The 144179-nt window shown below is 44.6% G+C and overlaps 2 protein-coding genes and 1 pseudogene across 2 annotated transcripts; 2 read left to right on the top strand and 1 right to left on the bottom strand.

Annotated features, from left to right (window-relative positions):
* The first annotated feature begins 443 nt into the window (after positions 1-443).
* On the top strand, positions 444-2500 carry NHLH2 (nescient helix-loop-helix 2). Its single transcript, XM_069571120.1, has one exon. It carries the CDS (start codon positions 589-591, stop codon positions 988-990), a length of 402 nt encoding a protein of 133 aa, XP_069427221.1. The 5' UTR covers positions 444-588; the 3' UTR covers positions 991-2500.
* A 28501-nt stretch (positions 2501-31001) lies between these two features.
* Positions 31002-31771, bottom strand: LOC138429496 (large ribosomal subunit protein uL30-like; annotated as a pseudogene).
* Positions 31772-62233: 30462 nt separating this feature from the next.
* On the top strand, positions 62234-135344 carry CASQ2 (calsequestrin 2). The gene is made up of 11 exons (XM_069601541.1): positions 62234-62881; positions 88206-88290; positions 91220-91320; positions 92923-93034; positions 101443-101516; positions 107594-107724; positions 109261-109306; positions 115940-115994; positions 129124-129224; positions 132183-132257; positions 133451-135344. The coding sequence occupies exons 1-11, from the start codon at positions 62570-62572 to the stop codon at positions 133652-133654; spliced, it is 1296 nt and encodes a 431-aa protein (XP_069457642.1). The 5' UTR covers positions 62234-62569; the 3' UTR covers positions 133655-135344.
* Positions 135345-144179: the final 8835 nt, after the last annotated feature.

The raw sequence follows: 144179 nt of genomic DNA, 5'->3' as shown, positions 1-144179 counted from the left end.
CCTCTGAAACCCCGGACGCCCCTTGCCCCAGGCCCGCTCGAGGCCCGCGGGCGCCCGGCTCTCCCGCGGCTTCGCCCCAGGCCCTCTGGGGGGGAAGCGCGCTTCGTGTCTCCCCGTGCCCTAGCAAAACCCAGGTGGATTCGTCGTTCGGATTCATTCGTTTGCCAGGGTCGGAGAAGAAGTGAGGCAGGCGGAATGGCCGAGTTGCATTTAGTCAAAGGAAGCACAAAACCCAGTGGCGGCCTCGCAGGCCGGCGGCGGTTCCCCGGAGCAGGCCCGCAGGCCAGTCTCAGCCTCCCGGAGGCCGCGGGATCAGGCCCGGGATGCGGCCTGGGCCAGGGCGAGGCCTCTCCGGCTCCTGCGCCAGGCGGAGGCTCGGGTCTAGGCCCTCGGGTCTGCCCGCCTCGGCGCGCTCCCTCCCCGCGGGACCCGCTCGGGGGAGCGAGCCAGGGCGCCGCGGGAAGCTGGCCCGGGCCGCGCGGAAGCCCGGCGGGTTGGGCCCCCGCCCGCTCTCGCTCCTATCCAAAGAAGGACCCCCGCCCCATTTCCTTTCACTGATCGCTTTTCTGACCCCCCTCAGCCTCCAAAATGATGCTGAGTCCGGACCAAGCCGCCGACTCGGACCACCCCAGCTCGGCGCACTCGGATCCGGAGTCGCTGGGCGGCGCAGACGCCAAGGTGCTGGGCAGCGTGTCGGACCTGGAGCCGGTGGAGGAGGCCGACGGCAAGGGCGGCAGCCGGGCCGCGCTCTACCCGCACCCGCCGCAGCTGAGCCGCGAGGAGAAGCGCCGCCGCCGGCGCGCCACCGCCAAGTACCGCTCGGCCCACGCCACCCGCGAGCGCATCCGCGTGGAGGCCTTCAACCTGGCCTTCGCCGAGCTCCGCAAACTGCTGCCCACGCTGCCCCCGGACAAGAAGCTGTCCAAGATCGAGATCCTGCGCCTGGCCATCTGCTACATCTCCTATCTGAACCACGTCCTGGACGTCTAGGGCCGGGGTCGCGGCGAGGGGCCGCCTGGCCGGGAGAGGGGGAAACGCGGCCCACTGGGGCGGCCGCCGCGGGGATGGCGGTGGAGGCGGCGGCCCTGCGGGACAGCGGCCACCGGGCCTCGGACCCGGGAGGAGGCTCGCGCTGTGTTCTCTCCTGTCCGCCGGGCGACTCTAAGGTTTCCGACTCCAGAAGGGTGGGGTTGTCTGGGGAGTCCTGGGGCCTGCAAGGAGTGCGTTTCAGGCAAGGCGAAGCTCCTGGAGGCACCCAGACGAGTGACCTCCAGGCCTCCGCTCCGCGTGTTAGGATCCCTTTAGGGATTGTTGCTTTAGCTCACTGGAGACTTTGAGTTCTCCTGCGTTCATCTCCCACAGATCTTCACGTTTTGAAAGGATGAGGGGCAGAAGCTCAGAGTCTGGGCTTTCATCTTTAGACTATCTGGCTATTTTTTCTAATTGACAAATCACCAAACACTCGGAGGGGAGGGGAGGGAATCGCCTCCAGGGCAAAGACTTAAGGCCCAGAAAGGTGGAACACAGAAAACTTTCTGTTCCTCTGTGAAAAGGAAGGCTATAATAGAATCCAAATGAAACAGACAAGCCTAGACTATTTGGTAAGGCTAAAAAGACACATTGAGAACAGACAGACACTGTGGAGAGATTCGAGTTTGGTGAGATTTTTAACCCCAAGGTCTGATGCTACTGGAGACAGGAGAATCCATATTTAAATGGAAAATTTAATATCTGATTGCTTTTTCAGGCGAAGTGCCCCTTTATATATCCAAAAACATTTATTTGTGACCTTAAACATGTGGACCCATAGGTGCAGTTAGAAAAAGACAACCTATTTTTATTTATGTTAGAAGGAGTAGAGTATTTTTTTCAGACATTTATTTTTCAGAGTGGTGATAATTTTACTTTGGATACTCTGTGCCAATTTATTTATAGTCAAGTGTTTACACTTTCTCCTTGTGGAATAATTATGTCTAACTTTTTACGGTGTTTGATGAGATTATACTGTGGTCTTTCTTTTTGCTCTTATTATATTGCACTTGTATAACAAATTTCCCACACCTCCCTGTTTCTAAACATATTTTATATATTAAGATGTTTGTTGGTTCTTTTATTGTGAGATCAGCAACACTAGCACTTCACTATTATAGTTTTTTAAAAAGTAAGCGTTGTTATCCTTATCCGTAGTTATGTCTGAAAAGTACTTTGCGAACCGTTTAAAAGGAGAGTAGCTTCTTTGTGTGTGTGTGCGCGTGTGATGTTTGTGTGTGGGATGGTTTTAGGAAATTAAGTTATTTTCCTAAAAAAAAAAAAGAAAAAAGAATTCAGAACTACTTTCCTCTGTGACAACCAAAAAGAAAAGTCTGTAGCCTGATAATGTTTCATGTTCTCAGCTGTGAAACTCTTAAAACAAGGAGTGTATTTTAGAGATAAGGGAAAAAAAAAAGAACCACATCTGCTATCCAAAGAATTTAGTCTTTTCAGGGTTTTTTTGTGTCTCTGTTGCTTTATATAATGCAATATTTTGTAGTGAAAATAGATATAATCTGGTTTCTATCTGACGAGTTTTTCATATCTCATGAATGGTGCGCTGTTTTGCATATAAATAAAGGTATCAAATAAAGTTATCTCCTTTATTTTAAACATACTGTCTAAAAATAATGAACATACTTGCTGAGCATAAAATATCTTAATGGACTCAATTCCTCAGAAAGCAACTAATTAAAACAACAACAACAAAACTAAATCGTAACGTGTATTGAGATGTTTGGTGCTCTTCCTGAACTTGGACATTGATCCGTCTATAAATAGACGCTCCACATATGATGGTGACATAGATCATGTTTCTCTCAATGAAGAAAAAAATTAGAGTGTTTCTATTAAAACATTGCTTGAATCATAGATTAATTTTGCTCTAAAAGAAAATTTAGTAACCCAGTTTCTTCAAATTAGAGTTGGGAAACTGAGGTGCAAAGAGATTAAGTGTCTAAGTCACATGACTACTTAATGGCGATGAGAAGACCCCTCCTATGATGACTCTCAGTCCTTATGGTACTTATTAAGAATAGGGTGCACTTTACTGTTGGAGCACTGAGACATCTAATCAGGACACAGATTTAGGACATGATACTTGCAAGTAAGGAAAATTAATTAAACCCTGGACCAAACTGGAGAGATGAAGAATATCATTTACAAAAGCCCATGTTGTTGTTGTTATTCGGTCGCTAAGTCATGTCCGACTCTTTGCTACCCCGAGAACTTTAGCGCACCACAATGGTCTATATACTTAATATAAAAATGTGAAATATTCTGTCTACAAGCAGAAGACATGAATAACTTAAAAACTACTTATATGTGTATACGTACACACACATAGATAGAATATTATCAGTTATGAGTGTGCTGTTGCTGCTGCTGCTAAGTTGCTTCAGTCGTGTCCAACTCTGTGCAACCCCGTAGACGGCAGCCAACCAGGCTCCCCCGTCCCTGGGATTCTCCAGGCAAGAACACTGGAGTGGGTTGCCATTTCCTTCTCCAAATTATGAGTCTATATCACACCAAATCTCTGGTTGCAAAGTAAAAAATGTGATTATGTGGATGCTTGGGTTATACAGCTATAAAATGTCTGAGATTCTGAGCATTTTTCACTTTTCATCCCAGTATCTTGTAGTCAGGTTCACAGATACGTGATCAATGAGACTTCATTCTCTTCTTCAGGTGAGGAAAGTGCTTTCTCGGACATGAAAAGTAACGGTGGCTTCTTTGGCCTTTTATCTGAACCAAGTTGTGGTCCTTGCAGCATTGGCTAGTTATTAGGTCTGCACACACACACTGTCTTTGGATTGAGTGTTCCCAGGTCTTCCTCCCACCTTGAGGAGTATGCCTATGTCCAGTCCTTACAGAGCTTCTCTACTGTAGTACAGAAAAGTCAGCCCTGGTCCTAAGTCAAGAAAACGAAGTCAACTTCTAGGCTCCCTTTCTTGGTTTAGGACCCCAGCTTCCGACTGACCAAGACAATCCTCTCACTGACATCCAGGAAGAGCCTATTAACTCACCTCTCTAGACTGTCTCTTGCCCCTGGAGTTAGACGGAGAGCAGGCATGGACAAAGGGCAACATCCCATCCCTCTCTAGGGACACAGTCCATATGATCTCAGGAGAGGATCTTTGCAATATCACTTCAAATCTGAGGCTTCTGAGCACTCTCTAGAAAGAAGGGCCACACTGGCACTCTGCGGGACCAGCGGGTGACTGACTCCTCCCTAGCACGTGGCATGGACTCTGAGTATTCAGCCATAGGCAGGGGAGTAGCTCTGGATAATGGCAATGGTGATCACTCACTCTTACCTTCAACCAGTGTTTACTGAGGACCTACTGTGTACCAGGGATCCAGTCTAAGGTACTAAAAATAGAGTAACAAATGACACAGAGTCTAGGGAGAAGAGCAGTATACTGGCAACAAATAAACAGTAGTTAATTGCAGGCATTGCTAAATGCTATGAAGGAAAACAAAGCAGGGTGAGGAAATAGAGAATAGCAGCTGGGGGTACTGGGGAGGGTATTATTTTATTATTTAAAATTTCTTTTTTATTTTATATGAGAAGACAGCCAATCAACAATGTTGTGATAGTTTCACATGGACAACTAAGGGACTCAGCCATACATATACAAGTGTCCATTCTCCCCCAAACTCCTGGAGGGTGTTGCTTTAGACAGAGTTTAGGAAAGGCCTCTCTGAGGAGGTAGCCTTAGAGTAGAGACTCAGCTCTGCCTAACCAGCAGTCTCCACAATTGCTGCCACTCAGTGCCCTTCCTTCTCACATCCTGTTAACCTGGCCTGTGGTCAGGCTACCAACGCAGCCCATGGGATGGCTCACCACGCCCGCACGGGCAGCAGCCTCTCCCTTAACCCCCAGCTCGCTCCCTCCCTAGACAGGCAGGGGACCATGGTTCCTCCTACTGCTCCTCTCCCCTTCTGCTCTCTGGCCCGTGTTCAGCAACTTACCAGGGCACTGTTGCTCCCCAGAAAACCTAGACCCCACCTGGCCCAGCTGACAAGGACACCTGGGCTGCATAGTTCTATGTCCAAAGGTCTCCTCACTTCAGCCACTGTCTGGAGACATCCAGAGAAAAGGGGCAAAAGTTCTGGGGAAAAAACCTTCCCTTTCTCAGGGAGGAGAATGGGAGGGGAAGCAGCAGAGAGAGTGGGTGGTGGGATACACCGGGAAAGGAAGAACAGCCTGAGGTCAGGGGAAAGGGGTATGGGAAGAAATGAGGCTGGCGTTAAAAAGAATGAAATAAAGCCTTTTGCAGCAACATAGATGGGCCTAGAGACTGTCATACTGAGTGGAACGAGAAAGAGAAACATTGAATGACATCCCTCATATGTGGAATCTAAAAAGAGACGATATAAATGAACTTATAAAACAGATATAGCCTCATAGATTTAGAGAACAAACTTACAGTTGCTGGTTGGGAAGGGTGTGTGGGGAGGGATAGTTAGGGAGTTTGGAATGGGCCTGTACATTCTGCTATATTTAAAATCAATAACCAACAAGGACCTTCTGTATAGCTCACAGAACGCTGCTCAGTGTTATGTGACAGCCTGGATGGGAGAGGAGTCTGGGGGAGAATGGGTACATGTATATGTAGGGCTGAGTCCCTCTGCTGTTCACCTAAAACTATCACAACATTGTTAGTCAGCTATACCCCAGTAAAAATAAAAAGTTAAAAAAACAAAATAATATTCCCCACAACAACAACAAAAAGAAATGAGGCTGGATGGAGATGGAGGACAGGGGCCGGGAATGCCTGCTTCCCATATGAACCCTGTTCTTGGTGCTTCCTCCAGTGGCCCTTGAACAAGCATCCCCTGATGCTATGAGGAGGTACATAGACATAGCCAACCTCTCTAACATGGGATTTATCCAGGTCCCATCATTGCTGTCAGTCTCTGGATGGCCATCTTCCTCCCATGGAAGTTCAGGGCTGCAGGAGTTAAGGGAGTGGGGACAGTTAACTTGAATGTGTGTACAGCTGATACTCTCTTTCCAGGCTTAGAAGGATTATCTCATTTAGTATTGGTAGTGGTAGAAACATTAATAGCTAACATGTATTGAGTGTGTGCCATGTGCTTACCGAGTCAGTGCTTTGCAGGTATTATCTCACTTAATACCCAACAATCCAGTGCGATAGGTACTTTTGTCTCCATTGAACATATGAGGAACTTGAGTCTCAGGGAAATTAAATAACTTGTCTAGGGTCACAAAGTCATGTTTGTCAGTTTATCAAAGCCTCTTACCCTTATCTGAGGTTCCCAGGTGGTGCTAGTGGTAAAGAACTTGTCTACCAATGCAAGAGACGCGGGTTCGATCCATGGGTTGGGAAGATACCCTAGAGGAGGGCATGGCAACCCACTCAAGTATACTTGCCTGGAGAATCCCATGGACAGAGGAGCCTGGCAGGCTACAGTCCATGGGGTTACAAAGAGTCAGACACGACTGAAGCGACTCAGCACACAGGTACACCTTTATCCATCATATACCATGGCTTTCCTTTGCCAGAGGGGCTGTTGTGCCATGCACACACAGCACCCTTGGCCCCTGCACCTCATCTCTTCTCCTATGTGCTCAGGGGAAGTTTCAGATCAGGCATATCAAAGGAATGCAGGATCTGCAGTGTACACACCTGTCTACTCATTCAGAGGACAGTGGAGGCTAAGACTAGTGTGCTCTGCTTACTGGGTCAAGCGTGTGTCTGCCCTGGGAAGACCCTGCAGGCCAGAGGGAGTTCTGGACCAGCCCCTGCCAGAGGAATCTGGCACTGACACTGTCTATGTGTCAATGGACACCACCACATGGGTGAGCCTGGCTCCTCGGCCTCCCCCATGCACACCCCTCTGCATATCAAGGCTCCCCAAGAACATGCACATCCTCACATTGCCCCTTTAAAGTTAGCACACTATCCCCTTTCTGGAAATGTTTCTTGGCTCTTCAATGACTATAAAAATAATAGAATTTAAATTCTTTCTCTGGGTACAGAAATCTTTCACAACCTTGTTCCATATCCTCTCTAACATCATCTTCAGCCACTCTCCCTGAAATTAAATGTTCCTGCCAAATTTAGGTCTCCTCACTTCCCTAGAGATACCTGTTCTTTATAACCTGCACTTGATTTCCCTCTGCCTGGAATTTCCCTCCAATTTTGTGTTTTGCCCAGAAAATTCCAGCATCACCCAACACAAGTGTAGCCACTTTGCAAAACTTTCCTTGATTTCTTTGGGCAGCATGAGCTGCTCTGCTCTCTGAACCTCAGGTATAATCATCATTGTGCCAGAATTTGTCTTCATCCCAGCACTGTGTTTGAGACCTATGACTCGGAGGCCACGTTCAGACCCTGGCTTCAACTTATTCTAAATGTGTGATATTGAACGTGTTGACTGTATTTCCTTCCTTTTCGAATGTATGGGATGGGACAATACATGCACCTTTCTCAAATGCTGCTGTGAGGTTGGTATAGGATAAGGCAGAGTGTTTCTGGAGTAGGAAGAATATATTAACTGCTTGATAAATGTAAACAATTATTATTAACTTTGTACTTATAGTATGCATAGGAAGTTGTAGGAGAGAAACTAAAATAATGATATGCTAATAATTCATTCACGTATTCATGATTATGGTCTCTACCAACTGTATTCATCCGCATATGACACATTATTAACTCTACAAAAGTCAGACAGTAATAATCCCTGTCCTGTCAGACAGAAAATATCATAGCTAGGTAAACAGGAATCCATGAAATAAACCATAAGCACATATATCTAAAGTTATAGATTTTAAAATTTTAAAAATAAGATTTTAAAATTTAAAAAATAAAAAACTAAAGTTATGTACAGGTCTGAGAACCCCACTCCACTCCATGCAGGAGGGCTGGCTTACCACTTTTCTTTTTCTCATCTTGGTTTTTCTCATCACACTGAACGCTGTGAACCTCAGCTCTCCTGCTAACTATTAATAGCTGTGGCCTTGAACAAATTACTTAATTCTGTGCCTCAGTTTTCTCACCTGTAAAATGGGGGTGATAATAGTACCTACCCTGTAGTATTATTAGGAGGATTAATTAAGTTAATTCATGTAAAGCACTGAGAATATATCCAGGCACCTTCAGATCTCAATAGTATTTTCTGTATTGGCTCTTACGGCAGATAACTTTTTCAGAAGTTAAATTAAACAATTAAATTGTTTTTGAGATAATGAAGAGAGTGATTATTGAAATTTTCAATTCAATTTTGCTAAGTATATCCAGGTCAGGCTCAGGAGGTTCCTCATTTTCTTGCTGATCATTTCAGAAAGATGTCAAGAAAAGGGAAGAGTTCATAATGCCAATTGCTGCACCGTGGATGGGCCTAGAGATTATCATACTAAGTGAAGTCAGACAAAGACAAATACCACATGATATCACTTATACATGGAAATGATTCAAATGGACTTATTTATGCAACAGAAATAGATTCACGGACAAAACAAACTTATGGTTACCCAAGGGGAAGGAGGTAGGGAAAAGGGAGGGATAATTTAGAAGTTTGGGATTAACAGATACACACTACTATATATAAAATAGAAAAACAACAAGGACCTACTGTATAGCACAGATAACTATATTCAATATCCTGTAATAAACCATAATAGTAAAGAATATATATATACATACACACACACACACACACACACACACATATATACATGGGATTGTTGTATATATACTATATACAAACATAAGATTTTTGTATATATACTACTATATATATACAATATATGTATATATATGTACATAACAGATTCACTTTGCTATATGTCTGAAACTAACACAATATTGTAAATTAACTATACTTCAATTTAAAAGAAAAGGGAAGATTTGATGAGCTTCTTGAATCACAGGGGAGAGGGGGAAGATTTGGTGGATGGAGGAAAAGGGGAGGCTTCCCCTTTTTAGGATTTTTTGGGTTGAGGTCAGGATGGGAGGAATAGGAGGAAACGGACATTAGGTCTGACTGACTGAAGGGCAGAATCTTCCTGAGCTGACTGTGGAGCAGTATGATGGTTTGGGGGTTAGCCTGTGAGCAGCAGGTGGTGAGCAGGACTGGAGTGGGGCGGGGAGAAGGAGAGGGGAGGTTGCCTTAGTTCAGGTGTGAATCACTGGGGCCTGGTGAGTAAAAATCAACCGCATGAACTTTCTGAGCAACTACATTAAAAAAAAAAAATTTGTATGGCCGTTTTAAGAACATCTTCCAAAGCTAAGGGATTCTAAAGTCATGGACATCTCATTTATACTTAACCATGTTTCTCCAGTACCCTTTTGGATGATTTGAAGCAAATTCCAAACATCACATCACTTCATCCATAAATACATCAGTAAGCATTTTTAAAAGTTATGGGACTCTTTTAAAATTATTATTAACAGAACTAAAATACCGTATCTCTCATGTCTCCTGCATTGGGAGGCAGGTTCTTCTCCACAAGCGCCACCTGGGAAGCCCACCATTATCACAGTGAAACAAATTAAATATTTCCTCAATATCATCAGTGAGCACCTACATTTTTTCAGGGGGATTTCACAGCTGCTATAACTCACGTTTTCTGATTATGTTTCTCTTCCAAACAGTTGGACTGTCTCTGTGGTAGTCCTCCTTCTATTTTAAAAATTCACCCTCTGTCCTCCTTAATTTTGGCACTTTCTCTTATTCACCTGCTCTTTTCACCGCTCCTCCTGCCTCACCATGGATGGACATAAGTGGCTACTTCAGCACAGAAAGCCAAGGCCAAGGCTGCTGGGCAGGCTCTGATGGGTGGTGGGTGGCTTACTATAGCCCAGGGGGATAATGGAGAAGGGAGAAAGGGTCACTAGAACGCGACAGAACAAGCACACAGCCAGAGCCCAACTCAGGCAGATTTTAAAGATGTGAAAACAAAAAGTCAGATGCATTCTTTTAGCTGTTGGTCAGGAGCTGAGGTGAGGGGGTGATGTGGAGTAGAAAGCATTCTGGGGACTCAGGAGTGAGGACCCACCATTCCCCTTGGACAGCTGCGCCTGTGAAGGCCTGAGGACCACTAACCATAGTCATAAGCACCCCGAGCACATCCTTTCAAGTCACAAATCTGTCATACAGGCTATCTTTGTAAGTCCTTCAGGCCTGGCACTAGGGTGGACCACACACACACTCACACCCTCTCAGTGGCAGAACCACCTAGAAGTGTTTGACACTGCTCCTTGCACACTTCAACCTCAGGCTGTCTGCCCTGGCATGTAATCAGTAGCCCGGCAACTAATAACAAATAGGCAGGAGAAATATCAACAACCTCAGATAAGTGGATGATACCACTCCAATGGCAGAAAGCTGAAGCAAAAGTGAAAGTCTCTCAGTTGTGTCTGACCCTTTGCTACACTATGGACTGACTATACAGTTCATGGAATTCTCTAGACCAGAATACTGGAGTGGGTAGCCACTCCCTTCGCCAGGGGATCTTCCCAGCCCAGGGACCGAACCCAGGTCTCCCACATTGCAGGCGGATTCTTTACCAGCTGAGCCAGCCACAAGGGAAGCTCAAGAATACTGGAGTGCGTAGACTATGCCTTCTCCAGAGGATCTTCCTGATCCAGACTCAAACCGGGGTCTCCTGCATTGCAGGCAGATTCTTTACCAGCTGAGCTACCAGGGAAGGCCGGCAGAAAGCTAAGAGGAACTAAAGAACCTCTTGATGAGGGTGAAGGAGGAGAGTGAATGAGACAGCTGAAAACTAAATATTAAAAAAAAAAAACTAAGATCATGGCATCCAGCCCCACTACTTCATGGCAAACAGAAGGGGAAAAAGCAGAAGTGACAGATTTCCTCTTCATGGGCTCCAAAATCACTGTGGATGGTGACTGCAGCCATGAAATCAGAAGATGATTGCTTCTGAGCAGGAAAGCTATGACAAACCTAGAAAGCGTATTGAAAAGCAAAGATGTTACTCTGCCGACAAAGGTCTGTACAGTGAAGGCTACGGTCTTCCTAGTGGTCACGCTGGACCGTAAAGAAGGCAGAGCACCAAAGAACTGATGCCTTCGAACTGTGGTGCTGGAGAAGACTGCTGAGAATCCCTTGGACAGCAAAGAGGTCAAACCAGTCAATGTTAAGGGAAATCAACCCTGAATACTCGTTGCAAGGACTGATGCTGAAGCTGAAGCTCCAGTATTTTGGTCATCCAGTGAGAACAGCTGACTCATTGGAAAACTTCCTGATGCTGGAAAAGACTGAGGGCAGAAGGAGAAGAGGGAGACAGAGGATGAGATGGCTGGATGGCATCACCAATGCAATGGACATGAACTTGGGGAAACTTGGGGAGATAGTGAGGGACAGAAAGGCCTGTAGTGCTGCAGTCCATGGGGTTGCAAAGTAGGACATGACGGTGTGACTGAACAACAAGAACAACTAATAACAATATGAGTAAAAACAGCTGCAAACACTTAGCACTCACCCTATGCCAGGCACCTCCCATTAACTCACTTAATCTTCAAACTCAGTAAGTTGGGGGCTCTTATTACTCCTGGGTTACAAACAAGACACCAAGACACAGAGAAGTCCAGTAATGTGCTCAAGGTCACAACGCTAGTAAGGGTTTGAATGGGAAAAGGAAGCTGAAGGGCAGTAAAATTCAAAATCTTACACTTAGAAGAACAGGCAAAGAGGGAAAAAATACAAAGGCTTCTCTTCTGTGGGACCAAAAAAAAAAGCTAGTTTTTTTTTTTTTTTTTGAAAGACCACATTTTCTCTTTTAAGCAGCCTGGGCCCTAGACACCAGACTTTTCTTCTGTTGAGAGACCTTAGCGTCACAAAGAGGAGAAGCAGGTGACAGGGAATACACACAGGGTGTGGTTCTGAGTGTGATGGCTGGAGGCGGACAACGCCACCTCCTATTGGTCTGCATCAGGATGAGCCAAAGTGAGTCACTCTAGCAGGACGACGCTGGCAGCACTTAGACCTCGGTATTCAGAAGGGTCTAGTGGTTAGCGCCCCGGTCAAATTCTACATAAGTGGACAAAGAAATGAGTGTTTTTACCAGGGAGACTGTGGGGGCACTAAAAACTCACACAGAAAATATGAGCTCATCAGGGCCTGGGGCCTCCACTGCGTTGGGGTGTGAGCACCTCACTCCCTGGTCAGCTGTTCTGAACTTTGCTCTCAGCAACCCCAGTGACGGCTGCTTGGTTTTATTGTCTTGTGTTTGAGCCGGAAGAGATACTACTGACGACAGTAGCTAATGATTAATTTTTTTATAACTCTGAGACCCTAATTAAAGTTCGGGGTGATTTTTAGCTGTTGGAACTTCAGGCGGGCTTTGATGATGCTGGTCTGCGGGCAGGACGCGTCGGGCGGAGGCCGGGCTTCGGGCGCGCGGCTCCCCCCGGTGCCGCCGTATTTGCATGTGGGCCCGGATTTGTCTTTGGCTGCTCGCACGGTTTGGGATGAGACCCTAGCGTCCCAGGGGAGGGGGGCAGGTGTTGCTCCAGTCGAGCGAATGGAACCAAATTACAGGCCCGTCTGTCACCTCCTCTGGGAGAAGGTGGAGGGAGGGCGGGCGAGGACGGGGGGAGGGGAGGGAGGGGCGGCGGGGGAGGGGAGGGAGGGGCGGCGGGGGAGGGGAGGGAGGGGCGGCGGGGGAGGGGAGGGAGGGGCGGCGGGGGAGGCGGGGGAGGGGCGAGGCCATTCCGCCGCCTCCCGAGGAGCCCGGCCGGCGCGCCAGACGCAGAGGACGTGAGGCGGGCTGACACCGCCACCCCGGGACGGGGACGCCGTGGGCCGGCGGCTCCAGGCTCTTCACCCACCCGCCCCGCGCCGCTGACGCCGCGTCTACACGGCGCCGGCCGACACTCACACTGGACTCGGTTTTCCGTAAATTGACTGATACGTTTTCTGACTGCACTGACTCTATTCCAATAATCTCCAGAAAACAGAAACAGCCACCAGATCCACTCCCTTCACCTTTGGTCTACAAGCATGGCCTGCACACACACACACTCTCTCTAATTGAGCCACACCAATTTGCACGTGTAGACAGATGCACCTCAGTGATTGTAGCCCTGGGAATGCACAGCTACTGTGCTTCTGTAGACATGTGTCCTTCAGTGGTGCGGGGGCGTTGGGGGGGGTGGAGAGAAATAATGCTGATTTTACCATTCTACCCTGGTGATGTCCTAAAGCTTCCTTAACGGTCTGGACGTTACTTTGAGGCCGCCAGATATAAGGAGAGATAACATGAACACTTCCCTGTCTGCGGTAGCCTCTAGAGACCACCTACCTCTCCCCTGAAGGCCCCAGGCAACAGAGCAATGTTGTTCTAAGCTACCTAAGAAAAATACAAACATAAGGTGGGCCTTTCCGGGAACACAACGGACAGGAATAATAAAGTGCTGTCAGTTCGCTTTCACTTGTAAATAGAGTGGTACCAAGAGTGTAAGAGAAAATGGGGGTGGTGGTGGGGGGAGATCTCAAACCAGATAGAGTGGTTCTAATAAGAAACAAGTTCTTGTCAAATTTCTCCAGACTTGTGTGTAGAAAACAGTGTTTGCTTGTCTTCCTCTCTCTTCTCCCTGCCTCTGGGGTGGGAAAGGTTAAAGCAATTGTCAGCTCCCACTGGCTCTTTCAATGAGAAAAGAACTGAGGCATAGAGAGATGATGTATCGCAGGCTCAAGGAGACACACATTCCGTCCCCTTTTCTTCAACAGTAAAATGATTGACAGAGATAATTCCCCATGTGAGGGGAGAAAAAGAACTGCTTGCAGATAATGGTCTGTGCTCAGATTGCAGCTGATAAGACTCTGTCCATCGGATGTCAAGTGATGACTGAAAAGTGAAAAATTAATTCCATTATCCAGCTGCTGTTGCTGTGGGGTGCCAAACCACCCAGATGTTTGGAAACATCTGGGTATGTGACAGCATGTTTGTACCATATATCCAGATGCTTGGTATTGTGTAGACAAAGGCTGGACCTAGACGTGGAGAAGGAAGATAACTGGGAAGAGAGGGGCTAAGAGATGGTTAGGAGGACAGTGAGAAAACGGACTGAGTGGTGATGGGGGAAGAAAACGAGAAATTAAAGGGAAAAAACATGTGAAAAGAGGTAAAAAGGAAAAGCAAGTAAATGTTCAGCAAGAGAACAACTTTCTGTTTCCCGATAGCCCAGCCCTGGCTTCCTGAGAAGCATTTCTGCTTGTCCTGGTCTGGATGAGGGAAAGGGGGCCAAAGGATGACCTGAAAGATACCCAGGAGACTGGAGGAGTCTGGAGCCAGAGCTTAGGCTCAACCAGGGCTGGTAGCTGTGTGTCTCCAGAGAGGTTGGACTGCCAAGTGAAAAAGTGATGAATGTATTGGCGGGTGGGGAGTGGTTCTCACACACAGGGATGAAAAGGCGAAATTCACGTTAAAAATGCCCACGTTTAGCAAAGCATTGAAATGTCCCGATTAGTCAACTCTGTTTGCAGTTATCAATCAGGATGATGAGCCTGGTATAGACAGAACCAGTGATGGTGTAACAGAAGGAAGAGGGTAATTGGCTGGGGGAAGGTTGTGCGGTTGGGTGACAGATTTAGAGGAGGGGACATGATGTGATTGAGGTGGTGGTGGGAGTGTTAGGCTTTCAGAACAGCTCACAAAGCCTCCTGTAATTCCCAAGCTGTCTGTTATCTATGAAATGCAAATCAGGAGGGGAGTGACATCATGTCGGATTATGGCCACTGGGAGTAATTATTTAGACATTAAAGGCTACTGAAGGGAGTGGTTGACAATATTAATGATGTCCAGATGGACAGAGTGTGATGCTAAAATTATTTTCTAGTACAAAGAACAGAGGAATTTTTATCAGGTTTTCTCTTCATTGGACAATCTGTATCTCTTGGAGGTGTGCCCCTCAAAGAGATGCTGACACTGGGAGATGGCTTTGGAATCAAAGCACAATGGATTTTGCAGAAGGGGCCACAGTCTCCAGCTCCTGGGAGAAAAGGCACAATTAATATGGGAAACAATCACATAATAATTATGATTATAAAAGGAGTAAATCATCTCAAGATGGTGAATGAACAAGGTGCTGATTGGAAACCCTTCTCTCCCGACATTCACCCCACCCTACCCTGCCTTCCTTACTCAAAAACAGCAGCCTGCAGCAACCTTTTGTCTTCATGGTCCTCTCCCCTCCTCTTCCCCTGCAATACAAACACTAATCCACATGCTTTGGCCATTAGTACTGGTATCAACTATATAAGCACAGGTACTGGTATTCTTAGTCACTGATAAACAAGGAGAAATGCAGCCTGGCCAAGCCCATAGTGTGAACAAAAGAAGAAAAAGAGGAAACCACATCCTGGGGTCCAAATTGGAAAAGATAAAAGAAAATCACTTTCAAGAAGATTAAGAGGCGAAGTATGCTGATCTGAACTGTAGCTCGAACAATGCTGCCTCGCATTCTACTCTCTTCCCAGAGCAGGAACCGAGACTTGAGTGGGAATTCACCAGGTTTCCAAACCTGCTGCTCATCTTTCTGACTTATGGCAGAGAGAATGGTGCAGCTAGAAGGAACCGAACAGTGTCTCCAATATATGTGGGGTGCCTGCGTAAAATTAAAGGGATCACGAGCACAGGCAGCCACATGTTTTTAGACTCTTACATTTGAAAGTCATTAAGTGGGTAAACAGGAGGATTCAGAAAGTGAACAGATAACTGCAAAGAAAGTTTCAAAGATTCCCCTTTAGTCATTTTTTTTGTCTTGGGTTATATACCAGTAGGGGCTTCCCTTGTGGCTCAGACAGTAAAGAATCTGTTTAAAATGCAGGAGACCCAGGTTCCATCCTGGGTCAGGAAGAGCCCCTGGAGAAGGGAATGGCTACCCACTCCAGTATTCTCGCCTGGAGAATTCCATGGACAGAGGAGCCTGGTGGGCTACAGTCCATGCAAAGAGTTGGACACGACTGAGCAACTCACACATATACCGATAGAGATATGTAGTTGTATTTATCATATTTTAAAGTTATTTGAAATAGTTTTTCTCTGTATGGTAATACCACCAATTGGATTTATAGTTGGAATCATTTGTTTTACTTTGCTTTCAATTTTCCAGATTCACTTCTTTAAATTTATTTTGTTTTAGAATTATGCAGGCTATTTATACGTTTCAAAAACCTATCTATAGAATTAGGCATATTTAAAGATTCAGCTTTATATTCTCATCATTACCCCCACTATATTTCTTTCCTTTCTCTACAGAAAACCTGTTTTTATGGTTTACCCTTCACTTTTTTATATAAGCAATTATATATATGCAAAATATGGATAGGTAGGTATATCTTTCAGTTTCTTAAACAGTGGCATATTATATGTACTTTTTATATTGTCCTTTCATTTAATACACCCTATAAATGACTTCATAACAATATGTAGAAATAGCCACATGTCTTTAAAAAGTATTTTGAAGGTATGAATGAAAGATAATGGTAAACTACTTAAAGTGTAGTTTAATAAACTAAAGTGTAATGGAATAAGCTGTTTGAAGTATAAAATGTTATCCATTTTGACAAGTGTGTACACCACAACCAAGACAACAAACAGGTCTAGTGCTCCCAGAAGTTTCCTTGTGCCTCTCCGTAATTCATTCCTGCATCCACTCTCTCCTCTAACCAATTTCCAGTCTGCTTTCTGTCACTATCGATTCAATTTCATCTTCTGGAATTCTATGTAAATGGAATCACATCATCTGTATTCTTGTTGCACTGGCTCCTTTCGCTCTGCACAATAATGTGCACGCGTGTTGTTGTCAGTTGTGTGCTCCTTTTTATTGCTGAGCAGTGTTCCACTAAATGGATATACCACGTTATTTACTCATTCACCGACTTGTGGATATCTGAGTTGTCTTCAGTTCGGGACTATTACACACAAAGCTGCTAGGAACATGCATGTGCCAGTATTTGTGTGAACATCCTTTATTGATTTCTTCAAAAGTTACACATACACTTTCTGTTATAACCCAATCATTCCACTCCTAGATTTTTTTTTTTTTAAAGCCGCACTATACTCTGATTTGTAGAGGTACCAGTTCCCTACTGATGGTCATTAGGATTGTTTTCAATCTTTTATTGTTGCAAATAACATTCCAATATATAATCTTGATCATATGCCCTTGGTATTTTTGCCAGTGAACAGGAAGGCCTGGATGTGGGATTTTTTTACCCAAGTTTTTTCAGTGGAGGAGGGGCTGGTAGGCAGAGAAATCATTTAGTTATGTGTATTCTCAAAATGACTGGATTCTGTAAACTTATCAGAGTAGAATCCAAAGATGAATAAAAGTATCTGAAATTACAGTGCAAAATTCTTCTAGGGCAAATAATGACAAGATCAAAGAGAGATTCCCTATAAATTCAAAGTTCCAACAGGTTAAAATCACAAGGATGGAAAAAGGTATACTATGCAAACAGTAATCACAAGAAATCTGATGTGGCTATATTAATAACAAAGTATTTAAGACAAGAGGTTTTACCAGAGATAAAGAGGGCTACTTCATATGATAAGGTCAATTTACCAAGAAGACATCATCTTAAATGTGCATGCTCCTAAAACAGAATTCTTCCTTAATCATATACTAAATTTCCACATGCAGTTGAATATCGCTGGATTTTATAAGATCTTTTTCCATTGTTCTGTCTGAAAGAAAGTGAAAGTGTTGGTTGTTCAGTGGTGTCTGACTCGATGTGATCCATGGACTGTAGCCCACCAGGTTCCTCTGTCCATGGGGATTCTCCAGGCAAGAATACTGGTGTGAGTTGCCATGCCCTCCTCCGGGGGATCTTCCCAACCCAGGGATCAAACCTAAGTCTCAGACAGATTCTTTACCGTCTGAGCCATGCTGCTTTCATTATGGTTTACAAGGCTTTGTGTTTTTATTTTATTTTTTGGCTGCATGGTACAGCTTGCAAGATCTTACTTTCCCAACTAGGGACTGACCCTGGGCCCACAGCAGTGAAAGGGTGGAGTCCTAACCATTAGACTGTCAGGGAATTCCTATGTGATGTGCTTTTAATACCTGGTATTTCTAGGCCCTCTAGAAATACCCAGCCCAACTACTCTTCTGAGTTTTACTAGCTATTTTTTTTCCCAAATAGACCTTATAATTAACTTATCTAGCCCAGAAAAAATAAAAGGTTTCATAGTATTTATATTGTATTACATTAAATCTATAAACTAACTTAGAAGACCTTTTTTATTTTGAATCTTCCTATTCAAGAACATGTATTTTTTTCATTGATTCAGTCTATTTTGTTTATTGCCTTTTAACTTATAGAATAAAGCTGCAGACAAATTAGGACTTCCCTGATAGCTCAGTTGGTAAAAAATCCACGTGCAGTGTAGGAGATCCTGGTTTGATTCCTGGGTCAGGAAGATCTGTTGGAGAAAGGATAGGCTACCCATTCCAGTATTCTTGGGCTTCCCTCGTGGCTCAGCTGGTAAAGAATCTGCCTACAATGTGGGAGACCTGGGCTCGGTCCCTGGGTTGGGAAGATCCCCTGGAGAAGGGAAAGGCTACCCTCTCCAGTATTCTGGCCTGTAGAATTCTATGGACTGTATAGTCCATGGGGTCACAAAGAATCTGATATGACTGAGAAACTTACACAGACAAATTATGGCAGCTTTAATAATAGTTACAAAACAGGTGTGATCAATCTTGAAAATAAAAAAAGCACAGCTGATTCTAGTTGCAGGAGAGAAGGGGAGATGCAAAGAAGGGTAGGGATTTACTATCCTTAACTTACAAAGCAAGAAATCAGAATTGATAAAACAAGAAAGAGGGGTTTACATATTTTTGCTGAGCTTAAGGAAATTAAAAAATAGTTATGTTACTATGCTGTATGGATGAAGAAAGGTGGAGAAAGGTGTATAAAGTGTTGCCCACCTTAATAGATATTAACAAGGAATGTCTAACTGATGCAGGAGACCTGGGTTTAATCCCTGGGTTGGGAAGATATCCTGGAGAAGGGAATGACTACCCTCTTAAGTATCTCTTGCCTGGAAAACTTCATGGACAGAGGAGCCTGGCAGTCTACAGTCCATAGGGTCACAAAGAGTCGGATTTAGAGGTATCAGATTAAACACCATAAGAATTCAAACAATTACTATGAAAAGTGGCTGCCCCCAGAGAGCAGACAGGCAGAGCAACGTAGGCCTGTGGCATTTCATTATAAACATCTTTCTGTATTATTTAATTTCTTAACTGTTTGCTTAACTAAAATTTTATATATAATTTTAATGTAGTCAGACACAGTGACTAAACAACAAATCACAAATTAAAAGATAGCTTTATATTGACCAACTGTAAAAAACATATATTTTGATTTATGACCATTGCCTTCAGTAGGAAAAAGTAATTGAGTCAATAATAATTAGATGGGGCTTCCCTGGTGGCTCAGTGGTAAAGAATCCACCTGCCAATGCAGGAGGCACAGGTTCAATACCTAGTTGGGGAAGATCCCACATGCCACTGAGCAACTAAGTCTGTGCACTACAGCTACTGAGGCTGTGCTCTAGAGTCTGAGAGCTGCAAATACTGAGGCTGTGCAACCTAGATATTGCTCTCCTTTTCAATGACAAATGTAATGTTAATATTTCTTATGATCGTCCGAAAAAATTTCAAACCCAGCTAAGCTTTTCTATACTACATATTTAAAAATAATAATGAAGCATTTGCTTTGGAATATGCAATTATCACTCTACTGGTCTTACAACTTAAGATTTAAATAATAAAGTTACTAGTGAGTCATTTTAACCTCCTTTCTGAGGTTAAATTTTTGCTTTTAAATTGATAAACTTTGTACACTGTGTATTTCACAGTGTTGTTGCAATATCCAGTTAACTTTATTCAGGAGCTCAGCAAGGTCCAGCATGTTTGAAGCCAATAATTTTCCTTTGAAGAGCTTTCAAATCAAACATAATTCACGATTTTTTTCAATTCATCTCTTAGCTCATAGTTCAGTTCAGTCGCTCAGTTGTGTCCAACTCTTTGCAACCCCATGAATCGCAGCACACCAGGCCTCTCTGTCCATTACCAACTCCCAGAGTTCACTCAGATTCACGTCCATCGAGTCAGTGATGCCATCCAGCCATCTCATCCTCTGTTGTCCCCTTCTCCTCCTGCCTCCAATCCCTCCCAGCATCAGAGTCTTTTCCAGTGAGTCAACTCTTTCCATGAGGTGGCCAAAGTACTGGAGTTTCAGCTTTAGCATCATTCCTTCCAAAGAAATCCCAGGGCTGATCTCCTTCAGAATGGACTGGTTGAATATCCTTACAGTCCAAGGGACTCTCAAGAGTCTTCTCCAACACCACAGTTCAAAAGCATCAATTCTTCGGTGCTCAGCCTTCTTCACAGTCCAACTCTCACATCCATACATGACCACTGGAAAAACCACAGCCTTGACTAGATGAACCTTTGTTGGAAAAGTAATGTCTGCTTTTCAATATGCTATCTAGGTTGGTCATAACTTTTCTTCCAAGGAGTAAGCATCTTTTAATTTCATGGCTGCAGTCACCATCTGCAGTGAATTTGGAAAACTCAGCAGTGGCTATGGGACTGGAAAAGGTCAGTTTTCATTCCAATCCCAAAGAAAGGTAATGCCAAAGAATGCTCAAACTATCGCACAATTGCACTCATCTCACACGCTAGTAAAGTAATGCTCAAAATTTTCCAAGCCAGGCTTCAGCAATACATGAACCGTGAACTTCCAGATGTTCAGCTGGTTTTAGAAAAGGCAGAGGAACCAGAGATCAAATTGCCAACATCTGCTGGATCATGGAAAAAGCAAGAGAGTTCAAGAAAAACATCTATTTCTGCTTTATTGACTATGCCAAAGCCTTTGACTGTGTGGATCACAATAAACTGTGGAAAATTCTGAAAGACATGGGAATACCAGACCACCTGACCTGCCTCTTAAGAAACCTATATGCAGGTCAGGAGGCAACAGTTAGAACTGGACATGGAACACCAGACTGGTTCCAAATAGGAAAAGGAGTACGTCAAGGCTGTATATTGTCACCCTGCTTATTTAACTTGTATGCAGAGTACATCATGAGAAACACTGGGCTTGAAGAAGCACAAGCTGGAATCAAGATTGCCGGGAGAATCGTCAATAACCTCAGATATGCAGATGACACCACCCTTATGGCAGAAAGTGAAGAGGAACTAAAAAGCCTCTTGATGAAAGTGAAAGAGGAGAGTGAAAAAGTTGGCTTAAAGCTCAACATTCAGAAAACTTAGATCATGGCATCTGGTCCCATCACTTCATGGGAAATAGATGGGGAAACAGTGGAAACAGTGTCAGACTTCATTTTGGGGGGGCTCCCACTCATTAGCCTGTTAAATTACACAGCACTTAAAAACGAATCATTCCATATTTCAGGGACGCTCTTGCTTTCTGAGACGGACTGCATTCTGTCCATGTCTATCTCTGCTTTCATTTTTCTATAGCTTGTTCTCAAATTCTTTCCAGCATGAAGCCAAGGACCCTCAACTGGTGGCCCATCCCAGGGACTCACCATCCTCTCACAACTCATTTTTCTGCAACCTCTTAAAAGGATATTAATAAATCTACTTCTTAACCTATCATTTTACCTCTCACTGAATTCCTTCTGCCCTGAGATATAAAGAACCTGAGCTTCATTAAGTCCTGAGATGAGTTGTGGGATTTCAGTTGGAAGATTGTGGGTTCAAGTCCTATCTGAGGTGCAGTTTCAGCATGGAGGCAGGCAAGCCAACAGATTATTATATAGCAGAGAGAAGAGCAGGCAGCTAACCTGGCTTGCCAGGTGAAGAGGCAATTAGAGAAGACTGTCCAAGGTAATACCTTAGATAGTATAAAACAGAAGGAGTAGAGTGTGACTAGGCTGAGGTGCGGAAGTGAGAAGAGATCTGGGAACCAAATAGCAGGACCGCGCAAATGCACAAACCAGACAAGAATCAAAGGCCAGGTCGAAAAGAGGAGGCCGGAGGAGGGGCAAGATGATGTTCCGTTCAGAGTCTCTGCAGGCCAAGGGGAGTTTCTAAAGGACAGACTTACTTTCCATAAAGCTCACTTGGGCTTCAGTGGGGAAGGAACAGGACCCAGGAGATGAGGAAGAAGGCTAAGGTTCAGGTGAGGAAGGACAGAGATGCAGGAGAGAGGGGAGAAATGTTTAAGGGTAAATCGTACAGCACCTGGTGAATGAAAGGGCCCAGGTCCCCTGAGGATGACTTGGGGCCTCCACTGGATCCTCCAGCAGGTTCCCGCACTCCCCCACTCTCCACAGGTGGTTTACATGCCGATTCGACCTCATGCCCAGTGCAGAAGGCCTGACTGGATGCCTCTGGTTACCAGGCACAGCTACTCGAGGCTTCACTTCTGCAGCCATAGGCCAGAAAGGGTACACATCCTCCCCGTGCAGGAGAGGGCGGCTCAGAAGGTCTGGGTTTCTAAACCCTGCACATTTTAAAGAAAGGCCTGACTTCCGGAATGGCCATTGGCCAGCCCCTGGGAGATGAGTTCTGAGCTCTTGGAATAGTCTGCCTAATAAAGTGTCTTGGCAGGCCTGAGGCATTGGGCCAGGTGTTACCATTTTGATCAGATAGTTTATGTTAACAATGGGGTTTGTGGTGGATGCCTGTTTTCCCCTGGGGGCTACAGTCTGGGTAGCTGGGGTCAGCCACAGCACAGCATGACTACATGATAGATCCCTCAATAAAAGACTGGACACCGAGGTTTGGGTAGCTCCCTTGGCTGGCAGTACTTTGTATGTGTTCTCACACACCGCTACCGGGAGAATCCAGCCTGTCCCCATTGCTCTGCTGGGAGGCGACACCTGGAAGCTTGCATTTTGTGTCTCCTGGACTTTGCCCTGTGTGCTTTTTCCCTTTGTTGATTTTAATCTGCATCCTTTTGCTGTAATAAACTAACCACGGGTATAAAAGCTTTCCTGTGTTCTGTGAGTTCCTCTAATGATTCATCGAGCCTGAGGGTGATCTTGGGGGACCCCTGACACACCCCACCCTGGGGTGACAGCAGATGGGACAGCTGGGGAAGCCCGCAGCCTAAACATGGAATTGCATCCCAGAGTAGGCATCGTGAGGGTCAGGTCCTGTGCAAACGACCTAAGTGGAACGCGGTGTATGCTGCACAGCATAGATGGGCAGGAATGCCCAGAATACCAGAAGCTATTTTCCAGTTTATCCCAATCCAAGGTCACTCTGCTGTTCTCCCAGTGGCCTCTGGAGTCCTGCTTTGATTCCGACCTCTATTACCCAACAGTACATGTTACCTTTTCACTTTCAGCTTTTTCAAAAAGCCTAATGTCCTCCCTCCACCCTTCCGGTTTGGCTCTTTTGCCAGATAGTTGTGTCAAAATTGGACCTGTAACTGTAGGCAATTTCCAGATACTCTAAAGCATTATTTACCCTGAACAACAGATGTGAGCATCTACAATGTACCCTAGAAACACAGTACATCGCTGAGCTGTAAATGTATAATTCGAATAACATGCTGGAACACAACAAGGAAATTAAACTTCTTAGCAATGGGCCTGAGCTACAGCCAGGAAATCTGAGGTTTGATTTGGTGAGAATACAAGGTTTTTGTGCACAATCTCACTCACTACTTTCATCATTTTATAGAACATGAGAGGTAATTAACTAAAAGTGCCCACCTCCTCTTCACATTTACCTATACAAAGACTTAGATTAACAGGTATTTCTCCTCATTTGCAGTCTAAGCTCATCCTTATTTTCAACTCCGAGCCTAGGCACTAGAAATTATTTGCAATATTTCAAGTTGTTGTTCAGTTTCTAAGTCCTGTCCAACTCTTTGTGACCCCATGGACTGCAGCACGTCAGCTCCCCGTCCTTCACTATCTCCCAGAGTTTGCTTAAACTCATTTCCTTTGAGTCGGTGATGGCATCCAACCATCTCATCCTCTGTCATCCCCTTCTCCTCCCGCCGTCAATCTTTCCCAGCATCAGGGTCTTTTCTAGTGAGTCAGCTCTTTGCATCAGGTGACCAAACTATTGGAGCTTCAACTGTAGCATCAGTCTTTCCAATGAATATTCAGGATTGATTTCCTTTAGGATTGATTGGTTTGATCTCCTTGCTGTCCAACGGACTCTCAAGAGTCTTCTCCAGCACCACAAATTGAAAGCATCAGTTCTTTGGTGCTCAGCCTTCTTTATAGTTTAACTAATGACTTTAAAGAACATATCCTTGTACATCTTTGTAAAGCAACTCTGAGTTCTCCCCAGGTCCTGTCACATTTTGGCTTAGTTTCCTGTTCATCATCTCCCACTCTGTTACAGCAGGGTTCCCAGTTCTGCAGTTAGATCGGTGAAAAGCAACACAGATGTTCTCCATCTGTTTAGGACCTTGTATGAGGCAGGGTTCAACGTGGGGAACAGATATCTGGTATTTTAAGCAGAAAGGAACTTAATACAGGAAATGAAGCAGGATGAAGTTACTGAAGAGCTGGAGAAGTGAATTCTAGGCTGGACTCCAGAAAACCAGCCCTGGAACCATTGAGCTCAAGTCCGCACTGCCGTGCTTGCTAACCAAGGATCCACAGCCTCTGCTACCTCCAGCAGAACCGCCTGTAGGCGCCAGGGAACTAGAGCGTGAACACTGCTGCAGTCCTTGACTTTACTCATCAGACAGTGGAGCAAGAAGACGGCCCCTGCCTCACTTTGATGATTTGAACCCTGCACATGCATGTGTTAGGTGGTTAGAACAGGAAGTAGGAGTCCAGAGTGGCGGTGGCTAAAAGATAAGGAAGGGAAAAGCCCACGAAAATGGAACCAAGGAAGGTCCGCGGACCGGAGTGAGGGCCTCAGGTAGAACAAACAACACTCCTGGCTGGCCCAATCTACATAGGGAAGGCCCAGGGGAAGGAAAAAACATTTAAAAAGAGGAGCCAAAGAGCCGGGGGTCTCTCTCTTTCTCTCCCGCGTGCTGGCGCGTTCCCCTGCTCTCATCTCTTCGCGTCTTTGGGTCGGCATGCCCTCATGCCTCGAGGATGGATTTTCCTGCTATTTTCTAGATAAAATAGAGCTGTAACACGGAGTTGTAACACTGATTTGTCTAAGAGCTATAACACGGTCCGTCCAAGACGTGAGAGCTGTGACGTGCTGAGGACTTTAATGTCCATCACTCCAAATCTTTGTTGTGACGAGACAGAACTGAGGAGCATACACTTGCCTGACACACGTAAGTTGCAGAACCTAAAGTGCATACAAGACCCCATTGCAAGGAAAGCTTGGGAAATGAAATGCTGAACTTCCCAGCACCTGCGGTGCAGGAAGTGTACTAGGAAGTGAGGATGCAGACTCCGGCAGGCAATTTGCTGCATCTACTGCGCTCTGTAAAGGTTCTTTCAAGCCTAATGTTCCATATCTAACTGGGATGCCTGAGCAGGAAAAGACAACAATCTCTAGAGAAGGATATAGAAGAGGGAAGTGTGCCTTCTGCTACCATCTTCTCCTCCATTGTCATCTCCTTAGGAAGAAGTGATTTCCAGGTCATGTGCTGGAGCAGGAAGTAGCCTCAAGACATTTGAACCTGAAATCTGATGAAGCTTTGCCTTAATCATTTGGAGGCCTTCATGGGAAGGAGGCATAGCTTTTAAAACCATGATTCAAAAGTTGCAAGAGACTTATGTCTTGTAAGAGGAAGAGATACTATTCTTGTAATCTGGGAAAGCTCTTGGAATAGAAATTTAAATAGGAAAATAAAAAGCAGGACCCATAACTGTGAAGTGGGATGGTCAAGACATCACAGCTGGGAGAAAAGAAATGTAAGCTATTGGATAAAGGTTATCTTGTTTTTAGGCAAAGTTGCCTCTCTGCAGACCCCACTTACTTTGGAAAAAAAAATATTTTCTAAACAGAGATTTCAGGGACTTCCCTGATGGTCCCAGTGGTTAAGACTCTGTCTTCCAATGCTGGGGGGTAGGTGCAGGTTCAATCCCTTGTCTGGGAGCTATGATCCCACATGTGATGGGGCCAAAAACCAAAACATAAAACGGGAGGGATATTGTAACAATTTCAATAAAGGCTTTTAAAAAATGGTCCATATTTAAAAAAAAAACAAACAACTTAAAAAACCCCAGAGATTTCACCTCTGCTGCTGCTTGTTTACGTGAGCCTATGTATGTACATGCGTATACACGCGTGTGTTCTTGGCCAATTCATTGCATCAGCAGTGGAGGCTGTTTTCCTGAAAGCCTTTTGTTCAATTCTGGGTAAAACTTTGAAGAGCAGCTGCACAGATCCACACAGAGATGAGGAAAGGAATTTCCCCAGGCTTTTTCATAAAACTCAGCATGGCTCTGGCACTTTAAGGACTGGTGGTGATTTAGGAGCATCCATCCTGGGATGGATCTTGTCTTCCTGGGGGAGGGAGGACATCATCTAAATTATCAGTATTGCCACTCTTCTTGAAATTTCATGATTAGTCAACTAGATGGGGAGCATCAGAGGAAAAAGATGACGGCTGCCACGTGGTGGTTTATGAACTCATATGGTGGCACCTCTTCTGGGACTATCCAAAATACTGGAGTGGGAAAGAAAAGGACTTGAAGAGGTGAGGCAAGTGGGTCCAAGGAGGGGCAAAAATAAAAACTTCCACTGGTTGTTAGTAATACAATTTTACTTCTATCTACAGATTGAGAAAGCTGGCAACCTAGACTGTCTATAGTTCTAAGAGATGACAGGGAAGAAATATAAAATGATGGGAACCCATAGCTTTTACTAACACAAGACCTCATCAGACAATGAGGTTGAGCTTATTAGCCTTCGGTCAGTGATGGCTGGTCTGTCTCATTGGACACTCCAAAATCTGAGAGCAGGTTATGCTTTTTCAGAAAGTGAAAGTGTTAGTCGCTCAGTCATGTCCAATCCTTTGTGACCCCATGGACTATAGCCCACAAGGCTCCTCTGTCCATGAAATTCTCCAGGCAAGAATACTGCAGTGGGTTGCCATTCCCTTCTTCAGGGGATCTTTCTGACCCAGGGATCGAACCCAGGTCTCCTGTGTTGCAGGCGAACTCTTTACCATCTGAGCCACCAGGGAAGCCCACACTGTTTCAGTTCTCTCCATTTTACTCTCATCCCAAACTCCCTTCCTTAAATACAAATATGTGTACACCCTTCCCATCCTTGAGGGAACTGCTTATATTCTACGGTCATTAGAAAATTATTTTGAAGATTGTGTATGGGCAGGTCAAGCACTGGTGCTTGGCTTACGGAGATTGTGAGAATGATGATGAGGATGACGATTTAAGGAGACCATAATACTCCCAAGGAAAGGCATGAGGAGACGAGACAACTTCCCTGAAACGTCTTCCCATTGGCAGCCTAACTTGTCCTGCCTGCTTCACTTGCAGCTCTTCTGACTAGTTCCAGAAAGACTGTCAATCTAGTCTCTCATGCTGAAAGGAATCCTGAATCAACACTTTATTTTATAGGGAAAAATCTGGCTCTTTAGAGCTTCAGTAACTTGCCAGCTCTATCATTTGGGTTTTGTACCACCTTGATCAAAATATTTAAAGAAACTCACTGATGACAGAGATGCCATAGCACTCCATTTTCAGATTCAGCAAGGGTTAAAATCTTCTAACCTTTTCTGTCAAGCATTGGGCTCTTAATTTTGAATGCAGTATGCCCCCAAAAGGGCCCTGGTTAATTGGGCCTTACTGGGGGTGGGGGTGGACGGGAAGAGCTTCCTTAACTCTGAAACAGGGAATGTAGGGAGGGAGTATTCAGAAAATACAAATATTTTAACCAGAGATGTTTTAATTTGTTTCATTGGTTGCTCTGTATATTTCGGTACTGTCTTTTCTAAAAAATATGAGGTATGAAAAGCAAGGCTTAAAAAACACACGCACAAATCGAAGAGGATACTTGGGTGGGGATGTGGCAGAGATTTGGCTAGTAAAAGAAATGCATTTGGGACCTCTGGTTTTGAAGGATATTACAGAACTGTTCCTTGGGTGTCCAAGGGAGAGTCCAAAGAACTTGAGAGTGGATTTTAGGAATTCAGGTGGAAGACATTAAGCTGAAGCATCCCAGAGATGTGCAATTGAATGTGACTACAATTGGTGAAAGGACAACAGACTGTTAGAAGGTAGGGTTTTTTAAAAACCTCAGCACAACTGATGTTTTGGCCCAGACAATTCTTTGTTGTGGGGGATGTCTTGTGCATAGTAGAATGGTTAGTGACATTCCTGGCCTGGAGTCATCAGATACAAGTAGCAATTCCACAGTCTTAACCACCAAACATGCCTCCGGACATTGACCAGTGTTTCCTGGGGCATAAAATCATCACCCAGGTGAGAAGCAGTGTCTTAACAAATAGGCTTGTGTATCCACGTGTAGACTTCTATTAGCACAGAGAGTACTAGGGGAGTACTCCCCTAGCATTTGGAACCTGGAAACATAGCTGCTGCTGCTAAGTCGCTTCAGTCGCGTCCGATTCTGTGCAACCCCATAGACGGCAGCCCACCAGGTTCCCCCGTCCCTGGGATTCTCCAGGCAAGAACACATAGCAGTTCTCTCTTAATCTTAGACATTTATTTTAAGGGGTTTTTTTCAGGACCTTTACAAACACCTCCTTTTAGCATTTCCTCTTCATTCCAAAATACCATCAGCATCTTCATTGATAAGGGCTCCTCCTATAGCAACCCACTCCAGTAGTCTTGCCTAGAGAACCCCACGGACAGAGGAGACTGGCAGGTTACAGTTCAGACATGATTTAGTGACTAAACCACCACCACCACCTCCTACTGGACATGCTGTTATCAATCCTTCAGTCTCCAAAAGTTAAGATCTCGCTCCTTGTGCTAGGATATCCCAGCAACCCCCCACCCCTAATTCCCCATCATGAACGCACTGAAAAAATTCAAGGGTCATCTACCATCCCACAAATGGAGCAGGTTGGAAGAACTGTCCCATATGAGGGCTGTTAAATTCAAAGATGTCCTGGAAGAAGGGAGAAGTTCAGTGCAAGCACCAGTGATTCCTCTACTCAGAAGCAGGTTCTCGCTCACTCAGTCATGTCCAACTCTCTACGATCCCAGGGACTGTAGCCTGCCAGGCTCCTCTGTCCATGGATTTCCCAGGCAAGAATACTGGAATGGGTTCCTATTTCCTCCTCCAGGGATCTTCCCAACCCAGGGATCAAATTTGTGTCTCCTGCATCTCCTCCATTGACATGTGGATTCTTTACCCCTGATCCACCTGGGAAACCCCAGAAACAAGTTATTGGGGTTCAAATGAGGGAAAGAGGTAGATGGGAATTTGTTGCCTGGAGTACTCCTTGCTTCCTTCCAAAGCAGGCACTTCCGTCCCCTCAGTAACTCTGCATGTGATCATGTATCTGACCAGGAGAGATCTGTTTCCTTGGCTCAAAGATTAGGAAAATCTCTTCCTCTTTCTCTCCTTACCTCCACTGTGGCACCATGGGGCCTGGGAACTCAGGTCATGTCTTAAATACCTTGTCTTTGAAGTGACACCAAGCCCAACAGTGGTAGAATTTTAGAAGGAATTCCTTCTGTACTACCAGGCCTTTAAAAATCCTGAACATCTCCGCAAAGAACGCAACATAGACACCAAAACCTGGTGGGCATCCACTGATCTCAGGAGATCCTAGGGGCAGAATTCACTCATTCAGTAACTATTTATTGGGTATTAACTATATGCTGGGTACTAGGCTAGGTGCTAAAGTGAGACATGATTCTGCCTTGAGGAAATTCACTGCAAAGTAGAGAAAACTGATGAATAAAGTAGTGTAATAGGGAAGCGCAGGGTGCTACAGGAACACTTTCAAGAGTACAGACAGGGGTTATCAATGACGGTTAAGACTGGAAAGGATGATGAAGGGCTCTGTGATAGGTGGTTCAAGACCACATTATCTGAACCCAAGGATCAATCCTAACATCTCTAAAGGTGAAACAACCCATTATACTTTCTATCCAATGTAACAGAGTAGCAAGTACGTAGCACCAGGATTATTACTGAACAACAAACAAAAACAGTGATGAATCTGGTCAAATCTCTGAATTTAATTACCTATTTACAGGAAATATAGGGGTTAAAGGAACATGGTAAATAACACCAAGAAGATGCAGACAAATTCAGAATGAGGGAAATTTTACAGAGCAAATAACCTACTTTCTTCAACTGGAATGAAATAACAAAAAAAAAAAAAAAAAGAGAGAGAGAGAGAGAGAGGAGCTGTTTAGAGATTAAGAAGTCTGAGATATTAAGAGATTAAGAAGTTTGAGATATTAAGAAATAAATCAAACAAATGTAATTTGCAGACCTGATTTAGATCTTGATTCAAAAAAACAAACTATAAAGAGACATGTTAGGGACAGTTAACTGAAATTAAACATGAACTAGATACTATATGGGGTTCCTGGTGGCTCAGATGGTAAAGAATCTGCCCACAAGGTGGGAGACCCAGGTTCAATCCCCAGATTGGGAAGATCCTTTGCAGATGGGAAAGGCAACCCATTCCAGTATTCTTGCCTAGAGAATTCCATGGATAGAGGAGCCTGGCAAGTTACAGTCCATGGGGTTTCAGAGTCAGACACGACTGATTGACTAAAACTTTCACTTTTCAGACATTATATATTAAAGAATTATTATTAACTTTGTTGAGAATAATAATGGTATTGTGGCTATTTTAACCTTCAAAGAAGAGTCTTTACATTAGAGATAGACAAGGAAGAGCTCACATAGGAAATGATACAGTATTTGAGCTGGCTCAAATAGAATTACTTGTACAATTAAAAAGTAAATGAAAAGAAAAAAGAAAGTTTATGGACCAAGTTTTCCTTATTCTCCACTAACATACAAGAGAACCATCTTTTTTTTGTTTGTTTGTTTCAATTGTTTATAAACCAGATTACAAAAATAATCTTGGTAGATACCTTAGTTCATCCTTCTAATAAGCCTGTTGATCTGGTCTTCCCTGTTGCCAGCATCTCCACCTTCTACAAAATGGGTGGTCTTTTTCTTCATTCCACCTCGTGGAGAAGACAATTTAAAGGGCCACAGGAAGTTGTTTGCTTCTTTGAAACGTTTTCCAACGGTATAGATCTCATAGATCTCATGAACCAGATCCTCCATGCAGATGATTCCATGTTTCCCAAGAGATCAAGCAATCAATGCATTGTCTGTCAGGGCAATTCGCTTTTTGTTGATTTTGCCATAACCACGCTTGTAGATCAATTCATTTACAGACTTCAGATTTGGGTACCCCCATGCAATGTATGGCTTCACAATTCTCAGCATGTTAATTGATGCCTTGTTGAGCTTCACAAAGGTGCCGTTGAAGATCTGCCGGAGGCAAAGGAGCTGCAGCACCTTTTGAACCTTTGGGCTCACACCGTTGATACCTCTGATCCTGATGACAAACGCCAATTTGGGTTCCGCGGGTACATAGAAGTTGCCGGCTTTTTGTGCCATCCTAGCCATTCGAATTTCAGTTCTGTACATCTGCCTGTATTCCTTGTGGTAATGCTTAGCTTTTTCATAGATAAGCTTCCTCCTTGCCTTTCGAAGCATCTTTTGGGCAAACTTCTTTCTCAGTCGCTTGATCTTAAGCTCTGCGAAATTCTTCCGCTTTTTCTTAAGGGTTTCTGGCACAGCAGGAACCTTCTTTTTCTTCTCTTCTGCACCCTCCGTGGTTCCAGCCGGGAAAGAGGCAAGAACCCTTTTTTAATCTAAGGTGTTGAGTAGAATGACTACAGAAAACAGATTCCAGAGATGTAGAGAATTATAGGGGAAGTCTTCTGGAGAGGAAGCAGAGAATTCAGGTAGGATGTGTTCTAAGACCTTGCTACTCGAAGAGTGGTCCATTTCCTAGCAGCACAGGCATCTTCTGAAAGTGAAAGTTGCTCAGTTCTGTTCAACTCTTTGTGACCCCATGGCCTATACAGTTCATGGAATTCTCCAGGCAAGAATACTGGAGTGGGTAGCCTATTCCCTTCTTCAGGGGATCTTCCCAATCCAGGGACCAAACCAGGTCTCCCGCACTGTGGGAGCTGAGCCACAAGTGAAGCCCAAGAATACTGGAGTAGGTAGCCTATCCCCTCTCCAGCGGATCTTCCCTACCTAGGAATCAAACTGGGGTCTCCTGCATTGCAGGCAGATTCTTTACCAACTGAGCTATCAGGGAAGCCCAGGCATCTTCTGGGTTATTATAAATGCAAAATCTCAGGCCTACCTCAGACCCACAGAATCAGAAACAGTCAGGGGATCTTTTAACAAGATCCCCAGGTGATTCATATGCATGGTAAAGTTTGAGACCCATTGCTCTAAGTGCTGCTGCTGCTGCTAAGTCGCTTCAGTCGTGTCCGACTCTGTGTGACCCCATAGACAGCAGGCCGCCAGGCTCCCCCGTCCCTGAGATGCTTAAGGCAAGAATACTGGACTGGGTTGCCATTTCCTTCTCCAGTGCATGAAAGTGAAAAGTGAAAGTGAAGTCGCTCAGTCGTGTCTGACTCTTAGCAACTCCATGGACTGCAGCCCACAAGGCTCCTCCATCCATGGGGTTTTCCAGGCAAGAGTACTGGAGTGGGGTGCCATCGCCTTCTCTGGCTCTAAGTGCAGGCTCATCTTTTTTAAAAGTTGCTTCATTATCCACCTCTGAAAGCTCCTAGTGACCAAATCTAAGATTTCACACAAGATCCTCTGAAAGCAAAGATTCGTGTGTTAATCTGTTGCAACACCTACTCTGGTTCCCTTACTAATGGCTGATCCACCATCTATTCCTGGCCCCCAGCCACACAGCATCCTCCCTGCCATGCTTCCTAATTGGTAATCTGCCACCCATGACCTTGACCAGATGGTGTACTGCCTTGGGACCCCTGGCCTCATCAGCTGATTCCACACTCAGGCGGAGCCACATTATAAAGGGGGGTTAGTGCCTGGAGCATCCATAGAGACGGATGGGCCTCCAAAGACTGTGGCATGCAATTAAAGGGAAAGAACTCTATTAAGTATTTTTATGAGAGGCCAAGGCCCTTTGCAGATAAGGGTCACCAGCCATGTTATTCATCTAGTCTTGCTCTGCGGTCCAAATAGAAAATACTTTACATATGAAGAGGTATGGGGAGGGCACAAGGCAGCTGTGGAGTGCTTCAAATTCATTCAGATAAGTGGGACTCTCTTCTGCCCTCTCTTTTCCAAAGATGGGAAGGTTCGTCTCCTTCCCATAGATAGTGTTATCTATCCTTTTGGACAGAGCCAACTTGGGAGTACCATATATGTCTACTACATGATTAACTTTTGTCCATGTACACAACTGATTCTGAATACTGCTTCTGGAGATTGCTTTGATTAATAGGGTCTGAGGAATTTCACACTTAATATTCGAGTTGAGATACAGCATGTAGCATCCTTTCAGTTCTCCAGAACTGGCAACCCCATCGCAGCCTTTTATGAAGTGTCTCAAAAGAAATCCTTTCCAGATTTCTGAATGTTTGCCAGCAGGTTAGTTCAACATCTTCAGATCTGCCTCGTTTAGTGTTTTAAGCTGCTCCAGGGTCAAGAAGACAGAGCTAAGCAGTGAGACTGCATGTGGGTAGCGGTTTAGGATGTAGGCTCTGCAGCTACAATGCCTGGTTTTAATTCCCAATTTTGCTATATACCAGCTGTGTAAAATTGAAATTACTTATCCCCTGGATGCCTCCATTTCCTACATGTAAAGTGGGCATGATAATGACTTCTATCTCACAGTTTTGTTGTAAGGATTAGATGAGGTAATATACAAACAGCACTCAGAACAGTGCCTGAAATACAGTAAGTGGGACCCTTTGGACCATAGCCCTCCAGGCTCCTCTGTCCATGGAATTCTCCAGGCAAGAAAACTGGAGTGGGTTGCCATGTCCTCCTCCAGGGAATCTTCCCAACCCGGGATGGAACCTAAGTCTCTCATGTCTCCTGCATTGGCAGGCAGCTTCTTCTGCTTTTTTTTTTTTTTTTAATTTTAATTGGTGGCTAATTACTTTACAATATTGTGGTGGTTTTTGCCATACATTCACATGGATCAGCCATGGGTGTACATGTGTTCCCCATCCTGACCCTCCCTGCCACCTCCCTCCCCATCCCCATTAGTGTTATTTATTTTTATGCAAATATTATGCAAATATTTACTATGCTCCAACATCAATTCTCTGGCACCAAATGAGTGTCCTAATAGTTCAATTCAATCCTGATACCAACTACTCAGAGTAAGCAAAGACCCCACAGGTTTAGGACACTGAAGTTAGTGTGGTGGTTCTAGTGGTAATGCAGGAGATGAAAGAGACTCAGGTTCAGTCCCTGGGTCAGGAAGATCCCCTGGAGGAGGACATGGCAACCCACTCCAGTATTCTTGCCTGGAGAGTTCCATGGACAGGAGAGCCTGCCAGGCCACAGTCCATAGAGTGGCAAAGAGTTGGACATGAGTGAAGTGGCTTAGCACACACACACACCCCCACAAGAAAAGGCACAAGACTCCCAAGACTGTTATTTCAGATGCCACTTGCAAGTGGTGTTTTCAGGTTGCCAGCACTTCTGCCAGATTTGGCTATAAATTAGGGGGTTTCCATGACCCTCTGTCAGGTTTGATAATTCACTAGAATGACTAAAGTCTACAACTCATGACCTGCCTGATGGAAGAGATGCATAGGGCAAGCTCTCAGCAGAAAGGCACAGATTCCTTGCCTTCTCTGGTGTGCCACCCTCCCAGCACATTAATCTCTTTAACAGCCAGGAGGCTCTCCTGATTGCTGGGTTTCATTACATGAGTATAGTTGATTAATGATTGACCACGTGGATAAAGAAGATGTGGTGCAGCAGCTCCAGTGGTGCAATCGGTTAGCACGTGGTACTTATAAGAAGATGCGGTATAGCTATATAAATGGAATATTATTCAACCATTGAAAAGAAATAATGCCATTTGCAGCAACATGGAAGGACCTAGAGATGATCATACTAAGCTAACTAAGTTAGAAACAGAAAGATAAATACCATATGATATCACTTATATGTGGAATCTAAAATACAACACAAATGAACATATCTATGAAACAAAACCAGACCTGTGGCTGCCAAGGGTAAGGAGAGCGAGGGAGGCAAGGACTGGGAGTTTGGGACTAGTAGATGCAAACTATTATATATAGGATGGATAAACAACCAAGTCCTACTGGGATAGCCGTAATGAAAAAGAATATATATATATAAAACTGAGTCTGAGTCCTCGGCTGTCTAGCAGAAATTAAACACAATGCTGTACACATATTATAAACACACACACCAGTGTAAATCAACTATACGTCAATACAATTAAAAAATAATGGCGATGATTGAACTCAACTTCCAGTTCTCTCCCCCTTCCCAGAGATCAAGGGTGGGGTTGAAAGTTCTAATCCTCTCATTGTAATGACATGCTTGGTTTTTCTTTCATATCTTAAACTATTTAGTTTAGTCGCTCAGTCGTATCGGACTCTTTGCCACCCCATGAATCGCAGCACGCCAGGCCTCCCTGTCCATTACCAACTCCCGGAGTTCACTCAGATTCATGTCCATCGAGTCAGTGATGCCATCCAGCCATCTCATTCTCTGTTGTCCCCTTCTCCTCCTGCCCCCAATCCCTCCCAGCATCAAAGTCTTTTCCAATGAGTCAACTCTTCGCATGAGGTGGCCAAAGTACTGGAGTTTCAGCTTTAGCATCATTCCTTCCAAAGAAATCCCAGGGCTGATCTCCTTCAGAATGGACTGGTTGGATCTCCTTGCAGTCCAAGGGACTCTCAAGAGTCTTCTCCAACACCACAGTTCAAAAGCATCAATTCTTCAGCGCTCAGCCTTCTTCACAGTCCAACTCTCACATCCATACATGACTACTGGAAAAACCATAGCCTTGACTAGATGGACCTTAGTCGGCAAAGTAATGTCTCTGCTTTTGAATATGCTATCTAGGTTGAACATAACAGGTCCCATCAAAAATCATCTCATTAGCATACACTCGAGTATGGTCAAAAGTGGCTCTTATACTGATAAAAGACATTATTATCACTCAGGAAATTCCAAGAAGTTTTGGAACTCTGTGCCAAGAACCAAAAATAAAAACTAGTTATATTCTCTATTATGATTCCTGACACATATTCTGAGCACTTATTTGGGCTAGATAATATGCTAGGTATTGGGGAATAATCTATTCACTCAATGGTTTTTATTAAACCACAAGTCTAGAACACAGTGCCAAATCCAGACCATGGCTCAGGATCACCCTACCTTTGCTTCTCCATCATGACCACCCACATAGAACCCTATATCAGGGCTTTTGCAAATCACAACCCTTTGGAGCTGCAGCCTTACTGGAACAACTCTACCCCTTTCAGTTGAGGGAACCAAGAGTTAGTTGACCAAAGATTATATTCAGCCAGTGACACATGTCGTGACTGCCATTCAGGAGTTATCGCCATTCACTTTGAGTCATGGGATCAGAGACATGGGCACCTGTGTCAAAAGTGGGAAGGAGACATTTACTGTCCTTTGAATTAAGAGCCTAGTCATCTTCCTCACTTATTATTATGGCCCTCCCAGTTGGTTTGGAAGATGAACAGGACATGCTAGGGAGAGCTGTTAGTCTGAGGACTAGACTGTCAGAGCGTGCTTCTTCTCCCTTCCCCTTCTCCTAAGTCAGGCAACTCTCCTACCATCACCTTCCACCCCTGGAGGGAAGATCCTAATACTTTGGCAAGATCATTCTACTCAATATTTGGGGAAGAAGGCACCCAGTAGGCATGAAACATCATACGAGCTGCTGAACATAAAGAACTGAGTAAGACTTGGTCTTATATGACATCTTCAAACATAACTTGAATGAAAAAAAAATTATATCAAAGGCATAACATCCTGTCAAAATTCAGGGGAATAAGGTTAATTAAGGTGAGAAGTCCTAGTGTAACACAAGATATTGACCCTTTTGCTAAACAAAAAGCCAATGAGGAAGGATTGAGCAGTTAAAATATGTTAAGTGCCTGCCATGATATACAGATACACATTGTTTTATTGATATTTACCTCCAATCTTCTAAATTAGAAGTTTTCAAACAATTTGTGGACTCAGTTCCTCAGACTGTGGACTGTGTTTGATACCTGAGCATGTAAGTCAAGTGCTCAGAAGACAACAACTCTTTCAAATGTATCTATACCTTGTCAATGATGGCAGAGAGAATGGGTCCAATTTATTTGTATAACTACCTTCATATAGAAAACAGTGGTAAAACCCAACAAAACACTCCTTGTGTGCATGCTTAGTCACTTCAGTCATGTCTGATGCCTTGAAACCCTATGGACTGCAGCCTGCCAGGCTCCTCTATCCATGGGATTCTCCAGGCAAGAATTCTCCTGGAGTGGGTTGCCACGTCCTCCTCCAGAGCATCTTCCTGATCCAGGGATTTAACCCACGCCTCCTGCATTGCAAGCAGATTCTTTACTGCTCAGCCAGTGGGGAAGCCCCAGAACATTCCTTAAAGGTCCCCAAAACTGTACAGTTGGGAGCTGGGGCTGGGGATCTCTTGTCAAAACTATTAATACAATGTATATTGTCTCTTGTGACTTAGTGTGGACAGTATAATGATAGTCACCCAACAATTAGCATTGATCACCTTTAAAAGCACAATTTTAACAGCTTTACTATCTTTTAAGTATGGTTCTTATTATCTCCCAGAGTAGGCTTTTCATCAGGTGCACAACTTTAGCTTTCAGATCAAGAACCATGGCAAAGCAGAATTCTGTTCACCAAAATTAACTTTTGTAGCCAAGTCTTTCAAAACTCATCTATTCTGTAAAGTAGGTATAATTCATCTTTTCCTTTAGGGATAGAGGAGGGAGACAGATAGGCAAATGCATTCAGCTCACCAGTTATTAATGTTGTGGATTACATTCTCTATGGATTACAAAGGGTGTGTTTTTTATTCTGGGCTAACACTGACCAAAGTAACTAGGGAATAAAAACTCATTTTAAAATTAGTCCAAGTGAAAATAAATAATAAGGAAACAGAATGCATTGTGAAAAAGAACAATATGAGGCAGGTGAAAGCTGGATAATGCAGTTTTGATCAATCACCCCTCTGGACTGTCTTTCCCTTCTATTTACATGTGTAATTGAAAGTTGAACACATGATGAAAAGGAGCACTTATGAGAAAATATTACTACCAAGTATTGCTATCAAGATGATCAAAATTTGTTAAACTTGTGCCTTACTAAACTCCAAGACTCCCCTCACAGGAAATTTCCCTTGTTTTCAGAGCCTGTGGCTCCTTAGATTTTAGGTATCGTTTGCCTTCCACATTGATGGACCTTCTAGGGAGTGAATTAGCTCTCCACACCTCGGTGTGTCCCTGTGATAGCTGAAACATTTCCCTACAGTTTCCTCAGATATTCACAATTTTAGAAGATTCTAAAATGACATTCCTTTCTTTTTTTTTAAATTGGGTATAATTGCTCTACAATGTTGTGTTAATTTCTGTTGTATAACAAAATGAATCGGCTGTATGTATACATATATCCCCTCTTTCTTGAGCCTGCCTCCTACCCAACCCCCCAGTCTCACCCCTCTAGGTTAAAATGACATTTCTTAATGTTCACATTTTCTTTTTATTTTCCACTTCCTTGCTTTTTTTGATCCTTTGTAAAGTATTTTGAAGATCTGGTCTCCTTCCTTTTTTGAATATAGTGACCATAATCCACAGCCTTGGTGGGCTCTGTGACCCGCTCCTTCCTTCCTTACTTTCCTTGTCACAGGAGCAATGGCATCAGGGTTAACTCAAGAGGAGAAAATAGACGTCATTTCTCTTTTTTGTTTTTAATTTATTTTAATTGGAGGCTAATTACTTTACAATATTGTGGTGGTTTTTGCCATACATTCACATGAATCAGCCATGGGTGTACGTGTGTTCCCCATCCTGACCCTCCCTCTCACCTCCCTCCCCATCCCATCCCTTAGGGTCATCCCAGTGCACCAGCCCTGAGCATCCTGTCTCATGCATTGAACCTGGACTGGCGATCTATTTCACATAGGATAATATACATGTTTCAATGCTATTCTCTCAAATCATCCCACCCTCACCTTCTCCCACTTCATTTCATACTTTCAAAGGAATGATCAGGCTGTCCTTGGCGGCTCAGACAGTAAAGAATCTGCCTGCAATGCAGGAGACTCAGGTTCGATCCCTCGGTCAGAACAATCCCCTGGAGGAGGATACGGCAAGCCACTCCAGTATTCTTGCTGGGAAATTACATGGACAGAGGATCCTGGCGGGCTACAGTCCCTGGAGTCACAAAGAGTCAGACACAGCTGAGCGACTAACACTTCCCCTTTCCTTTCCCTACATGATGGCAACACGGCTATTTTGATGAATTGTTTACTAAAACACAACATTTGAAATACAGATAAAAGAAAATTGTTTGATGGCAAATTCACTTTCCTCACTGTGGTTAAGATCATTCAACAGCTCAGGCCTGGAGTTAGTGGAATAATATCCAGTAAGTCCTTGTGATGTCTCAGAGCATCAGCAAACCTTGTAGGATAATTCCTTGAGGATGTCCCCTTGGTATTTTAGGAGCCATCTCTAGGAGCCAGCCAACCTCAATAGAATTGTTCTGGGGAAAGTTCTTAGACCTTCCAGAGAGATGCTTGCCAGGCTTCTGTTGACAAGCTATTGACCTGAAGGACAGAGGGCAATTTGTTTTCTTGTCCACCACTGGAAATTCCAATATTTTCATAGGTTAGGAAGACGGGTAGTGCCTTCTTTACTCCTTTTGTGATCACATTTATTACTAGGACCTTGAAGTTGATGCAAAGTAAATGAAAACTGCTCTTCTACAGCTCTCTACACAGGTGGGTTACTCCGCAGATTTCACTAGAGCCAAACTGCTTTCATCCCCTCTTACATGTTTTCTATTTTTTAATCTAAACTTACAAATGCAGTCATTGAAAAAAAAAAAAAAAAGCTAGCCTTTGGGGCTAATGTATTTTTTTTTAATAATGATTCTTTTTTAATGGAACCTACATTGGCCTGACTTCCTTTTGTCTGAATAAAAGCTCTAGCACAGTATAAAAGGGTTGCATGTGCTGAAATGTTGCCCAAGGATATGTGTTATTATTCCTCCCCCCTTGACCAGCAGGGTCTCAGTTCTCTTTCCCTTTCAGCCTTTTGTTTGAACAGATGGGATTGGGGAAGCAAGGGAAAGAAAGCCATTCTGTTCTCATTAACTCTCCCCATACACAACACAAACCTGGGCTTCTGGGACTTAGAAACAGGACAGCTCCCACTCCATTGCCATTGAGACCTGGTGTGCCGAAAATACAAAGAAAACCTGGCTGAGGACCCACATCACTATTTCAATTGAGATGGCTCACCAGCGAGATTACATTTGTATGTTTTTACAAACACGTTCACAAAAATATGTGCCTACACAACACAGGCAAATTTTACATGTATAGAATAAGTCTGTCTACTGTGTATGCTATCTAAAATATATCTTTTCATGAATTCCTTTATCATATATAATGACATCCTAAGAATACAAATAACACATTTGTGATGAAAGATACAGATATTCTGTGAACTATAAAATTCTTTTCCCTTTTATCTTCTTTCTATATGATAGAGTTAAAATATATTGAGAAAGTGGGGTTCCTACTATTTCATGCTCTTTTGTTCAGTTGTAATGTAAAAAATATTATTAAGGTTTCCAGTTTGGAAGGTCTTGTTTATTAAAGCACTTCTGACCAAGAAAAATTTCACAAAAAATTAAAAATATGGTCCAAATATTGAAGGCTCTCCCTTTAGAAGTCTTTATAAAAGTATAAGACAATATATAGGTTACATTTATACATATACATTTTACATATATGTATATACAAGTATGGGCTTCCCTCATAGCTCAGTTGGTAAATCATCTGCCTACAATGCAGGAGACCCAGGTTAGATTCTTGCGTTGGGAAGATCCCCTGGAGAAGGAAATGGCAACCCATTCCAGTATTCTTGCCTGGAGAATCCCATGGAGAGAGGAGCCTGGCAGGCTACAGTCCACAGGATCACAAGAGTTGGACACGACGCAGCAACTAAACCGCCACCATATACATGCATATATATATATATATATGGTCTATAATACCATTCACTTTCCCTCAATATGTATATATAGTATATATATACGTGTATATGCATATACATATGCATATATTTATATATACATACATGCATATTGAGGAAAAGAGAAAGGCGTTACAGAACTAGATAAGGGTATTTCCCCCTGACGAGCAAATTCTGAGAAGTGCTATCTCTTGTTCTGGATGCTGGATGAGGAATTGGTCTGGCCAATTTGTTAGATGATATTTGCTTTTAAATCTCTGTCCATCCTCATTGCTATGACGAGGGTACTGAGGCAAAGATAAACAGAGCCTGAAAAGATGTCTTCTCATGGCCAGATGCTATCACCTGAGCTTTTGACTCAATGAGCTCCACGTCTCGGGAGGGCAAGGGGAAAAAAAACTGTCCAGGAACAGATGTATTCAAATTTCACAGCACAGTCATGCACTCATAATGCAGTCCCAGAGGAATGAGACGCTACATTTATTCTTCTAGGACTTCTAAAAGTGTGGTATATGCAGGATAAAAATGCAATGGATAAAACTATGGCGACTTAAAAGATAAGTGGGTGTTGGGTGGTAGGAGGATGGGGAGATGAATAGGCAGAGAACAGAGGATTTTTAGGGCAGTTTTTTCAGGGCAGAAACTATTCTGTATGACGTCATAATGTATGATGTCAAATACATTTGTCAAAACCCATAGAACACACACCACCAAGAATTAATCCCAATGTAAACTATGGACTTTGGATGATAATGATGTGTCGATGTAGGTTCATGGATTGTAATAAAAGTACCTCTCTGGTGGGGGATGTTGATTGTTGGGGAGGTTATGTGTGGGAGGGGGCAGAGGGTACATGGGAAATCTCTGGACATTCTACTCTATTTTGCTGTGAACTTTAAACTGCTCTAAAAAATAAAGTCTATTTTTAAAAGAATTTAAAAAGTATATTAAAAAAAATAGACCACTATGGTATCTCTCTAGGTAGGATCTCCAAACACGGGGGAATATTTGTGTCAAAGACAAAAGTATTTCTAGGTGGTAAACAATTTTTTGTAGGTCTATCAAATGTTTCCTTGGAGTTTGTTATAAACACAAATTTGTCAGGTTTACTTTTTTTTTTTTTTAACACCTTAGGGAAACTAAAGTGCAAAAGGCTCTATGGCTGTGTTTGTGAACAAAATAGCAACAGAGTGAAACCTTTACTCTTTATCAGCAATTGCTAACTCATGAACACAGGATTTCAAACAGCCTGTGGAAAATAAAACATTTTCATCAACTTTCTAGATCACTCAAAATACGCTGATATTTAATATCTTGTTAGGAAGGAAAAACACTCATATATCATAACTCTTTCCTGCTATATAGGGGAAAAAACACAGATTTGGACCTTAACTAGAAAATCTTGAGATATCTTTCAACATTTTTATTTTCAAAATCAGTTTAGATTGACTAGGCTGAGGACAGAGGGAGATGACTATAAATTGGCCAAACAACAGCAGGAAAAAAAAAGGGCAGTGATAAAAGGCGGCCAATCCCAAGGGGAGTTGTCTGGCAGGGCCCTGCAGGGGTCAGCTAAGGGTTTAGTCCTGTTTAATATTTTTATTACCAACCTGAAGGGGGAGGGGAGACTGCATAAAAATGAAATCTGCAGATGGCTACTCATTACAGAGGATTTGCAGACCCCGGGAAGAGCAGGGATGAAATTCAGAGGTTCATTGGGAAAGGTGGTTGGAAAAGGACAAAGAAGGCTGGAAAGCAGTGAAATGATGAATCTGAGGGCAGGAACTCCTGTGCGGTGCGTTGAAAGGCATCTTAGGCTGCAGGAATTCTGAAAGTGTCCTGGCGACAGTCGTTAACACAAACAACCCCTGCTTGTTGGGGAACACACACATCGTTTTAGGAGGTTGGCCTGGCAAAGTAAAGGGCTATGAGTGTCTTCAGATGACTGCATTTCAACCTAAGAGGACAAAGGGAATTTAAGATCTCTGCTTTCGTAATTGCAGGTTCTCCTGCTGAGGGGTGATTTAAGGCGTATGGACGATTGGAAAGATCGGTATGCCATCAAGTCTGTACCGTCCTTGGACGTGCACAGACAGCCCCCTGTGCTCGGAGCCTGTCACTGTGCAGCTTGGCTCCTTAAAGGCACTGTTAGCACAGAACTTTTTCTAGGGAGAGCCCTACTCACCTGTCTGGCCTCCTCTTCCCAACGGCCCACTCACAGTTTGAACGGCTGTCCCTGAAACTTCTGCAAGTATTTATTCAGCAACTTATTCGCTCAACAGAGAAGCCATCATCCTCTGATCAGACCTTGCTTTTGCTTTGAATCCTCTGTGGCTTATCACTGCCTCGAGAAAATTGGCCTAGGATTCTGGCTACCTCCCAAACAGCCCATAAGTTACTGCACAATCCCCAGAATCAGACCAACTGGCTTCAAATTGCATGACTCAGAAGTGCCCATTGTTCTAGGCACTTTCAACTACCATACGGGGATGACGCTAATATCTGCCTTGTAGTGTTGTTCTGAGGGTTAAATGAGATGAACATATATCGAGTGCATACATTGTGCCTGGGGCATCCTGAGTGTTCAGGGATATCAGCTCCAACTTTCATTTGACAATTATTCTCAATCCAGCCATAGACTCATTTTATCAAAGGATCTTTTTAAAGTTACCTTCTTTCAATAAACAAGATGGAATATCACTCAGTCATAAAAAGAATGAAACGATGTCATTGGCAGCAACACGGAAGGATGTAGAGATGAACATACTAAGTGAATTATCAGACAGAGACAGACAAATACCACACGAATACCACATATGTGGAGTCTAAAATACGACATGAATGAACATATCTATAAACAAAAACAGACTCACAGATAGAGAGGACAGACTTGTGGTTGCCAAGGGAGCGAGGGAGGGAAGGAGTGGGAGCTTGGGATCAGCAGGTGCCAACTACTATCTATTGGATGGATTAAACAAGGTCCTACTGTATAGCATGGAGAAGGAAACGGCACCCACTCTTGCCTGGAAAATCCTATGGACAGAGGAGCCTGGTAGGCTACCGTCCATTGGGTCACAAAGAGTCGGACACAACTGAGTGACTTCACTCACTCACTACTGTATAGCATAAGGAGCTATATTCAGTATCCTGTGATAAACCACAATGGAAAAGAATATGAAAAAGAACACATATATAACTGAGTCACTCAGCTGTACACCAGAAATTAAACACAATTGTAACTCAACTGTACTTTAAGAAAATTTTTTTAAAGTTACCTTCCTTGGTTTATCTATGATGTGTTTTATCTATCAAAAATTGATGTATCTATGAGAAATATTTGACCTATCATATTAAAGTGGTATTTTTTACAGAAGCTTGATGACCTGCTTTATGTTCAAATAGGTGGTGATGTTGGTGGCCCTGTCTCCCTCACAGCAGACGAGCTTGTCATATACCAACATCCTCTGACCTCAGACCAATTTCCCAGCCATATTTTCACCCCTTTCCTTCCCCAGGCCCCATCTAGGGTGTCTTCCAGGCACGTGTGATCATTCCCCTTTCTCCACTCACCCCAGACGGGTTACCTACCCATGCTGTTTCTCCACCTCACAATTTCATGCCTCTCTGTGTTACAATGTTCCGTCTGTCCTTCCATCAATTCCTTATTTGGGGAAAAAACTCATTTATTCTCTTTAAGGCCCAATCAAGGTGGCATGTCTTCCATGAAAGCTTCCTAGACCTACTCAGTTCTGTCGTTCTCTGAGAAAAGGAATGTCTTCTCCTGGGTCTCCACGATTATAACTTCCCATGTTGCATATCTTCATCTCTACTATGAGAGTTCCTGGGGTCAGAACTGCATCTTACTTACTCAGCCTATATCACCAGTTCCTCACACAGAAGTCCTCAATCATCCTTTGTGAGTGTTGTGGTCAGCTTGCAGAATTCACGAATGGGAGGTTGCTCTCATGAGAAGACACACACACACACACACACACACACACACACACACACACCCCAACAGAAAACCAAGGATCAACTAGGAAAGCAGCAGATCTGAAGCCTGCAGAGAGAGGGGAGCATGGTCTAACGCATTAGGACCTCCTGCCGGAGGGAGAAAGGGAGTACAAGAGCTCTGAAATTAACTGTGAAACCGGGAGCCCTTTGCCCCCTGGAATGGGGTCTGGGTTCGCCCCAGAGAAGTGTTGGAAGTGAGACTTCAAAACGCAATTTCACAGTTGGAGCCGCCTCCATCCTCCAGAGCAGCAGCCGCCCGTCTGTCCTGGGACAGGCACACAGACTGTGTAATCAGGCTCAGCTGGTAATCAGGGAGCTGCCAAACAGACGCGAGACGAAATTACCTCCCTGTCCCAGACAAAGTGGCCTTCTCGATGAGGGTTAAAACCAGCGATGGTGGAAAAAACAAAGGAAGGTATGTGGCAGCTGCTACCAAACACTTGGCCAGTGGACGGCTCCCAATCCGCCCCTATTCACCCATGGACCCTCTAAAGCCAGGGCTGCTTAACGTGGATTGGGCGTTTCAGACCAAAGGTATTCAGTGCCAAAGTTATCATGAGACGAGGAAAACCTTGTATGCCCACAGTGACAACAAAAGGGGCAGAACCAATTTCCTGTCAACAGCTCTGACATTTGCCAAGGTTGGCCAGGTAAACTCGGTGGGACCATGCGCCTCAGTTTCCCTCTTTATTGACTGAGAGGCAGGAATCCTCACATCCATGCAGATGATGAGACCTTTTTGTGTAGAAGACTCCATTTCTGTGCCTGCATATGTGACCCTGAGGAGCTGGAAGGAAGCTTGTAATTATGATCAGAACCATACAAGTTCATGAGCTGTGGGATAAAGAAAGTGCTAGAGAAAGGAATGAAAGCCTAGGAAATCAAATAATTTCCCAGGGCACAGGCACTTGTGAGGGTCGAGAGAGACAAAAGCCTTCTCTAGTCAATTGATATTCACTAAGGGTCTGTGTGCCAGATACATGCTGAGCATGGAGTGTGCAGAGCTGAAGGAAAAAAACAACCAGAAGCTTATCCTTGGCTTCATGAAGTTTACCGTCTGAGGGGCAAAAAGACTTGAAACAAATCAAATGTGAATTATATCTCTAAAAGCCTTGAAGAAGCAGAGCTATGGGAGTGGCTAGTGGGGGACTTGTCAGTGAAGGTCACTGAGGAAGTGGCAACTGAGCTGACAAGGGGCATTAACTCCCTGAGGGAGGGAAGGATGAAGATTCCTGCCAGAGCAGCATGAAAGTCTTCTGCAATCCCAAGTATTCACTGCCTCAGTTATTGCCTGGTTCACGCACATTATGCTCTAGGTCTACAGTATACCATCAAGGCAAGGCCACTTTCCGCTGGCAAGTGAGGTGATGAGGCAGGTGTTCTTTCTGAGTCGGATGGTACGCTTCCCCCTCTGCTGGGGGTAGAAGTCGGGTCCAGTGTGTCACTCAGCTGTCTGTCTGTCAGGAACAACGCTGAGATGTCCTGATTCAGCTCACGGGTAGCAGACAGTAAGATGGGCAAGTCTTGCTCCAAGGGAGGGATTTCAACAACACAGCACATGACCCTGCATTATCTGTGTCAGTCAGCTATTCTCACGATAATGCTGAAAAACAAGTCAGCCCAGTGCCCAGTGAGCTGCCGCGTCTGGATTAAAGCTTGTACTTTAATCTGCAGCTTTTCAGCAGTTCATCTGATCTAGAATGGGCTGCCTGGGAGGCTCTGCCGTGTCAGCTAGAGGGGGCTCCTGGCTTCAGGTGGGCTTCAGATCTGTACCACGTGACATCCTAGGGTCCAGACTGTGGAGGCAGTGCTACCCAAGGCAGGTTCTTCTCGTGGCTGACCACTGGATGCAGAAGCCACTCATGTAAGCACATTTAAGGACCCTGTTCATGTTGCATCCATTAACATTCCAGTGGTCAAAAAAAAGCTACACGGCCAAGGTCAATACCAATGGGACAGAGAGTATATTCCATCCACAGTGAGGGGGCAGGGAATGAATATTTGCTGAACAATAATCCAAATTATTACCCTATCCTTAAGACCAGCGTTTGGTTATCTTAGGATTAGAAACTCATGCTCTGAAAGCTCACTATTTGTATTGTCTGCTATTATTTCCTTTTTGTTCTCCCTTAGCATTTAGTTAAATTCTTTTTGAAAATGTCAGATTGTCTCAGCTGTGCTGTGAAGAACCAAGGGAAACGATTTTGTTCCCCCTCGAGCCTGACTTTAAATGGAAACTGATGTCCCCTGCGGTGAAAATCCCAAGCGAGAGATGAAGCTCAGGGGAACAGTTTCTGAGAATTCTTGTTCACAGCCCCTCTCTCAGCCTTCTTCTCGGCTCACTCCTTGGAGGGTTCTGTGGTTTGATTTTATAAGGAAACAGATCCTGCCAGCACGCTTGATGTGTCAGACTCCGTGTGCTGGATGCAGTGTGTGTCATCCTGGACCAAGATGCTTCCAGCTGACTTGCCATCAGCAAGTCTAGCCTCTTTAAGTATCACCGATCATGCTGACAGGGCTCGACACACTAGCTTTCAGGCATGTCTTCATGCCCAGGCAGGCAAGTGAAGTTTACCAGTGCTCCTGGGACCTCTCACTGTGGACAGAAGAGAGAAGCATGCATTGTGGTGGGAAGAATCCGCGGTAGCCATATGGCTGTGTCCAGCGGAAGGCTGTTATGGGAAGAAGGGAGAAAGAGGAAGGGGCAGGAAACACAGCAGACGTCCACCGCACCTGACGTTCACAGCTTTGCTCAGTCTGAATCCCATGTATGTTCACAGCATTACTGCCCATTTTGGCTGCACACAATCTTCACTCCAGCCAGACTGTACCTTGAAATAACCTGGCGAAAAGTAGGGAGCCTGAAATATACAGATATGGATCATCGAGCTTATTATGTCAACTTGGGAAAGTCACCTAGCTTCTCTGAATTTAAGGATTCTTATCTATAAATCTGGAGTGAATGATAGTAATATTAACTGAATGTGTAGGAATCTGTTGGAGTAGCAAACAGGTGGAGGAGATATTTTGGCCGTGAGGCCCCTCCCTCAAGCTGTACAATCTCACCAGTTTGGAAGCTGGTTTTAGTTATGAGTCAGAGGAAGGATTAGCCGTCCCTTTGCCCTCAGAAGGAGGGGTAAAGGAATGTCTCTGGATGTCACAAACCCAGACCACCCACTGCTAGATACAGTGGCTATTCCTGGAACATTGCTGAGATGATGGCTTAGAGGGGATCTCCCTGCTGCAAAGGCCCCATGCCTCAGGGTGTCACTGACCAGCTCCAGAAGGACTGGCCCCTGTCCCTGCTCCACTTTGGTCGTGTCCATGCCTCCTTAGGGCTGGAACTCTGTTGCAGGACACAATCCCACAGGAGCCTGAGCGTCTCCACTCCACTGCGCTGGTCACGTGGAAGATGGATGAGGGCATCTCAGGCAGTGGGCAGCTCCCACCACAGGACTCAGAAAACACGGCAGGTGGAAAGAGTAATCAGAGGGCCACGTTAAAGCATAACTCTGAGAACAGCAGAAGAACCATGCAGGCTGTGTAACTCATCCTGGAACCAAGGATAGAGTGTCCTTCCCAATCAAAACCTATCCTGTGGCCCACAAGGCAAAGAGACAGAATTCTGAAGAGCAACCAGCTCCACAACCAGGGCTAGTGAAAGCTGCTCAGTCGTGTCCGACTCTTTGTGACCCCATGGACTATATAGTCCATGGAATTCTCCAGGCCAGAATACTGGAGTGAGTAGCTTTTCCGTTCTCCAGGGGATCTTCCCAACCCAGGGATTGAACCCAGGTCTCCTTCATTGCAGGTGGATTCTTTACCAACTGAGCTACCAGGGCTAGAGAGCCAGGCAAAGCCAGTGCTCTTGCACATACAAGGAACAAGTGGGTCACATCCTCTTTGGGTCCTGGGCTCAGGGTTAAAATCACTGCTACTCAAATCACAAAGACCAAACTTCTAGGGAAGTTCCGCAGAGCGGACCCTCAATCGTCACGAGCTCTGTGTCAGTTTCCACTCAACCCTAGAGGCATTTTGGGATCAGACAATTCCTCGCTGCTGAGAACTGCCTTGTGCTTTGAAAGTTTAGTACAACACTGGCTTCTAGCCACTGGGGCAGTAACACCCCAAATCTCTCCCTCGGAGGACTGACAATTGAAAATGCTTTCTGACAGTGCCAAATGTCTCCTGGGTTTTCAAGTCATCCTCTGCTGAGAATCACTGATCTGGACGTCTGGACGTAAGCCTCAGAATAACTGCTGTTGTGGTTGCTTGATCTCTTCAGTGTCCAACTCTTTGTGACCCCATGGACTGTAGCCCACCAGGCTCTTCTGTTCATGGGATTCTCCAGGCAAGAATAGTGGAGTAGGTTGCCACTTCCTTCTTGAGGGAATCTTCCCAATCCAGGGGTTGAACCTGTGTCTCCTGCATTGCAGGCAGTTTCTTTACCACCGAGCCACAAGGCAAACCCTGGAAGAAGAGCTAGCACTTGCATAACATTTCTTGAGGGTAAAGCTTGGTGAGAAGTGCAGGGACCTCGTATGCTGGTTTACTCACAGCTGTGAAGCCAAAAACCCTTATTTCTATAAAAAATTGCCCCAAGCACTTGGCAGAGGCTTCCAGTGTAATGGTTAATTATACCTACTTGCAGTGAGAATCCCAGTGCTCCAATCCCAGCTTTATCACTTATGGTTGGGTGACAACGGGCAAGGGACTTCCATCACTTTGTGCCTCGGTATCTTCACCTGTAAACTGTGGCTAACCACAGGGACAAGGATATCTGAGGATATACATTTGCCATTGCCCATAAAGTGTTCACAAAGCACTTGGCATGTGGCGTGCCCTAGAGATGACTTACGCTAGCATTTCTCTGCTGAGGGGCTGCGATACTGTGCCAAGTGTTCAAGGCATGATGGCATTAAGACTTCCTTTTCAATTGTTTTTTTCCATATAAGTACCTAAAAGAAATACTAACTTAAAATCTTGGCACTTGAAGTAAAACTGCTTGGGAGCTTCCAATTAAATATTAGTATGTGCACCCCGTAGTGGGGTCAGATAGGTCAGCTCTTGACTCATACCCTCAGAGTATCCTTCAGCTGCCAGCATGGTGTTGGTGACTGCACGGCTTTCCAGAATCTTTATTCTTAGTCATCATGTCTTCTAATTTGTGCCCATAATACACTACTGTACACAGACAAGAAATACAAGGGACACTGGGGCTGAAATACACATTATGAGGAAGCATGTACATATTAATTAATTCTACAGATGCATCTGGAGGTGCCCTCTCTAACTTCCCAAATATAATTAATCTTATCCAAAATCCTAATTTACATATCCAGACATATCCAAAATTTCTAAACTTGGAATCCAAAAAATACTATTGTAATTATAGTGAATTGGGGTTTTTATTTATTAGGAATAAAAAGACTACCACACCTATGCTGTATCATTTGTCCCAAAGTACTTATAAAGACCACCCTTATGGCAGAAAGTGAAGAAGAACTAAAGAGCCTCTTGATGAAAGTGAAAGAGGAGAGTGAAAAAGTTGGCTTAAAGCTCAACATTCAGAAAACTAAAATCATGGCATCCAGTCCCATCACTTCATGGCAAATAGGTGGGGAAACAGTGGAAACAATGGCAGACTTTATTTCTGGGGGCTCCAAAATCACCACAGATGGTGACTGCAGCCATGAAATTAAAAGATGCTTACTCCTTGGAAGGAAAGTTATAACCAACCTAGACAGCATATTAAAAAGCAGAGACATTACTTTGCCAACAAAGGTCCATCTAGTCAAGGCTATGGTTTTTCCAGTGGTCATGTATGGATGCGAGAGTTGAACTGTGAAGAAAGCTGAGCACCGAAGAATCGATGCTTTTGAGCGGTGGTGTTGGAGAGACTCTTGAGAATCCCTTGGACTGCAAGAAGATCCAACCAGTCCAGCCTAAAGAAAATCAGTCCTGAATATTCATTGGAAGGACTGATGTTGAAGCTGAAACTCCAATACTTTGGCCACCTGATGTGAAGAGCTGACTCATCGGAAAAGACCCTGATGCTGGGAAAGACTGAAGGCGGGACAGAGGATGAGATGGTTGGATGGCGTCACCAACTCAATGGGCATGAGTTTGAGTACACTCCGGGAGTTGGTGATGGACGGGGAGGCCTGGCATGCTGCAGTCCATGGGGTCAGAAAGAGCTGGACACAACTGAGCGACTGAACTGAACTGAACTGAACTTATAAAGAGCCTACTGCCCTCCCAGATGGACACTGTGATTGTCTCCTTCATGGCTCTGACTTTTGACAATGAACCTGAGTGTTGTTTGGGTATCCCATCCCTTCCTGACAGCCCAAGACTTTGGGGGAAGCTGACCCCATCAGAGTTGCAGTGACTCACTGTAACCGCGTCCTCTGGACTCCAGTTTTCAGAGGTGGGCATATGACCTGATTTCATTGTTGTTCTTTAGTCACTCAGCTACATCCAACTCTATGCAAGACCCCAAGAACTGCAGTACACCAGGCTTCCCTGTCCTTCACCATCTCTCAGAGCTTGCTCAAACTCATGTCATTGAGTCAGTGATGCCATCCAACTATCTCATCCTCTGTTGCCCCCTTCTCCTCCTGCCTTCAATCTTTCCCAGCATCAGGGTCTTTCCCAATGAGTTGGATCTTCCCATCAGGTGGCCAAAGTATTGGAGTTTCAGCATCAGCATCAGTCCTTCTAGTGAATAATCAGAGTTGATTTCCTTTAGGATTGACTGGTTTGATCTCCTTTAGGATTGACTGGTTTGATCTCCTTGCAATCCAAGGGACACTCAAGAGTCTTCTCTAACACCACAGTTCAAAAGCATCTATACTTTGGTGCTCAGCAGCCTTCTTTATGGTCCAACTCTCACATCCATACAAGATTACTGGAAAAACCGTAGCTTTGACTAGATGGACCTTGCAGGCAAAGAAATGTCTCTGCTTTTTAATATGCTGTCTAGGTTTGTCATAGCTTTTCTTCCAAGGAGCAAGTGTCTTTTAATTTCATGGCTGCAGTCACCATCTGCAGTGATTTTGGAGCCCCCCCAAAATAAAGTCTCTTGCTGTTTCCATTGTTTCTCCATCTATTTGCCATGAAGTTACAGGACTGGATTCCATGGTCTTAATTTTTTTGAATCTTGAGTTTTAAGCAAGTTTTTTCATTCTCCTCTTTCACACTCATCAACAGGCTCTTTAGTTCCTCTTCACTTTCTCTCATAAGAGGGGTGTCATCTGTATATCTGAGGTTATGGATATTTCTCCTGCAATCTTGATTCTAGCTTGTGCTTCATCCAGCCTGCCATTTCACATGATGTGCTCTGCATATAAGCTAAAGAAGCAGGGTGACAACCTTGATGTACTCCTTTCCCAGTTTGGAACCATCTGTTGTTTCCTGTCTGGTTCTGACTACTGCTTCCTGACCTGCATACACGTTTCTCAGGAGGCAGGTCAGGTGGTCTGGTTTCCTATCTCTTTAAGAAATTTTCCACAGTTTGTTATGATCCACACAGTCAAAGGCTTTAGCATAATCGATGAAGCAGAAGGAGATGTTTTTCTGGAACTCTCTTGTTTTTTCCATGATCCAGCGGGTCATTGGCAATTGATCTCTGGTTCCTCTGCCTTCTCTAAATCCAGCTTGAACATCTGGAAGTTCTCAGTTCATGCACTATTGAAGCCTGCCTTGGAGAATTTTGAGCATTACTTTGCTAGTGTGTGAGATGAGGGCAATTGTGCGGTAGTTTGAGCATTCTTTGGCATTGCCTTTCTTTGGGATTGGAATGAAAACTGACCTTTTCCAGTCCTGTGGCCACTGCTGAGTTTTCCAAATTTGCTGGCATATTGAGCGCAGCACTTTAACAGCAGCATCACCTTTCAGGATTTGAAATAGCTCAGCTGGAATTCCATCACTTCCAGTAGCTCTGTTCATAGTGATGCTTCCTAAGGCCCATTTTCACTCCCCATTCTAAGATGTTTGGCTCTAGCTGAGTGATCACACCATCATGGTTATCTGAATCATTAGACCTTTTTTTTTAAAAGTTTTTCTGTATATTCTTGCCACCTCTTCATAATATCTTCTGCTTTGCATTTCAGGCAGATTCTTTACTGTCTGAGTCACCAAGGAATTCCCTACCTAATGTTAGCTTAGGAGATTATAAAAGATGGTTTCTGGTGGTTCTGGGGGCAAAAATACCCACACTGTCTTCCTGGAAGTGGAAGAGAAAGCATGACCCCAAGAGTTGTTTTCAGTCATCAATCAACAACCAGGTATTATCAATAATATGATGAGGATTTAAGACAAGAGAAGATAGAGCAGAGAGTTGAGAACAGAAAAGATCTTGATGACATTGTTACACAAATGAATCATACCAACCTGACAGCCTTTCCTGCCTCCAGTAATAGGAGCTAAGCCAGCTTGCATGGGGCTTTCGTTACTTGGATCCTAACATAATCTCACTGCTATATGTTTAGCTTTCATAATTATTTAGAAATAAACTAAAAAATTATAAAAACTAAATTTGTTGAGATAAGTACAATCTACAAGAATGACCCACATCATATCATAAAAGAAGTTCTTGTCTATTTTTGCTTATATAATCTATAACTAAATTTCAGTTTCCCAAGGCTTCTGCTTCTGGCCAAAATGGAGTAACAGGGACCAATTTACTCTCCCAACTGAAACAACCGGAAAAAAAAAAAAAACCACCCTAGAAAAACGTTTGAAATAACAGTTTTTTAAGACACTGTACTTCAGACAGCAAAAGAGTGTGATCCCCAAAAAGAGAAGAAACAAAAGAATCAAGTCCTACAATTGCCCCAGCATACTGCCTGGGGAAGGGCTTTCCTGATAGCTCAGCTGGTAAAGAATCTGCCTGCAATGCGGGAGGAGACCTCTGTTTGATTCCTGGGTTGGGAAGATCCCCTGGAGAAGGGATACGCTACTCACTCCAGTATTCTTGGGCTTCCCTTGTGTCTCAGCTGGTAAAGAATACACCTGCAATGCAGGAGACCTGGGTTTGATACTTGGGTTGGGAAGATCATCTGGAGAAGGGAAAGGCTACCTACTCCAGTATTCTGGCCTGGAGAATTCAGGCCATGGGGTTGCAAAGAATTGGACAAGACAGAGCGATTCTCACTTTCAATTTCACTGCCTGGAGAGAGCCTCTAAGGGTGGAACAGAAAGGCGGAAACAAGACAGAGCCCTGTTGAGGAGAAGGAGCTGACGGTTTAAGGAGACCAAAAAGCTGAAGTTCACAGGTCATAGAACCTGAGTAGAGAGCTGTACAGACAACCATGAAGATGATAGAGGTCGCCATTCAGTATTGAACAGAATAATGATGAGTGCATGTATATAAGGAAACTACATGAGACTGGGACGAGAATGATCCAAAAGGATTAGACTAGATGGAACAGTATCCTCTGCTCCTCTAGAGTCACTGAGAGGGCCTGTTTCCACCAGCCAGACTGAAAAACCTCATAATTCATGAGACACTGGGTAGACTGCTCAGAAGAGTCTTGTCTCAGCAGTGGAGATTAGTCTTATGCTAATTGCTGTTCTATTTCTGTACGGGGGAGGACATGTTAAAACTAAAACCAGAATGGATGAAACTTTCTAAACAATTAACTTCATCACAGAACAGAGTTTAAGAAGATTTACAAAAATTTTTAAATAAAGCATTCAGTGAGGTATTAATTCACAAAGTCTGGCATCCTGTCAAATATTACCAGACTTTCAAAGAAGCAAGAAAATATGACCCCATACTGATGAGAATAATTGAAACTGACCGAGAACCAAAGCAGTTGTTAGAATTAGCAGACAAGGACATTAGGATAGTTAACATAATTATACCCCATATCTTCATAAATTTAATTCAAGGAAGATAGAAGAAGATCTAAGTCAGACTATTAGAGATAGATACTATAATGTTCAAGATGAAAAATACACTGGCTGGAATTAACAAAAGATTATATGTTGAAGAAGAAAAGACTGGTGAACCTGAAGACTTAGCAATAGAAATGATCTAAAATGAAACCCAGAGAGGAAAAGAGAATTTTAGAAGATGAAAAGAGCATCCTTGAGCTGTGAGGTAATCCCAAGTGACTCATACGTGTAGTTGGAGTCTTAACTAAAAAAATACTTGAAACAGAAAAAATACTTGAAAACATAGTGGTCAAACATTTAACAAATGTGATGAAAACTATGAACCTGTAGTTCCAAGGAGTACAATAAGCACAGAAAACCCTAAGCACAGAAACATGAAGAAAACCAAACCACTAACGACATATCAGAATCCAATTGCTAAAAATCTATGAATAAAAAGAAAATCTTAAAAGCAACCATGGGGGAAAATTTTATTTACAAAGGAAGAAAAGGTAAAGATGACAACAATTGCTTGCAGGGAACAATGCAAGCAAGACAACAGCAGAACAGGGACTTCCCTGGTGTATAGTGGATAGGAATCCGCCTGCCAATCCAGGAGACCCGGATTCGCTCCCTGGTCCAGGAGGAGCCCACATGTTGCAGAGCAACTAAGCCCACGCACAGCTACTGAAGCCTGTGTGCCCAGAGCCTGTGCTCTGAAACCAAGAAACCACCACGAGAGGCCCGAGCGCCACAGCCAGAGAGCAGCCCTACTCGCTGCAGCTAGAGACAAGCCCTCTCAGCACCCAAGACCCACCACAGTCAAAAATTAATAACTGTGTGTACCTGTGCACGCTAAGTTGCTTCAGTCAGGTCTCACTCTTTGCGACCCTACGGACTGTAGCTGGCCAGGCTCAGCTGTCCATGGGGTTCTCCAGACCAGGATACTGGAATGGGTTGCCAGGCCCTCCTCCAGGGGATCTTCCCAACCCAGGAATCGAACCTGCGTCTTTTATGTCTCCTGCACTGGCAGACAGGTTCTTTACCACTAATGCCACCTGGGAAGCCCAAATAAATAAATAAATGTTTAAAAAATAAGCGAAAAAAAATTTTAATGTGTCATTTTAATACCATCAAAAATATGAAATAGTACCAGATAAATCTAACAAAAGACACTATGAGGCCTGTATACTGAAAACTACAAAAAACTGCCAAAAGAAATCAAAGAAGACCTAAATCTATGGAAAGATATATACATCGTTCATGTTGGAGACACCTCAATATTGTAAAGTTGTAAATCCTCCCCAAACAGGTTTATATAGTAAATACGATCAAAATCTCAACTTTCTTTTCTTTCTTTCTTTCTTTTTAAACTTTATGACCAGATTCAGAAGTTCACAAGGAAATGATTAGGGCCTGGACATCTTGGGGAGTGGATGCTGGCCACTATTCTACCTACCACATTCTCTGCTTGGACATCCTGACATAATCTCTATATCCAGGTGGATTTTCGGTTTTGTTTTCCTGTTCTTTTATTGCTTTCCCTGAGAAGTCTATATTTCCCTCCAGTTCCAGGACAAATAAATCTTAAGTTTTCCCTTTATTTGCTCTCGTGTACATTTCTTTCTGAACTAAACTTCTCATTTTCTTTCTTCTCTTTTTTTCCAATTGTTCCTCTTTTCTCTATTGTTAAAAAAATGCTGGTTTGTTTTTATTTTCGTGTCCTCTAAATTTTCTGTAACCTAAGTTTTTCTATTTTTGTTTTTCCCCCATGGAGACAGAGAAGGTTCCCCTCCTTATGCAGAACAGCCTGGGGTCGGACAAGTCAGAAAGAACAGGGTCCAGATCCCGTCTCTGCTACTTACAAGCTGTACTAATTCGGGAGACTACTTACTTGATCTTGAATCTCAGTTTCCTCAACTGTTAAATGGAAGGAAGAGCACTCAGCTTGATAGAATTTTAAATGAGATGATGTATAAAATGTAATGAGCCCAATGACTGGCTCACCACAAGCACTGAAACATTAGTCCCCTTCTTGCTTTTCTTCCTATGCACAAAGAACAGGAGGTGCCTCAGGGTAGGGCCAAAACTCAGAACCTATCCCCAGGTCACGTTGTGGAGAGCCATTTGTTGTTTCTGAAGTGATTCCTGGCTCGTCGAAGTGACTTCAGGAGCCCTCTGTAAGAGGCATCTAGCTGTGGTTCCAAGTGGCAGAGAAGACAGAAATGGAGCACAAAATCCACCTTCTGGGTTCAAATCCCAGCTCTGCCATCACTAGTGACCTAACCCTGTGCAAGTTAGCTAATCTCTCTGTGCCTTGGCTTACTTATCTAGCAATACTGAAACTATCAGCCTCATAGGGTTTTTTTTTTTTTTCAATATATTTTAATTGCTCAGTTGCTCAGTCGTGTCCAAGTCTTTGCAACCCCACAGACTGTAGCCCCCCAGGCTCCTCCTTCCATGGGATTTCCCAGGCAGGAATACTGGAGTGGGTTGCCATTTCCTTCTCCAAATTTATTTTAAATTGGAGGGTAATTGCTTTTACAAGGTTGTGTTGGTTTCTGCTATACACAATATGAATCAGCCATAAGTATACATATGTCCCTTGCTCTTGAACCTCCCTCCCACCCCCGACCCCATCCCACTCCTCGAGGTTGTCACAGAGCACTGGGTTGAGTTCCCTGTGTTATACTATAGGGTTTTTAAGAACAGCTAAGGACATTCCTGGCAGTCCAGTGCTTGAGAATCTGCCTTCAAAAGCAGGGGACTCAGGTTCCATCCCTAGTCTTGGGAATTAAGATTCTACCTGCCGAGGGGCAACCAAGTTCACATGCCTCAACTAGAGAAAGCTTGCACGCCAGAACAAAGGTCCAGCACAGCCAAACTATGAAAAAAAAGTTAAAATTTGTAAAGCACTTAAAATAAGACCTGGTACAAAGTAAGTGTTTCACATTTATTTAACAAATATTTAATGAGAACTACTATTGGCAAGACAGGTTTCAAGGAATACTTTGAAGAGATGCTGTCCTTGCTCCTAGGAGGCTTAGTCTCTCTGCAGAGAAAGAATCCCCAGTGGAAGGGGTGTTTCCGAGAAGCATGGTACAAGGGAGTGAAAGTTAGCCTCTGGTCTACACTTAGGGGTCTCCCTGAGGAAGTGACGTTTGTTAAAACGTGCACTGTTACACAGCCTAGCTCTTTTTCATCCAAGCATTGATCTTTTCTGTTCGGTTTTATTAAGAAGTTTTCTGGTGCTGGGGAGCCTGATATTCAGAGTCAAGAGGAAAAGGAGGGTCTTGGGGTTGCTAACAGCACTGCTCAGATTTGAGCAGAGGAAGCCTGAGGCCGTGGAGCACAGGGCTGTAGACTAAGGCATTTCTGGGATTTTGCCTTCCAGGCCAGCAGGCTAACTGCCCCCGCCAGTAACCCAGCCAAAGAGGAGGGAGGAACGGGCTCAAAGAAACAAAGATGCCATACTCCGCCTTGCCCACTAGGTGGAGCATTTTAGCCAAAGAAGGGGCCTTTGGAGGCAGGAAAGTCCTAGATCTCTCGCCTTAGGGGAGAGGCAAGCTCTGACTTGTAAGAGACACGCCCATCAAATCCTTCTCCGCAGCTTAACAGTCAACAAGCTTCCTCAAACCTATGGCCTGTGCCAAAGTCTCTTCTGGGAAAAGAAAATGCTGTACGGCCGGAACAAATTCTAGATTTTTAGAGCCAGAAAGGGTCCGTGGGAGACCAGTGGATCTGACCCTCTTTTCCACAAATTAGAAATGCGAGGATCGAGAGGTGAGGAGATTCACCAAGGTCGCACAGCCGGGCTGGGCCCTTCCAGACCAAGGTCTCCTGACTTCGGAGCCTCAGCTCTTTCTGAGCTGCCTCCCAGTCATTCAGATAGGTTGCCCGTCCTGTGGACCCTGCCGTGTAGGTGTGAGCCCATATACTGACCAAGAAGTCCAGAGTGAAATCGGATGCTTTCACAGGACGGAGGCGGGGGATGCCGCGCCCCCTAGTGGTGGAATGCCCGTAGGTCTCAGCGCGGCGGCGCTTGCCGCTTCTCCCTGGGAGAAGCTTGCGCACTGCTTCTCCCCTCCCTGCTGCTCCTAAGTTCCCTCCTTGGAGATACCTTCCTTCACCCTCAGTCCAAATGGGCCACCTCCTACACAGTTACAGTCTCTCCCTTGTCGTCAGCTGATCTTTAGAGCACATGCCTCTGTTTGAAGTCCAATTTTACGCGTGCGCGCGCGCACACACACACACACACACACCCACACCTCATACATACGCTGATTATGTATTGTCTCCCCTCTCGGCTGTAAACTCAGTGAGTTCAGATGAACACCGTGCCCCACTCCACTACCCAGGAGAGTGTCTGGTACATGAGAGATGCCCCATGAAATTCTATTACCGTTGACTTAATACATGAAAGATCGTGGCTTCAAATCCTGATTCATCTGTAAAGTGAGCTATGGTGAAGATCCAGTTAAATAATACGTGCAAAACTGTCCTGCCACCTGTCAAGGGCAAACAAACGAAAGGGGTGAGGTTAGAGTAAGGGACTCTAGGGAGAGGCCACTCAGCCTGAGGAACTGGAAACTGCCAGCAAAAACAAGCGGCCTGCATCATATTCTGTGACAATACATTTATATTGATTTGTGTACTTAGTTTTATCCTTTCCTGTTTAAAAACAAAGACCACAAATACCTGCTAACGGCACATAAAGACACTCGCACACTTCAGCATAGACACATAAACTGGGCATGTGTACCTGACACTCTGACTTGGGTAGCCGTGCAAACTGGAATGGAAAGTTAACCTACCAGATGCCAAGTTGACTCAGACATGTCAGAAGCACCCCTTGTTTACAAAATAAATACATTAGAGTTGGCAAGCAAGAAGGCAAAAGAAAAATGAAAACAATAGAAGACACCGAGAAAAGATGGCTGGGACATAGAAAGGGTTCAACCAGGCAAACTTAACCCATCCAGAGTGAGACACACATTTTGGCCTCCACGTCTAGGTGTGGGTGGGCAGTGGGAAACGATCACCACAACAGGTGTCAGTGGCTGAGCCATCCTCAGGCTGGGCTTTGAGGCCCCAAACAGAGCTGGGATTTAGGGACAGGAACTTGCCACACTGGGGCTTTTTTTCTATTGATACACAGTTGGTCATAAGACAGACTTGAGGGCTAAGCTGAATTTTTAATACTTATCCCTTTGCCTTGGTACTTCTCATCAGTTATAAGTCAGTGCAAAATTCACACTCTGACTTTAAACATCTCCCAGTTTTTTGGTAACATTAAAAAAAAAACATATATTAAGAAAAGTGGAGCAAATTCTAAATAAAGATAAGTCGATGAGATTGAGACAACTGGGAACAGTTTTGGGAAGCTGACCTGGAAAAGACAAGACATAAACTGTTTCACGCGACAATCTTTTTTCCCCCTAAATTTTCTAAAGAAAGCAGAGATCTTGCATGCTTGCCAATGATCTGAAAAGCTAACCACATCTTAGAATGGCTATTCTTGACTCTATCTTTAAAAGCCTAGCAAAGTGACCATCAAAAAGAACTGAATGCTGTCATGGATTTCAGTGATGGGTTCCCCAAGGTCCTGGCTTCCCCAAGGTCCTGGCTTCCTGGATGTGAAAGTGTTCTGAAGAAACTCCCATTGGCCTGCCCCTTAGCATCAGGCCCTCTGGCTGCAGTAGAGAGGACTGCTTCCAGTCCTGTAGGCCACTGACTTTCTTTCTTTTTTTTTTTTTACTTTCTTTTTACCTTCTGTCCCCTGCAAAGTTTGTATGGGACAGAGTCCTTGCTATTTCCAAAGCTGATTCTCCAACCAAAAGAAGACAAAAACTCGGCCTAAATCATGAGAGCCATAGACCACTCTGAAGAGGAAAGACAAGAGTGGACTGTTGTTTGACAAGAAAAGATGGAGTCTTTTAAGAAAAGAGGTGTCTGTGGGGGAATTACCCCATCAGAGTGAAAGCACCCAGGAGTACTGGGCTCCAGGGTAGCACTGAACTCTCTGCCTACCCTCTACCAACAGGTAGTCGGTAACACGATCTCTGACTAGGTACTGAGCTCCCTGAAGCTCAGTTAGCTCCTCTGTGCAATGACCTTTTAATCACATCTGCCCCAAATGCCTGATGGATTCAAGAAGAAGGCAGACAGAAAAGGGTTCACAAACAATTACTTTTAGAAACTGACAAGTAATTATGATAATAACCTATGTTCCACCATCTCCAAGAAGAATGGAATAATATAACAGCTGCTGTGTTTGAGTAACTGCTTTGCACCATGTTTTTCCATCTCTATGTTCCAAGCCTTACAATCTAGTTATAATTATCCCCACTTTACAAGGAGCAGGGGTGGAGGTGATGGATGGCGAATCAGAGAGAGGGTAAGTGACCCTCCAAAGTCCATTCAGCCATTAAAAAGCAGAGCCTGGATTTGAACTCCGACCTATCTGGCTTCTGGACTCTCTACAGCAGTCTGTCCCTAATGGAGAGGAAAGGGGCAAAAATGATACATTGGGGGTTAATGTTAGAAAAGAAGATGACAGGGATGATAGTGAAAAGCCTAAGAAGGTTTCTGAGGAAGATAGTTGAACTTTTACTATATTTAATTTTATAATGGGGCAGGACCTCCTGGTATCAGCAACGTTAAGCCATGAGCAGGGGCAGAAGGAGAACAACTGTGACCCTGGCGGGCTGGGGTCTCTGGAGCTCTTTCCACGGAGAAAGGGTGACCCTAGACCCCTTGCTCAGTGACGGGCAGAGCCATGGGGGACACGGCGCAGCGGCCAGCCAGGGGAAGGCAGGCGCAGAACGTCAAGTCCCCCTGGGGGTCGGGCTGGTCTCCAGGTCAGTGGTGAGTAGGTGTGTGTGTGGGGTGCGGATGAGCAGCCTGCCAGGAAGGGACAGGCTGACACCATTCCCTGGGATATTGGACTGATTCAATAGCATCTGAGGGACCCCTGCACGTGCGCACGTCACAATCCCATGTCTCCCTCCCCTCCTTTTGCCCTCCTCCCTCCAGGTGAATTTCTCTCCTCTGACCTTCCTGGCCTCCTTATTTCATGTGCGCATGTTCCGCCGTCTCCCTCCTGCCTCCTCCCTCTCCACCAGCCTGACAAACTGTATCAGCGAATCCCTCAACAGGGCCATATCTAACTTTTTTATTCATCTCATGATTTATTTTTAGCCTGAAACAACTGCATCCTAAAAATGGAGTTCCAGATGAGACACGGGCTGGGTAGAGCTATGCAAGCTATCTGGGGCTGGGTGGCCCAGCCTGGCTCCAGTTCCACGCACGCATGGGTGTGAGCCTCTGCTCGCTTTGTCTGAGCCCAGGGCTACAGTCAGCAGCCTGCAGAGGTGAAGACGGGGTTCTTGGGCCCAGGGAGGGCCAGGGAGAGAGACCAGATCAGCCTCTCTGCTCCCCATGACTCCCAGCAAGTCCTCTAAGACTCCATTCACTTTCCTACCATCAGCGTTTCTGGGAAAGAAAAATTTTGCCCAGATGAAGAGAGCCCACCTGTTTGTGGTGGGGGTCTACCTGCTGTCCTCCTGCAGGGCAGAGGAGGGACTGAACTTCCCCACCTATGATGGCAAAGACCGCGTGGTCAGTCTAACTGAGAAGAACTTCAAGCAGGTTTTGAAGAAATACGACTTGCTCTGCCTCTACTACCATGAGCCCCTGTCTTCAGACAAAGTCGTGCAGAAACAGTTCCAGCTGAAAGAAATCGTGCTGGAGGTGAGTGGGGGTGGGGGGGGCCCGGGACCACGGCGTCCAAGGAGGCGGGAACTGGCCCGTGATCGGGATGTGGGGACCCCAGGGTGCTGATAATATATCCTAAAGTCTGGCCCCATTTCAGTCTCATACAACACTGGAAATCTTGCAAAGCTGGGATGTGTGAAAAACAGAGGTGTGTTCAGACTCTTCAGACAGGACAAGTGCAGGACATGCTGCACACTGCACTGCTTGTCGTTGTTGTTTAGTTGCTAAGTCGTATCCGACTCCTTTGAGACCCCATGGACTGTAGCCTGCCAGCCTCCTCTGTCCATGGGATTCCCCAGGCAAGATTACTGGAGTGGGTTGCCATTCCCTTCTCCAGGGGATCCTCCTGATCCAGGGATCGAACCCACGTCTTCCGTATTGGCAGGAGGATTATTTACACTGAGCCACCAGCGAAGTCTGCCCACTGCATCATAGTCGGTAAAGTTGTAAAGTCTATCAGCTGACGGCCCTCTTGATTTCTCAAGGGCAATGGTTCCAGCCACTCTTTTCCTCAGAGAACATTAAAGCTATTGTTAAAAGGCCCGAATGACATGGGATTCAGGGTTATGTGCAGGCTTCATTCGGTGTACTAATTTCCTACTGTTTGTTCTTGTAAGTCTGCCCACGATCTTGGGGCAGCAGAAGTCATTTGACCTTGCTTCTGCTTGTGGGTCAGATGGGGAGCACCGCTAAGTAGTGCTCCTCTCTTGGGACTCGGTATCAGTCAACATCAGCCACTGGAGTTGTGGGAAGGTCTTGGCTGCGTGTTCAGTAGCGGGAGTATTTCTTTTTCTCAGAAAGTTCTTGGTGTGAGGTCAGGGAAGATGCTGAAGTCAGCTCCTATTCTGTCTGCATTACTGGCCTCTCTGTGAAGCTGGCGCAGGGGCTGGCTCTTTAATCCTGTGTGAGTGACCCAGGAACTCCTCCCGTAGCTCCTCCTGGACAGTGTCAGATCAGTTACACTCAGGAGCACCTGGGAGTGCCAAGAATTCTAGTAAGCACCAAGATCCCTCATCAGTCCCCAGGCTTGGCTCAGCCCACACACCTATTTGCAAAAAGGACTATTGGAGACCAGCCTTACCAGAAAGCTCAGTTCAATCAGATACCTTTTTGTTCTTTCTTTTTCTTTCAGTTTTATTGAGACATAACGGACATACATTATAATCAAATATTTTGATGAACAGAATTATCATAGAAAACCCATGTGGATTTTAGTTCTCAAAAAAAAAAAAAAATTGAGTATAAGAAAATCTAGGCTTCCCAGGCAGCACAGTGGTAAAGAATCTGCCTGCCAATGCAGGAGACTCGGGTTTGATCCCTGGGTCAGGAAGATCCCCTGGAGAAGGAAATAGCAACCTACTCCAGTATTCTTGCCTGGGAAATCCCGTGGACAGAGGAACCTGGTGGGCTACAGTCCATGGGGTCACAAAGAGTAGGACACGACTGAGCACATAATAAAATCCAGGAAAACCATCCCAAACACATCAAAATATCTTTGATAATTTTAAAAGCATTGCAGAGCCCTGTGTCTCTCGATCATCATACCCATATTTATTTTCAGAGGATTTATATATGGGAGCATGGTCATTACAGAGAGCTCTGGTAGATGAAAAACTAAGCATTTTAAAAATATCACCATGCCCATTATCTTTTTCCTCAGGCTCTACTCTGGGGCCTGAACATGGAAGTTCAGCTCCCTCTGTGAGTTATAAGCAAGGAAAAAGCAGAGACTGTTATTAGGTCTTTGTACTATATATACAGGAAAATCGCAGGCTGGAAAAAAAACCAGGACATACAGCACAGCTGCTGCTCAGCCCAAGAAATCCGCACTCACATTACCATCTCCATCTCCAACTGCCCTACTCAATTATAGTGACAATTTTCTGAAAAGTTAGCTGAAGGCACAAGGACTCTACCATATATGCTCACCAATGTCAACTTAGCCTAGAACTCAAAAAGAGGGCTGGTGCAAGCCATGACCCCAATTTCTGATTCCCTGTCACACACACACACATTCTCCCTCAAAGACAAATTCTGTGTTCCCAAGCAAAATCCTGAGAAGGGACTTTGCCCTGGACTCACCATCCTTCCAGCCACCTTTGATCCAGGAATGCCCAGCAGAGACTGACAAGGTGTAAGCTCAGCACAGGAGGTGGTTTGATGCCCCACAGGCTCCTAAATCCTTAGGGAAAGAGATCACAGAACTTGGAGTCTGGAGATCTGGATTTATATCCTGGCTTCCCCTCTACTGGATACACGACATAGGGCAGGTTACTTACCTTCTCTGCACCCCATTTTCTCATCTATAAATCTGGAAAAATAATAATTGTCCAACAGGCTTATGGGATGATTAATAATAAACATTTATTGAATGCTTACTCTGCACAGGGATTGTTCTAAGCACTTTGTACATGTAGCTGGTCTGAGCCTTATAGTATTTCTCTGATGTAGGTACAGTTGCCATCCCCATCTTCAGATGGGGAAACTGAGGCACAGAGAGGCTAAGTTGCCCAAGGCCATTTAACTAGTGTGCTGCTAAGTCGCTTCAGTCATGTCCGACTCTGTGTGACCCCAGAGACATCAGCCCACCAGGCTCCCCCGTCCCTGGGATTCTCCAGGCCAGAACACTGGAGTGGGTTGCCATTTCCTTCTCCAATGCATGAAAGTGAAAAGTGAAAGTGAAGTCGCTCAGTCGTGTCCGACTCCTAGCGACCCCATGGACTGCAGGCTACCAGGCTCCTCTGTCCATGGGATTTTCCAGGCAAGAGTGCTGGAGTGGGGCGCCACTGTCTTCTCCATCAACTAGTGTAGATGCAGGCAGTTTTAGTCCCTATACTGCCTTACTGCTAGAATCAAATGAGGCGATGTACACGTTGCTGGTGGATACCCTCTTCAGGATTGTTTCAAGAGTCTTCCTTAAATAGAGTGCTCAGCCTGTGGGCCTGGGCCTGATGATGCCAGCCATATCAGCAACAGGGCTGAGAAGCACAGAGTCCCAGAGGAGGCACTGCTCGTACAAATATGCAAACCCTGGAGGAGGCTGGGCTACCTCCCTGAGGGTTGGGGAGGGAAGGAGGGCCTTTGCTGAGATACCTGTCAGGTGTAGGCTGTGCCTCAGAATCCAGGACTGGACTGGTTCCAGGAACCCCAGGAATGGTAAGAGAGCGGGGGTGTGAACCTCTAAATTTTCTTCCTGGTCAAAAAAGCCCATTTTTGTCTTCTTAATTCCCTGGACTCTAAACAAAAAACACTAAGGACAATATCCTGCCAGTTCCAGGGCTGTTATTGTGCAAACTAGGAGGGGAGGGGGCAGTTCCCAGGGTGCATCCACAAGGCAGTGAAATCTCAGCCCAGGGCAGACAGCACAGGAAGGGTGGGGCTCCTTTCCTCTGAACAGTTTAGGAAGGTGGTTTCCCATGCTTTCTATCATAGCTCACTGTGACTCAGTGTGTAGAGAACATACATACACAAATGAAACAACAGTTTCACAAGACAACGCGTTAGTATCTGGGGAGCAGTTGGATCAAAAATTCTTTTGTCTTCTTTCTTATTATTCTTTTCTATACTTCGGCTGTGTTTCATTAAAAAACATATTGATCTCAATCTATTAAATTGATCTCCCTCTCCAATGATGTTGCCACCCCCAAGCTGATAAACCTGGAGAATTTCTAAAGGTTAGAAGGTGAGGAATTAGAAGTTCATAACTCCTCGTGTTAAGGGCCATCCCTGACCTAAATGGGGAAAACATCCAAAAAAGGGGATATATGTAAATATATAGCTGGTTCTGGAGAAGGAAATGGCAACCCACTCCAGTATTCTTGCCTAGAGAATTCCGTGGACAGAGGAGCCTGGTGGGCTGCTGTCCATAGGGTCGCACAGAGTCGGACACAACTGAAGCGACTTAAGCATGCATGCATGCATTGGAGAAGGAAATGGCAACCTACTCCAGTATTTTTGCCTGGAGAATCCCAGGGACAGAGGAGCCTGGTGGGCTGCCATCTATGGGGTCGCACAGAGTTGGACACGACTGAAGCGACTTAGCAGCAGCAGCAGCAGCATAGCTGATCCACTTTGCTCGATGGAAGAAACTAACACGATGTTGTAAAGCAACAATTCTTGCTGCTGCTGTTGTTAAGTCGCTAAGTCAGAGTCTGACTCTTTTGTGACCCCATGGACTGCAGCCCACCAGGCTCCTCTGTTCAACTATACTCTAATAAAAATTAATTTTAAAAAAGGGCCGTGCATTCTGATAAAAACCCAAAGATACTATGGTCAGACCAAACACTGATTTCAATATCAATCCTTAATATTGAAATACCTAGAAATAGCCCCATCCACAGGGTGAGGAGGTCACTGCCAGACTTGGGGCCTAAAATGCCCATCAATTAGTCTTACATCTGCCACTCACTCTAGGTTGGGCCTGGGGATGCACGCTGTGGATACAGGGAACATGAAACACTCAGGCGGCTCACAGCCTAATGTGGAAATTATAAAGAAATACTAATGAAAAGCGACAGTGCAAGGGAGTCACTGTAATAGTGAAAGTGAAGTCACTCAGTCATGTCCGACTCTTTGCGACCCTATGGACTGTAGCCTACCAGGCTCCTCCGTCCATGGGATTTTCTGGGCAAGAGTACTGGAGTGGGCTGCCATAATAGTAGGGTAACATAAGCTCCTCTGGGAGTGCAGAGCAAAGAGGAAATGCCCTGCTCTCTGGGAGACATGTGGAAGGCATGACAAAGAAGAATTGGTTTGTGAAAATAAATAGCATTTACTAGGTAAAAAAGCAAGGGTGGGGAAGGGAAATCCAGGAGGCAAGATTCTGACAGCTCTAAAACCTTTTCCAACTTGATACCTTTTCCCTAAAATTTGGCCACAAGGGCCTCGTTCCTTTAGGTAAAAATTTTATTCCTATTTAGTCAAACCCTTCTGCAAGAGATAGTCTTCTAAGATATTGCCATTCACTTACACCTCCATCTGATCAAAGTTGAGTTCTATGTGAAAGCAGGTTTGATAAGTGGAAGAGAAGAAAGGGAAGAATATGAGGCCATTAAAAGCTTAGGGAGAGGGATGTCCCTGGTAGTCCAGTAGCTAAGACTCTACACTCCCAATGGAGGTAGCCCAATTTCGATCCCTGGTGCGGGAAATATATCCTACATGTCTCAACTGAGAGTTTCTATACTGCAACTAAGATCCATCACAGCTAAATTTTTAAAAAATAATGAATTTTTTAAAAAGCTTAGTCATAAAAAGGGCAAGTAATATGGCACCAGGAGGCCACACTCAAACTCTGCTTTGCATTTGACTGGAATCTACCTCTGGAAGACCCCAGGGTTGGTGCAGTGCACGTAGCTCTATATAGATGCTCTGTAAATGTTTGTTGAATGAATGTCTGATATGTTAGAGCTCAAAAGAACTTTGAGAACCATCTAGATTGTTCTGAACTCCTCATGTCATAGATGTGGCCTTGCAGTGATGTGAGTTACACAGCTGGCAATCCTGACTCTTGGTGGAGCACTTCATCCACAAAATAACACACTCTCATGCAGGAGTGTGAGATGATGTGGCCAAAGAAAAAGCACCCCGAAATAAACATGGCTAGTGTTCTGATAGAGTTCTTTCCAGTACTTTTTTCTATGCATAAGAACACACTTTCAAATTAGATGTATACCATTTTTATGGTTTTACTTCCTGCTTTTTTCATTTCAGTATATTGTGAGTATCCCTATGTCACTAACTAGTTTTAAATTCTTGGCAAACATGATGTTAATGTTGGCACAGGACTCCACTATATGATCATACATATTTTAAAACTAATTTTCCTTTTAATTAAAAAAAATTATTGAAGTATAGCTGATTGGCAATCTTGTGTTAATTTCAGGTGCCCTGTGCAAAGTGAATCAGTTATACATAAACGTATATCCACTCTTTTCCAGATTCTTTTCCCATATAGGCTATTACAGAATTCCTCTATTTTTGGATACTGGCACAGTTTTCAGGATTTTAAAAATCTTTGCCTATTTATATTTTTATTGTTTTAATGGACATTCTTTGATTTCTAGCTGGACTGAATTTTTCATGAAATTATTTGACACTTAAATTTTTTCATATTTTTCTATGCCTTTCCCCCATTTTTTTCCTATTGAGATATCAACTCAGATTATAAAGGGAGTTGCAATTTTATATGCTATTTCCTTCAGCTTCAGCAAAGTCAGCAAATGTAGTCATGCCTCACTGGCCAAACCCTATTAGTGCTGCAGGACTCAGAGACTCAAGACCAGGACACGGGCAATGAATTTGATTCCTCCTTGCTTCTTTGCTGCCGGCTTCTACTTTCACCTTGAAACAAGTGCTGCTGCTATCATGTTCTATAAATACTGCAGAGAAAGTACTCCGACACCCGACATCACTGGCCTCTCTTGGGTTGAAATGCTTGAGAGGTGGTGTGCTCTAAAATGGGCTTCCAAACCAGAGAGGCCTGGGTCCAATTCCCGAGGAAGAAGTCTGTCTGTTCAGGTTCCTCATCTGTGATGTGTTTGTGTGAGTCCTGTGGGAGCAACTAAACACACCAACCTGTAACCAATATATATATTTACTGGAATTTCCCTCAGGCAAGTGAGTGTTTCAGAACATGAACATTCTTACTGTGAATCCATGAACAGAAATATTCATTCATCAGTATTCATTCATACCTGTTGCTAAGGCAGGCTCTCAGTAACCGTAGTGAGTGAGTGAATCAGTCACTGAATGGATGGTGAACAAGCGATGCTTTCCACACGGTGAAGAGTAAAAATTCGTTCATTTGTTGAGGGTGATGAACTAGCAGGTACTGGCAGGCAACCTGGGGTCCTGAAGCAGAAATAGTTACATCATCCTGGTAGCTGTCCGCTGGGTTGACCAGATGCCCCAGTAGTGTCTCTGGAGACCCAGGGCCGCTCTGTAGAATTTTCCCTGCATTGTTTTCTGCTCTTCCTGCTTGAGGACGTCCCCACAATAAAGGAGCTACCATCCCCATACATGACCTGCCTAGGGGCTCTCTCCCAGGCCCTCCTGGATATCAAATGGCAGGATCACTACCTAAAAGTTATTGGAAATGGCCTGTCTGCCAGCAGTAAGGGTTACTGCTCTGACTGATTTTCCACTGCTGGTAAACAGGCTGTGTGTGTGTGTGTGTGTTCAGTTGCTTCAGTCCTGTCCGGCTCTGTGCGACCCCATGAACTGTAGCCCGCCAGGCTCCTCTGTCCATGGAATTCTCCAGGCACGAATACTAGAGTGGGTCGCCATGCCCTTCTCCAGGGGATTTGCCTGACCCAGGGATCCAAACTATGTCTCCTGCATCTCCTACACTGCAGACAGATTCTTTACCATTAAGCCACCCAGGAAACCCCTGGTGAACAGGCTATTTATCAGTAATTTTCTTTTTATCTTTTTAAACAAAATTTTTATTGGAGTACAGTAGTTTTACAAGGTTGTGTTATTTTCTGCTGTTATTTTCAGCAAAGTGAATCAGCTATACATATTCATATACCCCTCTTTCTTAAGGATTTCCTTCCCATTTAGGTCACTATAGAGCACTGAGTGGAGTTCTCTGTGCCATACAGTAGGTTCTCATTAGCTCTATATTTTATACATAGCGTGTATACATATATATAGCTATATATACACACACATATATACATGTATGTCAATCCCAATCTCCCAATTCATCCCATCACTGTTTCCCCTGCTTGGTCTCCATACATTTGTTCTCTACCTCTGTCTTTATTTCTGCTTTGCAAATAGGTTTATCTGTACCATTTTTCTAGATTCCACATACACGTGTTAATAAACGTTTGTTTTTCTCTTTCTGACGTTCTTCACTGTGTAAGACAGGCTCTAGGTCCATCCAAAGTCTCAACAAATGGCACAGTTTGCTCCTTTGTATGGCTGAGTAATGTTCTATTGTATATATACACCGGTATCTTCTGTATGCTTTCCTCTGTTGATGGACATTAGGTTGCTTCCATGTCTTGGCTATTGTAAACAGTGCTGCAATAAGCACTGGGGTGCATGTGTCTCTTGGAACTATGGTTTTCTCCAAGCATATGCCCAGGACGGGGATTGCTGGGTCATATGGTAGTTCTGTTTTTAGTTTCTGAAGGAAGCTTCATATTGTTCCCCATAGTGGCTGTATCAATGTACGTTCCCAGCTACAGTGTGAGAGGGTTCCCTTTTCTGCACACCCTCTCTGGCATTCATTGTTTGTACATTTTTTTGATGATGGCCATTCTGACCAGTGGGAGGTGATAACCTCATTGTAGCTTTGATTTGCATTTCTCTAATAATCAGAAATGTTGAGAATCTTTTCATGTGCCTTTTGGCCAGTTGTGTCTGTCTTCTTTAGAGAAATGTCTATTTAGGTCTTCTGCCCCTTTTTTTGATTAGGTTGTCCTTTCTTTTTTTAATTGAGCTCCATGACCTGTTTGTATATTCTGGAGATTAATCTCTTTCCAGTTGCAGATAATTTGTATTTTGCATTTTTTAATATAGTTTTATTTATTTATTTATTTTTGGCTGTGCTGGGTCTTCGTTGCTTCCAGGGCTATCCTTCGTTGAGGTGTGCGGGCTTCTCATTGTGGTGGCTTCTCTTGTTGCATAGCACAAGCTCAAGGCAAGCAGGTTTCAGTAGTTGCGGTGTGTGGGCTCAGTCGTGGCTGGCAGGCTCTAGAGCACAAGCTCAGTAGCCGCGGCACAAAGGCTTAGCTGTTCCGTGGCATGTGGGATCTTCCCAGACCAGGGATTGAACTCATGTCTCCTGCATTGGCAGGTGGATTCCTTACCACTGACTGAGCCACCAGGGAAGCTCCGCAAATAATTTTTTAGAGGCGGTTCTAGCACAGATCCGGAGAAGGTGATGGCACCCCACTCTAGTACTCTTGCCTGGAAAATCCCATGGATGGAGGAGCCTGGTGGGCTGCAGTCCATGGGGTTGGGAAGAGTTGGACACAACTGAGCGACTTCCCTTTCACTTTTCACTTTCATGCATTGGAGAAGGAAATGGCAACCCACTCCAGTGTTCTTGCCTGGAGAATTCCAGGGACGGGGGAGCCTGGTGGGTTGCCGTCTCTGGGGTTGCACAGAGGTGGACACGACTGAAGCGACTTAGCAGCAGCAGCAAATAGCACAGATCATCCATTAGGCCCTATGGGAAGGAGAAGGCTGGTTCCGTAATCTGTGGCAGAACTAAGAAGTGAGTCCTGTGCAATGCAGGCCTCTGGTTCTGCTAAGTATCTTAATGCCATTGCTCTCAGATTGTCAAGACTGAGCTCCCTTTTCTATTCAGGTCTCAGTCTCCTAATCAGTCTGTGTATCAGTGAGAATATCTTTGGTGAGATGACTGCGGCCTCTTTAGACTCTGTCATGTGTCCAGTGTTGCTGACATGACTCTTGTGCACGACCATCCTCGTGTATCCAACTTCAGATGAGGGTGAAGTACTTAGGCAAAGCAGACAGCTATGGGTCAGGGCAACAACTTCTCTTCCATTTACTATTTGATCGGGGCAAGTCATGAATATGCATTGCGTTTTACTCATCTAAAAAAATCGACTATGTCCTTTCTACCTTAGTGAATTAAGAGAATTAAATGAATAAAAATTCCCCATAAAATTTTAAGAAGCTGTACAAGTGTCAGGTGTTATTACTTTGTTATGTTGGTTACTACTAGAAAATTAATCTATGTAGAATGCTGAGTGCCTGAAATACAGCTGATGCTTATCAAATGTTAATTCCCTTCACCTGTCACTTGAAAGGCAGCCCATGTTCTTGGCCAGTTGTAGTAGTTCTCAACCTTGGCTGCACGTAGGACTCAACCTAAGGAGTTTTAAAAAATACCTATTTTTTTTATTGTTCAGTTGGTCAGTCGTGTCTGACTCTTTGCTACCGCATGGACCGCAGCACACCAGGCTTCCCTGTCCTTCACCATCTCCCGGAGCTTGCTCAGACTCATGTTCATTGAGTTGATGATGCCATCCAACCATCTCATCTTCTGTTGCCCCCTTCTCCTTCTGCCCTCAATCTTTCCCAGCATCAGGATCTTTTCCAATGAGTCAGCTCTTCCCATCAGGTGGCCAAAGTACTGGAGTTTCAGATTCAGCATCAGTCCTTCCAGTGAAAATTCAGGGTTGATTTTCCTTAGGACTGACTGGTTTGATCTCCTTGCAGTCCAAAGGATTCTCAAGAGTCTTCTCCAGCACCACAGTTCGAAAGCATCAATTCTTCGGCTCTTAGCCTTCTTTATGGTCCAACTCTTGCATCTGTATATGACTACTGGAAAGACCATAGCTTTGACTGTATGGACTTTTGCCAGCAAAGTAATATCTCTGCTTTATTATATACTGTCTAGGTTGTCATAGCTTTTCTTCCAAGGAGCAAGCGTCTTTTAATTTCATGGCTGCAGTCACTGTCTGCAGTGATTTTGGAGCCCAAGAAAATATAGTCTTTCACTGTTTTCATTCCCCCTCCCCCAAATCTATTTGCTATGAAGTGATGGGATCAGATGCCATGACCTTGGTTTTTTGAATGTTGAGTTTTAAGCCAGCTTTTTCAGTTTCCTCTTTCAACTTCATCATGAGGCTCTTTAGTTCCTCTTTGCTTTTTGCCATTAGGGTGGTGTCATTTTTGTATCTCAGGTTATTGATATTTCTCCCAGCAATCTTGATTCCAGCTTGTGCTTCATCCAGCCTGGCATTTTGCATGATGTACTGTGCATATAATTTAAATAAGCAGGGTGACAATATACAGCCTTGACATATTCCTTCCCCAGTTTTGAACCAGTCTGCTGTTCCATGCCCGGTTCTAACTGTTGCTCTTTGAACAACATACAGGTTTCTCAGGAGGAAGATCAGGTGGTCTGGTATTCCTACCTCTTTAGGAATTTTCCACAGTTTGTTGTGATCTGCACAGTCAAAGGCTTCAGTGTAGTATATGAAGCAGAAGTACATTCCAGTTTTTCTGGAATTCCCTTGCTTTTCCTATGATCCAGCAGATGTTGGCAATTTGAACTCTGGTTCTCTGCCTTTTCTAAATCCAGCTTGTACATCTGGAAGTTCTCCACTGATGCACTGTTGAAGCCTAGCTTGAAGGATATTGAGCATTATAGCATGTGAAATGAGTGAAATTATGCAGTAGTCTGAACATTATTTGGCATTGCCCTTCTTTGGGATTGGAATTAAAACTGACCTTTTCCAGTCCCATGGCCACTGCTGAGTTTTCCAAAGTTGCTGGCATATTGAGTGCAACTTGTTAACAGCATCATCTTTTAGGATTTATATGGCTCAGCTGAAATCCTGTCATCTCCACTAGCTTTTTCATAATAATGCTTCTGGGTCTTATTCCCCTAGACACTGATTTAATTGGTCATGGGGGAAGGGATGACATCCAGGTGCTAGCTTCTAAAAGCTCCCTGGGTGATTCTAATGTGCAGCCAATTTTGTGGACCACTTGAGGCCTGATGCTCAAAATTTGTTCGGCAGACCACACCAGCAGCAATGGTATCACCTGAATACCTGTTACATTTCAGCAGGATCCTTTGGTGATTCATAGGTATGTGAAAGTTTTCAAAGCACCGTACTGGTCTGTTGGATTGGAGAAATTTTCCAGACGCCCAGAATCACAGTGCACCTGCTTGACCTTCAGCCTGCTGACTCCCCTGAATGACAATGGACCTGTCAGCATTCCTCTGATTTGGAGAACTGCTGAGATATTAACTTGGTCTGGGGCTGCGGGGATTCAGGTCTGCTCTGGGACTCAGCCAGATCTCCCAGTCTTCCCCCATGGTCTCCCCAGCCACACCATCAGTGATTAATACTTGGACCTCCTTAGAAGGAGAGAATCTGGGCTCGTGTGATGCTTCCGCCTCCTTGAGAGGTTTCCAGGAGAGTTACAAGGGTTTCTAAGGCCAGATCAGAAGGTGCCTTTCTAAGGAACCTTAGGTCAAAGTCCAGGAGTTACCCTCGGAAAGGGAGGAAAAGCATCTATTTGGTTGCCAGGTCTCATTGCCCTTTTCTCCAAAAGAGATGACAAATTTGAGCACCCGGTATATGAATATGGGACACTAAGATGTTAGCATATTTAACAGGAAAGTATGAGAAAGCTGCTCAGAGCAAACTGATGAGTGTTCTATAACGTGGAACTAAGTTCTGGGCTTCCTTGGTGGATCAGTGGTAAAGAATTCGCCTGACAACGTAGGAGAGTTGGGTTCGATCCCTGGGTTGGGAAGATCCCTGGAGGAGGAAATGGCAGCCCACTCCAGTATTCTTGTCTGAAAAATCCCAGGCTACAGTCCATGGGGTCACAGGGTCAGACACAACTGAGTACACACGCACGTATTCAAGCGTTGTGAACACCCCAACAGAAGTATTCATCCTTTCATTTATTTGTCAAATATTCACGCACTGCTTACTTGAAAGTGCAGATAACATGATTCCTGATAACTCAGGGGTTGGTCTTTTGTTGATGATAAGAACTCACTTCCTTTAGGTCTATGCTTAAGTGTCATCTTATGAAAGAAGCTATCTCCATGACCACCTCTGTAAATCACACACTCCAAGCACCCCCTTATCCCTTCAACCTTACTTTATTCTTCTCCATAGCACTTGGCAGACATAGCGCATATTGTTTGAGATGGTTATAGCATGTAGCCCCCACAGAGGCAAATACTCTGTTCTCTTCATTGCTGCACCCCAGCACCTAGGCCACTGTCTGACTCAGTGTGGCCTCTCAACAGTGCTTGTTGAAGGAATGTTAAATGAACAGAAGAGGAAGAAGGAGCAGGGAAATCACATGCCCGAAATGGGTGCTTTACATACGTCATTCTGTTAAATTTTTACAACATATTCTCACACTATGTACAAAGAAATGATTCCCTAGAGTTGAGTAGAAATTGCCCAAAGTCACAAAGCTAGAAAATGGCACAGCATGAAGCAAGATTTGAATTCACATCTATTTGTTTCCAAACTTCGTGTTCCTTTCACTACACCAAGAAATAGCATAAAGGGGTTGCTTCTTGTTTGTAAGCAGTGCCAACTTACAAAAAGACAAGTGTCTCTAATTTGAATTTGGGATTTTCACTCACATTTGAGCAGTGTTTAATTTCATAGCTGGACTATGTGTTGAACTGAAGTGTGAGTAAAGGGACTAATGCTTAGCACCTACTTGGTATTTAATAAATGTTGGGTAGGTGGGTGGAGGGGTGGATGGAGAGAAAAGAAAAAGGCAAGGAATTATGGATATATTGCTCACATTGGAAATATATTTCTCTTTGATATCTTTTAAAAATTAAATCAATTTTTAAAAAGATTCAGTAGGAAGATGAAAAATTAAACCGAATCTATCAGATTCAGGGAACTGTTTGTCATCCTTGCTTAATCCTGCTGAAATATGAGTAAAACAGATTTTTTTAAAACCACGGGACTCTCAGTCCAAAACACATGCACAGCATGGGCATAAACCTCAGGGCTCTCTAAGGCTGTCATTGCCTTCAAACCTATTTAGCACTGGCAAATGTCCCAGTGGTTGCATTTCTAAACCTCAAGAGAGGAAGACAAAATGAAATTTCTGGAGGCAAGTGAATCCACAGATGGGTTGATGTGGGAACACTGGGCAGAGAATAGCAACATACACAGGATTCAGGTATTTCTTCCAACTGTTCACTGCCCAAAGATGGCCTTCTCCAAACTTGCACCTGCTGCACTCTGAAAACTCAGATGAGGTCAGGCTTATTTTGGTTTGGCTTTGAGAATAAGTCCTCATGTAGAGCCAGAGCTCTCAGAAGATGGATGCCCAGGCTCACTCTTAAATTGCATTTCTCCTAAGAGATGTGTGTTTGCTGTGCACTTCTCAGCAATAAAACTAGAGCCTGGGGTGAGACGTGAAAAGACAAGAAATGCTCAAAGTATGGACTGAGTTGATTACAGTTCAATTCTTTCCTCCATACAGAATTAACAGGGAGATAGAGATTTTACAAAATGGCAAATACACTATTGATTTAGAAGGTTTTAGACCATTGGAACCTTCTTCTCTCACTCTTCCCACCCCCAACAGCCCTCAATAATATTCAAGCCCAAACAGGATAGCTGGTCATTGTATTCTTGAGGTAGACCTCCTCACAAAGGTATACATTTCTAAATGGAGACATGTGAGACCATGAAAGTTACTGCGATGAAAGTACTATAAGGACTACTCTAGCGTAAAGCAGTAAAGCACAAACAGACAAAATCTGTTTCAGAATCACAACATTTTTCTTTAAAAGCAGCTGCCCTTTTTTCTTGCAGTTTTAACTTCACTGCTTGGTGTGGAGTATTTTTGCATAATTATCAGCTCAGCCTTAGAATCTAAGATGATTTGTTCCAAAGAATCTGAAAAAGAATATGTGTGTTATGTGTTATACATCATATGCCTGTATAACTGAGTCACTTTGCTACATACCTGAAGCTAACGCAACACTGTAAATCAACTCTACTTCAATTTTAAAAAATAAAAATAGCACTTACTGCCAAAAAATGAAAGGTTTTATCAAAAAAGCCAATCCCCACAAAGTCTGCACCTGTACAACGAAGCTTCTGAGGTTCCCTCTTCTGTAGGCTGGATGTGGTTCGATTCAGATAAGCCATTTCTCTTTGGACAGACACGCGGGAACATGGCCAGTGCACCGTCTTGCAGAGCGATGGGCTGGGCAGGCCCAGCCGCTCCTCAGCGCCCAGAGAGCCTGTTCCAGGAGCGTCCGCCTGCTGCCCAGCGCCCCAAGCCAGCAGGCCTCTCCTCACCATCTGCCGTGCGCTGGGCAGGAAGACGGGCCCGTAGATACTCCTTCACCCGCCTCTACCGTCCGCAGCCCTGGCTCATCACCCCAAGGCCTTCCTTAGCCTGGCCACGCACACCTGGCTTCCCTATGAAGGAACTGAGAGCATTCCCCAAAGCCGAAAGAAAAGCGAGTACAGCCCATAAGCTGCAGCCCACACTATGTTCTGGCCACATAAGAAGCACACACTCAGCACAGAAACCCTGTGGACGTCTTTGCAACGTCCAGACCATGGACTGAGTTCTCGAAGGCCGAGCCTCTCCCTTCGTGGAATAAAGACCACTGTCCCCTCATCCCAGGGTTCCTCTGAAGAGAAAACAGGGGGGTGTGTAAAGTGAACAGCCTATGTCAGGTGCTCAGGAAAGAACTGTTCTAGAATTTATTATGTGAAAGCACCTTGAAAATGAACTCTCAGGTTAGCTGTCTGTGGTATTTGTTGTCATTAGTAGAGTTCATCAAAATAAACCCTAGTCAGACATTTTGCAAAGTTTAGCCAAGCAGCAGCAGGCTTCTCTTCTGCTTTTTAATGTTCAGTACTGGGGAGAAGAGGCATAGAGGCCTGTCTGCCATGATTTTACATTTAGAAGGTCTCTCCGCTGACTGCAGCCTCCCGCCTTCCCTCCACCTTTCTCTCTCCCTTTTTCATTAGGTGCACCAACCTATGGAAGGTATAGTTAGAAAAGGGACAGTGTCTCCCTGGCTGCAGGAACATGATGGATGCTTGGTGGGACTTGTCCAAGGGAGGGGGCTGCCAGAGAGTGTGGGCATTTGAGCTGCCAGACTGCTTTTTCACAGACTCTTGGGAACAGAACTCTACTGAGAAAAATTGGAAAAGTGGCCTGGCCCTAGGTCAGTTAAATCCATTAAAAAAAAATCCCACTGCAATAATATTTTTAGTATGAAAAAAACAGAAACCTGGCTCAGGAATAGCCTCCCTTAATCAGTCATTTTGGACATCACACGTGCTACACAGGAAGACTGTACTTGTGTGTTAGAGACTGTTGTAGAGCAGTGCTTCTCAGTGGGTGAACTCGGGACCAGCAGCATGGGTGTCTCCTGGACCCTGTCAGACATGCAAATTCATGGGGCCCCTCCCAGGCTTCCTGAGTTGGGAATTCCGGGGTGGGCCCAGCAATCTGTGTTCTTACAAGGCTTCCCTCCAGGTAATACTGATGCAGGTTCAGGTTCAAGAACCACTAGCTTAGTGTAATGGGGTTGCCCTGCAGTGACTTTCTAGGGAACAAACACTCATAAGCACTTGAATACATAGTACTGCAAGAATTAGATCTCATCTTTTCAGATTAGAAAATTGAGATCAGAGATGTTGTGAGCTGCCCAGAGTCTCACAGCTGATAAGCGGCAGAGCCAGGACTGGGGCCCAGGTCCCTCTGAGGCCCACGTGAAGGGAGCAGAATGTAACTGATGCAAGTTTGGGCCCTGGAGCCAGAGTGTCATGGCTGGAATCCGGGATCACTTGAGTGCTGTGTGGCTCTGGGCAAATTGGTTAGCCTCTCTGTGCCTCTGTTTCCTCATCTTGAACTTATACTTCATGTGAGTTTTGTGAAGATTCAATGAGATCACTCATGTGAGGTGTTGCAGCAGTATCTGGCATACAGGGAACACTCGATAGATGTTATTTTTATTGTTGTTAAATACTGCTTCTCAATGTGGTGGAGTGGAATGAACACACAGCAGTGACCTTTGGGTCTTTTCCTTGGCTCTGACCAAGGTGATAGTTCAAAAGTGCCAATAAAAACAATCAACAACGCCCCCCTCCCACACACTTTCCCTCAAGGTTCTTTTAAAAGCCACCAGGTCCAGCCCCAAAAGGCCCCAGTGTTCAGCTCATAAAATAGTGGTCCCCCTATCTCACCTGCCTCCTGCATGGACCCGTCACGTGCCAAGCCCCCAGCTATACATAGCCCAGGCCTCATCCGAGGGCGGTGGAAAGTGACAGGAGATTACTGGAGATAAACGTCAGCTCTCCGGTTTCAGGGGAGGACACGCACAGTAGTGGAGTTGCTTGACATGTGGCCAGATGGTATCAGGGATGGTGGGTGAGAAGAGCCACTTGGCTCTTGGCTTACATGGAGAGAGCAGGGTTGCCGCCAGGGTATTTTTAATGGCTGGCCTGAGGGACACTCACTTGGAGCGAAGATCTGTGACATATCCCCCCATGCTTCTCAGACCTTGATTTTTTTTCAGATTCTTGACCATGCAGAAAGTGAGCCCCTTCAGCTCTCTTCAGTAGGTAAGCAGCCCCTTGTCCCTGCTACCCCACCTTCTTCTGACAATGAAGCAAATTAGTCTTTTTCCTCCAGGACAATTCTTGAGAAACAGAACTTTCTTCCTATTGGTCCCTGGATCAGGACTGAGATGTCCTACTAAGGGACTGGACTCGGAGGGACACACATAGACAGACAGGGCACCTCACATGCCTGTCCTCTGAGGCCAAAGGGAGCGTGTCCCTGGGGGCTGCTGTGTTAGTTTCCCTTCCTTCCATAGCAAACTTCTTGAGCAAGTGATCTACACCTGCTCTACTGCGACCCTGCCACCCACTCATCGGCCTCGCTCTCAGTGCTTTGGCTTCCGGCCCAGCTCCTCTCTAAAGGTCACCCGTGACTTACCATCCATCCTGAAAGGAGAGACCTCAATGGTGGTCCCATCTCCGGGGACTCTCTGCAACACTTGATCTGACCACCTGCTTGTTCTCGAGCTTCTGTGACTATGGAGTCCTGGCACCGCGTTCCTTGTCCCCCTGCTTCTCCCACACACCTCTCTGCCTCCAGGCAGCCTCCTTGTCTCATCTCCTACAAGGCGGCCAGTCCTCGACCCTGTGGTTTTCTCATACACTCTCCTTACACCTTCACCTCTCACTTGCAGAGGTCCTTCGAAACCTCTCCCCCACACTCCGGGTTGGCACCCCCAACTACTGCCTAGATTTCCACGGCCGTGAACTCACTGCATCTAAATCCAAGCTGAGAAGCTCATTCGTGATTCTGGTGTGCCCTCCTGATATCTGTTTGTCGTCCCCTCTGTTCCCTGGCTGGAGACCTTGGAATCGTCTTGCCTCCTCCACTCCTTGGTTCCCCCCACCTTCCCCAATTCTCCAAAACCATACCATGGTTACCAGTCTGACTGATTCTAAGCCTCTAACTTCATTTCATAGGCTGCTTCATCTGCTGCCTTCACTGCAGACCTGACATCTCCCACTGAGACTCTAGCAGCAGCCTCCCGACTGGTCGCCTTCCCTTCCATTTTCCTATATGTCTGGTCTATGCCCTCAGATCAACCCTCCCCAAACTCAAATTAACCACACTGTTCTTCTACTCAAGCATCTTCCACATCAGAACTGCCGGTCCTAATGTTCAAAGTTCTTCACACTCTTTCTCTAACATGCCTTAAGCACACTGCTCCTTCCAGCTCCCCTGAGAAACCCTCTACCTGAGAACAGAAGCCTCTTCCCTTTCACTCACCCTGCACATTTGCCCCTCCAAACCTTCAAAAACATTTGTGCCATTTTTTTTCTTCCTCAGATGTCCGTGCAGCTCTCCTCTGCCTATTCAGACAGACCTCCCCTCTCAAGGTCTAGCTAGCCTCCCTTCTTTCTTCCATTTATTTATTTAATACACTAATGTTTCATTTTGTTTTGTTTTCAGCTCTCCTCTTCTCAGGTTCTATCCTGGGTGCAGGAGATAGTACACAGAGAAAAGCAGGCAGGGACATGGAGCTTACAGGCTCACACGCAGATAGTTGACGGACAAACGACCATACAGTAAGTGTGTACTTATTGATACAAACTGAGAAAGGACTGTGAAGGCAAAGCACTATGGACAAGGGTAGAAAGAGCACCCAGTTCCAACCCAGTTCAGAAAGAGCACCAGGGAGTCAGGAAATGCCCTTTGAGCTACTGACATTAATGCATAGACTTCAAGGAGAAATAGGAGTGGAGGGAAGGCTCTTCTAGAAAGAGGAAACAGCATGCGCAGTAGAGGAGCGTCTTGAGTGTCTTTGTGTAAATCGATCAAGGTGTCCCCACAGGCAGCTGCAGTCCATGCCTTGCCCTAGGACTTGGGAGCACAGCTGAATGAGGTGATCCTGGGCAAAGACTTCCTGATCCAGGAAAGAACTTGCTGTTTTGAGGAACTGAAAATGATGTGTTAGCCAGAGGCAGAGTGGCCCCAAGGAGGCTGGAGAGGCAGCTGGGCCAAACTGTGTAGGGCCTTTGTGGTCATTTTAGGGATTTGAGATTTCATCCTGAGTGTGTGGAAATAAAATCCACACTTCGCATCACTTTCAAAGCTCTGTATGATTGACTCCCTGCCCATGAACTCTCATGCTCTGGCTCTAGAGCCCTTATTTTCTGTCTTAGTTCTTCGACATCTATCAGCTAATTTTTTTGTTTTAATTTTTATTTTTTAAACTTGTGAAAGTACAATAACATATTTACAGGAGACTTGGAAAATACAGAACAAGGTTACATATAGCTCCGCTATATATTACAATTATTCCTATCAGCTAATTTTCCATTAGCTTCCTAATGACATCACAAATGCCTTGACTGTGGAATGTGTCTTGCACTTTTGTTTTGCATGGCACCTTGATCATAGTAGGTCCTCAACTAATAATTATTGTCTTCTTGCCATCACCATACATTAGGCATTGGTATTTCTTAATTGGCACAGCTGACCCTTTCAAGCTGTCATCATAGTAAGAAGAAAATATAACATTTATTAAGCACTTACTGATGCCAAAAACTGTGTCAAGACGTTTACATGCATCATCTCATTTACTCTTCTTCAGAACAGCCTTATGAAACAGATATTGGTACTCCCCATACTTTACAGCTGAGTCATAGCAAGGACCAAGTCAGGAATCCAGGTCTCTGATGCCAAGCTGTATACTCTTAACCACTAGGATATATTACCTCTGGGTTATTTACTCATTTAAAGATGAGATCTACTTCAACCACATCGTTACAGAGGTAACAATAGCATAATAAATACCTATATGATGCAAAATTTAAAAAAGACATACTATAAATATCTACAATTTTGCTGTTGACATGCATATTATTTAATATGATTTTTTAATATAACGTTGTTTCTGTACTCAAAAGAATCAGCAATGGTCAAACAAATCAATGTTTCTGGAACTACACTCATGCCCAGCAGCTACACGTACCAATTGATAAGAGACAACTTCATTCTCTAGGATGGACAGGTGGCAAGACCATTTGAGAAGAAACCAACCAACCAATCAATAAAACAGACAGAGCCAGAAGTCAACATGAGAAAACTAGAGTCTAATCTGAAAACAGCATTCTGGTTTTCTGGAAATTTGGGAGACACATTGACTCTCTTTTCTCCTCCTGGTGGTTGTGACTTTTAATCACTGTGAAGTGAAGTGACGTGAACGTGAAAGTTGCTCAGTCCTGTCCAACTCTTTGCAACCCCATGGACTATACATACAGTCCATGGAATTCTCCAGGCCAGAATACTGGAGTGGGTAGCATTTCCCTTCTCCAGGGGATCTTCCTAACCCAGGGATCAAAGCAAGGTCTCCTGCATTGCAGGCAGATTCTTTACCAGCTGAGCTATGAGGGAAGCATCCCTGTAATTGGTGACAGGGTGTAATTTACTCTTCTCCTTTTGGCTCAAAAGTCTCTTAAACTTATAAAGTGCTTGGGCCAGTCCATTCATCCAAAGTATGCTGAAGGTCTCTAGGGAACTATATGAGATACAAAAGAAGCAAAAAATCAGCATTTTTTTTCTTAGGGAGGAAAGATGCACAATATAGAACTCTAATGACACCAAAATAAGTGCCAGAGTGTTGTGTCCCTATAACGGGCTATTGGAATTCACAGAAAAGAGACTGGAGTCAAAGATGAGTCTGGAGCTGGGCTTTGCAGCCAAGGCCAGGCTGGCAGCAACCTGAGAGAGCTCAGGGAGACTGGGCTACAGAAGAATGGAGAATGGAAAATATGAGCTGGAGATATAAGAGCAGAGCAATGGTGGGGATTAAGCTAAGTAGGAGAGGTGGAAAATGTCTGGCCTGCCCCATCAGCTCAGCAGGGGCTCTTGATCCTGGGGAGAATGGTCATGTCAGGAGTCAGCCCAGAAGGCCCCAGTCTTTCACTGCACCCTTTCTCCCCCAGCCCAGTCTCATGGCTCTCTCTTGGGTGGCTGCCAGCCTTGGCCACCCCTGGCTCAGGCCCAAGAAGGGTGCTTGCTAGGGCTGATGGAGGTGATGACAGAGCTCAAGTGGGCAGGCTTTGGGCCTAATCAGGGTAGGAGGCGAGAGTGACAGGACACCTCACGGATTGTGCAAAGGGTGCCAAGGAGAAGGTGGGCAGGTCTTAGCTAGCATGGGTTCCTGACCCATCTGTGGCTGCCAGCGTCTGTCTCTTCATCTGTGCCTAGAACAGTAACTGGCTGTGGCTTAAACAGAAAACCATAAAAAAACAGAACTGACTTTGTCTGCGATAGCACCTTCCACTCATGTATCTTCAATTGTCAATATCAATAAGGTAATCAGAATGTTATGCTTTACAAGCCTAGGCAAGGCACACTTGGCATCTACTTAAAAACCAATAAAATGTGGTGGTATATGCCTAGGAGAGGTTGGAATTAAATTCTCTGTAATTTTAAGAGTTAATCTTGAAAACTCTATTAATAATATTTTTCTCCTACACTTAAGATGAAGCAACCAACAGGGCTAAGCATGGCTCGTGGGTCACAGTTGGAAAACACCACACCACATCACTTTTGGATGAACTGACAACCATTTATAGCAGTGTTTTCCAGAATGTGGTACAGGATCTGCTGTGTCAGAATCATGGGGTGTGGTGGTGTGGTTTATGAAAATATTTTCTCCTGAGCTCCACCCCAGCTCTATTCTCTACTTTCTGGAGTGAAGGCCAGGAAGCTCCATTTCACCCAGGGCTCCAGGTTTAAGAACCACTGTTAGAGGCTCACACTTTCGGAATAGGGAAACTGTCTAAAATCACAAAGCCATCAGGTCTCATCATCATTAATTTTTAATTATAGAAAGGGAGCATTTCAGTTAATGTACTGGTAGCACTAAACAGGACAAAGCAGCTTGCACTGAACACCAGAAAACTCAAAAATGACCTTGTCTAATAAACTGAGTGCGATAGATTAAAGCCAGGTGACTTTGCAGAAAGACAGGCCTCTTTAAGCGTTACAGGGACGCTCAAGATGAGTCATGATATAAACACTGATGATATCTTTCTTCTGAAGCCTTCCCTAGTCTCAGCCAAAATTCAAGAAAGAAGAGAAAACTGTCCATGGGGTGGAGGCGTCATTTGTTACCTGCCCCTCCACCTCCAGTCACCAGAGGGACTCCACAGAGCAGCTTTCTGTGCTTCTGCCCAATATCCTTGGCCTTAGACGAAAAGAGTGATTAGGAGCTAGAGAGGAAGAAAGAGAACAGAGAGCATAGGAGGTCAAGAAGGGAAGAATGAACAGGCAAATAGAGAAGTTACAGCAGGAGATAGCCCTTTCAACAAATGGTGCTGGAACAGCTGGACACCATTGGTTAAAAATACACACACACACACACACACACACACACACACACACACATACACACAAAACCCTCAAAACAGATCATGGACTTACATGTAAAATTAAAATTCCACAACTTCTAGGGAGATCCCTAGCAGTCTAGTGGTTAGGATTCAGTACTTTCATTGCCATGGTCCAGGTTCAATCCCTGGCTAGGGAACTAAGATCCCTCAAGCCACAGGCAACAACAACAAGAGAAAATAATACGACTGTTAAGAAAAATTGGAAAAAAATTTCAGGATACAGGATTAGGCAAACAATTCTTAGACTTAACACCAAAAGTGCAATCCATAAATGGGAAAACTGATAAATATGACTTCATTAAAATCAAGAACTTTTATTGTGAGAAAGACCCTATTAGGAGGATGAGAAGATAAGCTTCAGGGTGGAAGAAAATATTTGTACACCAAGCATCCAACAAAAGCGAGTGAAGTCACTCAGTTGTGTCCGACTCTTTGCAACCTCATGGACTATAGCCTGCCAGGCTCCTTCGTCCATGGAATTTTCCAGGCAAGGACACTGAAGTGGGTTGTCATTTCCTTCTCTGGGGGACTAATATTTAAAGAGCTCTCAAAACTCAGCTATCAAAAATAAATCTATTTGGAAAATAGACAAAAGAGAGGAACAGGTATTTCATAGAAGAGAGCATACTGATGGCAAGTACATGAAAAAGTATTCATCATCATTAGGGAAATGCATTAAAACCATAATGAGATATCACTACACATCTAAAATTAAAAAGTGACAACACCAAATGTTGGCAAAGATGCAGAAGAACTGGATTCCTCATCCCTACATTGCTATTGGGAGAAGGGAATGGCACCCCACTCCAGTACTCTTGCCTGGGAAATCCCATGGACGGAGGAGCCTGGTAGGCTGCAGTCCATGGGGTCACTAAGAGTCAGACATGACTGAGCGACTTCATTTTCACTTTTCACTTTCATGCATTGGAGAAGGAAATGGCAACCCACTCCAGTGTTCTTGCCTTGAGCATCCCAGGGATGGGGGAGCCTGGTGGGACACGACTGAAGTGTGTCGTGAAGAGTCAGACACGACTGCAGTGACTTAGCAGCAGCCCGAATGTAAAGTGGTATAGCCACTCAAATAGCAGTTTCTTTAAAAATTAAACATGCAATTATGATACAACCCAGCAATTGCACTCCTGAGTATTTTTTCCTAAAGACGTTAAGCCTAACCTTCACACAAAAACCTGTATATGAATGTTTCCAGCAGCTTTCCTCACAATAGCCCCAAACTTGAAACAGCCCAGATGTTCTCCAGTGGATGAATAATTGAAGAAACTGTGGTACCTCCATAATATGGAAATACTGCTCAGTTATACAAAAGAATGATCTATTAATAAACCCAAGAATCTGGATGAATCTCCAGAGAAATATGAGCAAAAAAAAAAAAACCCTCAAAGGTTACATATGATATGATTCAACTTATATAACATTCTTGAAATGAAAAGATTACAGAAAATGGGAACATGTTGTTGTTCAGTCACTAAGTCATGTCCCACTCTTTGTGACCCCATGGACTATAGCACACCAGGCTTCCCCATCCTTCACTATCTCCCAGAGTTTGCTCAAATTCATGTCCATTGACTTGGTGATGCCATCAGCGGTTGCCAAGGTTAGGGAGGGGATGACGGTGGAAGCAAGTGGATGTGGCTATAAAAAGACAACATGAAGGATCCTCATTGTTCTGGAAATCTTCTGTATCTTTACTATATAAATGCCAATATTCAGTTTTGATGTTGTATTATAGTTTTGCAAGATGTTACTTTGGGGGCAAACTGGGTAAAATGTATGAGTGATTTCTCTGTACTATTTCTTACAACTGCATGTTAACCTGCAATTATCTTTTTTAAAATTTTAAATAAAGAAATGTAATATTAATATTTCATGATCTTTCTGGGAGCTTCCCCACTCTATTCTATTTTAAGCCTCCATTCAGCCAGATGGCAGGAATTAGATCTCAATCAATTGAGGATCTCTCTAATTCCTTATCTCTGGAGGAGGAAATGGCAACCCACTCCAGTATTCTTGCCTGGAGAATCCTATGGACGGAGGAGCCTGGTGGGCTATAGTCAGTCCACAGAGTTGCAAAGAGTCAGACACGACTGAGCAACTGAGCACTACTTCCTCATATCTAAGTTTCAGGGAGCTTACCATGATGCCAGGCTTGTGCTTGGTGCCAACAGGGGCTGGCGTCCACCCAGTCCAGCCATCTGTCCACCTGACACCCTTCACCTTTGAGGCTATGAATCCACCCAGGTACTCTGCTAGTGTTTCCTCTCAGCTGGAAGCAGGAAAACGTCAGAGGTCATCCCAGGTCATTTTACCAGATACCCTCAATGGACATTCCTACTCCTCAAGTCCACGGGGTAGAGGGATTTGAAGACTATCTTGGGTACTGGGGACAAGGCCTCCTTTATTCGAAGGTCCCTCAGCCTATCTGGCATCTCTCGTGACCCTGCCAAACCCCAGTGGCTGGGGACGGGCTCCAGGTACCTTAGTAGGAATCTGTTGGTACCAAGTTCTCTTTGTCTCCTTTCTGATTCTGCTCTCTCCCAATTCAAATTTTATCTACCCTGAGGGCAGAGGAGGGTGTGCAACAATGGGTGTGGTCTTCCAAAGCTGAGCTCTGGCCCTCACATTAGTCTCTCCTTGGTTCTCGGAATTCTGCTGAATCATCCTTCTCCTGAGGGTATAAACACACAATCTCTACATTGCTTCTTGAACTGGTCACAGAGTAATACGAAGTATGGAGAGAAATCTTCTTGTCAACATATCAAAAGAGTATCCCACAGTATTTTCTACCGTCTTGCTGCCCTTTACTCACTTACTCTCCCATTTGTCTTTCCCTTCAGCTTGTGGCCCAGGTCCTAGAACATAAAGATATAGGCTTTGTGATGGTGGATGCCAAGAAAGAAGCCAAGCTTGCCAAGAAATTGGGTAAGTGTGATTTTTTTTAGATATATCATGAAGAAACAAATGTGTCTTGCAAAAAAAAAAAAGGGTACAGTCATTTTTTTTTCTTGCATGATAACTAGACTTGTTTTTAAATAAATATAAAATGATCCTGTACAGCTTAGTCTTAGCTCAGGGAAGAGTTTCACAAAAAGTAAATACAGGCCTGAATTCAATGATTTCACATTAGACATTTAATATATCTTTGGATCAGTACAAGAAAGAGGGTCTCTTCATGGGAAAATGGACACTAATGGTTCAAACCTTAATTTCCAGCTCTTAGAAAAGGTTAAAAGGCTGGCTTCTTGGCAGGGGATGGGGGAACATAAATTAGGAATTTGTGAGTAACATGTATACACTACATAAAAACAACAAGGACCTACTCATAGCACAGGAAAATATACTCAATGTTTTGTAATAACCTATACGGGAAAAGAATCTGAAAAATACATGTATGTATAACTGAATCACTTTGCTGTACATCTGAAACTAACAACACTGTACATCGATTATATATTGATTTTAAAAAAGGGGAGGGGGACCAACCTCACTGACACAGTGGTCTGTTTGAGGGAGATCAAATCTCCTCTTCTGTCACCTATTATTTCCTGACCTCTTAGCTGAAGCAGCCAACAAAGGATATCATTAATAGCAGTGACTCTAGGGCCCCAGTTGTTTCTATATTGAAGGCCAAACCCCAGCTGGGCACTGTCACCAAGAATGTAAGGGAGGATTTAGAGGAGGTATGGTTAAATGACTGCACAGTGCAAGTTGTAATCTCTTGTGTCAATATGTCACGGTTAAGTGCGAGTGCACTTCAAGATTCTTACACCTCTAATCCCAAGGAGAGAGAATATAGGTTACTCCTTGGTTTGCAAAAACCCCTGCACCTGTACTGACCATTTCACTTTTTCTGCATCACCAGTGAAGGATGGCTAGTAAAAGAGAGCAGGAGGTTATAAAACAGGACCTTTAAAGAAAGGTTAATTGGATTGGGAGTAGTAATCACAGAATAAAGAAAAAGATTAGCGGTGGTTCAGTAAACACCTTCAGATATATATGAAAGTTCATTATCTTAGAGAATTTCAAACAACGGCTTCCTATTTTGTTTTCAAGACCAGTTTTTTAAAAAAAGATTTAAATTGTAGGATACAAGGCAGACTCATGACTATAAGTGATAATGCATTATTAAGAATGCCTGGAGTATCTCCTTCCCTGGAGACAAGAACTTTTTCCCCTTGTGCAAAGCATATTCAACTCTTTCCCTTGTCAAAAGCGAGTTGATGAATTCAGTCCAGTGCCTCTTGATTCCCTAGTCTTCTCTCTTCCCACTCTTTTAATGAGAATTTGGGAGAATTTCTAGTAAGTATAGTTAAAGGAAAACACTAGTGCTCTAGCAATCTAGAAATTTAGGGAGCTCAAGCTCGGCAACCATTCCTAAGAATGGACTGATGGATATTCTCCCAGTGATGTGATGGGTTTTAAATGTCTAAATGAACTTGTAAATAACATGGGGCAAGTTCTTTCTGATTATTCAATCCCCGAAGTTTACAGGACAGTTGTATCTTGTAAACCTGCTCCTTGAATTCCATCCCCATTTCCACTTGCCAGAGTTTGGTCTCTGAACTAATGCAACAATCTCCTCACTGGTTTCAGGCTCAGAGAAAAGTCCAACAGCAGGACACTGCTGAGGTTCACCATGCACCCTCTGTGATCAGTCACTGCTTGCCTCGGGGATACCTGGCACTCTGCTCCTTTAGATTTACAGAAAGAGCTCCACAGCATGCGTGGGCTTCTTCAGAAGTGGCCTGGGACATGGTGGGCAGTGGGCCAGCCTCCCTTCCCCTAGAGATTCTGCAGAAGAGGTCATCTGGAGAGAGCGTCCTCCAGCTAATTGAGAGTTTGAAAACAATTAATCTAAGGAATTAAGGATGCCATGCAGTTGGACCAAGTGCCAGCCTCAGCTATTTAGCACTCCTGGGGGGAAATGCAGTTCTCCAGCGAGCATTTGTGAAAGTACACAGCCAAGAGTGAGGCAGGCAGGAAAGAAGATGCAGCACCTGCTCTTGCAGCATTATCAGCAGACTGGGAAAAGATGTGCAGAATTCAGCTACAATAGGAAAGCAAGGTGTTCGCTCTGACTGCAAACTTTTATGGGATGCCAAGGGGTCCAGACTCCAAGCAAGGTGCTGGGGTCCCAAGAAGACCACAGCCCTACCCTTCTAGAGGGATCGCTGTTAGAGTGAGTACCTGTACACGGAGCTGAGAGCAGATCCATAATGGCAAGGGAGACGGGAGAAGCTCTCTCTTGAAAAATGGGCCATAAGCTAAGACCCACAGGAGGTGACCAAGATGAGTGGTAGTGGTGTTGGTGTGGTAGGAGGTCACTCCAGGCTCAAGGAGAACAACTGTACAGGGAATCCTGCTCTATGGCTTTCCCTTTCTGTCCCCTTTCACCTCAGCTCTTGGGCAAAAAGCCAAGGGAGCTGCCCAGGGATGAAAAGCGAAGCTCTCAACCCTAGGGAGAATGTAGAGGACAGGACTGGCACTGGGCTGTGCAGGGCTTCATGCCAGGCTACAGAGCCAGATGGGCAGTGGGTGTGAACACTTTCTGATAAGAAGGATGGAGTCAGCAGTAGGTTTTGGAAAATGAAAACAGTGGCAGAGTGGTGATGAGGTTTTTCTTTGAAGCTAAAGTCCAGGTGGAATTGTTGGTTCCTCACTATTTCATTTTGAGCTTCCACTTTGGGAACCCCTCTGAAATGTGGTTGCAAGGGAACCAATCTTAGGGTTAATGCTAGTTCCACTGAGCCTGACCCCCAGGTCACCCAGGAAACCTGAGCCAGACCCTGGCCAACAGGATGGCTCTTCTTTCATCAGAATGATTATATTTTGGGAACTCTGTTTCTTTTAGGTTTTGTTGAAGAAGGAAGCCTGTATGTTCTTAAGGGTGATCGCACAATTGAGTTTGATGGCGAGTTTGCAGCTGACGTCTTGGTGGAATTTCTCTTGGATGTAAGCTTCTGCGCCCAGTGGCCCTGCATGGCACTGTTTGGGTTCAAATATAGGGGGATGTAAGACTCCAAAGTAACAACAGAAAAGGTAGATAGATAGACCAGGTAGATAGACCTGGTCTAAGAAAGATTTCTCAAGCCTCACGAAAAAACTAAAGCATGCCTACATCACGACAGTATTTATGTCTACACAGCAGCTGGCCTGTAAATCACTTCAGAATCTGTTTTGTTAGTGACCAGAGGGTCACAGATTAGGACTTCGTAGTAGTAGGATGTTAACTCTCTGAGCAAGTATACACAAACATCCCAGAATCCCCTTGGCTTTGTTCTAGGGCTTCTGAAGGGGGGTGTAAGGAAGAGAGGAGGATGGTCAGGGGAAGATGGAGGAGGGAGAGGAGTAGTAACCTGCTGAGTGACCCTCAGACAGGATAGAGAGAGGCAGGGCGAGGAGCCCTCCACTACCACATTTCCGCTCAGCCATGGATGGACAACACCCTGGGGTCCACGTGCTCAGGCCAATAGAGGAACAGACACTATACAGATATATTTTCCATAGCTAAACTCACACTTTCATTAACAGCTGTGAAGTCAAGTTCTTTGCAACGCAGGTGCCTGAGGCAGATAAAGACCATCCATACTGGTGATTCCTTATCTACCAGCTAGAACATGGGGGCCTATTGCCTTTTCCCAACTGCCTCAAAAATTCTATGAGAGGGTCAGAAGTTAAGTCGAAGGTTACCTCCTATAAACCTATGAGCTCATAGACTCTCATCTCACTGACCCACGCTGGCAAGCCCTAAAGAAGGCTGAGGGAGGCAAGAGAACAACTTCCCACATGGCCCTGCCCCGGCCCTGTCAGCTAGGAGGGGGCTTTTAGATACAAGTACCTTAAATGATGAGCAACATCGCTAACAAACGGAAGACCAGGGGGAGGCAGATTTTAGACTTGACCAAATCAGGGCTCCGTTGCTTTCTGTAAATCAGGTAATTGTGTTGGCTTTGTCCTCAAGCTGACTGTTCTCAAGTTCTCTGACAACTTAGACGGGTGGGATGGGATGGGAGGTGAGAGGGAGGTTCAGGACAGAGGGGACATATGTATACTTATGGCTGGTCCGTGTTGTACGGCAGAAAGCAACACAACGTGGTAACACAATTATCCTCCAATTAAAAATAAATTTTTATAAAGGTCCAGCAGCAGGAGCTGATACACCACATTTCCTCATTCGTATCCAATGAGATGGGAAAAGAATCTGGCCTCCACTGCTCTCTTAAAAGGAAAGTAGAACTTTCCCCAGGCCTTCAAGCTGATGTACTGTGGAGATTCACTGGCCAGAATTGAGTCACAGGCCATTCCTGAATCAATAGCTGGCAAGAGAAATGAGGTTGCTCCTAGACCAGTCAGCCTACTCCATGCGTTAGGGTCAGTTCCTCTAAGAAAGGAAGAAATTTCACCTCACTGGGGAAAGTGAAATGGATCCTGAAGAACTCAGACTAAGTTCACAACTTCCCCCCAAAGCACTCTACACATGCGCCTGGCTCTCCTACTGGGCAGGAACAGTTCTTTTATTTGAACATCTTTTGTGTTGTATGTGTGGTATTCCAGCTCATTGAAGACCCAGTGGAGATCATCAATAGCAAACTGGAAGTCCAAGCCTTTGAGCGCATTGAGGACCACATCAAACTCATCGGCTTTTTCAAGAGTGAGGAATCAGAACGTAAGTTGTCTGTCCACCCCAGCCTGTCAGTCTAAAGGCTCCTTTCCCAACAATGTGTGTTAGATTATCCAGAAAGATGAGCCATCAGCACATAGAGGGAGAATATTCCTTGTACCCTGTGCAGTGGGACAAATGAGCAGAAATTATGCAAAACGGGTGAGGGAGCTGAAAGAATATTGAGGTCGGGCCATCTCCGCCTGCCCATCTACCTGCAGGATTCTCTCCCAACATGGGGCAGAAAGGGCTGTCTCCCTGACAGTGGCAGCTCCTGTGGTCAGCAGCTGGAGAGCTTCTCAGTCACTTGGAAGGCATTTGAGGAAAATCTGGGTAGGGATCAGCTTGGCAGCTGCAGCACAATGTGGGAAATTGCTGGTCAACCCCCACAGACCACCAAGGCTGCCTGCAATGGCATGGCCACACCCTTGGGTATATTCCCTTTGAGAGCTTTGTGGCCAGGTTTTGGGTGGGCAGAGGAACATACTGGAGCATCACTACAAACCTACACAGAGGTGACTGGGGTAGCCAGTGGGAACCAGGAAGGGACAGGAAGAGAAGGAACCAGGAAGGCCAACTACTTGAGGACTTTTTGTAAAGTGCTTTGGCTGCAAAGGTCCTATGCTGCTGCTGCTAAGTCACTTCAGTCGTGTCCAACTCTGTGCGACCCCATAGACGGCAGCCCACCAGGCTCCTCCGTCCTTGGAATTCTCCAGGCAAGAACACTGGAGTGGGTTGCCATTTCCTTCTCCAATGCAGGAAAGTGAAAAGTGAAAGTGAAGTTGCTCAGCCGTGTCCAACTCTTCACGACCCCATGGACTGCAGCCTACCAGGCTCCTCTGTCCATGGGATTTTCCAGGCAAGAGTACTGGAGTGGGGTGCCATTTCCGTCTCCAAGGGTCCTATGAGTTAAGGCTTTTTCTTGTGTCTGAGTCGTGGAGAGAGGGACAGTGCTAGTAGGAGTGGGCATAATTATGAAAGAGAATTGGGTAGCATTAGTACATGCTGCTGCTGCTGCTGCTGCTGCTGCGTCGCTTCAATCATGTCCAACTCTGTGCGACCCCATAGATGGCAGCCCATGGGAGGGTGCAAATAAGGGCTGCTTATGACTATTTCTGTAATCTCCAAAATGTTTTGAAATTCTTTGTGAAGCCATTTCTGTATTCCATCTGCCAACTGGCATCCTTAATCATCTCATCAACAACCCACCTATTTTCTCTCTCCTATGACTCAACCCTTTTCTAATTTGCTACATAAAAGGTGAATAGAGATTCACCCTCCTTAAGGGTGCTTTTCTGGGAAGAAGGCTAGCTAAGAACTTTCAACCCAGTTCTTCAGGTGACTTTATTTCAATTTTCACATCCCTATATAGAGGCTGGCTACTCTGGGTTCTCCTCCCACCCCCTTCTACTTTCTCCTCTTCCTTTCATTTCCCTTAATCCTTTTCTGCCTTCCCCGAGCCCCTCGATTGTTTCTATCCATTCCCATCCTGTTTCTCTCTCTTCCTCCATTAAGCTTAGGACAGCATAGATGGGGGGAGGATTGGGATGAAAAGGACATCTTCCAGAGTTTCCCTGATGGTCCAGTGGTTACAACTCCATGCTTTCACAGCCAAGGACCTGGGTTTGATCCGTGGCCAGGGAACAAAGATCCCACAGGCTGCACAATGTGGCCAAAGAGAGAGAGAGAGAAAAGCACATCTTCCACTGTCTACCTTCCCCAACCCTAAATGAATAACAATAATAGCTCCATTCAACTAACGTTTATCATATTCCAGGGCCTATGCTAGGAGTTTTTTGTAGATGCCTTAGTTTCATTCTCACAACTAGCCTGTAAGGTAGCTACCATTATTATCAGCTTAATGATGAGGATATAAAGGGACAGAAAGGTGGAGTGAACTCACCCAGTATCAAACAGCTAGTAATAATGGTAGAGCCAAGATTTACATCCCAGACAGCCCCAGACAGCTGGCTTCAAGGCTCATACACTGACCCACTGGGCCGTACTTTCAAGACTGCACAGCTGTGTCAGGTCAAGGCACATACGAAATGTGACCATGCTTGTATGGCATGTAGGGGTAAACTGGAAGAGATTTATTTGGGCTTACCAAAAAAAAATGTTTTTTCACTTCCTTAATATAATAATTACAAAATAATAGGAAAGATATCAAATATTACATTGTATAAAACTTCCAAGTAAAATATTTATAGATTTTGAATGAAAATCTTGTGCTTGCTTTTAAGAATACAGCTTTTGATATCAGGTTTTATGCTTGAAATAGCAATATACAGTTCCTGATCAAGGTTTTAAATGGTCTTTTCAAATTCTGGATAGTCACCCTTGGCCAGAGACTTTGCTGGCACATGTAGATGGTGGCAAATGACAGGACAACATTCTTTTTTTTTTTCCTTTGATTGATGAACCATCTTTTCTTGCCATTGAACAGAATTTAGATAATCTAATCTCTAAATTGTCCTTCAAGGATGTGAACATTCTTTCCATCTAACAGATATTGCTCTCCTTTTCAATGACAAATGTAATGTTAATATTTCTTATGATCGTCCGAAAAAATTTCAAACCCAGCTAAGCTTTTCTATACTACATATTTAAAAATAATAATGAAGCATTTGCTTTGGAATATGCAATTATCACTCTACTGGTCTTACAACTTAAGATTTAAATAATAAAGTTACTAGTGAGTCATTTTAACCTCCTTTCTGAGGTTAAATTTTTGCTTTTAAATTGATAAACTTTGTACACTGTGTATTTCACAGTGTTGTTGCAATATCCAGTTAACTTTATTCAGGAGCTCAGCAAGGTCCAGCATGTTTGAAGCCAATAATTTTCCTTTGAAGAGCTTTCAAATCAAACATAATTCACAATTTTTTTCAATTCATCTCTTAGCTCATAGTTCAGTTCCGTCGCTCAGTTGTGTCCAACTCTTTGCAACCCCATGAATCGCAGCACACCAGGCCTCCCTGTCCATCACCAACTCCCGGAGTTCACGCAGACTCATGTCCATCAAGTCAGTGGTGCCGTCCAGCCATCTCATCCTCTGTTGCCCCTTCTCCTCCTGCCCCCAATCCCTCCCAGCATCAAAGTCTTTTCCAATGAGTCAACTCTTCACATGAGGTGGCCAAAGTACTGGAGTTTCAGCTTTAGCATCATTCCTTCCAAAGAAATTCCAGGGCTGATCTCCTTCAGAATGGACTGGTTGGATCTCCTTGCAGTCCAAGGGACTCTCAAGAGTCTTCTCCAACACCACAGTTCAAAAGCATCAATTCTTCAGTGCTCAGCCTTCTTCACAGTCCAACTCTCACATCAATACATGACCACAGGAAAAACCATAGCCTTGACTAGATGGACCTTAGTCAGCAAAGTAATGTCTCTGCTTTAGAATATGCTATCTAGGTTGGTCATAACTTTTCTTCCAAGGAGTAAGCATCTTTTAATTTCATGGCTGCAGTCACCATCTGCAGTGATTTTGGAGCCCCCAAAGATAAACTCTGACACTGTTTCCACTGTTTCCCCATCTATTTCCCATGAAGTGATGGGACCAGATGCCATGAGCTTCATTTTCTGAATGTTGAGCTTTAAGCCAACTTTTTCACTCTCCTCTTTCACTTTCATCAAGAGGCTTTTTAGTTCCTCTTCACTTTCTGCCATAAGGGTGGTGTCATCTGCATATCTGAGGTTATTGATATTTCTCCCGGCAATCTTGATTCCAGCTTGTGTTTCTTCCAGCCCAGCATTTCTCATGATGTACTCTGCATAGAAGTTAAATAAGCAGGGTGACAATATACAGCCTTGACGTACTCCTTTTCCTATTTGGAACCAGTCTGGTGTTCCATGTCCAGTTCTAACTGTTGCTTCCTGACCTGCATACAGATTCCTCAAGAGGCAGGTCAGGTGGTCTGGGGTTCCCATCTCTTTCAGAATCTTCCACAGTTTATTGTGATCCACACAGTCAAAGTCTTTGGCATAGTCAATAAAGCAGAAATAGATGTTTTTCTGGAACTCTCTTGCTTTTTCCATGATCTAGCGGATCATAAACTCTTAGTAAAACTCCCCTTGCACAATGAGCCTGCCTGAGTATGATACAGCAGAGACAAGTCTTCTGAACCTATTTCTTTACCTGGAATGAAGGAGAGAAGCTTGGTGTTGCTAATGGTAAAGAATCTGTCTGCCAGTGCAAGAGATGTGTGCTCAATCCCTGAGTCGGGAAGATCCCCTAGAGTAGGAAATGGCAACCCACTCCAGTATTCTTGCCTAGAAAATTCCATAGGCAGAGGAGCCTGGAGGGCTACAGTTCATGGGGCTGCAAAGAGTCAGACACAACTGAGCACACACACATACACAAGAAGAAAAGGGGCTATGGAGGTTTGGATATTATGGGTCACTTTTTCAATTAATTTATGTGGCTGCCTCAGGTCTTGGCTGTGGTATGCAGGATCTTCATTGTGAGACCTTCCACTGTGGTATACAGATTCTCCAGCTGTAGCACGTGGGCTCAGTAATTGCGCCTCATGGACTTAGTTTCTCCGCAGCATGTGGGATCTGGGTTCCCTGACTAGGGGTCAAACTCATGTACCCTGTACTGCAAGGTGGATTCTTAACCACTGGGTCATCAGGGAAGTCCCTGGGGTCACTTTTTAAAATAACAATCTTTTATATGGAATTCATACCAACAGATAAAAGTTTTTTAACAAAGAATTTTTGTCAATAAATACTGCTTAAATCTCAAAATTTTCAGAAAGATCTGGACAACACAGTCTTCACACCTTCTTGTCATTACAGCTTCACCATCAGTTCTGAAGCCATAAAGGCCTACAGTCCTCTTTAATGAATCAACTAATTAAATTATTCCCAATTATTATTTTTGAAAGAAATAATTTTTTTAAATTTACAAAAACAATAATACATTATGAAAGCCCATCTGGAATCTGATTGGCTAATTGTTAATGTATACAGGCATTAGAAAAAAGGAAGAAGGTAGGAAGATAGAACAGTAGAAAGGGAAGAAGGAAGGCATAAATTGAATAATTCAGAAAATTAAGAAAATCAGTTTTATCCTCTTTAGAGATACCTAATACCAGATTTTGTTGATAATGTTGATCGTGATGATTATTAGCATAATAAATGGCTATCATCATTCCATTGGTATTAGCAGAAAAAAATAAACTAAATCAAAAGAAAAAACTAAATATTTTACAGAGCCTCACCAAACCAAAACCAACTTGGACTAAAGCAACAATCACACTGAGATGATCCAGTGGGGAAGACAGGGGAGCAGCCTCTCTCTAGCTGTGATGCTCACTAGTCTTAGGCACAAAATAATTGTTACTGAGACAGAACATTCACTGAGGGAGCCACTGCTTTCAAATATAATATTAACTACTCAAAAACCTGAATGGTTGTAGAAAATATCTGGAAAGACTTATCACTGTAAAATATTTTATGTCTATCATGCCTCTTGTAACACACCCATGGCCATCACACACTGGCGGAAATCATGTTGTTTTACCAGGCATCCCCATCTATCTGTTTCCTTCTTGCCTTTCAGAAGAGGCCAAGTCAGTGAGTGGGGAAGCTAGGAGGTGGTAAGGCACCCAGGGAAGCAGTTGTTGAGAATCCTGTGTTTTCTGCTGTATTTTGAAGGTGACTGGTCAAGGAAGTGTAATGGCACAGAAGACAAGGGCTTTGCAAATGATCTCAAGCTTTTCTACTGAGCAAGAAAAATGGATAGACAGTGGGGAAACTGGAAGGATTTAAAACATAGGTAGAGTGCAATGGTCTTATGACAGAAGGCTGCCTAAGACATTTGGTACCAAATTAGAAGGGATCTGGAAGAACTGGGAGGCAACATCTCCCAGGGACGTGAAGGTCCATCTCCAGTTTGAACATGTAACTATGGATGCTAGTGCTAAGACAGCATGACAAAAACTTACTGAGGGAGATCAGGTAATGGTTAAGAATACCAAACTAAGAAAAATGTGGAGCTAAAAGGTCAATACCCAGTATGGAAAACTCAGAGTGATAAGGAAGAAAGGTGAGGAAATGCTAAGACACGACTGCAGTAAGTCTGAGGTTAAAAGTTAATGTTCAGGAGCCTGTTCCAGAAGGGGAAAGATCAAGGTAACTGCAGAGTCAGACTGGGTGGAGCCAGGAAGGACCTGGTCAGCATCAAAACCACACACAAGGGCAGGAGAAAGCTTGGGATCACGTGAGATCAAACAGAGCAGAAGACTACACTGGGTTTCCTAGAAGCCAGCTGCTCTTTGGGTGAGGCTGAAGGCTCAACCGCAGTTAGAAGCCTTGAAACCACAGTTTGAAGCTGGCAAATTACCTTGCTCTACCCTTCTGCATCTTAAGAGGGATACAGACTGGCTCCTCAAGTGAAGAAGGGAGATCTTGGGACACAGGTAAAGGCCATTCTTTCTATCAAGACGGGTTCCTGGAGGCAAGGAGAGGTTCATCAGGAACAAGAGGTCAGGCAAGGGGGGACAGAGGATTCTGATGGAGCCCACTGCTGCCTTAGATAGACATAAATAACTCAGGTACGGCTATAACCATTCCACTTTCTTCATTCTCTCACCTTCTCTCTATGCATTCTCCGAATCTCTCACCCACCTTCCTCCCCTCCACCTAATCGTCTAGCCCAGCTCTCAGGTTTTGTGATATATTTTCCGACAACTCAACTACTTTTATGAGGAATGAGTTTGTGTAAATTTGCATCAGCTTGTACAGCTGTTCTTGTAGATTTTCCAACGCCTGTCTTGCCTGGGCTTATGCGCTTTCCTCTATTCTAACAACCATCACACTGCATTGTGGTCCTATGAGGACCCATAACCCTCCTTGGCTGTGAGCCTTTGAGATCAGTGTACTTGTCTTACTCAACTTGCTGTCCCCTAAGTCAGCATTATTCTTGAAATGTTTTTGATTAAATATTAGAAAATTCTGCCTGCTTCTGGGATTCTAGATAAAGCTTATGCCTCTGATGATGAAGGGACATGAAATTTCATGAAATGGAAAAAAAAAAAAGGTTATCTTATTAAAAATGAATGGTAGGATCATTGACTCTCAGGATTATAGACTTTAGGCAGGATCATCCACAAGAGCACCATTTCCATCACCCTCACATATCAGGCAAGAGTATGAATGTCCTTACCAAGCAGTAACTGCCTAGGTGTAGTGAGGCCTAGCACGGCCACACTCACAGGCTCTCATGCTTATCTTGATCTATTCAGATTCAAGTCTGGGGCCAGAGTCAAGTCTAATAGTAGTATAGCCGCTCAGTTGCTTCTGACTCTTTGAGATCCCATGGACTGTAGCCCGTCAGGCTTCTCTGTCCATGGAATTCTCCAGGAAAGGATATGGGAGTGGGTTGCCATTCCCTTTTCCAGGGGAATCTTCCCAACCCAGGAGTTGAACCCAGGTCTCCTACTTTACAGGCAGGTTCTTTACCATACTCAAGACGGTAAGCAATCTGCCTGCAATGCAGGAGATCCGGGTTCAATCCTTGGGTCAGGAAGATCCCTTGGAGAAGGGAATGGCTATCCACTCCAGCAGCCTTGCCTGGAGAATTCTATGGACAGAGAATCAAGCCTGGGCTTGGTTAATTTTAAGTCTTCCTCTCAAGGGATCAGAATGAAAAAAGAAAACTGAAAAAGAGAGAAAGAAAAACTAGGATTTACCCAAAGAAGTACTCCTCCTAGGAAGTTTAAAATTCTTCTGTGATGTCATTTTTGATTGAGTTGCTTTGCATACTACATGAGTTTTCGTCTTACTTAGTGCTCACTTTTACAGCAGGATGCATTCTCTTTAGAGGGTACACTTATAACTAGCAGTGAGTTTGAGAGAAAAAACTTCTATTGGTTTTTCTCTCTCTTGTCCTTTCTTGGATTCACCCAGTTTCCTAAAACACATAAAAGTGCGATGAAAGCTCCTTTCTAGGGGACTTCCCTGGTGGTCTGGTGGTTGAGAGTCCACCTGCCAAGGCAGGGGACACAGCCACACGCCAGGGAGCAGCTAAGCCCGTGTGTGGCAACTAGTGAAGCCCGTGAGCCCCAGAGCCTGAGCTCTGCGGCGAGAGAGCCGCGGTGAGAAGCTTCCCACTGCCACGAAGACCAGCCCCCATTTGCTGCAAATGGAGAAAGCCAGGGAGCAGCCACAAAGACCCAGCGCAAACATAAACAAATAAATAAGAGACGCTTTTCAGGATGGCTGAACAACAGTCCACCCAAATTCCTTGGGATTTAAAATCATATCAAATGCTTATCTAAATAATATCTACCAAATAACTATCCAATCAGAATTAACTGGCTTCCCACTTTCTCTACATTATTCAAAAAGAGGAATTTCTGATGCAACGTGAATCTTGAAAATGTTTCTCCCTTTTATCTCTTTCCTCTTAGATTACAAGGCTTTTGAAGAGGCAGCTGAACACTTCCAGCCTTATATCAAATTTTTTGCTACTTTCGACAAAGGCGTAAGTACCTAAGAAACCTGTTTAAACACTTTATACTTGAACTTCCCACCACTTCTCTTTCTCTTTTAGCAAGACTAACACTCCTCCATCCATTAATACATTTGCCAGAAGCATTAGAAATATGGCATTAAGTTACCACTGAATAACAATCGAATACAACAATTATTAATTCAGAGGATGTAAGGATATTTCTGAAAACATGCAATAAAAACAGATAAACCATTCTTTATCACCTTTAACACTAAGAATGGGAAGTGTATGAGCCCAGATGTGCTGGGCCATTGGTCATTGCTTCCTTTTTGTTTAGGGCCATCCTCTCCCTTCCTGGGGTTGTATACCACCCTGCTACTGGGCAAGGATAGGGGATGGAGTCAGGAGGAGCACAGACCATCTAAAGCCCTGGTGCTTCAGAAAGTTACCCATTCCTACTCCTCAGGAGATGTCACTGGTGTACTCGGCTATAACTCAATGGATCTATATTTTCTGCATATGGCAAGTCTTTTTTAAGCTAAAGAACTGCAGTGATATAGGGACTTTAAATCAGCGGGGAATTTCTTTGGGGCCTACTATGGTTGGAGTCTCTACTCTTGCTCCAGTTATTAGCAAAAGGGCTATTTATGGTTTTCTCTGTGTTGGGCACAATTTGATATATTGCATCTATACTGTTTCTAATCCTTTAAACAACTCCAAAACAACTCTGAAAAGGAAAAACACCATTTCCCAGATGAGAAAAAAGATTTAGAAATGTTAAGTAGTATCCAAGGTCTCCAGCGAATTAGTAGTAATGCTGAGATCACAATTTAGGACACCCTGTACCTAAAATCCATGACCTTTCTTCTGTCCCACACCATTAAGTAGGAGACTCTGTATCTTCTCTTGAGATTCAAGGTGTACACCCACATACTCACATTCATACATCTGCACAGTATACACATAACACACATACACAACATGCATATAACCACACACACCAATACATACACTCATTCAACACACAAGCATAACATATACCTCCTCACACAGTCACACTTATGCCCACACATATATAACACTAATAAACTCACAACCATACACCACACATACACATATACCCCAAACTGAAAGCTCTAAATCGCAATATTTACTAGAACAAATAAATCTAGGACAAAGTTCTGGAGTCTTGATCAAATTCAAGTGGCAAAAGTTAAAGGCAAAAAAGGTAAAAAGTTACTCCTAGTGAGGAGTGAGGCTTTGATGAACAGCGTTCACGAGTTCAAGTTTTCTTTAAAAAACAAGAGGAAGCCTGTAAGTGCTGGAGCAGGGAAGGAGTATGATGAAAAGAGATTGCATTAAATATATATACATAACCACTTCTATGGGTATGCCCCCTGTCTGCAAGCCTATAATCCAGAAGAGAGCTCTATAAGTAATACAATCCAAACTTGAAGAATGCGTACCCTAATTGTGTGGATTAGAGCTGGGAGACAGCTGGAACAAGAATATCAAAAGGAATAATAACTATCATTTATTAAGTACTTTTAATGTGTCAAGCTTCGTGCTAAGAGCTTTGTGTAGGTTTTCTCATTTAATCCTCTCAACACTCCTGTATAAGAGGAATTAGGATTCTCAATCCATGGAAGATGAAACCAAGGCACGGAGAGACAAAATAGCTCTGCTCATGGTCACATAGTTAGTAGGTCAGCCTGACTTCAAAGTCAAATGCTCTGTCCTACTGCTCTCAAGAGAAAGAAACAAAACATGTCAACACTAAGCTGCCATCTGGCACATAGTAAACGTTCAGTAAGTGTGAGCCAGTACTGTTGTTAAGAAGAGGCAGTCATCTAAGCCCAGGCGAAGGGAGACTGGGAGGGGAGTATTAGTAGAGAAGGGGAGGCCCAGAGAAGCATAAAGGAAATTCATCACTCTCGTTTGGTTATAATGGGCTGGGAGGGAATACGGAAGCTCCTGGGTAAGAACTCATCTGAAGGAAGACGGTCAGACAGATAAGCTTGGCCAAGCAGGAAGGCCTCAGTTCCTAGAAGGCTGGTCCAATGCTAAACTCAGGGTAGTGTCTGGTTTTAGCTGTGCCTTCCAGCCCAACCATATGTGGCCCATGAAGGTGAGGTCAGGCTATAATTAAAAACTCACAGGGCTCTTCACTAAAAACTCTGAAAGACACTGAGTCACAAGTGCCCCTGTCACGTAGCCCTGTGGGATTTTATGACATTTATAAAAAGACATACTCTCTACCTCCATATAGAACACAGAAGGAGGAGCTGTGGCGCTGGGCAGTCTTGATCATGCCATAAGGTATTTAAAAATTTATAGTCATCAGTTGCAGAGTTGGGGGAACGGTAAGGTCCAGGAGGCACAGCTGTCCCCAGTCTAAGCCTCACTGGTGCCCAGCAGGGGGTGCCAGAGCAGAAGAAGTGGGCAGAAGGGCCTGTTGGTGAGACACTCCACCGTAGGGAATGCCAGAGGGATCTGGAAAGGGAGGGACTTTATAGAGGTTTGAAGCCAGGACAGGCAAGGGTCCAGGAAACCCTAATACAGTCCCAAAGATAAAGAACCAAGTGGCAGAGGTTGAGATGACAAGGGGACCTGGCCACTGTTGAGATGGAGAGAAAGACAAGAGAAGACACACAAACAGCTTAAGATTGCAAGTCTCTGCTTTGGGACAGTAAAGACTGTAAAGCTACTGAAAACGCCAGGAAATCTAGGAAGAAGAATCTATTGAGGAACATAAGACGGGGTCTGAGCTCTAATTTCTACAAGTTGGGAAGACATTCAACTGCAAGGATCTTTCATTTATTTATTCATCCACCCACCTAGCAAGCATTTATTGAGGGCCTGTTATGTGCCAGCCACTGTTCCAGATGCCAGGGGCACAACACTGAGCAAATCAGATTTCTCTCCTTGTAGGATTTAGAGTTTAGTATGTGCTGGGGGAAGGAGAAGATGGGAAGACACAAAGTAAGTAGACAAACCAATAAATATATTACATTAAATACATATAAGAGTTGGAGAACTGTAATGAAGATGAGATATCAGGGCTGCTCATGTAGATTTGGGAGTTTACCAGTTTCCAACCACTCTGCATGTTGGTAGGCCCCAAGGAGCTTTTGAAAACACTGGTTCTTGGAACTCACACCTGGAAATTTGGGTTTTTTTTAGCATTATGGCCAGACCCAGAAATATGCATTTTCTAAGAGCTCCCTGGGAGATTTTAGCTGGCACACAGGTTTGGGACCAGCACTGATCAATGGATCTTGATTCTGTATCAAGCCACACAAGGGCCCAACCTGCCTGAAGCAAATGGAAAAAGAGTCAGAGGACTGGGGATGGCGTCCACTCTATGGCACCTCACAGCTTGAAAAATGTCAGTTCTAATTATCTCTTGCCATCTCCCACTGACCTATTATTTTCTTGGAGTAAAACAGTGAGAAGCAAAATCATTTGTTTGAACCATTTTGGGCCAAAAGAAGCTGTGATTCTCTAAACAAAGTTGACAGAGAAGACAGATGTTGAGAAGACCTAAATTCATTGAGTTGGTTTCATCTGCAACAACCGAAATGGCTTGCTAACTTGTGGAAAAGCATATGTTATCAAGATTTATACACGTACAAATGTCAGAAGAATGGCCACTGTACTTTATAATCTTCTTGCCTTGGCAAACTCCATTCCAACTAATAAAAAAAAAAAGACAAAAGAATTCATGATTGAATCTCCTCAGATTTTAATAGTAAAATCCATTCTTATTTAATGGTACCATCCATGAAACAGGTCTGGGTCCCTTGGACATAGTCGGCCTCACTAAATATTTATTGAAGAATCAATCAGTGCCTCAATCAGTCAAGCTTCCTTCAGTCTTTACCATCTAAGATACAATTGAAAGGAAAAGGAAGGAATTATCTGAGATTCAAGATGAGAAAATTCTATGGTAGTGACGGGGATAAAGAGAACGGGCCTATATAGGGGATATTGGCCTCTAGAAAATTCTGCTCAGAGTGCCCGAGATTTAAACTTACAAACATCATATTCCAACTTCACACTCATGGTCTTAACACTGCACATCCTTACACACACACACACTCACACACACAGGTGCATCTCCACTGTTTACCTTAACGGAGGGTGTGATGAGCTGCTTCTCACCTTCCGGAAGCCTTCATGCTGGTAGGCTGATCTGCGGGTGAGTTGATGAGAACCTGTTACAAGAGGAATAAGGAGACATCTCCCTACACCATGCGCAGTGCCAATCTGATATTTAAAGGAGTATACATTCCTTTCTGTACAATGTCAAGGAAAAGGTAATTTGGAAGGAAATGAAATGAAAAGTTGGAATGGAGGCAAATTGGCAGTTCAGAACACTCCACTTGAACAATTCATCCTCAAATTGTGCCTCAAGCTCATCATTTGTAAAATAAGTATAATAATAGCTCCGACCTCGTACAGTCAAAGTGGAGATTCATAAAGTAATCAACTTAAAACACTTTGCAACAGTAACTGGCACACAGCAAGCACTCCATGTGTTTGCTATGATTCGTTTTTGTTCATCTGGTCGTCACCTACAAACACAGTTTCCTGGTTCCTAAGATATGTGGTAGGTGAACTCAGAAAACCAGAATCCAATGTCATTTTCAAGCTCATTCTGCAAGGGCCCAGCTTTGTGAAGAACTGTGTGTAAACCCAACCCATGGTTGTATGGTTGCTCTTTCCTCCCCTTTCCCCTAACCACACTCCCCACCCCATCATCCACACCACTCCCATACCATAGAAGAGGGGAAAAAAGAGAAAACCCCACACCTTTTTGTCCCTTAAAGCAAAATCAACATCACCATTAAATCTCTTTGACAGACTTTGGCTCTTAACACAGCTGCTTTTATTAGCTCTTGAGTAGCATGTGGGTGTTGCTTTCCCTTAAGTCCTTAAAACATGTCTTTTTGGAATACAGTGACCTGGAATTAATAGCAAGTGATGACAAAAGCCATAGGGATAGCAGTGTTGGCTCAGAATGGACCTCCTTGTGTAACCGCTTACGTAACACCCAGTTCCTCCCCCTCCCCACTTAGTCATGGCTGCCCTGGGCCTCTGCACCGTTGGTTACCACCACGGGGCGTCAGCTCTTAGGCAATTCCTCTTTAGCTTCAAGGGAACCACTGTTCATCCCTGTGCTTTCTGGGACCACAGCTCTGAACTCGAAAAGAATGGCATTTGGTTTTCTACAGAGCGTTGCACATTCCAAGCCTCTCGAATCATTTCACAAAAGGAGATGTGAGTTCAGCAGCTCTGCCGGTGAACACAGCAACCATTCTGCCCTGACCAGGCTGCACAGCCATGTTAATCAAAAGAGCACACAGCTCCCAGTCTATAGGCTGGCTCTCCATGCTTTCTATTTGACACAGGGTGAGCCACCCAGCCTCGCCTGCTGGGTACTCTCCCAGCATGAGCACTGAAAGTCTGAATCCTGGGAAACCCCTCCACCCTGGACAAACCAGGATGGCAGGTCACCTTCTGACAGGTAACCAACCAGGCAGTTTCCAGAGCCTCAGAAACCATCAGACACACCCAGGACTGAGAGACAGCCTCGGGCCAATGCTCCAACCGAAATAGTAATTACAGTTTATGAGCTGATCGGGGACAGACTAATGGGTTGGCCTCTGATTCTGAGTACCTGTGTGCTTTCCATGGTTTCCATCAACTGCCTGGTCTATCAAAATCGGTTCAATTAAATCCATGCATCCCAGGACACTGAACATGATCTGCTGACATTTGCTTCCTCCTCCAGGCCCTGGCAAACACAGTTCAGTGATGGTGATTATGGAATTAAATTTCCCACCTTCCATTCTGACTGCTCTCTGGCCCTGACTGGATCTCATCTGCCAGAGAGGATTTTTCCTATCTGTCCTTTGATCACAAAAGGAGGTGGGTCCAGCCAGGCCTAGGTGTTGAGTTCCTATCATCTCACCATTTAAGTTAAAACCACACATACGCTCCCATGTCTTTTGCAGAGAACACACACACTTGTCGCTGGACAGCCCACTGCTACTCTAGACTGCTGTTCAAGGAAACTATTGTGTTGCTTCTAATTGTTACAGGTTGCAAAGAAATTGTCCTTGAAGATGAATGAGGTTGACTTCTACGAGCCATTTATGGAAGAGCCCATTGCCATCCCTGACAAACCCTACACAGAAGAGGAGCTCGTGGAGTTTGTGAAAGAGCACCAAAGGTGCCCCAGATGGCATGCAGGGAGTGGCAGCAGGGGTGATCCAGGGCCTGGGAGATGGGGACAAGCCTCTCAGTCCCAGCATTTCAGACCCCCAAGAGCAACAACCTGGAGTTAGTACCCCAGCAGAACTGAACTCAGCAGTGTGGCTTTGCTGGTCATTGATCAGTGGCCACATTTTCTGAATATGGGTTTACATTTGCAAACAAGGTTAGACCACCTCCCCGCAGTGAAGAAATCACCTCATAGAGTAAGATGTCACAAGTAAAATTCCACAATGATAATGACAGTGATTTAATGTTAGCATCCTAAAGTATGATGCCAGGTGCTTTGGGAAGCGATTTTACCAAATCTTCAACATTATGGGGGATATAACAAATTACATCCGAATTTTACAGATCAAGGAATTGGGCTCAGGGTAGTTAAGTAACGAAGTCAAGGATGAACATTTTGTGCATAGAACTTCTGGGAGAGGAGTATTTGATACCATTAGCACTAACATGGATCAGCATACTTTTTTTGTAAAGGGCCAGAAAATAAATATTGCAGGCTTTGTGGGCCAGATGGTCTCTGCTGCAAGCACTCAATTCCACCGTCGTAGTGAGCAAACAGTCATGGGCCATATGTAAACAAATGTGTGTGGCTGTGTCCCAACAGAAGTTTATTTATAAAAACAGGAGCCATTGGCTGGATTGGCCCCTCCATCCGTATGTAGTCTGCTGACCTCGGCTCTTAAGGGAGAGACAATACTAGAAACCGGAACACAGTGGTGGGTTTACTGCCTCATCCACCCAACCCCTCCCTCCTCACGGTCACACAGGCTCACTGAACGTGGAGACTGGACCCACCAGTGATAGTCCGCTGACCCCAGCTCTTAAGGAGAGACAATAGCAGCACATGGAACATGGTGGTGGGCTTACCGCCTCATCTACCCACCTCCTCACGGTCACACAGGCTCACTGAACGTGGAGCATAATGACTCCATCACTGGGTCGGCCTTGGTCCCCACAGGGAAGCAGCACTTGGATGAATAAATACCAACAAGCTAACAGTATTTGCCCACATTCAAAAAGAAGTGAAACTATGAGCAAAAGATAGATCCAACCTGCTCCTCCAAACACCCCTCAAGGGCTTTTGATGGATCACCCTGGTGATAAAACTCCTGTAGCTCTGGGCTGTTTCCTCTCCTGGGTCTCCTGATTCTGGGCCTGCTCAGGGTTCTCAGGAGTGTCCCCTATCAGTGAGAAGGGAAAAGGCTTCTTGGCCTGGGCATAAGCTGACCCCATTCCCTGTGACCCATTTTCTGTGATAGACTTTATAACCTTGGGCTCAAATGGGCCTATGGGAAGCCTTTAGGCCCAGCTCTGAGTCACACACAACAGGGTCGATCTGCTCTTTCCTTAAGAGAGAAAACAAGTATGTAGGACTTGGGAAAGTGAACCAACATCTCATCCTACATTTCACTGTGCTGGGGCTTTGGTGTCAGCTGAAGTTATCTCTATTCAAGGAAGTTTATCCTCTTTTTTTTTTTTTCCCCAGACCCACTCTACGTCGCCTGCGCCCAGAAGATATGTTTGAAACATGGGTAAGAAAGTGGCAAACTCTTTCTGCCTTGTAGAGATGAGTACATTCCCCAAGAGGAATACCCCTTTGAGTTCCAAACCTCAAACCAAGTCTTATTTGCCTGGAGTGGGTGTCTGGGGTGGTGGAGAATTTGACATGTGGACAGTGTCACACTGAGTTACAACTCCGTTCCCCTGCGCTGGCCACGAGGCAAAACTACTGTATCTCTGAGCTCATTTCCTAGAGTGACTACTGGCTTTTATTCAGTGGCCACCAGAAACCCAAGGTCACAGGTAGAAGCAGCTCAGACCACGCATTTCAGACTTGGGCTCAAGTTCAGAATCTGCCACCTATTAGCTTTGTGTCCTACCTTAAATCATGTGGCCTTTCTGAGCTTTAGCTCCTGTGTCTAAAATCAGGCTTATTGTAGGGATGAAAGGTATGAAGAACCCAGACACAGTAGGTACTCCATTAGTGCGTGGTAGCTGTTTTTGTAAATACCAACTCAGGGCACTGAAAAGTGCCAAGTCAGATTGTCTCCAAGATCTGTGTCACAGACAATATGTCAGGTGGGTTAGCATTATAAAGAGGGCCTTGAAGATACACACCCCACCCCACCCCGGCTTTATACAAAATTGAGTAAACAGTAACAACCAAAGTCTGTGAAGCTTTTTTCAAAGCATTTCATGTGCCCCTTTACTTGGATCTCTCAACAGTTCTGGAAAGTGACATAGAACAAATAGTATTTTAGCTTCCTAGAAAAACTGACAATCGCACAGATTAAATCAGTTGTAGTAAAGTCGCTCAGTCGTGTCCGACTCTTTGCGGGTCCCGTGGACTGTAGCCTATCAGGCTCCTCCATCCATGGGATTTTCCAGGCAAGAGTGCGGGAGTGGATTGCCATTTCCTTCTCCAGGGCCTTCTCCAGGGGATCTTCCCGACCCAGGAATCGAACCCGGGTCTCCCACGTTGCAGGCAGACGCTTTACCGTCTGAGCCACCAGGGGAGTCAATTACTCAAAGATATATAACCAATAAGCATTAGATCTGGGGACTTAAATTTAGATCACCTGGAACCAAATCTCTTGTTTTCTCCAGCATATATCCTAGAGTGGACCATGCCCCCATAAGGCAACATTTTGGTGGAGAGGGAGAGAAGGGTTGGTGATAGGGAGAAAGAGATTAACATGGAAGCATGTGTTTATTAATTCTCTAGTTCAGAGTCTAAAGCGACAGATGAACAGAATCATGGAGTAACTTGACACTCTCTGTTTTACTGGCATGTAACTTCTTTGGATATCTGAAGGTAAAACAAACGTTTCACACCAAAGGCAAATAATTCAGTCTGGAGGAGTGGATTATTTAACAGCAACACAGCACAATAGAAACATCTTTTCCTAACATTTAAACCTTTCAAAAATTTAACATTTAGGAGGTCTTGTTATTGGATTTTAAAATTTTTTTTTAAAAAAGGGTATAACAATGCTTTAAAAATAATATTCCTTTTTAAAAATATTCCCACCTTTCACTTAAAACAATTTCAGACTTATAAAAAACAGCACAACAAATTCCATGACCTCTTTACCCAGATTCCCCAAGTGTTAACGTTTGGCTTTATCACATTCTCTTGATATAGAATTTTTCTGAACTGTTTGGGAGTAAATAGCAGACCCAATTCCCTTTTGCTCCTAAACACTTCAGAAGTTGTATAAAAACAAGAACTTTTTCTTACATAATCAGTGTATGCAGGCATGCAGAATTGCTTCAGTCGTATCCAACTCTTTGTAACCCTATGGACCTTAGCCCGCCAGTTTCCTCTGTCCATGGGATTCTCCAGGCACGAATACTGGAGCGGGTTGCCATGCCCTTCTCCGGGGAATCTTCCCTACCTAGGGATCAAACCAGAGTCTCTTGCGTCTCCTGTATTGGCAGGCAGGGTCTTTACTACTAGTGCCACCTGGGACGCCCACATAATCACAGTATGCTTATCCAAATCAGGACGTTAATACTAACACAATTCCACATTTAAATTGACCAGTCGTCACTAGTATCCTTTATAGCAAGAGAAAACATTTTTTTCCTGGCGCAGGATCCAAACCTTGATCCGAGGCTTGTGTTTGACTGCTATGTTTTTTTAGTTGCCTTTAATTTGAAACAGGTTGTTGGTCTGTCTTTGTCTTTCATGAGACAAGTACTATTTCAAATCGAGAGTGATTATTACTGTTCTGTTCAGCTATGCCTTTAATTCTTATTTTGTTCATTCTTAAGAGATAAGTCTCTAGGCTCCTGGAAGGGAAACACTGCAAAATTGTAGAACCCTTCTCTCAGGCCTTTCCTCACCGACAGAGCAGTATCACACCCAAAACCACACCACCACTGTAGGAGAGTCCTGCCCCCTCCTTCTGATCATGGACACCTCTCAAATCACCCCCCTGCACACTGCTCTGAAGAAATGCTCCCTCTCCCATATCAGAGGCAGATATTCAGAAAGGAAGTTTGCTGTCTGACTTCACTATAACCCAGTCTCTGCTTTCTTTTCACTTAATGAATAAGTTATAGCTTTTGCTATACTATAAAATAAAAGTGATGGCTTATACTTTCCACATTAGTATATATTCAACTGCTTTCTAATTGGAAAGGGGCTGTGTATTGAATTCAACCAGGCAGAGAAAAGGGCAACCAGAGGGGTTTAGTCCTTTCCAACACCCCATCATGTAATATCCATATGACATCCCCAGAAGCCCTAGCCAGCCCCTCATCCAAGTCTCCAACTAGGGAGAGAGGGCAGGACAGGCCACCCAGGGTTATCTTCACATCCTGAAAGAGAAGCAGAAATCAGACTGTCAGAAGGACCTTGGGGAAGCCACTTGGTCCCTATCCCATCCACATGTACCCACTTTCAGGGGCTATTTGCCCACAGCAACTTACACTGCACAGGCTGGGGAAAGTGACCAATTTGTGAACTTCAAAATCTTGATCTTCAACACCCACTTGCTTAGACATTGCAAGATATTTAAATAAAATAGAAAAACTAGGTAGGGCTAAAGCAACCTTTGACTGGCTTCTCTCCCCAACTGTACAGGTTTTTACAGCAGTAAATCACAGAAAATATGAATTATGATTTCCAAAATACTGGTACCTAGTAATATTTGCTGTGTGTAAATCAGATAGCTATTTATTTATTTACTTAGAATATTCAATGAATGTCCAGACTCAATGCTGACTTGTCCCTCTGCTTTAAGACTCCACCTCCCCACCGGCCCGCCATCCTGGCCAGTTGTCAGTCACAGTCCTTGGCAAAAGCCCACAGAAATTGGGACTCACTAGTTCTTTCTGAAAGAATCTTCCTTTAGTTGCAATAGGCAAGTCATTCCCAGAGGGGGCCAGGGATCTCCTCCAGTGAACCCCTACATCACTGATTGCCCCTTAGTTAGGGAATCTGACAGTTTTAACTATTTTTCTTCTCTTTGCATCTCTTCATTCAACATGAGAGCAAACAGTCAACAGAGACTAGAAGGAAACAGAGTTAAATATGAACAATGGTAATATCTGATTGGTGGGTAACTGATGTTTCCTTTTCCTTGGTATCTCTAATATTTGCCAATTTTCTTCAAGAGGTATGTAAGATTTTTATCACTATACTCTTTTTATTAAAAAATTCAACAGACATTAAGAAGAACCTATTACATTGTGCTAATCATGTTATAAAAATAAGCATTGCTGTCCTGTCCTTAGGAATTCAGGGTTGAGTAGATGAAACAGTCCCAATAATAATAGAACCCCAGCCTGGTGTGTCAGCCCAGTATGTTTGCTGCTATGACAAATCTACACTAAGGGAGTCATCAAAGTAACTCCCAAATTTCCGCTTCTTTGGGGGATCTGGTGCTCAGACACTTGGCCTAAAAGCCCCTCCCTGGGCTCTTTCAACTTAAGAAAGAGCTACCGACCAGCATTTGCAACATCTGCAAAGCCTGTGGAGAGACAAGAGATTAGCAGAGCCCATTCTCTCTCTTGTTGGGAATGTCAGAGAGGAAAATTTTTCCTCTACCCTCTTAGGTCTATTTCTTAGGGCCTGCAAATTAAACTGATAAACGACAGATTGGCAAAAGGAAAAAACCACAGATTTAATCAGCTATTCATGCATGGGAGAAACGTGACTCAAGGAGGGGCTTATACACCATCTTAATGGGGAATGGGGGTGGGGTGGGGGGCAGAGAAGCACTTCTGGGAGAAGAAAATGACTTTTTTGAAGATAAATGGGCCCTTAGGAGACTAGATGGCAGATAACGATAATTTTGTGATAATGTCTGTCTGAGTGATGACAACTGAGTTCTTGGGGAGGCTCTGCTTTTAGGCAGTTAAAACATTTCAGGAATTCAGATGCCTTCAGCCAAAACAGCTTTATGTCACAGTGGCCTATTTGGGACCCCGTCATTGAGAAAGAGAAGGAGTGGACTTTGGGGTCAGACAGAGCTGGCTTGAATGCCAGCTGTGTCATGTACCATCTCCACGGCTTTAGGTAAGTCACTCAATTCTTGAAGCCTTAAATAGGAATCAGACTTTGAGATTCAGAAATATTGTATTTACAAAGTACTGATGCATTGTGTGGCAAGTGGCAAATATCATTGTTGCCATTTTCACCATCATTATTATTTTAAGCCATAATCCCTTCCTTCAGAGAGCCTGCCATCAAGTTGAGAGAGATTTGCGCAATTAAAAAGGTTATTTTCAAGGTAATGTGATGACTAACTGCGTGATCTGCACAGCAAAGGCTGTGGGGTTCACAGAAAGCCCCTGGGGTGTTCTCAGGCCGGTGGATGGTCAGCTTGGCTCTTCCCCCACCTTACACATTGGATTCACACTGAGGAGCCCTGACTTACCGGCCTGACCATGGATTCTTGCTCTGTGAGCTTATTACTGAAAATAACCTGGCACTGAGAAGCAACTGCCTCTTTGCAGGTATTCAATATAGGTTTGCGTGTTGAATCTTTGAGATCCATAAAGAAACAGGCGCTTTCTCTGCGTTATGGTTCTTCATCCAAGGGCCATCTCAGGCCTGGGGAGTGACAGCCATATTAAGAACAACTTCTTAGCAAATTAATGTGGATTTTTAATTCTAAAACTAATTTCCAAATGCACTGTAGAAGGGTATACAGAAATGAAGCCTTCTTCCTAGAGTTAACACTGCTTACTTCCAACTGATGACAGGCGACAGAGACACAGGGTAGCCTAATGAGAACTGATGAGGATGCTCTGTCTGGCGATAATAGCAAATGTAAAACAGCGAAAGCTCAGACTCCCCTTCTGGTTGCCGTCAGATTTGTGTAATAAACCTGTCCTCACGTATGCGTGCACACATGTATCTGTAAAATTCAATTCCCCAGAGTCTGACCATGGCAGTGCCCACTCTCTTGTTTTTAATAATAATATTTTCCATGTAATCTCTCTTAGACCATTTGGAGGTTTTTGTCCATTCCAAACTCAAAGGAAAAAAAATTAGCATTTAGATAGGATTGCACCAGCATTAAAATCAACTGAAATGGAAACAGAGATCATGAGAGGTTTGAAATGCCTGGAGTTTTTTTTTTTTTTTTTTTCCCTAGGATGATTCTAATATGACATTCAGGGCACCCAGTGAATCCCTCTGCCGGTGTCAGCGATAATCATATTCACTTAGATTTGTCCCTGGCGCCCCATTCTCACACAGCTTCCTCTCCAGGTCTCCTGAGGCTCACATTTCTCATAAGAGGGGCCCCTCCAAGCTCCTGCTTCTCCTTCTGCAGAAATAATCAGTGCAGAGGAGACACAAGGTGCATATATAGTCCTTTCTGCTCAGGACATAGAAACATGAGATGCACTTGGTTGCCCATGGATTTGAAACACTATCTCGAGATTCTCTACTCCATCCCAGCCTCCACACACACTTCTCCTGTCACACCCTCAACTTTCCCTAAGTCTAAATTCCAGACTCTTCCTGCAGCTGCCCACTCTCAGGATCTATCCTGCTTTGGCAAGCAGAAAGGACCCCAAGGAAACAACTTGGGAGGTCACACTCAGCAAAGCGCCCCCTACACAGGTTCTGCTTCTTCAGTAAGAGATGTCTTTAACAAAAGCACTACACAGGTGTAGATTTTTGTGTGAACAAAACAGACCCACATCCTCACTTATCTCATAGTCTTATCTGCTACCTGTTTAAGGACAGTTTCAGGATCTGTTGGCAGCATTCGGAAGTTTCTATAATCTGGTATTTGATTATATTTGCTGGCGGTGAATTCTTGAAACACACACTGACACACACACTCGCAGAGCTGTGTCCAGAATGCTTTGTGGCTCTCGGAGCTCCTGATGAACCAAACTCACATTCTTCCTCATTTTGCCTTTTACTGCTGCTCTCCTGGATCCTCCAGCCCACGCGAGTGAGGCCCTTTTCATGCTAATGTCTGTGTGTGGTTGCTGTTTTCCTGTCTTGCAAACCCATTGATTAAACTCCAGTCTTCTTCCCCGCGGCTCATCGGTATTCCCTTCCTGAATGAGTGCCCCTGCGTCCACCCCGCTCCACCGCCTCCCATTTTCATTCCAGCCTCTGAGTCTGTCAGGGACTCACTCCCTGGTATCTTTCCACCCAAGAGAGTAACTTTGATTCTTCTCTCCCACAGGAAGATGATTTGAACGGAATCCACATTGTGGCATTTGCGGAGAGGAGTGACCCAGGTAGGAACCCTAACCCTCATCCCCACTCTTACGCACCTTAAGCCAAAACTGACCTCTATGCTTTGTCAGCCCTCGCCCTCTCTTCCGTCATTTCCGGTCTTCCGCAACCGCAAGGTATCGCGCGCCCCCTGGTGGTAGGTAGCTTGTTAGGGATAATTCCACATTCAAATGTGCACACAGCTAAGCGCGGAGAAGTCAATGGCACCCCACTCCAGTACTCTTGCCTGGAAAATCTCATGGACGGAGCAGCCTGGTAGGCTGCAGCCCATGGGGTCGCTAAGAGTCGGACACAACTGAGCGACTTGACTTTCACTTTTCACTTTCCTGCATTGGAGAAGGAAATGGCAACCCACTCCAGTGTTCTTGCCAGGAGAATCCCAGGGACGGGGGAGCCTGGTGGGCTGCCGTCTATGGGGTCGCACAGAGTTGGACATGACTGAAGCGACTTAGCAGCAGCAGCAGCAGCAGCAAGAGAGTATGACCCTGGAGAAGGAAATGGCAACCCACTCCAGTGTTCTTGCCTGGACAATCTCATGGACAGAGGAGCCTGGCAGGCTACAGTCCATGGGGTCACAAAGAACCAGACACTACTGAGCGACTAAGCACAGCACAAGTGAGTATGAACCTCATTCTGCCTAGCTGCCTGTTAAGAAGCACCAAGGACTGCGGAGGAGGATGCTAAAACATCCCAGGTTTAAGGATGTGTATGTGTATGCGGGTGCTGTGCTTAGTCACTCAGTCGTGTCCAACTCTGCGACCCCAAAGACTGTAGCCCGCCACGCTTCTCTGTCCATGGGGATTCTCCAGGCAAGAATAACTGGAGTGGTTTGCCATGCCCTCCTTCAGGGGATCTTCCCAACCCAGAGATCTAACCCTGGTCTCCTGCATTGCGGGCAGATTCTTTACTGTCTGAGCCACCAGGGAAGCCCAAGAATACTGGAGTGGGTAGCCTATCCCTTCTCCAGGGGATCTTCCCAGCCCAGAAATGGAACCAGGGTCTCCTGCATTGCAGCTGAGCTACCAGGGAAGCCCCTGTGTATAGGGGGATGGAGGTAAACTTCTGTTCACATTTAAACTTCATTTACCAATGTTGTGATCTAGCCTATATGAATTACAATCCTACCTTAAAATAACAACTACGAGTCCTTTGGTCTGCAAAATATTGTCTATGCTTGGGAAACTTCATAGAAAATATTCCGCCAAATAATGAGAACTGGGCAAAACAAGCAGCTTATTCCTAAAGTACAAAATGACCCTATAAATGGGTGTTAACCTGGTCCAGTTTTTCCTGATTTCACTCTTTTTAACACTAGTGGAGAGTGAAGTGCAGGAAAAATTAATTTTGCAGGTGGTAAAATTCTGGATTCCTACAGCAGTGCTCTGTAAATAAAGTTTCCCAAAGGGAAGGGTAAGCGGTGATTCTAAAGTGTGTTTTGGAAGACTTGGGACTGTCCAGAACGCAACCAGAGAAGGCAGGGAACTTCCTTGAGGATGGCTAAGCAGCCAGGTTGTGAGGTGCCTGGGCAGGGCTTCCCAACCCGACAGTGCCACCAAGCCACCTGGGACTGACTGAAACAAGCTCTGAGCCAAGTGCTGATGCCCTGTGGGGTTTGGGAGCCACTGTTCCGGGTAAGACACATTTGTATGGTATTTGCCTCAGCCTCTCATATATTCATTCATAAAGACAGATAAGGAAGTAGAGGGTCAGAGAAGAGGGCACAATGAGCTAGTGGGAGGCCACAAAGAGGGGACGATTGTCCCATTCATCAATATATACCTGGTTCTTGTCCGTGCCTTGACACAGAGTAGGTGCTGAATAAATACCTGTGAGCAGGTAATTAGATATGCTGATGACTGGCTGAGACCGAGCCCAGCTCTTCAGTATCTGACCAGCATTTTGTTTGTTTGGTAAAACAGTGTCAGCCTCCACAGTTACTTACAAACTGAAACCCAGATGTTTTTATCATGCAATTTTAAAAATTGAGGTATAATCCACACATCATAAGATACATTGTTCTTTAAATATTTATGTATTTGGCTACCCTGGGTCTTAGTTGTGACGTGCGAACTCTTAGTGGCAGCATGTGGGATCTAGTTCCCTGACCAGGGATTGAACCCGCCCTCTGCACTGGGAGCACTGAGTCTTAGCCATGGGCCACCATGGAAGTCCCTAAGGTTCACCTTTTCTAAGTGTGCAATTCAGCAGTTTTACTATATTCACAAAGTTGTGCAAACATCACCACCATCTAATTCCAGAACACTTTCATCATCTCGAAAAAATCTCATCTCAATTAGCAGCCACTCCTATTCCCTTTTCCTCCACCCGCTGGCAACAACTCAATGCACTTTCTGTCTCTATGGATTTGACTGTTCTGGATAGTTCATGTAAATGAAGTCATGTAATATGCAGCCTTTTGTACCTAGCATCTTTCACTTACCATCATGTTTTCCATATTCATCTGTGTGTGGTATGTATCAATAATTCATTCCTTTTTAGAGTCAAATAATATTCCTTTGTATGAAAAACAAATTTATGCTCCAAATTATCTGAAAGCTTCCTTCCAATTTTTTTCATTAAGTTTTTGGAATGTTCACCCATGTCCCAGTTTTCCCATCATTGACTTAGAGATTTGGGAAAACTCTTCAAGAAAACCTAATCTGTGTCCAAAAAAAATATCAGTATGTTTCCAGCTTTTTTCCACAATTCTGGCTACCCCCAGCCCCTGGAGAAGAAAATAGCAAAGAAGCCAGTTGCCCAAGGTTTACAAGCTATAATCAAACAGAATGGGATCCCCGGTGTTGTGTGAACAGAGATGAAATGGCCATCAGCAGCAGCCTGCTGGCGAGATTCCAGGGGGCTTCCTTCCCCACCCCCTGCCCCCTCCCAGGATTGTGGGGAGGCCTGTCTGGCTCTCTGGAACAATGGAACAAAGAGGCCTCGGAGAAGTTGCAGGAACCTGTTTGACCGAGATTGCTGCTGTAATGAATCAAGCTCCTGAAACTACTTCCACCTCCTCCCTGCACAAATATCCCTGGGCCCGAAGCCGTGTCTTGCCCCACAGGAGCCCATGCTGGGGCTTGTTACTGGGAAGCTGGAAGAAATGCGCTGGGGGTGGAGGTTGGGGAGGGAGGATGGGCTCACAGCATCTTTCCTCAGGGAGGGGGTAAGGGACTGGCCCGCTCAGGGCTGGGAAAGAGAAAGGCTTTTCCGTGAAAGTCCCTGACTCTGCGACTAGTCAGTCATTACTGCAGGTCACTGATGTGTAACCAGGGCAGAGGGGCCTGACTGCAGGACTAGGAATTTCATTCCTACCCAGACAGTACTTCCTGATATGCCTTGCTCTTGCTAACAAGCTCCGCGTGGCCCACTGCACCAACCAAACCTCTACCCACTCACCAAAGAAAATAATACAGCTCTCTTAAAGAGCCAAGAGTCTGGAGAAGTGTGCTGTGAGCTTTCTGGAGGTGGTCCTATCTGGTCCTTAAAGCCACCCTGGGATATATGCATGATGATGGTCCTCCCAGCATCAGATGAGAAAAGTGATTCTTAAGGGTTAAATGACTTGCCCAAATCACTTGCTGTATTCAAGCCAAGATTCAAATTCTGGCAGGCTTTCTTGACCTCTGACTACATCATGATTCTGATAAAGATGAGGATGATGGTGACTTATTGTATTCTTAGATGAAGTAACCCCATGTGGGAGGTACTACTTTCATTTCCATTTTACAACTGATGAAGTCGAGGAGGCCCAGAGCAGCTGACTTGCTGGGGAGCAGCGGAGCTGGAATTAAGCTGAGCGCAGACTGGGTGCCTAGCCCCACCCTGAACCACAAAGCCCTACTTCGTGTCTACCCGTCCCTCAGAATTACTACCCTGTGGAGTCTGAGTGACCGTTTAGCCTGCCCTCCTTCCTCTCTGCTGTCCTTCACCACCCTCTGCACATCCAACATTTGAAAAGACCCAAAGAAGTTCAGTGAAGCACTCAAGATGGCACGGTTAGAGGTATGGCAGGCACAGGAGTTTAGATTTCTGGATGGCTCCTTTGGGCACTGTCCACCTGACCACACTACTTCCCTGGGGTCGCCCCAGCCAGCTGCGGGCTCTGAACAAGGGATGGGGGAGGTGGGAGCCAAGAGAGCAAGAAAAATAAGAGGGAGTGAGGAGAAAGGAGCTGCCTGGAAGCTTGAGAGCCCAATCAATGAAGAAAACTTCCTCCCCACTGATGCTCCCAGATTTGGAATCTACGATTATTCAGCAGCAGCAGTAATAAAGGTCTCTCCGAGTGACCTAGTCTCTCAAGGACTCTCCCAGCAGTTCTGACAGTCCCAGTAGAGGGCTTGTGTTCAGGGATTGCAGACCCTGCCTGCTCTCTGGCCCTGAGCACAACTGCTCTCCTCTGCGGTGAGCTCTCCTCCCTGTTGGGACTGCAGGCAGGCCTGGCTGGAAAGGACCTTTACAGCTCTCTGGTCTTGCCCAGTGCCCTGTGGTGCTGCCCGGCTTCCTCTTCCGCAGCCTCCTCTCAGCTCTTGTGCTCAGAATGCAGCCAGATCTACTGTTTGACAGTTGTGAAAATGAACCATCTCTCCTGCCGCCCCCAGAGGTGTGTGCATCAGGCTGACGTCTTCTTTAGAGCACTGGATTAAAGGGTTACAAAGTGGCATTTCTATGTGAGCTCATGCTGGATGGATATCCTCCAAGAGCACTGGGGACATTAGCACTAACAAGCTGGAGATGCACTGAGGCTGCTGTCTGAGCCTATGGTATACAACCAGTGAGGGGCCCCGAGTACAAGGGTCCAAGCCCTTGTTCCAACTGAGTTTCAACAGCCTCAGTTTCTTGTAAAATGTTTTTGACACTAGTTGCCTCAAATAGGAGCACTGACTGCTTAATTGAGCTTCCAAATTTAAATTTGATCAAATTCAAAATGCAGTTCTTGCTAAATATAGTTCCAAGCACTGAAATATCTGCACATGTCATCTTCACAGCAGCCCTGTGCTTATAGGTAGTCATCGCTGTTCAGTCACTAAATCGTGTGTCTGACTCTTTGCGACCCCATGGACTGTAGCCCACCAGGCTCCTCTGTCCAAAAAATTTCCCTGGCAAGACTACTGGAGTGGGTTGCCATTTCCTTCTCCAGGGGATCTTCCCAACCCAGGGATTGAACTTGTGTCTCCTGCATTGCAGGCGGATTCTTTACCACTGCACCACCAGGGAAGCCCTTGTAAGCAATAGGTACTGTCATTATCATCTTCCCTGATATGCAGTTAGGGAAACAAAGGGATGGAGACGTTAAGCAGCATCCCTCGGTCACGTGACTAATCAGTGGTAGAACTGGGATTCCAACCCAGGCAGTCCAGCCCCAAGCCCTGGACTGTAACTGCTGCCTCTGCCCCTGTACGCTTTGCCTTGCCCACCAGTTCCGGGCCCCAAGAGCTCGGGCTTCCCAGGTGGCGCTGGTAGTAAAGAACCCACCTGCCGATGCAGGAGACATAAGAGACGAGGGTTCGATCCCTGGGTCAGGAAGATCCTCTGGAGAAGGGCATGGCAACCCACTCTAGTATTCTTGCCTGGGAAATCCCATGGATAGAGGAGCCTGATAGACCACAGTTGCTAAGAGGCGGACACGACTGAAGTGACTTAGCACATATGCACACACGCAAGAGCTAAGACAGAGAAGAGGAGCGCTGTGTACGGAGTGATAGGGTGTGCTAATGTCTCAGGGGCCAGCTCAGGACTGTGGGGCCCATACCAAGGCCCCCATCTCTCTCTAACAGGTGACTGAGTGACTCACTTGTCAGGGATGCACTCTCAACTTTGTCTTGCATGGCTCCCAAAGGGCCCAGGTTCAGATGCCATGCCGCTGCTTACGCACTGAGTGGGCCTTTGAGAGGAGACCTCTCAGGTGACTGCCCTCCACACCTCTGTGTCCCGGCATCTGGCCCTGGGTCTGATGCATGTGGGCACACAGGATACCCCCGCCCAATGACACCAGGAGCCCTCCTGCTGATGAAGGATGAACACAGTGAAGAACACTTGACATGAATTAAATGCTGATGGAGTGGGAGAGAAAGAAGACAGGGAAAATCTTTGCAGTCTCTTCTGCAAGTGCCTGGCATGATAACAGTAGTATCATGATTATCAACGTGCCCCCAAAGTCATGGGGAAGCTTTTCTCTCCATTGTCAGTTGAGGAGATAGAAGCCCCAGAGAGGTTAAGTGACCTGTGCAGGGTCTTCTAAGTCTAGACACAACCTGCGAGCCACGTGATGCCTGCTTATTTGTGTCACCTCCCCCAGAAGCAATAGTCACAGGACTTGGCCATCCAGCCCGGTTCCCCAAGCCTAGGCCTGTCTCCAGGAGTGAGACTCCGAGCCCCATAACTGCACCTGGGGGCAGTGTGGGGGCGGGGGTGTCTCTCAGGGTATTTATGGGATGTGCGCCGCCAGCCCCTGAGGATGGGTCAGGACAGTGTGAGGGCCTGGTCGGCAGCATGCAGAGGGCCTGGACCTGTTACTGCGGGGCCCTTGCTGGGTCTGAGACACACGTGTGTCTGCCAGACAGGCCCTGGCTTCTGGCACGGCTGGGACTGGCCTGGAACTGGTCCCCCAGGGTTTGTGCAGCTTCATTCCCACCAGGCCCTCCCTGCCTGGGAAGGAGGAAAGCATAATCATCATCGTCTCCTCCCACAAAGATGTGATTCCCAGAGGCCTCCTGCTCACCGTGGGAAACCTGGCTCAGCCTGAGCCCTCGGCTCTGGGTCGTGGGATCTCAGGGACCAGTCTCGTCTGGCAGGGAAGGAATCAGGGCTCTCACTGCATCGGGCGTGCATGTGTGTGTGCTCAGTTGTGTCCGACTCTTTGTGACCCCATGGACTATAGCCCAGCAGGCTCCTCTGTTCATGGGGTTTCCCAGGCAAGAATACCGGAGTGGGTTTCCATTTCCTCCTCCAGGGGATCTTCCCGATCCAGGGATCAAACCTGCATCTGGTTTATTGTGTGTGTGTTTTTTTTTAATTCATTTATTTTTAATTGAAGGATAATTGCTTTACAATGTTGGTTTGGTTTCTGCCATACATCAACATGAATTAGCCATAGGTGTACATATGTCCGGGGTTTGCCAGATGGCACTAGTGGTAAAGAACCCACCTGCCAATGCAGGAGGCGTGAGAGATGAGGGTTCAATCCTGGGTTGGGAAGATCCCCTGGAGAAGGAAATGGCAATCCACTCCAGTATTCTTGCCTGGAGAATCCCATGGACAGAGGAGCCTGGCAGGCTATAGTCCATGGGGTTGTGAAGAGTTGCACATGACTGAAGTGACTTAGCCCACACATACGTATGTATATATGTTGTCTGTTACAGAGCCCAAGTTTGAGTTCCCTGAGTCAAACAGCAAATTTCCATTGGCTACCTATTTTACGTGGGCTTCCCTGGTAGCTCAGACGGTAAAGAATCTGCCTGCAGTACAGGAGACCGGGTTCACTCCCTGGGTCGGAAAGATCCCCTGGAGAAGGGAAAGGCAACCCATTCCAGTCTTCTTGCCTGGAGAATCCCATAGACAGAGGAACGTGGTGGGCCATGGGGTTGCAAAGAGTCAGACCCGACTGAGCAACTAACATATACACACACATATTTCAAATATGGTAGTGTTTATGCTTCCCTACTACTCTCTCCATTCGTCTCACCTTCTCCGTCCTTCCCCTCGCCTGTGTCCATAAGTCTGATCTCTGTGTCTGCATCTGCATTTCTTGCATTCTTTACCACTGGCCCCTGTTCTGTGTTTGGATCCAGCTCTGAGATTCCAGGCACACTCAGGGAAATCACTGACAGCCGACTGAACAGGCTGTGGCTCAGCTGCAGACTAGAAAGCGGGGAAGGGGCCCATGGCTACTGGGGGAGGGGGAGGCAAAGGCCAGCCCACCAGCCCCCAGGTCCACCCATGTGTCTCCCACTGTCCACGCCCTCGCCTCCCTCACGTGGATGCTTTCACTCCTGGTGCTCGAGTCTCAAGCACAGACTTGAGCAAGAAGACGCGGCAGTTTGGGTCAGTGTGGAGGCCACGTGCTATGGACTATGGAAACAGAACCTGCGGTGTAGACCAAAGACCTGCGTTAGAATCCTGGCTCTGCCACTTGCTGGTGTGAGATGCTGGGCAAATCAGGGACTCTCCCTGGGTCTGAATCTCACCCTCTTTAAAATGGAGATAATAACAGCTTCCTACCCTCCATCAGGACTAGATACAAAGATTAAATGCAAAAGCACTTAGCCAGCAGCCAGTAAATGCTCGAGAAATACTGGTAAAATCAAGGTTGGGCAACATGATCGCAGGCTTCCTGCATATAAAGAACAATGCCCTGTGTGCTTAAAGGAAGAAGTTGGGAGATGGACTTCTTGAGAAAAAAGGAAATCTCAGTTTGATGAAAGAAAACAACTTTGACTGTCTGGGTTATTGATTCTGTACTAGACCTTTAGGGAGGCCAGAGAGTCTCAGCGCTGGAAACATTCAAGACAGAAGACAGACCAATGTTCTGGGCGGGGCTATCTATACACCTGCCTGGATATGTGGGATATTTGGGAATACCTTCTGGCTTTGAGAATGGTGGCTTCTCTAACTAATGACCACAGAGAATAGCTCTCTACTTTCAATGGTGAGATAACTGCTAGACTACAAATCTCAAAACAATAATATTTCCTCTTTTTTCTTAATCTACCTTTTAAAAAAGAATTACAGGCTATTCTTTTTGAGAAATACATGGTCACAATCTTAAAAGGCCTCTAGGCTGGGTATATCATTGATAAGAAAATGTTCATTAATTTCAAACTCATTCATTCATTCATTCATATAGTTGCAACTGTGAACTAGCCTTGTGCTTAACATTGAATTATGAAAGTGAAATATGGCTCCCAACGCCTGCCTTCTTGGTCAAAAATAGGGGTCCACATGGATGTGTCCCTTTTCCAGGACACCTATTTTATAACGAAATGGAAGTGGTCCCTAAGAAGAAACTGAACTTGTAAGTTAAAATTTTAGTGACTAAATATATATGAGGCCATTGTGGCTGTCTCAATTCTGCTTTCACAGATGAATGAGAATTCATTCCAACAAGGATTTCAGGCTGGGAATTAATGGAGGTAAATAGGGCTTGCGAGCCTGGGATCAGGAATATAAAAATTAGCTTAATGACTTTAAAACAAAGTAAGTAAACCCTGCTTTAATCCTGCACTGAGGCAAGGTTCTCATAGTCATAGCAGCTGCTATAGCCACCCTGCAGCCTTCAGTCAGCAACAGGGATCAGAAGGAATCACTCTAGGATATACCACCTCCTGGTGTAACTGCATAGGAAAATGTCTTCTCTGCCACATGGGGCCAAAACTGTATCTAGCCCACCCTTGTGCCCAGATCATTGCATTTAAGACATATGCATTGGATAAACAGATGAATGGTCAGGTTCCTTGTATTCAGGCAGAAGAATGTCAGAGAATTTCAGAAGAATAATAGCTAAGCCTTACTTTGTGTCAGGCACCATCTAAGTTCTATAGACAGTAACTCATTTAACTAACAATCCCACAAAATCGGTACTATTGTTATCATCCCCCTTTTACAGACGAGAAACCAAGACATTACATGACTTGCTCGAAGTCACACTCCAAACAGCAGACCCAGGATTTGGACCATTTGGCCCAGGTGTCCACACGTTTAAGAATCAAGCTGGGCTGCCTCCCTGAAGAATAGGTTCTGTTCTTGGAAATATTCAGGGTTGCAGAGGGAGTAGGCCCATTACAGAATACATCATCCGGAATGTCAAAAACTGCCCTTGACTCTGGATGAAACATCCCAACGTTAATGGTAACTCATTTATTAATTTATTTGAGGCATGTTTTTTGAGCTTTCCTCGCTTCTCCATAGGCACAGAGAATATTCTCCTCACAAAAAACCTTTCTGTATTCTTAAAAACAAGCATTAAACCACAATTTTGACTTGTTTTCTGTAAAAACTCCAGATCATTTGATTTTTCTTGCAGGACCCAATTTTTGTCTCTTCAATCTTTCTCTTTTTATCTCCAAACCTGCTCTGAAACAAAAATGTCCCTGTATGTGCATTCCTATTTATAAATCATGATGTGTGGGTTTTCCATCAGAAACAAGCAGTACCATCTTGTATTTGGCTTCCGTTCAGATCTTCTTCCTCTACACGCGCACCTAGACCCGTTTCTGCCTTCCCTTACGTCAGTCAGTCTTTTGCACTTCAGCTTTACTTTCTACGTGAATTCCGGACTGTGTTGTTGAATTTCGTCCTCTTTGTGAATTTCTGATTTGTCACGTGTGATTCTCGCTTTCCAGAGTACTGGCAGCTGCACCTTATTTGTAGCCATCCATCTCTTCTCGGCTGCTGAAACCCCCCCAGTGCAGTCTGCGTGTTTGATGATACGTAAACCCACAGATAACCCAGGTGGCACCATAGTCCCTATCCTGTGATACAGCGACACGCCCAGAGAAGGCAGATTCAGTGTCCAGGTAGCAGCAGCCAATGGCACTCTGGAGGGACCTTCTCGGCCACACCTGTGGGCAGCAGGAGGAATAGCCCCACCTCCACTCCCACCCCTGCAGGGATAGATGATAAACTGTAAAGCACAAAACCCCATCCATCTCTGTCATACCATTCAGAGGATAGATGGAAAAATCACCCAGACCGCCCAGATCTCTGCAGGATAGGGCTGCAGGCCATAAAGACCCTCTTCTCTGCTAGAGGTAGGTCTGCCTTCCAGGTAACAAGGGCCACTCTGGATCTTTAGTATGATTTAGCCACACTTAGGAGAAGGCAATGGCACCCCACTCCAGTACTCTTGCCTGGCAAATCCCATGGATGGAGGAGCCTGGAAGGTTGCAGTCCATGGAGTCGCTAGGAGTTGGACACGACTGAGCGACTTCACTTTCACTTTTCACTTTCCTGCATTGGAGAAGGAAATGGCAACCCACTCCAGTGTTCTTGCCTGGAGAATCCCAGGGACGGGGGAGCCTGGTAGGCTGCCGTCTATGGGGTTGCACAGAGTCGGACACGACTGAAGCGACTTAGCAGTAGCAGCAGCCACACTTAAAGAGACTACACCCACTCAAAGCAGAGCTGCTAAGAATAGTGTGCATTTTGCCTAGAGTGTATTAGGGAAGAGGAAGTGCAGGGGAAATACTTTCCCAAGAGGCCCCAGGTGGCCAAACAAAGACTAGGGTGCCCGGAGAGAGGAGAGGCGCGTTCCACAGAGACTGCAGAGAGGGGTTCAAATTGACTGGTGGTGTTAGTCGCTCAGTCGTGTCCAACTCTTTGCGACCCCATGGACTATAGCCCACCAGGCTCCTCTGTCCTTGAAATTCTCCAGGGAAGAATACTGGAGAAGATCGCCATTTTCTTTTCTAGGGGGTCTTTCTGACCCAGGGATGGAATCCCTGTCTCCCGCATTGCAGGCAGATTTTTTACTGTCTGAGCCACAGGAAAGCAAATTGACTGGATGCCATAGATTTCTTTTCCAGTATGTGGTCCACCCAGGCATGGGGACAGGTCTTCCTTATATCTGTGTGTGTGTTAATCACTCAGTCATATCCAACTCTTTGCAACCCCATGGACTATATAGCCTGCCAGGCTCCTCTGTCCATGGGATTCTCCAGGCAAGAATACTGGAGTGGATTGCCATTTCCTTCTCCAGGGGATCCTCCCAACCCAGGATCGGACCCATGTCTCATGCATTGCAGGCAGATGCTTTACCATCTGAGCTACTAAGTCATCACTGGTCCTCTTCATCCCAATTGCTGGTCCTCTTCAGATCCATCTCCCCTCAACCTCATCTATGTCCCCCCAGAGAACTCAGTGAGGCCTCTGTCCTAGGGCTCTTGCACCAGAGAGTTCACCAAGAGACTCTGAGGTCTTTCCATTTTCCTGAGTTTTATTCTAAAACAAACCATTGAGTCCCCTATACTCTGGGATTCCCTGAAACCATGGAGCTTTTATATGTGGACACATGGGTGTGCTTTTTCCAGCACCTGGACTTGTACACACAAACATAAACACCGGCACAGAGCTTATTCTCAGGGACTTGTTACAACCTAAACTCTTTGTTACTGATTGGGACTCGGGGAGAGGGATGCTGAAGGTTTAGGCTATGCTTTCTCTTAATAAACATTCCTTTTTTTCTTACTAAACACACTTTTTGTTTATGACATAAAGTTTCTCTTTTTTAGTTCTTCAAGGTTTAGGCTTTCTGTGCTCTTGAAGCCATCAGCTTGTCTTAATGAGGCTTGTATTTGCTTTTCATATGAATTATCCTTCCCCTGGTGGGCAATGAGTGCTGTGAATTGAATAAGAAGAGGGCAGAGTTCTCAGGGAAATAGCGACAGGGAGGAAGGGAACCCCATTCACTAACTCAGAGCTTTGAAACCAACTGTTGTAAAGAACCTACCTGCCAATGCAGGTAGACGTAAGCGATGTGGGTTTGATCCTAGGTCAAAAAGATCCCTTGGAAGAGGGCACAGCAACTCACTCCAGTATTCTTGCCTGGAGAATCCCATGGACTGAGGAGCCTGGCAGGCTGCAGTATAGGGTCACACAGAGTCGGACACTCTGAAGCGACTTAGCACGCACACATCAATCAGAAGCCCACTTGGTTTGAAAGTTTTAGGAACTCCAGATTGTAGAAAACTAAGGATCCAGGCGAAAAGTTCTTGGTCAACAGAGTGAATGTCCTGGGGAACCGGAACTCTGAGGGATAACAAATTATTTGTTTTAAGAGATGGAGCAGAGCACTGAGGACCAGACTGGAGTTTCTCTGTTCTGGGGTTGCACTTTCTGACTCCTAGGCTGGTCAGTTTTTACAGGCAATTTAGCAAACGGAATTTAGCTTTGAGTTACAACCAGACACTTCCCTGTGAAACTTTTAATTTCTTTATTCAAAATGTTTATCGTTTCCTTTGAATAAGCTGCTTTGTGTCTAGAGTTCTCATCTGGCTCATTTTATAGGATAATCCTGTAATTGAGGGTATGCACCAAATAACCTAAGAAACCCTCATGGAAAAGCGGCACTCTGCTTTTCCTCTTAGAAACCACGTATGCGCAGAGCTTACTCACCCTTCTTGCATCCTGCTTCAGATGGCTATGAGTTCCTGGAGATCCTGAAGCAGGTTGCCCGGGACAACACAGACAACCCGGACCTGAGCATCGTATGGATTGATCCCGATGACTTTCCCCTGGTGAGTGGCTCAGACTGGGGCCTCGTCCTTGGTCACCGTAGCAGTGTCGTGTTTGTGTTTAGCATGAGAACCGGATGCACAAAGGAGGAGGTAAAATAGGAGGGGCACTTGCAGAAGCCCAGTGGCTGCCTCCACCCAATATGAAGATCTTAGCCCCTGGGACAGCACTGAACTTAAGGCCTGGTGCCTACACTGACCTGGTAAGACTCACTGTTCTCACTCCCTGGAGGCCAGAGTTCCTCTGGGGCCCACCCAAGCGTGGTTGAAATTCTTCTGCCAACAGTTCCATAGCTGCCTACCACCCCTTGCTATAACCTCTTTCACTTTCTGAGGGGGACCATCACTCTGAGGCAACCCAAGTTTCTAAACCTTCAGAGATGAACATCCTGCATGGAGTTAAGAACAACTTCTGGGAAGGCAGGGACCCTGTCTGTCTTGTTCATCATGCCCTCCTAGCGTAATATCTAGCACCTGGTGAATGTGTAAGGCCCTTAAACTCTTGCTGGGTCAATGATCAAAGCCTTGACTATGCTTCATTTTAAAGAGAATAAACAGAATTTGTAGCAATATGTGAGCCCAGTGGTAATGAATGTAGCTAATAAACTCTATTATATGCCCAGAACTATGGTAAATTCTTTACAAGCATCATCTCATCTAATCCTCTCAACAACCCTATGAAGTACAGACCATTACAATACAGGCTGACAACTGGAGAGGTTTAAGCTGTAAGTGGTATATATGATCTTCTAACCTAGGTCTATGTGATGCCAAAGTTTGGTCTATTAGTCAATAGACTTTCAGTTCAGTTCAGTTCAGTCACTCAGTCGTGTCCAACTCTTTGCGACACCATGAATCGCAGCACGCCAGACCTCCTTGTCCTTCACCAGCTCCCGGAGTCCACTCAGACTCGCATCCATCGAGTCAGTGATGCCATCCAGCCATCTTTATCCTCTGTCGTCCCCTTCTCCTCCTGCCCTCAATCCCTCCCAGCAGCAGAGTCTTTTCCAATGAGTCAACTCTTCGCATGGGTGGCCAAAGTACTGGAGCTTCAGCTTTAGCATCATTCCTTCCAAAGAAATCCCAGGGCTGATCTTCAGAATGGACTGAATGGATCTCCTTGCAGTCCAAGGGACCCTCAAGAGTCTTCTCCAACACCACAGTTCAAAAGCATCAATTCTTTGGCGCTCAGCTTTCTTCACAGTCCAACTCTCACATAAATACATGACCACAGGAAAAACCATAGCCTTGACTAGACGGACCTTAGTTGGCAAATTTAATATCTCTGCTTTTCAATATGCTATCTAGGTTGGTCATAACTTTTCTTCCAAGGAGTATGTGTCTTTTAATTTCATGGCTGCAGTCACCATCTGCAGTGATTTTGGAGCCCCAAAAATAAAGTCTGACACTGTTTCTACTGTTTCCCCATCTGTTTCCCATGAAATGATGGGACCAGATGCCATGATCTAAGTTTTCTGAATGTTGAGCTTTAAGCCAACTTTTCCACTCTCCACTTTCACTTTCATCACGAGGCTTTTTAGTTCCTCTTCACTTTCTGCCATAAGGGTGGTGTCATCTGCATATCTGAGGTTATTGATATTTCTCCCGGCAATCTTGATTCCAGCTTGTGCTTCCAGCCCAGCGTTTCTCATGATGTACCCTGCAAATAAGTGAAATGGGCAGGGTGACAATATACAGCCTTGACGTACTCCTTTTCCTACTTGGAACCAGTCTGTTGTTCCATGTCCAGTTCTAACTGTTGCTTCCTGACCAATAGACTTCAGGTTGAGCTAAATGTGGATACTCAGTACTAGCTATCATTAGGATATAAATGATAGGGACTCCCCTGGTGGTCCAGTGGCTAAGATGCCCCACTTCCACTGCAGGGGGCATGCTTCCATCCCTGGCGGGGGACCAAAAAGATCCCACATGCTTTTCAGTGAGACAAAAGATAGGAAAAAAAAAATAAAAGACTATAAATGATCTCTGTCTTCTTCCAGGAATTATCATTTGTTGCATAGGTCACAATTGATCAAACTATGATTAAATATACAAAAATGAAGGGTGTCAGTGATCTCAGGGGTCCTGGAACCCAGTCCTACATAGAGGATGAGTGAATCAAAGGCAGAGAGTTCCATGTCACCTAAGGTCAATGTCATAATTCCGGGCAACCATAACGAAGTCAGGGCCTTATAAGATGCTGTAATTATAGTTTTGTTTGTTTAGCTGCTACCTGGCTTTAGTTCTCATTTACCTGAACTATATTGTTTTGCAAGCTCACAGATGCTCTGCTTTTTTCCTGACCTGCTCTGTGTTTGCCTTGCTTTTGCAAATGAGAAATCTTCAGACTTCTGATATCCAAGTTCTTGACTATCCTCTAGTCTCCATCAGACCATATATTTGCTTGGGAGACTTTCTATCCCTGAATATCTTTATCTTCTTACTTCATGGTCCCTTACTCATTGAGTCCTGCCCCAGTCAGATATTATTCCACGTGAACCCAAGTCTGTTTGAATGGAGAAGGCTTCTTCTTTCTTGCATGCCCACTTACGGCACACCACTGCTTTCCCAGACATCTCACGAGCAAAGGGGCTCAAGGTAAGGGGTTTTTAAGTGAGATATTGTAGAGGGGAATGGCTCTTTCACCATACATAAACTATAAAAGAGCCACAGGGAATTTGGGAAACAACTTTGGACGATCTCTGTAATATTCTTCCTTCCAGCTTTAGAAGTTTTTATATTACATGCTTTCATAGTTTGTGTTATGACATCTTTTTTCCATGCTTATTTAAAGTGCTGAATGCCAAGTCTGCAATTTCCTCCATGCCCACAGCTGTTTTGGAGCCCTTTAACCAATGGTGGCCTCATTACTGTGATGGGATGGCAGGTGGGTCCAGCCACAAAAAGTGGCTTGAACAGGGGATGATGCCTGCTGTCTAATTTTATTTTTTGTTGCTACAGCTTGTTGCCTATTGGGAAAAGACTTTCAAGATTGACCTCTTCAAGCCACAGATTGGGGTGGTGAATGTGACAGATGTGAGTATACCTCATGAAAGCTTGCTCAGATAACTTCCACCTGCCCTGGTTTCTGCCACACAGCCCAGACTGTGAGATCCTGTATAGGAGTCCAGCCCCTCATGAAATAAGCAGGACTCTTGGCCTTGCTAAAGCTCAGGAGACTTGCCAGCATGGACCGATCCTAGTCTGAGTCAGGGGTGGGGTCAGGGCAACCAAAGATACTTTTGCTTTTCACCTTATATCCTACCATTCTTTTTAAACTGGTTTAATGTAAGCAGAATTTTAATCATTATTAGTGATTTTAAAAAGTGAAAGTCTCTCAGTCATGTTTGACTCTTTGTGACCCCCATGGATCATATATAGTCCATGGAATTCTCTAGGCCAGAATACTGAAGTGTGTAGCCTTTCCCTTCTCCAGGGGATCTTTCCAACCCAGGGATTGAACCCAGGTCTCCTACATTGTGGGTGGATTCTTTACCAGCTGAGCCACAGGGAAGCCCAAGAATACTGGAGTGGATAGCCTTTCCCTTCTCCAGGGGATCTTCCTGACCCAGGAATTGAACTGGGGTCTCCTGCATTGCAGGCAGATTCTTTACCAATTGAGCTATCAGGGAAGCCCAGTAATTTAAAAATTAGTTTGCAAAATAATAAATGTAGAATTTCCCAGGTAACTGAACATCTACCAAGAGAGTGATAGGACATTGCTAAAAAATAAAAAAAGAAGAACATTGCTAACTGGCTATATAAACAAATAGTGGAGGGATTCCCCGGTGGTCCAGTGGTTAAGACTCTTAGCTCCCAATGGAGGGAGCATGGGTTCGATCCCTGGTTGGGGAACTAAGATCCCATATGCTGTGTGTCCAATAAATAAAAGAAAATAATTTAAAAAAAAATTAAAAAACATAGTGGAATATATATATAATATAATGCAATGGAATATAGATTTCCTTTTATATTGCACAAACAGGATACTACACGTACCATTTGCTACTAAGCATTTCTGTTTAACGGGCTCTCCAGGTGGCGCAGTGGTACGGAATCGCTTGCCTGTGCAGGACATGGGTTCGATCCCTGGGTCGGGAAGATCCCATGTGCACATATCCCTGATAAGTGTAAGTGGCCTGCAGTTCACTGAGCACAGCCGCGGGGAACCCTCTGGCCGGGCTGATCCTTAGTGCGCTCACTCTCACACTCCTTGTCTCTGGATGCAGGCTGACAGTGTGTGGATGGAGATTCCAGATGATGACGACCTGCCCACAGCTGAGGAGCTGGAAGACTGGATTGAGGATGTGCTTTCTGGGAAGATAAACACTGAGGACGATGACAACGACGATGAAGAGGATGAAGACGACGACAATGACGATGACAATTCTGATGAAGAGGACAATGATGACAGTGATGACGATGATGAATAGCCTCCAGCTCCAGATGAGTGTCACGAAGACGGAACCCCAGCTACCCACTACCACGCAGACAGCACGAGGTGGCGGCACGCAGCCCCGGCCCGCGTCCAGCCAGTTCCTTTCCCTTTTCCGACGTCTCTTTTCCCATGTCTTTCTCGTCAGATGTGCAACTCAGCAAATGCCTTTCTAAATCCAGCAGTCCCACTTGCTCAGCAAGGACAGTGGGGAATTATTCCCATGTTGGCGGTCTCGATTGTTACGAAAAAGCTTTCGTTCATTGTCAGATCATCAGTGGCCATAGCAGTGCCCGAATCTGGTTGTCTAGAGAGAGCAGTCCCCTAACACCTCGATTCAAGTTTACTTGTTTGACGATGATAGTAGCAGAATGGACAGCTTGCTAAGTCACAAGCACAGCGTGACCTTACAACCAGAGCCCAGGGGAGACACACAACCCATTTAGCCCCTGTGCTTAGAATATTAGTTAGGATCCCTCCTCAAGCCGAGAAGATCCCTTTTAGGGAAGGCTCAGTCTTGGAAATAAGTTTTGTAAATCAGCTTCTCTTGGTTCTATTAAACTTATTATTGATTATGAACTCAGATCCAAGCCTTTGGATGGCTATTGTGAGGTTTTGAAAAACATGCGTACTGATGTCACCATCGTTTCTAGTATATCAGGATATTGGGATGGGAGGTTGATTTGCTCTCTGAACTTCCCTGCAGATGACCTTTGTGCATATACACAGGGCTCTGGGGAGCTAGAAGGATTAAATGTTGTTAATTCTTTCTGATGTCTTTAGGTCTCTGATTGGGTCAGCTGGTGTCCTAGCTTGAGCTGGGATCCTGATATCCCTCTGTCTCGTCGCTGCTAGTCAGCCTTCCCATTCAGAGTCCAAGTTGGTTTTTCCAGAGGGCAATTCACTCTCCACTGATCAGTGCTCCCACAGGTGAACAGGACGACAGTCATTAGGAGTCATAATGATGTGCCTTTCAAACTATCTAGAAGTTATATTGTGCTCTGTAGTACTAGCATTGGGTGTGCATTCTAATGTTCTAATTTATTTTCTCAGTCTTTTAACACATGTGTAAGACACTGCAAATTCTTTAAAAATAGGACAATCCTTTTATGGAATAGCAGCTAACTGTCATTAAAGTTTTATTTTGAAAGTACTGAGACTATCTTGAAAATCCTCTCTTGATTTTTTTGTTTTTCTGCTCATTCTCTCTCTACTCCTTAGTTTTCCTTTCTCCTCTCTCTTCCTTTGCCTACCCTTTAAATGTCAGTCTTCCACGGTATCTCTCAGCTCTAACATTCTTCCAAGATAGCTTATCATCCATGCCCATCAGCTAATAACTTCCAAGTCTGGGTCTCTAACCTTGACCTCTCTCCTTGGTTTTAGACTCACTCATTCGGCTGCTGCTGGACATCTGGGTTTGGATGTTGTACAAATGCTTCAAACAACATCATAAGACCAAAACCCATTACCCTCTCCCTTTAACTTGTCCTCCCCTTCATGAAGTCCCAGTTCAAATGATTAATATCAGCATCTGTCCAATTGCCTGGGTGGTCTGAAGGGGAGCCCTTCCCCTCTGTGCCCATGGCTTGGTGTACCTACCCCACATCCTGGCACTTATCATTTAAAGTGTAACACATATTTGCATGTCTGTTCTTTCATTAAATCCTACGTAGGCTCCTTGAAGACAAGAGATTTATTTACCATTGTATCCCCAATGCTTAGCACTTTGCTTAGCATGACGCAGACACTCATTTATTGAAGTGATGGGTGAATGATTATCAGCTCTGTTGGATCACAGTGCTTCCAAGGCCTCCTTATTTTTCTCTCTGCCTCACAAAGCAAGGCAGACACTTCCCAAGCTGGGCTATGTAGCCATCCAGAGAGACTCAAATAAGCTCTGGGAGAGGTGAATGTATAAAGTGATTTTTGAAGCTAATCTTTCAAATAGCCAAGAAATGTGTTCTGTCATCAGAGTGGTTTATTTCCCAACCCAGGAAAATTCCCTGGTTCTCAGAGGCCTGACTAATAATATGCATTAAGTTTAAATCATGCCAGGCTGCTCCTGTTTTAGAAGCACTGGGTGTTAAGCTAGTACTATCTGTAAGTAGTAGCACTGTTGTGTTATTTGTCTAAAACTTTTTCAGCCATTTATTGAATATTTGGTATGTGCTCAGAGCACTATGCTATATGCTTTTAATGTACAACCCCATTTAATCCTTAAAAAGATCTTATGTGAGTTTTGTTATTTTTCCCATTTTAGATAGGAAAACAGAATGAGGCACAGAGGCTTCAAGTAATTTTCCCAGAGTCACACAAATACTTAAAAGGAATGTAAACATAACCCCATTTTCATACTTAAAGATTTAAACTAAATTTAATTCTTTAAATTAAGCAATCTAAAGATTCCATTTCTGTTACTCAGATGGTGTCTCAAGATGGACTCAAGGGAATTTCTTTTAATCCTTTTTGTTATTTAAGCCAAGATGTCTTTCTCCCTTTCATTCTGGAAGCAAGTAATCAATTTGCAGTGCTAGTAATGTTGCCTAATGAGAACTGTGTGACCTGACCATTCTGCTAGGAAAGCAAAAAACAAACAAATATCGTGTTATCAAGAATGAACATTTACATGTATCTGTTTAGAATATCATCTCATAACTGAAATGAGTGTGTCTTTTCTGTAATAAGGTTGCTTACTGTCCAGGCCCTAGCTTGTACCCCCCTACCCCCACCCCAGGAAGCCCAGTCTATCAATGATGTGACCAGTCACAGGTCATTATCAAATAGCTTTGGATCAACACTCCCCGGTTGATACCCCCTCAAGCGCTGGCGGGTCTCGTGGCCTATCCTCGCACTTCCCACTCTCACGAGGTCTCCTCAACTCTGCTCAGGGTCAGAATCATGTCTGAGTTTTAGAAAACACAGATGACTGTCACCAGCCCAGACCTACTGATATACCATCTCCAGACCCGGGCCTGACCCTCTGCTGGGGACAAATGCAACCCAACACTGCCCACCACTCTTCCTGCTGCTCTTCCCACTCCCCGAGTCATCTCATCCAGCCCACAGCATCCAACACCACCTGTCTCTAGCCAGGCTGCTTCTGAGTTCCAAGCCCCTGGCTCCAGCCATTTTCCCTGGACAGCATCACCTCAGACCAACATTTTGGGGGCTTTAAGGGGATGCCCTTAAAAAGTAGCTCTCTTGAGACTTCCCTGGTGGTCCAGTGGCTAAGACTCTGAGCTCCCAATGCAGGGAGCCTGGGTTCTATCGCTGGTCAGAGAACCAGATCCTGTATGCCTCAACTATATCCCAGCACAGTCAAAAAAATAAAACAGTAGCTTTCTTTTCCTGAGATCTGAACCAACTGAGAAATTAGGTCCAAAAGTCAGCGGAATACCACCCTGATTACAGAGAAGCAGTAATTTGGAGACTAAAGATTAGGGAAATGGGCTTCCCAGTTTCCTGCCTCCAAATTCAAGTCATCCGAGGGAATCAAGTGTGCAGAGAGGACATTGCCCTCAGGGGTCAAGGATGGAGAGGCAGGAGAAATGGACCGGATCCTTCCCCCAACACACACATTAACTTCATCCTAAGAAACATGGACAAATGGCTGCCACCCGCGAACCAGGTAACTCACTCCATCTCAGTACAGGAATGAGGGCTGGGCAAAGGGCCAGCAGTGTTTGGGGAAAGTCCTTCACAGTAGCACAGGAACGGGGAAGAGGTATCGCCCTCCGACAATCTCCCAGCCAGAAATCTTAGAGCCATTTCGCTGTCTCCTATTCCCACATCTGACAGGAAGCAAGTCTTGTCCTCGTCCCTTCACCTGCTTTTACTGTATAATTACGGCTTTACAGTCTCAGCTGGGTGACAGCAAGGTTCTGACTGCCCTCCCATCGCCAGTCCTGCACACTGCAATCAAGTGTTTTTTTGAAAATGAAAAACTGATCATGTCACATACATGCTTAAAATTCTTCATCGTGCTTTAATTGCTCAGTCATGTCTGACTCTTTGTGACCCTGTGGTCTGTAGCCTGCCAGCCTCCTCTGTCCATGGGATTTCCCAGGCAAGAATACTGGAATGAATTGCCATTTCCTTCTCCAGGGAATCTTTCCAACCCAGGGATCAAACCCGTGTCTCTTGTGTGTCCTGCATTGCAGGTGGATTCTTTACCCTCTCAGTCATCAGGAAAGTGGTGTTCTATTCCCAACAAATGTTTAAACATTTTGTTTTTAAAGATTAAAAGGACAAAGAGCAACTATTGATCAGAAAGTTGTCTGATGGCCAGTTGTGCAGTCTAGGCTGTGGGGTATGAGGTTGGGGAGGAAAAAATGAGGTAGCACTTATAAAATTAAAACTCCTTGAAGAGTCTCTCCTCCACAAGAGAAAAACAAAGTCTGAGTAGAGCTGATGCTGGTGATATCTGGGCTCAGGGATGGGAAGAGCACTGGTCTTGCTGGGGTGACTGCTGCTGCAAACATGGAGTTCCATCTTGGAATGATGGCATCCAAACGCCTCATTAAGATGATAACATCCAGCTGTTACTTCAGCAGAAGTCAGGTCAGTACCACTGCCAGTGAACTGAGGGGTTAGGACTAGCCTTGTCTTGGGGTTAAAACCAATTTCCTTTGTAGGACATGGAAGTCTATGCAAACTGTCTCTTGTCGAGCCTCACTTCTCATGGCACCTCCCAACTGGCTACCCCTCTACTCTGGACGTGAGTTTGAGCAAACTCCAGGAAATAGTGAAGGACAGGGAAGTCTGGCATGCTGCAATCTATGGGGGTCGCAAAGAGTTGGACAGGATTTAGTGACTAAACGGCTACTCTCAGAAACTGGCCAAAGCTGCTTGGCTGTTTAACACCTCCAAGCCTCGGCTCATGTTCCATCTACCAGAATGCATGTCCTTCCCCATCTGTGCCTGCCTAGCAAACTCCCATAGAGATACACTCTATGCCTCTTCTCCAGTCATGTCCCAGGCAAACTAGCCATATCCTCTGCTTAGTCCTCACAGCACCCTGTGGCGGTCTTTTGCAGATCCTGCCTCTCCCTGCCGCACCCCCCCCCCCCCCCCCACCTCAGTCTGAGAGTGACCTTAGGGAGATTTTGGCTGATTCTGTTCTAACCTCAGGGTCTAAGTTCTGTTTGGTACTTAATAAATCGTGTTTGACTAAATACTCTGCTAAACCCTATACAAAGCTAATTTAACAGCTATTAGTACCATTAAGAATGTGCTAGTGATTCTTGAAAGTCAGTCTCATTCCAAGTTTTTGGCAACAGTGTCATCTGTTCAGATTTGCTTAGGTTAGCCAACTGCTGAATAGGAACACTATCTCCTTGGCTCAGTAAGATTTCCAATGGGGGATATTCTCTTCCCTTGGGTTAGCAAAGTCTCCCAGGAATATACTCATCATGGTGGGAATCAAAGCAATGTCCCAGGACAGCAGAAGTCCCAGGCTCCATTCTCTGAAAATGGGATAACCACAGCCACCTAAATGTCAAATGCATTTATTTTAATACACAGACCCAAATGGTAGAGAGACTAATTAAAGACCTCTTTCAAGTTAACTTGGTATTGTATCAATCTGGACTCTTTAGAGCAATGATGACTAGAATTCTTAACGTCAGCCCTAGAGCCCCACAAAATGCCAATAATTCCCCTTACAATAGTCATAAGTGATTAGGTTACACCCAGCAGTCTTAGCATTGAGTGTGTGCCATGTTCCCATTCATTCATTCACCCATTGCAATATTCAGTCAATGGACCCTGAAAACTGATGACCACATGCAGATCACAGGAGGCAAAACTGAGTGGGTAAGATGGGAGAGCTGAGCAAGGAGCTAGAACAGGAGAAATGTTTAAAGCCCCCATGTCAGTTCTACAAATGCATCATCATTTTGTCTAAAACCAGATGAATTCTCAGAACTGCAGAAACACATTCAGGTGTAAATACAGAGAACCTAAACACGGTTTTGATTTTCCATGTCAACATTAGCTTGTATAACTAGAAGATGCTACACAACACAGATAGGGCATTACCAAGTCTCTCTGGTGCAGGGATACTCCCAGACCCACACACTACTGGTGGACCTTGTCTCTGGTACTGGGAAAGCTTGCAGTGGCTGCAGCTGGTCCCATCCTGATAATCCTTTCTCCACTTCCATAATCTTATGGCTTGTCACCTAACATCCTCAAAACTTTTCCAAAATTCTCTTATCTTTATCATGGGCAATGAAAGAAAAAGAGTCTTTATGTTTGTTACACACTTTTAATCTTTTCTTGAGTAGCTTTTGCCTGTGTAGGTGTAAATTGTGTCCATCTTAGCTGATGGCACAGAGAGACAGAGTTTATCAATAATCTATACAATGAATATCTTCACATCAATTGCTTAGTCTGATCTTTGTCCATGGAACAGGTAAGAATTTCATTGTGTGCTACAGGTCCTCAGTACTAAGGATAGCTGAGTGTAGCAGAAGGCAAGCTCCAATACTTGTCAAATAATCAAGTTCCCTTTAAGTAGACCTACTGAAAATAAGTCAATAATTTCAACTCAATTAGCAAGCCACTCACAAAAACAATCTAACATTCACCTTTCTCACAAATCCAGGGTCTGACATTTTCCTCCCTCCTTACCTAACTTGAAGATCTTTTTTCACTTGCTGATTTACTCAAAAGCCTGTTTCACCTCCAAGTTTTAGAACCTAAGAATTTAATTTTCAGTACTTTATTCATTTAACACATTCTCTTGACCATAAAATACAATGACAATTCCACTTTCCCATTCAATCTATCATTACATTGTCTTGGTTTTCAGAGAAACTTGATAGGTTATATTAAAAAGGGTATCAAAATTATGTCAAGAGTAAAAATGTTCCCTAAAAAAGTAGAAAACAAAATTAAAATTACCAAAGAGCAAGTAGCTGCTACTGCTGCTGCTCAGTCACTTTAGTCGTGCTGGGTGAGGGATAAATTAGGAGTTTGAGATTAACATATATACATTACTATATATAAAACAAGGACCTACTGTGCAGCACAGGAAATTATACTCAATATTTTGTAATAACCTATAAGGGAAAAGAACCTGAAAAAATATATATGTAGGTATGTAAAACTGAATCATTTTGCTATACACCTGAAATGAACACAACATTATAAATCAACTATATCTCAACAAGTAAACTTTTTAGATTGAAGTAATCACATAAAAAAAGTCACAAAATGTAATTTGGGATTTCAGTTTATTTTCCAACTTTTACAGTATAAAAAATGTAACATGTAAAATGTTTTACAGTTCATTGGAACTGGAGACCCAAAAGAACAAAATAACTTGGATACCAGGTATACCATGCCCCTCATAGACTCGAACTTTGTTACTGATGTTATAGTGAGAAGAGGCTTCACAGGGTACACTTTATAAATGTATATAAATGTACTTGGGCAGATGGTTGCTGGTATGTAATTCATTCATTCACATATTTGAAACGTCTCAATAAAGCCCACCACCCAGTTTACGCAAGAGGTCACACTCAGACTTTGTCATACCTATCTGGTGACAGTGGACTTTGCTAACCAGCCAAACTGCCCCTCCTGGTTACAAAGTGCAGTATCAACTAATAAGAGAGAACACAAAAGACCCCTGGCCACATCTCTGCACAGTTATGGCTCCATCAGATAGAGACAGATGGTTTCCTTACTTGAACTTGCTGGACTGATACTGGATTCTAAATCCAGAAATGTAAAGTTCTTTCAGCACAAAAGTGATTGTTAAATAAATTTCCCTTGAGTAAGACCTGGTCCCAGTCTCTGGTCTTCTCCCTAGCGTCTTTCTTGAAGAAGTGGTCATGACAACATGAGTTAATCCACCACTCCAGTGAGCCTGTATCCACCCCTGCCCTCATCTAGGCTGGTGTCCTGTATGCCAGGCGATAGTTGTCATACACAACTTCTTGAAAATCAAATTTTCTTAATTATGTCATAATTTAGGAGTCCCAAAAGAGTTTGCTATTTAGCTAAAGCCTACTGTGAACCCATTAACAATAAGGAATTATTAGCACACTTTTGATTTTTTTTTTTTAGAACGATAATCAATGCTAGATGAATACTCTTATTATTTCTATAACTGTGGGGCACTGGCAAATGAAAAGTGTCAGCCACTTCTTTGCACCTGACCCCTAGAATGGTGATGATGTGTAACTAAGTTCCCTATAACATGAATTGAACTAGACAGATCAGATGTCCAGGTCCTATTACTAATTCCCTGAGCAACAGTCTCTGGTCCCTAGATATGAAGCTTTCCCAAGGTGAGGGCTTTCGGGGGTTTAATTACTCCTAAAGGATGACCTCCTTCAGAGTGAAAGTTTATGTCTACAAGGGAAAACCTAGATAAGTACAAGCAAATATAAAACCAGACACTGTATATTCAACTATTTTTATCCAAACATTATTTCAGTGCCAAAAGAAGTGCCAAAGACACTCAAGATAAAAGCCTGGGGGTTGGTCACGTTTGTCCCCAGGGCTTAAGATAAGAGTGTTTTTATCCCATCACAACAAGGACAAAACACTGATGTTTTCAAGCTGAGAGACATATCAATTGTAGATTCCCGGTGCCATACTGGGAGTAACATTTGATTTTGCTGCTTCAGGTATCAGAAAGCTGCAGTTGTGCTGGGGTGCTCTAAAACAACTCATTGAAGAGGTTTATGTTTCAGGTGATACAAAACAAATTGGGTTATCTAAGGAGAAACGGGGCAGGCCTGGTTAAAAGGGACACAGAGTAGTAAAATCTTTTAGTCAGTAGTTTTACACTTTCTACCTACCCTTTGAAAATGTGTCGTGCTCTTTCCTAGGAAGTGTTGGGTTGGTCAAAAAGTTCCTTCGGGTTTTTCCATACCCTCTTATGGCAAAATCTGAGCAAACTTTTGAGTCAACCTAATAGCAAAGCTGAGAGGCGTGTCATCTTTCCCTTCCTATCCTCCACCGAGAGCAAACAGCAGGCAAGAAGAAGGTAGTTTATGCGCAATAGAAACCTCTAGACAGTGGAAGAGAGGCAAACAGTGTGTTCAGAGCCCTGGTTTAGGTCTCTTGATTAAAACTCTTGAGGACAAATGTGGGGGAAAATAGTGCGATGGAAGTGCTTGCTGAGAACGAGGAAGTCAGGCATGGAGGCCAGGGGCTCCAGTCGCAAACCTCCCTCAGCTGGAGCTGTAGGCAGTCCCTTCCCCATCTCAACAGGGGGTGGGGTGGGGGGCCGCTGTTGGGGCACAATGTTGACAAAGCACCAGGAAGAGGCCTCCTCAGGTCAGGAGGAGGCCAGGTCAGCCCCAGCCCACCTCCCCAAGCCAGCAGGGTGGGAGTGGAAGGGTGGGAGGGGCAAAACCAAAAGTGACTGCCAGGAACAACAGCACCCAAGTTCTACAGCAAGCGCAGCACTGGCAGGGCTGGTTTTCCTAGAGGAAGGGGAGTTTTCAACTTCTTTCCATCAAAAGTCCTGGGGAAATCTGCCAGTGCCACGGGGCAGCTTTCCTTGGAGCCAAAGTCTGGGTACAGATCCAAAGTCAAAGAGAAGTGCTTCCACCTCCAATGAACCCCCCTCCCCAGGTTCTGATTCAACGTTAAGTGTCCTATGGTTCTCTCTCCTCCACATCCAGAAAATGCCAAATTATGTAGGTAATACCTCAAGGTACACTGACCAAGGGACTGGAGTCAAACATTAGATGTGAAATTTCACTATTAGCTGTGAGATTTTAGGCACGTTCTTCTCTCTCTGATCCTCCTTGTTCTCACCTGTAAAATTGAGATAACCCCTGATTTAAAGGAATTCACATTAGAGGACAGCATCTAACATAACAATAGCTGATAAACACAGCCTATTACCCTTCTCTTCCTTCTCTGACCCAAATATGTTTTGTCAAAAATGTGATCTAAAATTTAACTTTCTGGACATCCACTTAATTAAAGCTCAATAATGTAGTGTCTGGACTTTCCTGGTGGCTTACACGGTAAAGCGTCTGTCTACAATGCAGGAGACCTGGGTTCGATCCCTGGGTCGGGAAGATCCCCTGGAGAAGGAAATGGCAATCCACTCCAGTACTATTGCCTGGAAAATCCCATGGGCAGAGGAGCCTGGTAGGCTACAGTCCATGGGGTCGCAAAGAGTCGGACACGTCTGAGCAAGTTCACTATCATTTAATGTAGTGTCTACGGTCCCTGATACAACTACCACAATGACTACCATTCAAACACTGTGCTATGGGCTTAGGAAAACAACTCATTTTTCATTTACAATGGATTATGACCATAAGGTTACACAGTAGTAAATTCATGGTAGTGTTTTTTTGTTTTTTGTTTTTTTTGGTAAAACAAAACCCTACCTATAAAGTACAAACCCTACCTAGAAATAAATCACTTAACAACTGCAGGGTCTCTGCTGGACTATTTAAATATTACGGCACCATTTCTGTGCTTTTAGTCATAAACTTTTTTAAGTGAAGTTCAATTTTTAAGTTAGATCAAGAAATCTACGT

This window comes from Ovis canadensis, chromosome 1, assembly GCF_042477335.2.
Source record: "Ovis canadensis isolate MfBH-ARS-UI-01 breed Bighorn chromosome 1, ARS-UI_OviCan_v2, whole genome shotgun sequence".
NCBI lineage: Eukaryota > Metazoa > Chordata > Mammalia > Artiodactyla > Bovidae > Ovis > Ovis canadensis.
The sequence above is the reverse complement of the archived record's forward strand: the minus strand, read 5'-3'. Positions and strand labels throughout refer to the sequence as shown.

What these genes read in the sequence shown, in the direction of transcription:
- NHLH2 (XM_069571120.1), top strand. Translation starts at nt 589, where the DNA reads ATGATGCTGAGTCCGGACCAAGCCGCCGACTCGGACCACCCCAGCTCG.
- CASQ2 (XM_069601541.1), top strand. Translation starts at nt 62,570, where the DNA reads ATGACTCCCAGCAAGTCCTCTAAGACTCCATTCACTTTCCTACCATCA. An exon ending in CAAGAGTGAGGAATCAGAAC is followed by an intron (nt 93,035 to 101,442) that starts GTAAGTTGTCTG and finishes CTTTCCTCTTAG; the next exon opens with ATTACAAGGCTTTTGAAGAG. An exon ending in GGGTGGTGAATGTGACAGAT is followed by an intron (nt 132,258 to 133,450) that starts GTGAGTATACCT and finishes CTCTGGATGCAG; the next exon opens with GCTGACAGTGTGTGGATGGA.